Raw genomic sequence first — 115,112 nt, forward strand, 5'->3', positions numbered from 1 at the left:
CTTGCTGGCTATACTTGATTAATTATATATGCAGCATACCCTAACACATTTTATTCAGTATATCTTCAAGATAACAGCGTGGTTATATGTGGTTAGCACATCACATTTGATGCTAAATATGTCGAACAAAACACGTTAACCCATAATCAATGGAAAGGATGACTGCATGTGTTAAGGCTTGTTGATTTTTGACGTCATCTGATGTTGTGCAGTCTGTAATCCAATCAAGGAAGGAGAGAGTTTAATCCAAGTTAATCCCACATCCAGAGATAGAGAGAAGCCTACAGGGAACAGCAGCGGTAATCTCTGACTGCAACACCGTTAAAAAGCTCATCTGGTGAGGAAGGACGTAACTGCCATACATCAGCATGTGAGTGTCGACTGTTATCCTGTCTCATTTGTCGCTCTGTTGTGGTCCGACTGTCGTTTAACAGCTGCCTTCCTGTGTCCTCAAACCCTTTGTTGGCAGGGATACCTCTCCATGGAGATGCACTCCCAGAGGCAGGGGCGGGATTTAGGAGAAAGGAGACCCTTGGCTTGATGGAGCAACAAGGAAAGAAGCTGGGAAGGGCATATCTCGAGGATAAGAGTCATCTGAGGAGGTCATAACATCAACAGAAAGAAGAAGAGTTGGAATATCAGGTGAGCACGGGCTATAAATAGCATGTAGTCAGTGATGGGCCAAATCTTTGTGGGGCCCTGGGCAGAAATTGAAACCACAAGTGGTTATACTTTGGATTTTGATGTTGGCATCACATCACTTTTTTTTTTTCAGGATGGGTTACGAGCTGGAGAGGTTTGTGGGCTACGTGAACGAGGGCCTGCTTTGCTGCGTGTGTCGCGATGTGTTGCGCCGCCCCCTCCAGGCGCCCTGCGAGCACGCCTTTTGCAGCGCTTGCATCAGTAGCTGGCTGCTCCATCACCACACGTGTCCCGAGGACAGGCAACCGCTGGACGTGGGCAGCCTCAAGCCGCTCTACAGGTTATTTGTGTATTTATACGGGATTTTCAACTTCTGGAGTCACTTGGCTGCACTGAGAGAAAAGGGGGTGAATAATTTCACAGTTTGTACCCAAAAAAAGTTTGAAATATGATCTTGTTATGTTTTGTGTGTGTATTGACAGGTACATGCGTAACGATCTGAACCGTCTGCAGATCCGCTGCGTAAATGCCGGTCAGGGGTGTGAGGCGGTGTGCTCGCTGGAGAGCCTTCACACGCATGAAGAGGAGTGTGACTTTGCCTTGGTCTCATGCTCGAACTCAGGTAGCAAGACTTATTTTTTTATTACAGTAAAGCATTCACTATTGATATATTCCTAAAAATCACGTAAATGGATATCCATGTAAAGGTCATCTGACACCTATCAGAATTGATATGCGAGTACAACAGGTGGTTCCCTTGTTGACATGGTGACCATATGAACTACTTTTAAGGGGCTTATTCAGAGGGCAGCTGGGGTCAACTTCCCATCATTCTTTAATGAGTTTTTGAGTACAAACCATGCTCTTGTTTTCTCAACATGACGGCAACACGTTGCTGACAGGAGGCGACTGCGTTTGTTACCGTTGTGGTAGGTATGGCGAGCGTGGGTGCTTGCATGCAGAGTGGAGTTGCTACATGCTGCATTGGGCTACTTTTGGCTGCCTGTGATCGTTGCGCTTTACTTTTTCTAAACAGTTTTACCCTCTCAGCAATTAGTTTTACAATTATTTTCCCCAGCCCTTATTGTGTACAAAAATGATTTACTCCATACTGACTGTGCATTACAGGATGTCCCACACAAGTCGAGAGACGCGGTTTGGAGTCTCACCTGTCAGAATGTAACTTCTGCAGCCGAGAATGTCCCAATGGCTGCGGCCACACTCTTCTCTCCACCGAGCAGTCCCAGCACAACTGTGTGGCAGAGCTGCGCTCCGAAGTGGAAATGCTGCGGTGTGTAGCCGTGAGAGGATTAGCACTACCCCGTGTCACCTGTCATAATTGAAATGTGAATGTGCAACATGAAGGGTTGAGATGGTGTGCAAGGTGGAGGAGGTGAGACGGGAGATGGAGTCTCGGTTGGACTCGCAGAGGAGACATATGGTGCAGAAGGAGTCGCAACTGAAGAATGAAGTTGAGGAGGTGAAGGTAATGTGCACAAATTTGTACAGGGGTGTGTAGGTTTTTATTTTATTTTTATTTTTTATAATCCATGGTCATGACAATTTTTAGCAATTAAATTGAATTACTTAAAATGTGTTATTAACTATTTCGTTTTACAATGTTTTACATATATGCATTCATTTCATTTGAAATAATTTATGATTATTATAGGAAACAGACTTTTTTTTTTTAAATAATTATAGTATTAAAATATAAACTATTTTATAAATATAATTTCATTTGAAATAATTTATGATGGTTATCGTCAACAAAATTTACAAGTAATTATACTATTAAAATATAAACCATTTTATAAATGTATTATATTCATTTCATTTGAAATTATTTACAATAGTTATAGGCAACAAAATTTACAAGTTTGACATTTCTTTCTTTCTTTTTTTAAATATACTATGAAAATATAAACTATTTTATAAATATAGTCATTTCATTTGAAATGAGTTATACAAGTTAGACGTTTAAAAAAAGAATTATACTATTATTAAAAATATAAACTATTTAAAAATATTATTAATTTCCTTTGAAATTATTCATGATAGTTATGGGAAACAACATTTCCGAATTCCAAGTTACATATTTAAGAAATAATAATTATACTATAATTAAAATATAATAAACTATTCTATAAATATTATATTAATTTCATTTGAATTTATTCATGATAGTTACGAGCAACAAAACTTCCAAGTTACACATAAAAAAAACTCATACTATTATTAAAATATAATAAACTATTTTATAAATATTATATCATTATACAGCTTTCCCCCCACCAACTCATCTACATATATCCTGGATCATTTGTCCATTTTGAAAGTCAAATGTGGCCCAATTCCCAATTGTACAACTTTTGCAGCATTGTTATTTAGAGGTTATATAATGAATTTAGAAAGAAAAAGTAAGAACTTGAGGATAATTTAATTTGTTCCTGTCTCTTCTACACAGGGCCAGTTGTCCCGCGCAATCTGTGACGTGCGCGCCCTGCTCGGTGCAGAACGTCTACGCCGACAAGAGCTGGCAGAGGTGGAGTTGGAAAAGAGAGAACTGCTGGAGCTCCTCAGAGACCTGCACCCCGCCAGGACTCAGCAGTCTGTTGACCAGCTGGGCCGAGACCAGCTTCAGGAAGAGCAGCAGACACCCGGATGGGAATCTACATACGAGCCGCTGAGGCAACAGCGGAGGAAGGCTTCTTTCAATCTATCCAGTCTATCGCTTCACTCGTCTCAGGACTTAAACGGACCCGGTTGTCCTTCTTCACCACAGCCGGGTGAAGGTGCGCGTAAGAGCGGAACCCGGAGTCTGACGCTGGACTGTATTAAGAAGAAGAGCCGTGAGGTCACGGTTATCTGAGTAGATTGGACTGAAGACTGGCCAACAGGATAGTTAAAAATAAAATAAAATAAATTAATAGGGCCAATCCAAACTACAGAGCAGAGAAAGGTCTCCTTAATTTTAGAGGCAATGCGAATGAGATGTGTTTAAAAGTTATTGGTATGTAAATTTACGTAAGTGTAATTGTTTGTAGTTTTTACCTTGAATAAACTCATTCAATTTGTCGCCTGGGTTTTCACTTGATTAGTGTCAGACAAGTCATTTGCCATATAAAACTGATGCATTATTGTCATTATTATTATATACATAAAGAGTGTAAAGTTGTAAAAGTAAAATTGCATGTTCAAACACAATTACTATGAACTTTATTCTCTGGTTACAACTCAGAATAACAAAACAACACAAAGCTCTCCACAGACACTTTTCCATGGAGACAACATAAAACAACCTGATTGGTCCGTTTGAAGCCGTGGCAGGCTTTGAGTCAATGCCCAGGTGAATTTACCTGGTGAAGGAGCGGACGTGTCGGCCCCTCCCGCCTCCGGTCCCTCCCCCGCCGCTGAACTTGCTCACTTGGGAGCCCCTCCCTCCTCCACCTCCTCCTCCGCCGCCTCCCACGTTGCCGCCTCCGCCTCCCCCGCCGCTTAGCCACGAAAGCCCCGTGCCGCCTCGGCCGCGTGGAGCGCGATCACGTGGGGCCAGGCGATATGCATCTAGGAAGGAGGAAAAGTTTAGAAACTCTTGCAGCATATAGTTGCTACTGCTGTCGGTGTGTAAATTCTTACTTGCAGGAAGTTGTCTTGAGGGCAGAGGTCCTCGCGTGAAGTTGCTTTGGCCGCCGCGCGGTTCACTGTAGGTTGCTCTGTGAGTGACGGCGGGGATTTGTGCGCTCCATGATGAACCTCGGCCTCCCTCCCTGCGAGGGTAGTTACCTGTGGAACCAAAAGGCTTTTATCACCCTCTGTTGGAAAACTAGGGATACTAATAAGTAGTGCTGTTAAACGATTACATTTTTTAAATTAATCGCACAATTTTCAATGATTAATCGCAATTATTCACAATTTTCTACTTTTGCTTCTATGTTTTTCTTCATAGCCTGTAACACATATTTACTTGAGTAAAATATTGGAATTAACGCAAAATCATCAAATAGAAAGTATATTTAGAATCAAAGACTAATAGCATTCTTGAGCCAAAGGCGTACAACTAATATGCTATTTGAATCTGGGTCTGCAAAGTGCGTAAATTACTTTAGAGTTCTACTACAAGCATCAAGCAAAACGACCTATAGTCCCATCCATGTTTATTAATCTTTCTGCCAGGGACTCCACATTGTTTTTCTAAATTAAATACATTTAAATTACGGTATTCTCTAGATTTAAAACACTTTCATTTTGAAATAAGACATGATGCCTATTTATAGGTTGCAGAAAGCAGTGATTTATCCACATATTGCAAATGATGGACCTGAGGTATGTGCTTACCAGAGAGTAGTACACTTTTAGGCTGCGGTGGAGTGAAAAAGCGAGTCTGATTGTGGAAGGTGGCCCTGCCCCTGTTGCCAGTAAAGAGTCCTCGGGTAGGCAGCTTGGGGGAGCTTTTCAGAGGCCGCTTGGGAGGCAAAAGTCCAATTGGGGTGGTAATGTCTTTAAACTCAGCTGCCACAAAGTCGTCCACGTGCATGCTGGGAGGACGCGAAGTGTTCTGTTTGCGCTGGCGGAAGATGTCGTGGGGTCGGCAGAAGTTCAGGCCCAAGCCCCCTCGACCCCCTCGGCCGCGCGGAGCCGCCATGATGTGTGCTCTCTTGGCAGGTTCCACGTAGTCTGATTTACCACTGCAAACACATGTGCAATCATCCAGTCTGTGAATATTTTTCAGGGCAGGTATGATTATGTGTGCTACCTGGATGTAATGAAGGTCTCGTGTTTGTGCCTCCCCAGTCGGAAGCCTTTTTGAGCTTTGGCGTGACCTGGCGAGGAGGGCTCGGACAGGAAGGAGCGTTCCAGCTCTGCTTTCAGGTCAAGTTCTGGACAACATTCCTGAGCCAAACCCACCAGATCCACCTTCACCTATGACAAGCATACACACAATCTGGTTAAGTCATTTTCAATAATTCATTCATTGAAATCAGGTAAACTTTGTCCCATTGCCATATTAACTTCTACGTTTAGACTAAACTGTCTAGTGTAAATTCTGCCATCTAGTGGAAGAGCATTTCATTTTTGTTGTTCATCACTATACTGTACATAGCTATTCGCTAGCATAGATAGATGAAGAAATAGCAATTACTTGTAGTAAATACATAAATGTAGAGAAATTATTGAGCACTCACCATGTCAAGTTCAGTCTCTATATCATCCGTTTGGAAAGGAGAGAACCAAAGAGCCTTAAGCTGCTCATCAAGTGCTTCAGAAAGAATAAAAACAGTCCTACAGAAAAAGAAAAAAGAAAAAATTAGTTTAGTCAGATTTAGGTTGAGGGGAAGTGTAAGTGGAATAAGCACAAGTGCATTATTCCCATTTCTGTGTATTATCAGCATCTGTACCTGTGATTAAATTGAGTTGCGAGAGTTTCCGGCGCCGGCAGAGTGGGCTCGTTATCAACTGGAGGAGGCTCATCTGCGGCAGTCTCCAGCATTTGCATCAGGACGGTCACGCTCTCTAGCAGGGTCTCCAGTGAGTCGTCCTCCTTACAAAGTTTCTGCAAGGAAAATGACAAACACGCACGCTTGAACACAAATCAACATTTGTTTTGTAGGAACCCTATCATGAGAGCCGCGTTTATTTGTACCTTGATTTGTTTCTCGAAAGTTGTTAGAGGATGCGAGTCTGACTTTTCCCACTGCAGGAGAGCCTTCATCTCAGGTACACTCAGCAGCCGTAGAGGGGGAACAAAGGATGATTCCTCGACGGATGCGTGGCCCTCCTCGTGACACTAGAATACACATACTCAGAATAACTTCCTGAACAAGTCATTTGTGTCTGGAAATAATAAGACAGTAGCTAGTTAAAGATAATATACACTATATGAGTACTGTATAAACCTTACCACTGGTTCTGTGTTGACAATCTGTCGGAGGAAGTCCAACAAAGCTGAGAGCAGGTCAGCAGAGTCCTTGTTGAAGGGAAACACTAATCTCTTCAGAAATGAGAATAAACCTGTACTGTGTTTCTTCAGAGCGCTGAAAAATCCACATTTGACAGAGGCTTAGACAAGTGACAGTGGTGATATCGGGGTGAAAAAGGGGGAAAATGAATCAGCAGTCGTATTTACACTTTGAGATGGTAAAGTCCATATTCGTGCTCTGTGAGGAATGTTAGAGTCCTGATACAGGTAAGAAGAAGAGGTGCACTGCTGTCCCTATTTCCCAAAACCTCCATCAAGGAGTTGCAAATGGATGACAGCATCTCTCGGCCCGGGAGCGCATTGGCCAGCTGCTCCACCTCTGACACACAGCTTTCACCCCCTTGAGATATCACCAGAGAAATGTCCTAGAAAAGATGACATTTTGTCTTACACTTACATTATTTCCCTTGTAAATATAATATAGGGACCAACCCTGGGAAAAAAATGAAAGATTATGATCAAAAGGCCCCTTTAAGTATTATTAAAATGTACAACATTTAAAACATGAAAGTATAGTCAAACAGACTAGAATCTGTTTCTTTTTAAATCCAATATGGTATTTTTTTGTACTTTCCATGTACAGTACAAGCAGCTACCGTCCAATTGTATTTCACTTTGAATTGAACGGTTTTTGTAAATATTTATTTAACTTTTATGCATTTGTGTATATCATCACTGCAAAAAATGTTTTTTTATAATTTAACAAAATTACTATTTTAACTGTACAACTATCAAAATAATGTAAACTATAATGTTGTTTGTCCATTTTTGTCATTCTTTACATTTTTGGGATGTGTGTATTTGGTGGACCCAAAAATACCTGAAACACAAAGTTCTGAGCCTTCCGCAATCACGCCAAGACTGTTACTGAAAATAGTGTTAAACCCAAGTTTTTTTTTAAATTGTCTATAAACCAAATTATTAGTGAAACTGAGTTGTTTGTAAACAGAGGCTCCACTGTATTTTGTGATGTGGTATTTGGTTTAAAAAGTTGGAGAACTACTGCCTTAGAACAGTCTAGGATCACTTCACATACTGTATGTCTTTGACACAATTACTACTTTCCTATTATCTTGTGCTTTGGTGGCACCTTTGTGTGCTACAAGAAAAGCATAAAACTGACACAGGGTGACCTTATTAACAAAATAACAGAGGATATGTTCCACAAAAAAACTAAATTGATATGGGAGTTGTGGTACTCTTTACGCGCCGTTGAATTTGCTTACCTGGTCACACAGTGACTGTAATATTGTTCCCATTAGTTCGCTGCATTGCTGTTGTTGTAACGAGTGGTTGACAGGAGGTACCAGGAGAGGCAGCAGCAAAGGGAAGATATCTGCCAGTTGTTCGTCTCCAGACACCAAGCCAGAGAGCAGGTGTAGTGCGGCACATTTACAAGTTCTCTGTGACGCCAGCGTGTCAGTCAAAGAAAGCAGACGCAAAACTTGGGCCCAGCACGGATCTTTCCCCTCCACCCTGCAGGAGGATTATTTTGCTTAAACTCAATTTACAGTCATTGAGCGTTCGCTCACTTCACTCACGGCTGCAACTCCTCCAACAGCAACTCCAGCAAGGTCTTCATGATGAGTGTCGCGGTGGGAGACGACAGGTCAGCCAGCTGAAGACAAACTCTCCTGAGAATGGCCAAGAGCGGAGGGCAGCTGGTGGCGCACACGCACCGCAAAGCCTCGGAGAACACTTTCCACTGTGCTCGTATGTGCATACTCCACAGCTTCCTCGTGTTTAAGGCCACTGCAACGTCTTGTACCGACAACACCTGAGCAACCAACAACAGGCGTGTAAAAACGAAAAGGAGGAAAAAGCAGAGTTGATTGTGGCTTGTTGTGGTACCTGAGTGCTTTGCATTGGAAGGGGCAGCGGCAGAAGCTCAGACAACAGTGTAAGGCCAGAAAAGAGCCCTTCAGGAGCCTTCAGTAATGATACTAAAACTTCTTTTAGCATCAAAGACCACGTGTTACTGGCCAGAGTCTCCTCTGTATGCGTCACCTGCAAAAAGATAAAATGCATAGCTGATTTACAAATCATCTATTAAAAGAATCAATAATCTCTTAAACCTCACACACCTCTTCATTGACACCTTGCGTGAAAGTGAGGAGCACATCAACAATAAGAGCCTGCACTCTTGCTTCCTCCCCATCAAGTCGCCCCGATGCAGGGATGGAACAAACGATCATGTGGAGCATGACCAAGATGTTGGCCACGCGAGTGTCCCTGAACTGGAAGGAGCCTCCGCGAAGCAGCTCCGTCAGCATGGTGCGCAACAACCGCAGCGTGCTGATGCAGACGTGGAGGATCATGCAGCGCTGCGGCGTGGGGCCCATGTTTCCGTGCAAGCGCCACGGCTGGAGGAGCACGCTGCACAACTTCTGTAGGATGCGCACGCATGTATCCAGACCCTCGCCGGAGAAGAGCTGAACACAGGCAAGACTCCATTTCAGGTCCCTTTGCTGACCTGGGGAAACGTGGTGGACAATGTGAGAAGTGTGGGCTGCTTTTTGTTCCATAAAACTTCTGCATTTCCTCTCTCCCTCTCACAGTGGTCAGGGGCTTTTATTTAGGCAAATGCAGAGACTGCCAGATAGGTAAAAAAATGGGTTGAGTGCCTATTAAAGTCGACTAAAGATTGTCAGCTTGTAGGTCAGGACCCCAAAGCACGCTATAGAGAGAGTGAGTCAAAATTGTTGGGGGTCCTAATAATTGTATCGATTTTGCATTATTAAAAGCGAAGTCAAACCCCAAATTTTCTTTACAATAATATATTCTATGCACCCCTACAGCATTCTGATTAATATGTTTGTAGAATATGAATTAAGCAGCAAAATCCACCTGTTTTTGTCCAGCTCAGGGGGCAGCCATTTTGTTCCTTACTGTGGACTGAAAATGACTTCATGGTTGCTCAGGGCTCAGGGAGCAACAAATCACGGCTCACCTGTTTTCTGAGTTTGGTCATGTGACATTCACAAACTGAGCCGTGATTGGTCATTTCCTGATCCCTGCGAAACAGTGATGTCATTTTTAGTTGACCACAAGTGGCAAAAATGGCCGCCCACTGAGATGAGTAAAAACAGGTCGATTTTGCTTATTCCACAAATGCAATATTAATCACAATGCCATCTTTAGACTAGTGGTGGCACATACAACCTGACATTTTTTTGGGTTGACTTCTCTAAACAGAAACAACACATAAAATATCAAAATGCATTAGTTGTGCCTATCCTTGACCACTTGTGGGGGCATTTCAATAAATTCTAACTAGCGTAGTAAGCTATATTAAACTAGATAACCATGTTGTTTACATTAGCTTGTGTTGTATACCGTAGATTTATAAGCCAATTCTTTAACGCAGCATTTATTCTTAGTGCACTGCGCGAGTCTGCAGTGACATCAGCCTGTGTGGAAATTTGATGACTGACAATATTCAATTAATTGTTTCAGCCTTCTGTTAATTCATGTACATCCTCAGTGTCTTAATAAGGTGCTCCGAAAGGCCACAATTTGAGGAAATATGATACATGAGAGATGAAGTACAAGAATATAGCAAATTTCTTCTTGAACAAGCTATTCTATTATTTACCTCCAACAGGAGGCAGCGGGCAGGCAATGTGGCAGATCACTCTGAGGGCAGTGACCAATCCAGTTCCCTCGGGAGTCAACACATTTTCCACATTCTGAAGGCATGAGACAGTACACATAAAAATGATATACAGCACTATTACTTTTATGCAGCCTCGACTTTAACATGCAACAGTGCTGGCATATGTTTGAGCAGTCCAGACATGTCAGCAGTAACTTGCATACCAGTAGGACATATACAGTGTAACTGATGACTCTCAGGTTTGTCATTAGGTGAGATTATTTAGTTAAATATGTGCCTTGGACAATGCTTGTTGCATGTTAAGTCTAGTAACTTATAAAATGTAACTATTTTTGATCGATTCTGTACCTGTTTGACGTAGTCTAGAAGTGGTGAGATGCTGCTGATCTCAAAGCGCAGTTTTTCCAAAGGCTCCAGCCACTTGCTGAGCTCTGAAGAACACAAATCAGCATAATCACGATAGTGACAATGCGCCACAATAAATATTTCTCTCTATATGAAACAATGTGAATTTCACATTTTGTCATATTCACCCTGTAGCTTGGCATTGGTGTCATCAGCCTTGGACATAGCGAGCAGTGGAACAGCATACTGTTCCATCATGCGCAGTTCATTTGAGCTTTGCACCACCAGTAAGACGAGCATACATGCATAGTTGTATGTCACTGCTTTACGAGTCTTGGCCTCACTAAAAATAAATAAACAAGTCATGGATTTTTATATACAGACATGAGTAAAAAAAAATAAAAAATTGGGTTGGGTGATGCGGACAACAGGAAGAGGATCTCACCTTTGTCCTTCCTTGCTGTAGTGCTGCAACAGTGTGACCAAACAGGACAAGTTGTTGTCCAAACTCAAAATGTGCGCCACAGCACTTCGGCCAGTCGCAGTGAACGTTATCAGATAGAGTGAATGCAGCATAGCCAGGACCTCCGGATTGTCCCCTTCATCCAAACCCACTCCTCCGTCTCCTCCTGAGGTCACATGGTTCATGAGCTCCGAGACCCCCTGGAGAGCATGCAGGGCCTGCATGAGCCACACGCCGAAGCCCTCTTCACCAAACCCGGGCCCGGTGAGAGCTGCCTCTGCTCCCGCGAAGGCCGTCTCCTCGCCTTCGTTCTCGGCCACGGAAGCGAGAAGGCGCAGGAGTAAGTTGGTGGGGGCGGGTTGGGCGAGAAGGAAGAGCAGACCCGACTGCGTGAGCGACAGGAAGCGAAGCAGCTCTCTCACGGCTTGGGTGACGCCCAAGTGTCCGGCCGCCGCTGCTGCAGAAAGCACCACTGATGTGCTCTCCAAGAAATGGCATGAATGCAAGTACCTGGAGAGGAGGATTAAAGTCAACCTTGTGGGCACAATAACATTTAAAAATTCACTTTTGGAACCAAGTACGTAGGTATGCATACCTGTAAAGTGTTGGGTATGGATCATCCCTCTCCTGTGGTCCCGTTATTCTCACCGAAGTTGGAAATGCTTTCCCTGGGGGCTGCACCATGCAGTGAGGGGCGGTCTCCAGCAGCTGATACAACTCTTCCAAAGCACCCACCATCCGATCGAGCTCTGCTTCACTCACAGCGGAGGAACCTAGGGCTGGCTCTTCCTCCATAGGGGTGTCAGCATCCTCCATCTCCTCCTGATAAGTAACCGTTGACACTTATGGTCAATGAGCCCGTTATGTTTAACCCATAAGGATCTATGATGACAGCCTCTAAAGTTCTGTACAAGTTTATGCTTGACTTTGAGCTCATGACGTCCCTAAATTACATCTACTCAATATTTTAATGCAGCCCGTATGAGTGTGTATCCATGACATGTCAACAATAAAAAACGTTGATTGAAATAATAAAATAACATAAGACTTAAAATATTCTGAATGTAGTCCATGGTTCAAATTAAAACATAATTTCAAACCAAAAAATATGCCAAATTAAATGAATAATTATTAAAATAATCTATTATGTGTTTGTGTGAGTTAGCGAGTACCTGCTGCGGCTCGCTCCATGCCGCGGCTGTACGCCGGAGGTCAAGCAGCACCTCAAACATGTGGCTTTTCTGAAGAATGGCATTGCCAGCAGTTATGACCCTCACCGTTTCATCACGCAGGAACAGATGCACTAAACGCTGCGAAGGAGAGGATTTAGACATTGGGAAACATAAAGCACCTATTACTGAAAATTGACATTAAATTTGGCCTTGGCAATCGCTGACATTATACAAACAAAATGGCTGCAAACAGAGAGGACCTAATGCACAAAAGCAGAGCCGTTGCTGTCAATTTAGCGATTTGGATGCTACATTTTCACATTGTTTTGTGCGCTCTGCCAAGAACACTGGCCTCCCTCTACATCAGAGTAGTTACCCGCAAAACCAAGAGGCTTTTATTGCCCTCTGTTGGACAACATGGAATACTAAACTTGAAAGAAACTACATCGATGATATACTGAACCAAAACAAAGACTCACCCATAGATCAAACTTATTCACTCATTTTCTTAAAGGATTATTGAATTTCTATACCAATTACACCTACCATATGTACTCCGAATCGGCATGGGAATTTTTTTAAGCCACTAGATGGCACTACACCATTATGTTGGACACTAAATTTGAAAGAAGAAAAGTAAAAAATAAAAGTATTTCAAGTGTAGGCTTGTTTTTGCTGAAGAAAATCCTCTTTTATCCTGCTTTATACACCTACAGAAAGCGACGGCTTCAGATTCATTTTATAATGTACATCTTTGGACATGATTATTGATGCATATTGTGAAATGGCAAGTTTGTTAGCCAAACGGGATTTGTTTATTTAAAAGGAATGGTACAATGTTTGTATCGTATTTTTTGTTGGCCATTGTTCTTGTTCAATATATGTTTTTAAATATGTGTTATATTAAGAGTCTGTCTAAAGACCTTAAAAAACAGTGCCATAAATTTTATACTAACACATTAAATAGAATCACAGATTTGACTTCAGTCATATCTCCCATCCCATGTTTAAAGATTTCAGTAGAAAGATCAAATGAATACAAACCTGATAACCACTCTTCTCTGACTCTCCAGCGTCAAGAAACGCCTCCACTCCAACAGGCGAACTGATCAGAGCATCAAGTGCCCTGAGAAGACTCAGTTTCAATGTGGAGGAGACATGATCTCTATGGAGGAGATCCAACAGCACATCCAGAGCCTCGTCATGCAGCAGCGCCTTCAGACCCTGCGGACACTCCGCTAGGTACGACGCTAGCTTGGCACCTGCCTTCAGTTGTCTGAGGTTCAGAGCAATTGGTTGTGTGAGGGCAATCTCCATACTTAATGCTTGGAGAGCCCACTGGGCTAAAAGACTGACATGCTCATCCATGACCACACGCTCGCCCTGTTTAACGAGGCACGCCAAGCCCTTGGCGAGAATTCCTGATGCTTCTTCCAAGGCAGTGACCCAGCGGACATCTCGGTCTTCGCCAATGCTTTCGAGGAGTTCTTTCAGCTGCACGACTACATCAGTGTCCTCTCCAATTGCTACTTCCTCCGGACCACTAGAGTCCTTAGGCTCCTCCACGCTGGGCTTTTCAAGCTGGGTGTCAAACAGTGACTTGTACGGAGGCGTGAAGTAGACCAGTGGTCGCAGTTCTCGTTCATAGGGGTCAAACTGGACTGGTGGAACAGATGCAAGGTCCTCAGGTGTGTAGTCCATGTCAAAGGAGGGCAGCTTAAAGGTGCCGTTATCCAGGTCGTCCTCGTCGCTGGAAATCTGCTCATAGCCGTCATCACCTAGACAAAAGAAAAGACAAATTCAACTTCAACTTTCTAAGACACAAAAAGAGCTAGATAGGGATTTTTATATAGTGGACTACATAGTTACATCACCAGCCAAATGAAAAATTATTTGTGAAAACAAACATGCAGGCTCAGTTGTACATGCAGGACACAATGACAGCATTAGCGGGATCCTCCTTTACTTAGAAGCGTATGATTTGTTGATCATGAGCCTGTTTAGATGAGGCAGCATGCCACAGCAAATCCGTCTTTTTCCCTCAATCCCAAATGGACCCAGTTCAGGTCACCCTCACAAGTGCGATGAGCTCGTGAACAAACGGTTGAAGCTGTACTTCAAAGGTCTTTTGCGTCCATTTGAGATTGGAGATGGTACTTCTCCCACCAAACAACTCCCGTACCTTCCTCCATCTCTTCGTCCTCACCCTCATCGTCCTCTTCTTCCTCGTCCTCAGGAACGCTCCCCTCCGTCCGCATGTCTTCCTCCCCCTCTTGCTCCTCCTCTTCGTCCTCACCCTCTTGCTCGGCGTCCGAGTATGCTTCGTCGGCAGCCAGCGACCTTTCAGGCGACACGGCCTCCAGGTAGTCCTCGCGACCCTCACGTGGCTCGTCTTTGATTATGCCCACTGTTGAAATCACAGTCAAGATGACATTTAGCAAAACAAAAGGACATTTAACAAATTTTTGTCCTTCACTCCCAAAAACGCAGGGCTTAAAGTAACAAAAATTCCTGAGCCTGAACTTTTTCCGGGAAGCGGTGGTGCAGTGTCAAACGTGCCTGTTCGTTGTTCGACCGACATCAGTAGAGTATGGGAAGGTTTATTTTGAAGTTGGCCTTATTTTCGCATTGGCAGTGGTTTGCCAGACGTGTCCAATATTCCCCACATGTAAACAGTTTATTTCGCTGGTGGCTCTTACGCCGGAAATCCGGCACCGTGCCGGAGTATTTTAAGCCCTGAAAACGTGTTTTTTTTTAATGCAAGAGCATACAGAATCTTTTTGATGCAGCTTCTGACATAAAGATGTGGCTTAAAGCAATGGTAGTTATAAAAAAATTAAAAAACGGCCAGCAGGTGGCTACAGAGTATAAGAGATCAGCCAGGGCCATGTTGCAACAAGCTGTTTTTGTCAGTGTTTTCACTAGGAATGTGAATATTGACGAAACTTAGCTATATTTTATGCTAATTGCTGTAAAACAGAAACAGATAAATAAATAAAAATCCCCAATGAAAGAAGAGACTCTAATCTTTTTTTTGGTCGGTTTCATGTTTTTATAGCAAGAGAACACAATACTGTGTGGGCGTTGCAAAATCAGTCCAGGAGCGAAGGGGGTTTATGAAAATGGCTGCAAGTGAAGGAGTGTATTTCTAAAAACTGCTGGTAAGCTTTAGAAAAGAAGTGATGTTACTCACTGCTCGCTCCTGGTACTTGGACTTGCTCCTCATCGTCATCATCAGGGGGTGGAGGCCCAGGCGGAGTGCGAGGCCCTCGGGGTGCCGGTCTGGGTGGACTGCCGTTGTATTGGTCATCTTTTTCCCACTCTAAATAGTAAAACATTCAGCACTGTGAGGGATAATCTCCTCAAATGATGCGCCCTGGATTTTCTTTTAAATGATGCCTACCTTGTTTAGCAAGTCTTTTGGGCCCGCACGGCTGTTGAGGCGGCGGGGGAGGTGGCGGTGGGGGCGAGCCTTGCTCGTGTCCGTGCGAACGCTCCGCTGTCCCGTACACAGCCAAGGTCAGGCTGGTGTACCAGCCACGCAGCACCAAGCCATCCGTGTTGATCTTCATGTACAAACGATATGTCAAACAGATTTGATTTCACTTTTTTGAAGACACAATCTACCCTGGCCTGGATATTGTTTACATCAAGGTGCAAGGACCAATGATTATTATATATACATATTATATAGCGATTATCACATCTTACTTTCACAACTAATTTAGTGCAATTTTTGAATTACAGTTTTTTTTGTATTAAATACCCTAATTAATTAAATTAAAACATTTGAACCCGAGCGTGTTCACATTCTATTTCGGCTCACCTTGCCACTGGGTCTGAAGACAATCGACTTGTTCTCGTCATATTCCAAACTGGGGACAGAAAGCAAGACGGGATTAATACAATATTTTGCCCATATACGATTATGTGGTGCTATAGACTATATTGGCTCACATTGAACTATTCATCTTGATTACTCCTATGAATAATATGCATTTTGAAAGTGACATAATATGAATGCTACCATTCAGTAGGCTACACTGTATTGGGACCACACACTAATACAGAACTGTTTATTCTCTGAAAATGTGTTGCTCAAACTACATTTTCTGAGTAGTAAGCAGGGCTGGAAACTGTACCGCAGTATAAGTATTTCATAATTTTCATATCAATCGATAGATATAGATGTTTTTTACTTAGTCAAATTGAGTTTTAAAAAGTTAACTATTAAATGGATAAAGTTGTTTTTCTATTATTATTTTTTGACAGTTGCATTATTACAGTTGGTCTTAGGTATACTTGTTAATTTCGTTTTACGTGTCTGTAACAGCGTGGCACAAATCTAGCGCCATATTAGATGCTGATATCCCACAGAATGCCCTGCAGCTCGGGGTCGGGGCTTTCTTGCAGTTTTTTCCCCATTAAGTATTTTATCAATGTATTTTCTATTGATATTGATTACCTGTCTATCATGGCACATATTAATATTGCTTTATTGCCCAGCCCCAGTAGTAAGGCAGCCTTTTACAATGATAATAATAAAGGTGGGTGTTCAATAAAACCAAGGTGTCTGTTCTTGTCTCCTCCATAAAAACATCAAGAACTAACTAACTAACTTAAAAAAAAAGTGTCAACAGATACAATAACTTGTGTAGAAGACAAACATTACAGGGTGTTCACAATACCTTTCAACACCAATAAGAAACTACACAAAAAAACTGAAGTGGTAAAAATACTCTCCTGACATCCCTGGCAAAGATCAATAACTGAGATCATATCTACATACATATACAGTTTGAATGCTACTGTGACTGGTTCTACAGGTCAGACAGACATTTGCATCTTAAAGCACTTTGGATATCTACCCAGGAAACACAGGCGAGAAAGAATGAGGAGAGCCACATAAGGATAGAGAAACAAAACAAGATGTTATCCTCACCTGCCAAGTCTGTTGAAGGTTGGGCTGTTGGGTTTGGGGACGTTATTGAAGAACAGCTCCAGCTGGAATGCATGAGGGGATGTCTCTCTAGAAAGCCAAACACACAGTTGAGGAAATAGATGAGTATCTTTCTCGTGTCCTAAATATACGTGACTGGTATCCCATCAACACAAGATAAATGGGCATCAAAAAACAGTGGCACAGTGCGTTACGGTAACACAGTTATGTCACTGATATCAGTGCAACACCACAAAAGCATAAAGTGGACATTTGTTGTGATAGTAATAATTCGGCCATGACTGTTTTGTGACAGACGTAAATACAGTGACGTCAATGCGCTAACGTCTTATCTTTCCATAAAAACATTTGTCCCTCCCCGCTCTTCTATTGTCCTTCTTGACAGGATCTCAGGCTGCAGGAGTTAACATGTAAACAGAGGAGCTCACATGTAAAGAGAGCAGCGAGCAAGTTGCAAATAAAGAAAGGAGATTTTATTAATTAATTTCTAAATATGTTTGTGATCGTGGGCTATTCACAGGTCTTACCCGCATGCTCTGCTGTCAGGTAAGTTGCTATGTGCTTTGATTCCAGGAGGAATGACACGGACTTCTGTAATCAGCACCACACAGGGGAAGCGCACCACATCCACATTGGTAAACTGCGTGTGATAAACAAACGTGATGACAAATGTTAAAAAGTGCATCCAATCATGCACAACAAAAACAGGCCATCGCGAATAGCTTGGGTCGGAAGTAAACAAAGCCAACATTCTACAAAGAACATTCTCCACCTATAAGCAAATACCACACAAAGAGAAAGTGCAAATAAAATACATTAAACACGCGAATAATCATGTAAAACAATCTGAATCAATATGTTAATTGTCCTTTTTCCCGTGCATACGATGCTAACATTAGCATGCTAGCCCAGGAACTTGCGCCTGGCTACGCAAAAACTCCAGAATACAAAACCTACACGTATTCAAGGCAGACGGCTCTTCGTTTAGAATAGAATAAGCCATTTCGTTACCTCGGCGCTTTGGTGTTTAAACGTGTCTAGAAAAAGAAGCTCAGTTGAAGAATCCCCCGCCATTGCTTTCGGTGATCACTAGCCGCGGGGTCAACTTCCGCCTTCTGTGACTACTTCCGGGGCACGGCCGTCAACTGCAGTTTGATATAAAAACGCAACATAACATTTTATTTTTATATTAATAATAAATACCAACATTTTATTATATATTTAAATTAATTGAACTTTCTAAATTTACCACACAGTTGAGTAAAATATACTGACGAACAGGTGTAGGCACGCGGGCCACATGACCACTCCATTTATTTGATCCACCCCACTGAGCAGTATCCGATTTACATTATCAAGAGTCCTCAAATATTTGTAGCATTAAATTAGGCGTTTTTTTTGTCCATACGTTTGTCAATGTATTATTATTATTATTATTATTATTATTATTATTATTATTATTATTATTATTATTATTATTATTATTATTATTATTATTATAAATTTACATGTGTAGATAATTGGATAATTGCTTTATTATAAATAATTTAAAAAATATTAACAAACACTTTTAGGTATACATGGAAAACTATTTTGTTAAGTAGCAATAATTGTAGTGTATATGAAGTACAAAAAGAGCGCAAATTATTGATTTAATATGAAAAAAATTGTTATCAAACATTTCACAGAATAATTATAATTACATTAACAATGTTTTAACTTTTAAATAATGGATTTTCATTTTATTAAATAATTGGCAAATTATATTACAGTATAATTACATTCACAATAAAATAATGAAATAAAGCGCAGCATACATTATTATTTTTCATTAAAATTTACGTAAACTGTTTGACATGGCTTGCAAAATGTTGGTAACATAAAAAAACGCTTTTTCAAAAATAACACGCTAAATAATTTTATTTTAATTAATTATAAATCAAGTAATGAAAATACCAAGCCCATTATGTTCCATATATACTACAAAATATAACTAAAATACTGTAACCAATTTAAAGTATTTTATGTTATTAAATAATTGGCTATCTAATTACAATTACGTTAATTATTGATTATTGTATTATTATAAATGCTAACTATATACTATGACTACATTATTTCACCTTTTTTTTAATTGTTTTTTTTTTTTAATTATTATTTAAAAAAAAAATAACCATCTACGAATAACTTGGGCAATCTGTCCCGTTTATGAAAATAAAATAAATGAAACATATTTTGTGTCGTCTTCTGCCACGTCACTGGAGGAGGGTAGGAGGCGGCAGGTAGGTAAGTCACGTGACTCCCACAGGTAGCCGCTTCACTACAAAAACGACGTTCGGCCATTGCTCCGCGATGGTGGCTTCGGGAGGCTTCGCGTAAAAAAAAACAGCGAATTGAACCACGCCGACGAAGTCCGGAGGATCCCCGGAGCTCACCTTTTTGCTCCCTGGTGTCCAATTCGTTTGCTCCTCTTGACTTAAGTGTGGAGTTCGCGCAAGTATTTATTTACTTTCGACGGTCCTCGAATGACGGCGCAGGTAGACTACCTGGTGGTGCTGTGCGCCGCCACATCTGGCGCCAGCGGGGAGCTGCTGGGCTCCGACGAGAAGGAGCTAGCAAGGCTGGTGTGGCAGCAGGTGGATGTAAACAACAAAAAGGTAAACATTGAAGCCCTGCATAATACTTGTATGCTATTTATAAACGAGGAATACGCTTGTAAACGAGGTCACTTTTCAACTGGGTTCTAATGGCTTCATTTTTAATTAAAAAGTCGTCCAACAAAAGGTATAAACATTAAAAATGTCTTTTATTTTCATTGCAAATAATTTTGTATTGCACCCGAAGCCTGTTTGTAAAATGACGGCCAATTGGTTAAAGCTAAAATGATATATATCACACTTAGAAACTGTGTATTCCTTTGTTTCATGACTAACATGGTTTCTGTGAAGTTGGGCAAGGTGAACGAGCTGCTGATTAAACCTGAAGTGTCAGATGTGACGGATGAAAAAAAGGAGGAGGATGTGACGGAGGAGCTGGTGGAAGACGAAAATGAATCCGGGGCAGATTGTGTCTTTACAGCAAAGAGCCTGGAGACCGCTTTAAATACGGTAATATTTACTACAGTGACAGTCAAATGCGCAATGTCAGCCAAGTGACTTCATTTCTTTTTTCAAAACACTGTACAGTTCCATCTCCAGCTGACGAACGAGGTGAACAGCGCAGGTGCAGGCACGTCAGTCTGTTTATGTACCGACGGGCAGCTCCACATCCGTCAAGTGATTCACCCCGAGGCGGCCAGCAAGGTGAGCGATCTGAGAAGGTGAACGCCCCACAGCCGGGGCGGAGGTTCACTCACTCGCTCACACCTTTCTGCAGGAACCTTTTGCAGCGCACACACACACACATGCAGCCGCAAAGCATTGTTGTATCGGCGCGGCGTTCCCGGTTGAAGTTGCTCAGCTGAGATGTACTTAAGATGACTTGATGACTGCAACACACCCATGCGCATACCACATTTTAGCACAAAGTGTCACTGCCAACATTTTCCCACATCTTAAAAGACAACAAGCCCGAAAACTGCAGATTTGCTCAACTTGATATTTATTAAGGTCGTTTTCCACAAGTAGCGCACCTGTTGTGAGTGTGCATCTGTATTTGTTACACAAGGAAAGAGCCTTTTCCTCCACTTACTCAGAATGCCCTGACATTTTTTATGAGTCAACGTCAACACAAGTTACTCACTACCGAAAAGGAGCGAACATTAATTCCTCCGCCATATATAGAGATCTTCAAATAATGAATATCACACTTAATTTATTAGCAAAATCCTTGACAGCCCTTAAGTCTCTACAGGGGTGCGCTAATTCACAATACAAACGGAAATGATTTATTTTTCCCAATGCTAATCGAAAACCAATTCACGTAACATTTTTTTGGTACGAAATACCGCTCGTACGGCCGCACATATCGCACATACCAAAAATCGTCACTGTCACAAAGCAAATTTATGCAGAACATGCACGTGAGAACAGGAGAGAATCGACATAGCCTATTGAGTGATGGTAAAAGAAACAAATCCACTTGGTGTGCTTGGCCAAATGGGGAAATTATCCTTATTGTGGACCAACCACAGCACAGGTTCAGCATGGTGGTAATTTGCGGTATTTGCAAATAATCACGGACCTCTTCATGTGTAGTGGAATAATTTCTCGTTCCATTTTGATAGTACAGGCTGAAAAGTCGTTCAAAATCCTGCTCAAACTTGGCTAAAACTCCTTTTACTGCACAGCAAAATTGGTAGTGTTATTTCAACACCTACAGAGTTAAATTTAACTCTTCAGATGTGTCTATATTGGTCCACACTAAATATAGTTAAAACAATACTTTTGAAAGTGTTAAAAAAAAGTGAGATGGACTTAAAACAACTCTGATGGTAGTTACATTTAACACTGGTCAGTGTTGATTTTACAGTGTTAAAATTGTACACCAACTAGTGTTTTATTTAAAAAAAATCAAAACAAGTTGCTGTCATTACACAGAGATGGACTTAAAACAACTCTGACAGTAGTTGAATTTAACACTGCCCAGTGTTGATTTTACACTACAATAGTGTGTAGTGTTAAAATATTACACTAACTAGTGTTGTATTTTTTTAACACAAAACAAGTTGCTGTTATTAACACTACAAATGTTAATATTAACTAATGTGTTAAATTAACACAGCCAGAGTTGAAAATACCAAACTTTACCACTCCAATTTTTGCCATGTGGTTCAAATATAGAAGACAGTTGAACCCTCAAGCTAGGAGCGACTAGCCGTCATTGATGTTATGCTATGAAGGTCATTGAGGAGTGTTAAAATCTAAAGTAAACAAGTTCTAAATGGTCACTCACGTCTTACCCCTCCAGAACGTCCTGGTCCCAGACTGTTTCTACTCCTTCTTTGACCTCCGTAAAGAGTTCAAGACGCACTTCCCCTCCGACCTCAGTACTTTGGATGTTTACACCATGGTGGAGTGTATCCTTTACACGTGCGGCATGCGCCGAAAACCCTTTCACTTTTGCTGCACTTTGTCAATTGCTTATGGCGAGAGCGCACAGGCTACAAATGAGCCTTGTGGTGTTTGTGTCATGAATTCACGTTTTGAAATGCAAATGACCTCGCACCTTGTTGAGCACCCGTTTAAAGTGTGTGTTTATCTAGCAGGGCAAGCCCTACATACAACACACCCTCTGGAACAGGAAACAATTTCGTACCTTAGCCTCTTGTCAGTTTCTTTCTTTTGTCACAACATTGTCATTGTTTTCTTGACTGCCGGCGTGTTCAGCTTTAAGCATACCAGTAGAAGCACCTGCTACGTGCGGCTCCGTGGCTACACAGGATCCTTCAGCCACATTGCCACCACAAGTAGCGGTGCAGCAGGTCCAGATGATGGCCAAAATCGTACTGAGCTTGCTTTCTGAGCCACTATGTGAGTACGGCACGCCCACTGTACTTGACTACCAATGACACAGTTGGCTCATACTCTTAATTGAACTACGTTACTCATTGGTAAGTGTTGTCCATGCTAAAGCTACATACAGCTAATCTAAAGACATCTCATACCATGTACACATTTTCTGCTTTTATAAATATAATAAGTCTCATTTCTACATTTACGTTGACCACCAAAATGTTAGAAATTGCTCTCACAATCAACATGTCTGTAAATGACTTCCGCAATAATAAACATATTGTTAGATTAATATCGCTTTAACAGCATCATTATCTTCTTTTGTAAAGCTAGACTTTTTTTCTTAGAATTTTGTATTTACACACAATAATTACCGGTAATTACATTTTTGTCACTATGATTTATTGCAGGTCACACATTCTCTAACCCGGAAAGAGTTAATGAGAAGTTTGAGACGGGTACATGGTAAGTAATGTTTACTCCAGTCTACTGCAGTTATCCTTTTCAGGTCAAAGTCAAATCAAAACATTCCTTTAATAATATGCTCCATGCGCCCAATTAATCTAAACAAAACATTCTGTTTAATATTGCATATTGTGGAATATGAATTAAGTAGCATCCATTTCAGGAGGCGGCCATTTTGTCTCTTACTGTCGACTGAAAATGACACCACAGTGCCGAAGGGCTCGGATACCGACCAATCATAGCTCACCTGTTTTCTGAGTTAGGTCATGTGACGTTTGCAACCTGAGCCGTGATTGGTCATTACCTGAGCCCAGCAACCGTGATGTCATTTTCAGTTGACAGCAAGAAGCAAAATGGCCGCCTCCTGAAATGGTGGATTTTGCTGCATATCCCACATTCATTCCACAAACGTAACGGAACCTTTTATTGCAAAGAACATTTTTCATTCACTTCCCTCTTAAAGTCACAAACACTTCACCTTGAATATTTGTTTGCAGCAGTAAAATGGAGAAAGTAAGTGACAGCACCGTAATCAGGGCCAGAGGGTTGCCATGGCAATCCTCAGACCAGGACATTGCCCGATTCTTCAGCGGACTAAATATTGCCAAGTGAGTGTGTTCGCATAAATGCAAGGAAACCCTAAAGCACATGTGAAAACATGTCTGACGGGATATTGGTTGGTGTCGCGCAGAGGAGGGGCGGCACTGTGCCTTAACGCGCAGGGGAGGAGGAACGGCGAGGCCCTTGTTCGTTTTGTCAGCGAAGAACATCGAGACCTGGCGCTGCAAAGGCACAAACATCATATGGGCAACAGATACATCGAGGTAACCTGTCGGCAGACGCTCAACACTTCGCCTACCGCTCATGACATAATTGTATAATGGGCCACGTTTTTTCATTGCAGGTTTACAAGGCGACTGGGGAAGACTTCCTGAAGATAGCAGGAGGTGAGGCTAACAAAATAGCTGAAATGTTCTTTCTTTAGACTGCAAACTAGTTAAGACTCAACAGTGTCTTAATTGTTTGAACAAGTTTCAGCCTAAAGAATTCCGAGTGATCACTTACAAAAGTATTTTTGAAGTGTAGCCAAAACAAAGCTGGCAAAACAAGGGACTTTTTGTATCTGTTGTTCCAAAACAATAATAGCGTCCAATTAAGATTTTATTTTTTATTTTTTTTAAACCTGTGCCAGGTACGTCCAACGAAGTAGCCATATTCCTGTCGCGCGAGGACCAGATCATCGTGAGGATGCGAGGCCTTCCTTTCACGGCCACGCACGAGCAGGTGCTCGCCTTCTTCTCGCCGGAGGACGGACTCAAAGACACGTGTCCGGTCAGCGGAGGGAGGGACGGCATCCTGTTTGTGCGCTACCCGGACGGTCGACCCACCGGCGACGCCTTTGTGCTGTTCGCCTGCGATGAACATGCGCAGTGTGCGCTCAGGAAACACAAGGAGATCCTTGGAAGAAGATATATTGAGTTGTTCAAGAGCACGGCAGCGGAGGTCCAGCAGGTACTTTCAATGTATAATTGGAAATGGTTTGACAGATTGTTTGCACGTGTAAGTGTGACTTTGTTCTGAATTATTTGCTCGAAGCACTAAAGTCGGATTTATGGGTGGGCCGTGTGTTTACCTTTACACAGTAACTGTAGTAAGTTCTCCTTTGTCCTCTGTTCATTCTGCCTTGCGTCGTCAATGCCCCGCCAGATGAAAACATGTGGACTGCTTCTATGCACATCCACGCAGGCTCCTTTCAGTTTTATTGGTCAACTCCAGACATGCAAACATACGGAGGTCCTGTTGGTGACAAGCCAGCTCCTTGCCGAGACGACGACATTCGAAAAATCGGATTCAAACTTGCGTACTTTGTATGTATACTATACACATTAGTGCTGTCAAGCGAATACATTTTCCACATAATTTTCTGCGAGTCATCCCGAAACGAAAACAAATTGTTAATGAGAAATGAAACATGACAAAAGTGAGTTTGCGTGAGCACGTTCAAAAATCCTGAATGTTCAACATGGAGCGTGATTAATCGTGATTAATCGCGGAACGAATCCCGAAATGAAAAAAAATTGTTAATGAGAAATGAAACATGACAAAAGTAAGTTTGCGTCAGCACATTCAAAAATCCTGAATACATTTTCCATACAATTTTCCGCAATTAATTGCATTTAATTCCGATTAATGACTGAACAAATCGCGCAACGAAAAAAAAAAAAAAAAGAGAAATAAAACATGACAAAAGTGAGTTTGCGTGAGCACATTCAAAAATCCTGAATGTTCAACGTGGAGCGTGATTAATCACGATTAATCACATTTTCTACATTTTCTACTTCTACTTTTTCTTCAAAGCTTGTGACAGTTATAGAGTAAAATCTTGAAATGAATGTAAAATCATCAAATAGAAATTCTATTTAGAATCAAACACTGTTCTAATAGAATATATCTGTAAAATACAACTGTTAAACAAAACAATCAAAATGGACTAAGCTTCACAGGCCGTATTTTTTTCCATAGAAACAATTCTCAGAACTTCTCGGTTCCGGGTTTAGTTGTGCCCATAAGCAGCACACTTCAGAAGGGTTGATTTGCGAGGCCCAATGGAGAGAACGCAAAGAGGTACGCAAGACGTACAACTAATATGCTATTTGAAATTGGCTTTGTCAAGTGTACAAATTAGTTGAGATTTCCCCAACAAGCGTCAAGCAAAACTGAAAATAAAACTATCTATAGTCCGTGTTTTTTTTGTTTGTTTTTTACCGCTTGAAAGAATTTAAATGAATTTCCAGAGTTAATGGTTTAATTTTGACAGCCCTAATACATACGCTGCAAAATGTATATTATTTGGACTGCAGGGCGTGTATTAAGGATAACTCTATTGTAGTCAAATTCAAATCCGTATTAAAAAAAAAATAGTTAATTTGAATCACTGTCCCTACCACACCAAAATTCAAATGGTAGTGTCCCATTACTATAGCCCTAACATTGAATCAGAAAGTAGCCTGCTGACTGCAGTTTAAATATAATAAGTAATTTTTTTACTTGTTTTAGAGAATGTCTGGGATGCAAATGATTGTGGCTAATACATGAATGAATGTAGCATTATAGCATTTTTTAGTGGCATTTTTTTCCCTTCACTCTTATTAGAGGGATTTATTTTCTCTTTTGCCATTAGAGTAAATATAGAGGTGACACAATGATGGTATTAAATGTCTTATATCATCTTCCGTTTACAGCAGTTCTTCTCAAATAGGGAACGTGTTTGTTTTTCTTTTTTTGCTGAACTTGAAAAAAAATGTAATTGGACATCCACTACAGTAGGTGGCAGTAGTGCTCTCATAGTCAGGGAGTGCGCAAGGAATATTAGGCGTACTTACAACCATTTTATAGACAAATAATACTATTTATGATAATATTTTTTTCTTCCTGGGGGGCGTAAATGAGAAGATTTAGAATATTAATGTTTATTATCAAGCCGAAAATGTGAATTTAATTGAATTGTCCTATTTACTATTTGATAAATAAAGTCCTAAGAATCTTTCTTGAGGATTATTGTCAAACAAGTCCATTTGGACCTTCTGTACCTTTCATTAATGTACCATTTCGTGTTACAGGTGCTGAACCGCTACTTGTCTGCCCCCCTGATCTCCGTGGCCCCCGCCCCCTTGCTGTCAGTGTTGCCCGCGGTGTCTCTCCTGCCCCCTCCCATCCTCGTGAGAGACTGCCTGAGGCTGCGAGGTTTGCCGTACTCGGCAAGCATAGAGGACATCCTCAACTTCTTGGGTGAATTCACCCACGACATCCGACCGCATGGCGTGCACATGGTCCTCAATCAACAAGTAAAACACCGTACCGAAGAAAAGGGAAATCGGCTTATAGTCGGAATTCTTCGATAATATCCGAGTGTGTTCTTAGGGTCGGCCATCGGGCGACTGCTTTATCCAAATGACGTCGGCCGAGCGAGCGCTTTCGGCCTCGCAGCAGCTCCACAAGCACGTGATGTCCTGCCAGCACGGGCCCAACAGCCGCTACGTGGAGGTGTTCCCCTGCAGCGCCGAAGAGATGGGCCTGGTGCTGATGGGAGGCTCGCTCTCGCACACGCACACACACACACACAGCCGCAACAGGAGTGGGACGGGGCTCAGCCCGCCGCCATGTAAGTCCAGACGTAAGTGCTGCTGGGAGCTGGGGGTGCTTCGGGCCTGCAGGGGTAGGTGGGCTCCTGCCTTGGGGGCGGGGTTGCTGGGGTTTCTCCAATCTAGAATCGTGGACTGGACATACTGGAAAATTCACAACTGTGTGTGTGGGGACTCTTAAAAGGGAAGTCAACCCCCCCCAAAAGAATATTGACGATAATGTGTTCTATGCAGCCCCACTCTAAATACGGTATTCTGGTCAATATTATGTTAGCGGAATATTAAGGGTTCAGCAGCAAAATCCAGCAGTTTTTATCAATATCGAAAGGCGACCATTTTGCCACTTGCTGTCGAGTGAAAATAATTTATGTCATAATTTCTCAGGTAACAACCAATCACAGCTCAGCTGTAGAAAACAGGTGAGCTGTGATTGGACGTTATCTGAGCATTTTGCTGGATTTTGCTGCATAACTTATATTCCACAAATGTAATATTAAAGGGATACTTGACTCATTGAGCCATTTTCAGCAGTAAAAAGTTAATATTTTGTCCAGAATGAATTTGATAACTTCCTTATTTATCTTGTACAATTAATATTTTTAAAAACTGCTTTTTCCACTTGCTGTCAACTGAAGATGACATCATAACGACCAATCATGGCTCACCTGTTTTCTGGGTTTGGTCAGCAAACTGAGCCATGATTGGTCGTTACCTACTTCCTCAGCACAGGCAATGTCATCTTCGGTCAACAGCAAGTGGTGAAATTCATTTTTAAAGATATTAATTGTAAATAACAATAGTGAAGTTATCAAATTCATTCTGGACGAAATATGAACTTTTTACCGCTGAAAATGGCTCAATGAGTCAAGTTTCCTTTCATCTGAATTTCATGTTTAGACTAGTGAGGCCACATATTATTATTATTATTGTCAAAAAAAAATTATGGTTGACTTCCCTTTAATGAATTAGTGTGATTAATCACTAGTCTGCATGCCAAATGTTACTCTTCCAACGTGGACCTGAATCTGAATTCACATTGCAGTTCACACCAGACGCATGTTTGTTACACTCCCTTTCACTTTTTGACGTCATTTTGCATAAAAAATAGGAGGGGTAAAAATGTGGCAAAGGGCTTGTGTCTTAAGTCTCCAGTCTTACCAGTTCGTCTTGGTCGTGGAGTAGAGTGGCACACCTGTTGCGCTCATCTGGTTAATTCCGCAAAAGGTGGGTGGGGCTTAAAAATCAGACATGACTGCTGACAGAAATGAGCTTGTTTTCCCAAAGGCTGATTATTGATGCGTTAATGATCACACCAGTGAACAGGACACAACGCAAACTGGAGACAGAATTGAGGTCATGTTGGGACAAGTTGTAACTTTTATGACTGGCAATAAATGTCAAATCGTGAGTTCCTGCTCTATACAACCACATATAATGCCCGTAGCCAGAAGGGAGAGAGATCAATACAAAACTCCCAAAAATATTAAAGAGGAATTCAACTTTGAACATTTCTTGACAATAATATGTTATATGTGACCTCACTAATTTAACCATGACATTGTGATAAATATTACATTTGTAAAATATGAGTTATGCAGCAAAATCCAGTCGTTTTTTATCCATCTCAGGGGGCGGCCATTTTGCCAATTGCTGTCGACGGAAGATGACATCACAGTTGCTCAGGGCTCAGGCAATGACCAATCACACCTGTTTTCTGAAGCTGAACTGTGATTGGTTGTTACATGAGACCTGTGCAACTGTGATGTCATTTTCACTTGACAACAAGTGGCAAAATGGCGGCCTTCTGATATTGATCAAAGCAGCTGGATTTTGCTGCTTAACTCATATTCCACTAACACAATATTAACCAGAATACCGTATTTGGACTAGTGGGGCTGCATAGAACATATTGTTGTGAAGAATTCTTTTTTGGGGTTGACTTGCCCTTAAGAAATATGATGTAAAATCTATACAACATTGACTCATCACATTTCCAGCATTGAGACTTTGCCTAATTTTGGAAAGTAGAGCCAAATCCAAGGAGGGTGACAATTGCAAACCACGGCCACACACACTTCACTTTCAACTCACTGCCATTGACGGCTATAGACGTCAAAGCTCTACTGTAATTGGACTGGCAAGCCAATTACTCTACATTTTGACAACGTGGCACACAACATTTGTGTGTCCAGTGAAGTGCACGTGGTCATTGTTTGCAAGCGTGCATGAGCGCCTCTCCTAAAGCGCGCCACAATCGTGATCACGTCTTTGCGTTAGCACGCTTCAAGTGGACTGACGTCTTTTGTTTCCGTTATCTCTGTTCCAGGTTTATCTCCGCCATCCTACCCCTTCACCCCCACCCCGCCCGTCCTGCCTACTGAGGCCGCCGCCGCCCTTTACCCTCCGCTGGGCCAGGTGTTGCTAGGTCCTCGGCCCCTCGCCCTGGGGCATGCCTACTACCCGTCCTCGGCGCAGCTATATATGAACTACGCAACCTATTATCCCAGGTAAGCAGCTAGCATTTTGACTAACTTGCTAACATTTAATAATTAATTGATGCGGAGGCATTGATCAGGTTAATTTCTCACAATAATTAGGAAACATGTAAACGACAACATTCCTAGGAAATCACAATGTCCCGCCACCGGTGAGCTATTTTAACAACAGGTCTGCAGGGAGACTGGTGTGGTCCTTGAGAGCCAACATCAGGTCTAACCTGCCTCTGTGCAGATTAAGCCATAAAGCATGCATGAGTTACACTCGCCACGAAAATAGAACCTTACGCGTTGAAATGAGGCGTCCTACGGCAAGCGTTGTTGGTCAATTAAACACGTGGCTTAGCTTTAGAAGAGATGCAGACGGCGAGTTTTAGATGCCAGGGAAAAGTAATGCCTTCATTCTAATGATGGTCCGCCTCCAAGTTTTGGTATGCACCATTACACACTGTCAGGTTTAGTTGCCTTGAGCTTGTTTGCTAGGTTTGTCACCGCACCGCAAATTTTTCAAAAATGTCGGTAGGCATCCATGGCGATCAGGGCCTGACATGTTTACCAATCCCATAACTTTCAGTCGTTTCATGTTTTGTTTTTTGAAATGTCCAGTTTTTGAGTAAATGGATGGAAATTAAAATAGTTTTTTTAACCGGATTATAAAATGATTGATTGATTGAACATATACAGATTACAAAATAAAAGCTGAAGAAAGAAAATAATCATCAGTAGTGTCATAGTGAACATGCTCAAAGGGAGTAAGAAGTGCAAGGTTATCTAATCCTACCCCCTATTACTCATTTCATATTCATATCTTAGTAAGTTATTCACATTTAACTCATTCACAGCCATTGACGGCTATAGACATCAAAAATGAATTTGAACTATTAGTTTCACATTTTTTCCGCTTTTATTAACAAGAGTATGAAAACCTAGAAAAAAATTGATTCTGTAATGTAATCTGTGATTAATCTTGAGTTAAGTAGTGAAGTCATGTGATTAATTACAATGAATAATTCTAATCGCCTAAAGCCCCTAATAAAAAAAAAAAAGAAAAGAGAAAAGATTATAAAAAATTAGGGGCGTCAGACGATTAAATGTTTTAAATTGTAATTAATCGATTCATCACAAATGTTATATCTGTTGTAAATGCACAGTAAAAAAAATTCTAGGTTTTCATACTCTTGTTAACAAAAGTGGAAAAAAATGTGAAACTAATATAGTTCAAATGAATTTTTGACATCTCTAGCCGTCAATGGCAGTGAATGAGCTAATAATGTATCATTTTAAAAAAAGAAAACAATAAAAAATAATAAATGGTGAATAAAATAGAAGAGGCAATTCATTGATTAATTAATTAATTATACAAAGGATTCTTCTCAATTAAGTTAAGTAAAGAATCACCCCTGGCCATTTTTCAGGGATTTCCAGTATTCCCCGAAAAGCAACATTTATTATTTCAGGCCTCACTCTACTTTTTCAAAGCGAGGAATGCCGTCTGACTTTTCTGGTGTGACCTTCCGGGGCAAAGATAGTTAATAACTCAACTTCATGGTATTAGAAACATCTTAACATGGGTGAGCTGTGTGTTGAGCTTTCTGCCATTTTGAAAGAAGGTCAACTGTATTATGTACTTTTGTGACACCTTTTGCTAATAAACGCGCACTTTCACATGCATAAACAACTTGTCTTTTAATTTTTCTCCCCCTTCCCCACAGCCCACCTGGTTCTCCCACTACTGTCGGATTCTTCCCCTCCCCTTCTGCCCTCTCCTCCCCCGGGGGGTTGATGCGCATGCCGGGTCTGACCTACAACAGCAAAGACCTCATTAACGCAGTGCAAGGCTATCAGGTAAATGAAGCCACTTCTGTGCTCGCCAGTGTTAATCACCGCCTCCCTACAATCCAAAGGTTCTAATACAGATCTCCTGGTGTGGAGTGCGTGTGTAGCCAGACGCGCCGCGTTTGCCTGGAGGCTCGCAAACGAGTTTATCCTGTCTCCTCTCCCTGCTCCGTGACTCTCACTCTCCCGCTGCTTGCTTCGACTTGTATTCGCCGAGCCTCATGTCAGCGTAGAATGGAGATAGTCAGAAATGTGATTAAAAACGAAAAGCCGGTGGGTTTATGTTGGGGTCTGCGTGGCCTTTTTGTATGATCTCTTTTCACCCTCTTGCTGTCAATCATTCGTCCCCTCAGCGCACCTCAGGTGATGCTCTAGTTTGCTCTTGACCCCGGCCGGGACGTTGTAGCCTAAAGAATGGGTGTGTTTTTTGGATTAGCGAATGCTCAAGGCAAGGGGGGAATTTACGGGTCATCACGAGGGAGGGAACCAATTGTAATTTCTGTGACAAAATAGATAAAATACAGAAAAAATCATGGAGTGAATGACAAACCCCATTTTTGGGGGAATCTGCACCCAAACTTAACTGAATGCTTCCTTGTCCTGGAATTTTGTCCAGACTGCCATGGAGCCGGTCTCCGTCCTGAGCAGCAGCCTGATTGGCCAACCGGGTGCAGGCGAGCCTCCCGTCGTGTCCCTCCCCGCCCTGATGCCCAAGCCTTCCGGACACTACCTGGACCTGAGCCTGCTCTAAGCCTCGAACACGTATTGTTAGCTTTTTTTCAAAGTAGTCTTATTTATATCTTCAAAAACAGCCACTATTATATTTTATACCATGTATGGCTTTAGCCAAAAAAAAAACAATTTGTCTTTTATTGCACAATGTGTATCTTTAAAAAAAAAAAAAAAAAAGCTTTGTAGATTTTTTTTCCAATACGTTACATTATTTGAATAATCACTATTATGTATTTGCTAGCCAAAGTAGTAAAGAATGACTTTGTAGCAAGAGAGCTCAATGTTTCAAGCTTCTCCGTGAAGAGAGAAAATGTGTGCGAGTGCGTGCATGTGTTGAATGAGAGTACAATATGTGTTGTGTTTTTACAAAGCAGCATTTGGGCCACACTGAGAGAAAAAAAATCGAATAAAGTAATATTATGAGGTGGAAAAAAAAGTTATTTTTACTAAATGTAATTTTGTGAAAAAAAAAATTATTTGTAAGATTTTGCAATTTCATGAGGAATTGAAAAATATTTTAATATTCTAATATTGTAATGTGAGATTAAAGTGGTAATATGAAAAAAAGAGGACAGTTCCGAGAAAAGTTTTCTATTTTACAAAAACTATTTAATATTCGGAGAAAAAAAAAACATGCGAGAAAGTGTAATGAGGGGGTAAAGGCTTTTTTTTCACTTAGTGTAAAGGAAAAATATATATTTTTAATTTGTAATCTTGTAAAATTGAAGTTGTAATCCTAACAAAGCAACAACAACAAAAATCAATAAATAAATAAAAACTATATATATATATATATATATGATGTTTTTAAATGTCACATTATTCTCTTATTCAGACTTTTTTTTATGGGGGGGATAATTTATGAGAAAAAAATGTTTTTAATACCCCCCAAAAGTTATTTTTTTTCTATTTTCAGGGAGTAATGTGCAAATAAAGTTAAAACAAATAATAAAATAATGCCTCCCCCGGCAAACTTGCTACAAGACCAAAGTTGACATTTTTAAAAGAGTGATATTACAATAATTTTTTTAATAATCTTACAAATTATTAGTTTTTTCCCTATGTTATTGTTGCAATTTTATGAGTACAAAGCCATAACATCGTTCTTTTTTTTATTTAAAACAAGTCCTAATCCTACAAGAATAGTCAGATTTTGTTTTCACTAAAATGGTCAAAATGTTACAAAATCAAATTGTAAACAAAAAAAGATGCAATCTAATGAGAATAATGTCGGAATTTGAGCAACAGTTTAAAATTTCACAAACCAACCTTTAATGTGACAATTTGGAATAATATCAGGAAATGTATTTTTAAACTCTCTACACTCTAAATAGTACTTTATTATTATTTTTAGCATATTTTTTTCTTGTCATTGTGGCCCTCCCACTCCTTGTTGTCCATGTTTTAATAGCTAATCTGTTTCTATAATACACGTGATGTGTGTGGTTTTTTTTATCCACCTCCAGTACACACGGATTGTATTGGAAGCTCAAGTGCATGAAGAAGTTAGCAGTTCAACCTTCCGATGTTTACACAGGTGCCATTACCAATGCACTGCTAATCAATGCTTATAACGGCACGGCAGGATGTTTCAATGCTGGCTTATGTTACACTGCGAGTCGCTGTCAAGTTTCACTGAGCTGCCGAGAATGAGAGTGGGCTAACTCCATTTGGCTCTTTTTGCGGGGTGGGGAGGAGTGTTGAGGTTTCCCCATTAAAATTAATGGAATTATCTTGTGTGCCAAAAAATACCAACAACAAAAATTTGAGCATTTTTCAATAATATATATATTTTAAGAATATATGCCTGTGAGTATTCTTGTATGGGTTGACACTTGTTTCAGATATAAGTTGTTTAAAGGTTTATAATTACTACAACATTGATGCTAATTTTTGTTAGCCTGTCTAGCGTTTTGATTGTGTGTTAGCATTAAGCTAGCAGATTTAGACAATCCACAAGTTCTAATTGTCTTTACGTTTAGGTGCCCAAGATGAAAAAAAAGTGCAGAGTGAAATAATGAACTGCCCCCTACGTGTCAAAATTGGAGCTTAACCACGAGTATTAATTTCTGCACTTATCTTAAAAAATAACAAAAAACGAAGTTAGCCCACTCTTGCTCTCAGTGGCTCGTTTGCTTTTGAATGTGCCCTACAATTATTTGTTGCCAATATTGTTGTGCCTTTTGTTGGAGATTCAACCAGCGCTCCGGTTGTTTGTAACCTTAGCGTTCGCTTACTCTCTCCAAGAGGACTTGAAGATCTCATCTTACCTCGTGAAGATGGACAATTAAGATCTGATTAGACATTTCTCCACTAAAGGCCGCTGAATAAACAGAAACTGTAGCTGCGGATTGAATACATTTACATTGTGAACGGATGTTTTGTGTATGTAGCAGGACTGGAAGGTCCTGCTGAGAAATAAACGTATTATGACATTTGCCACCACTGACTTGCAGTATTCACTTTGTGTCTAAGAGGGGGTGACAATTAGTGGCCCGAAGGTTAGAGTGGGAACTCCCTCGCATGGTCCACAATGATTACACACACATATTCTAGTGGTGGTTATTTTCCACAAAGAGGAAGAATGCCAGAACAGGAAAAAAGGGGAAGAAAGAAGGAAAGCAGACAAAAAGCATGTCACAGCCCCTCAGGGAAGATTTGTCATTGGTGTAATTTAATATCAGCGTGCACCCCACCCTGCCTCTTAAACATGCCGACTCTTACACTTATCACTGCATGGATAATCTGAAGCAGGGGTGGCCAAGTTCGATCCTGGAGAGCCCCTACCCAGCCTGTTTTCCTTGTTTCTCTCCACTAACGCACCTGATTCATGATCAGGATTGTTATCAGGCTTCTGCAAAGCTTGCCGATTAGCTGATCATTAGATTCAGCTGCACTGCAGGAGGGAAACATGGAAAACAGGCTGTATAGGGGTTCTCGAGGACTGGACTTGGGCACCACTGATTTGAAGTATCTCCGCATTGTTTTCTCCCCGCACATTTTTATTTAATAAATTGCAGAAAAAGAGTTTTGAGTGTTACTGTATATTGAATGTACTGAAAAACATTCACATCTACTTTATTTTTTTTAGATAGATAGCGAGATAGATACTGTAGCTAGCGAGATAGATGGATACTGTAGCTAGCTAGCTAGCTAGATAGACGGATGGATACTGTTTCCCGGCTAGCCAGGTAACACCTTGAGATACCTTCTGAAGAGCTGGATGAAGTGGTCTGGGCATCCCTGCTAAAAATGCTGCCCTCGGAAGAAAATGGATGGATGATTGATTAGCTGGTAGAATTCACATGTTCCCAGAGTTTGTAATTCGTCATTGTCAGATTCGTCATCGTTATGATAACAGATCTATTGTCATTATGGTTGAGCAGTAAGTCGGGTACTTTTCCTAATTCTTCTCTCTGATTGGCTGAGAGAAATCACATGTTTCTGTTGCCAGCTGCCTCGTCAGGAGCGGCCCGCGGCACCCGTGGTTAATCAAGTAAAAGGTTAAAGAACCAAAAGTATAAAAAAACAACAGTTGATTGTTTTTCAGGCTGTACTACAATATGAACGAAACGCAAAGTACGCCATGAAACGTCTTCCTCCACAACACACCAATTACGGGGTGACTCATTGCTGGGTATACCTGACAGACAGGTGTTAGGGGCAGCTAAATCAGTTATATTCTTCTTTATAATGGCAGCATTCCCAAACAGGGTGGATACGTTACGCGCGCGCGCACGCGCGCACACACACATACAAGCAATCATGCATGCACGCAGGGCGAGGCTGATCCACATTCCCATGTCAGTGCACACACGCATCACAGATGCTCCTATGCTCTTTTTTAAAATGACGATGACGCGGCTTCTGTTTGTTTTGCCTTGGTGGGCTGACGTGCATGATGCGAGGGGCTACACATTCAAACTGTATAATGATTCATTCACTTTTTTTTATGTGGATGTAAATGAAGAAAGCAGAAGGAGAAGACGTTGTTGTGCGATTCTGTGGCAGCTGTCAGCATAATGACTTGACCACAAAAACAATTAGGATGCTTGAACAACAGGTATATGCCACAATAGGTAAATGTTAAAACGCTGGTGCGTGGGAAACTATAAAAGAACGTGCCAAAAATGACGGCAACCTTCATTTTTCTTCATTTTTAATTTGCTCCATGCAATTCTATTAATTTATTTAGAAATCTATTCATGTTGTAATATTTATTTTGGTGTCACTGCATTGTTTTGTTTTCATCCAATCAGATTTCAACCTCAATGTGTTGTTTCCATGTGATTCTAACCTGCCCAGGGCCTTCAGAATCCGTAGTGCTGGCTAAACGATACTAGCAACGAACTGTTTCTTTAACCAATCAGATTTCACATGGGACAATAACGTCAGCATTGTGCTGTCCTCTGACTGGCTGTTATAAAAACCTTGAACGATCTGCACACATTTATATATTTATTAATCAGCAGCTCTGGTGCGATTGGCCAGCACGCAGCACGCACCATGTGGTTAGCAAGAGAATTACAGAGAATTGTACGAATTCAAGGTTACGTCGCCGCTGTAGTACCTAAACTACGTCGTAAAATGAGGACACATCGAGTACACTACTGCATTCTTATCTGCCGGCGGAGCACATTTGTCTCCTCCTAGTGGACACTTTAAGATAGCATATTGATAATAAAAAAAACGATAGAAAGGAAAGAAAATTTAAGTATATAAATTGACAATTTAGCTCATTTATTATCATACTTCCATCCACCAATTATTGAAACACAAGACTGTTGGTTATGTCACCTTTTAATACCTTTGAGTGTGTAAAAGCAAAAATAAAATGCATCCATTATCTGGACGGCTTCTCTTGCATTATATAAATTGGATGCATTGTTATTGACTTTTCATTTTCTAATAAAAATAATACAAATGATAACAAATTGGTATTAGGATTTTTATTTAAAATCCCTCCCAACAGTATTTGGGACAAATTACAATATTTTTTTGTGTGTGTATTAGAACTTCAGTAACATCTTCTTTTTTTTTTTTTTTTTAGGGATTAAGTTTCTCAAATAAGTAAATACAGTTTTTAACTTCATTATGTCATACAAAACCCTTTTTGTTCTTTAAAGCATTTTCTTTTGTCATATTAGTTTTAAATATTTAAATACATTTGAACCCCCACAAAATGATTGTAAAACATTCCAAGTTATTAATATATACTTTAAAAAATTAAGTTATGCCATCATTTTTTAATAAACAAAACAACAAATAAATTATGTAATACTTTTATGGCAGTATAGAATTTCCCATTAAAATGACTTTCTGAGAGGAAAAATAAACACGAAAGGAAGAACTTTAAGGATCAAGTTTACACTTTTGTTATTTAAAAGAGCATGCAACACAATCAGCACAAAAAGGCTTGCACTTGAATTTCTCATAATCAATCAAGGTATCGGACAATACCCCCCCCCCCATCCCGTTCCCAACACAGTTTGTTAATTAAAAAGCTGGAAAAGTTCTGCTCTGTTCTAGAATGACTGTACCGCAGTCAACAAAGTGAGGTCCATAAGAAAAAGGCATGCTTGGATTAAAGTGAAGAATTCATATTGGGATGAACTATAGAACAGAAATAGAGGTGTAATAGCAGGTGTGTCAATACTTCTGTCCATAGAGTATGCAGTAGACAAAGCTTGAGCTGGATACAAACGTTATGTTCAATCGAACCTGCATCTCATGCCTCAGACACAATTGAAGTGTTATTCTCTGAAATATGCCAAGTACATTCAGATTGTTAAAAAATAGACCCTTTTGTCACGCAAGTCGCTTCGGATTCCATCTAAAAGTTGAAATACAGTCTGTAGTGTCACTTGGATGAGTAGAAAGAGAGCCTAAAGGAACACTTCTTCAGCAAATATAACATAACGGCCTCTGTGCAGAGTACAGTGTATATAAAAAGTCGACACACCCCTGTTGAGATGCCAGGTTTTTGTGACGTGAAAAAACAAGAAGATTAATCATTTTTAAAAGACGAGAAGGAAAGAAGTAGCACAAAAGTGAGATAATGTGGTTGCGTAAGTGTACACACCCTATTTCATTCACATTCAAACTCAAGTTAAATGGGAGTCAGGACACACACTGCACCATGTAAGGAGTAATATTTATATAGAGTATGGTTTTTTTTTCTTCTTCAATTGAGTTGAACAGATTTTAGTCACAATAATAGTGAAAAGAGATTTCATATAATTGATCTTGGTCTCATTTTGTTAAAGCTCAGAAACCTGGCATTTGAATGGGGGTGTGAAGACTTTTTATATGCAATGTACAATAAATATTTTTTTCCCATTCTGAATGCATAATAATGCAAAATAAATAAATAAAATACGCCAATGTTGATTGCAGCCAACGCCATTTGGGGCTTCAGCTTGCGCATTAGGGTGTCAAGCGACACGCTCTCAGAGCTCGGTCATCAAGAGGGCTCTTAGGATCTTCTCTCTGTCCAGCCTCAGTTCCTCTCCACTAAACACACACAAATACAAACACGGGTACTTCAAATTAGATTATTTTCCCACTACTGTATGAAAGGTCAGTTTTAGACATAACATTAGGTACATCTACAATGAATTTCTGCAAAAATTGAGTTCCCTTCACCACATCCCACCAAGCATTTGATATCCCAAATATTCTGCTTAAGATCCATGTACCAGTACTAGTACACTCTTGGTTCTCACAAAATTGTGTGTATTTTCCCCACTACAGTCTTCAACTGCTGTATGACATTTGGTGTGTGCAACCTGGCCACCAGAGGGCAGTATGATACAGCCATGCAGACATAAAGAAGAATATCAAATCTACTGCAAGCTGAAGTTATATTATGATTATTATTATTATTATTACTATCATATCGTTATTATTATTTATTGATTTATTTATATTTGCAGATCATTAAGGCTGTGGGTAAGCCATAACTAGCAATACACGGGTTCTACTCATGTGCCAGTCTTGTTCTAAAAGTGCACTGAATTTTCTTAATAGTAAGGACAAATACTGTCATATTCATACATTGACCTTTAACCTTTTATCAAGAATATTGAATAAATATTAAAAGACTTTCCACACATCTTTGGGTCCAACACAAAGTGTCCCGCAAAGGAAATGACAGGACGAAGGTGTTACCTGTCGTGATGGGCTGCAAGGTAAGGGACCAAGTGAGGGAGGGGACTACAGTAGCACGAAGGAGAGAGGTGGGGAGAAGGCAAAGGGGAGACACAGCACGAACTAGCCACTTCCAGTGTTGGCACATTGTCCACCTGGAATGCACATGGACGCATAGACACACACACACACACACACACACACACACACACACACACACACACACACACACACACACACACACACACACACACACACACACACACACACACACACACACACACACACACACACACACACACACACACAAGGACAATCCTCATACATTCTCCCCCGTGAACTTCTTGTGACGAGTGTTGAATTGCGTGCGTGTGTTACCTGTGGGTAAATGGAGGGCTGGATCTGTTTGTCCAATGAATTAATGGAGCCTGACTTGGCTGCACTCTCACATGAGATGGCTGCCAGGGCTTCTGGAAGGTTGTCTTCATCTTCATGGTTACTAAGGTGCAAGAAAAGGAAAAAATGAAGGATGGAAATAAAGTGTATCACTAGCCTACTATTACTATTAACTGCCCAAGTCATTTTTAACTTAAAAAAAATGTTTTTCTTGTTTTCCCCAAAATAAAAAATACATTTAAGTTAAAAGCACTAATTGGTTGCAGTAAACATTACAATAGGCTAATAGCGAACAATTTTCTCAAAAAAAAGAGACCAAGTCAAGCTGTTTTATGTCATCCAAGTTTTAAAATAAAATAAAGAGAATCACACGTTGTGTATTTAACTAAAACACATAATTTCCAAAAGTCCACTAGCATAACGCTAGCACACAATGCAAAACCTAAGAGACATGCTAACAAACCTAGCATAGATGTGGCAGAAGTTATAACATTCAAGCAACAGACAAACGTTAATGAAATGTAGACAGACACGAAAACAACACTTACAGGGATAAATTCTTCATCCTCTGTATAAAATGACTCATATTACAGAAGCTCTAAGTAGTTGTGACCGACTTTTTCATGTATATGTATACTGTATACTGCATGTATGTGTATAATATACTGCCCCCTGGTGGCCAAAGTACAATGCACTAACTTCAATGTTTTTGCCAAGTGCAATACTGTATGTAGAGTGCCATTTTATTATTTATTAATTTTTACATAAAAACATGTTTTTGAAACGGATTGACAGCATTCAATTCATTTCAACAGCAAAAGATGACTTGAGATGATTCTTCTGAATTATGAGTGTGGTAATGGAACAAATTAACTCATTCACGGCCATTGACGGTTATCGACGTCAAACATGAATTTTAACTATTTCTATTAGTTTGACATTTTTTTCCACTTTTGTTAACAAGAGTATGAAAACCTAGAATTTTTTTATTGTACATTTAGAACAGATATAAAATTTGTGATTAATCGTGAGTTAACTCGTAAAGTCATGCAATTAATTAAGATTTTAATCGCCCAACGCTCCTAATTTTTAATTGTAATTAATCGCATGACTTCAATAGTTAACTCACAATTAATCATACATTTGATTTCTGTTCTAAATGCACAATAACAAATAAAATACTAGGTTTTCATACTTTAGTTAACAAAAGTGGAAAAAAGTTAATCTAATAGAAATAGTTCAAATGAATTTTTGACGTCAATAGCCGTCAATGGCAGTGAATGAGTTAAACTCATAAGTTAAGTCACCAATCTACAGTATACATTTTTTTTTTTTTTATTATTCATGGGTCTGCTTTCCACCATTTTATTTTCCATGTAGATCTCTGCTGCCACGTTGTCAAACCTCCATTTTAAATACAGTAAAAGTTTCTCTAAAATAATAAAAATCTTAGTGGATTAAGGGAAAGTGCTTTGACTAAATGCCTTTTGAGAGCTTATATGTATTCTATCGCGGTGCCTAATGTTTTACATTTCTTGTTGGCCTTTTCATATCTTTTTGTTTGAGTTATGTAACAAATTGTCCATTCAAATATTTCAATTTAAAAACAAAGGAAGGAGCTCAGACGCGATTCAAGTGCACTCCACTGACGTGTATGATTTAACTCACAAGCTGAACTGTCGGACGAGACGTTTCCTGCGGATGGTGCACGGGCTGGATTTTGGTCTTGGCGACATTTTGTCTGCTGGCAAACTGGACGCAGATGATTCTTGAGAGGAGTTCTGATACCTGCCGACAGCATTTTTGTATATAGTGACTAAAACCATCCATCTATTTTCTTTCATTTCATTTCATTTTTCAGGCCTGAGCCAAGATTGAAATAAAATAAAATGACAGCACTTACTTTAAAAAAGAAAAAGAAAAAGAAAAGTAAAGCATATGTGAGCACATTATGAAACTTCCCTTTTATAAGTGGGAACAAGCACAGAGAAAAAAAAGCCCAAGAGAAGAAAGGCTCAATAGAACTTGCCTGTCTTTGAGAGGCACATTGGAGTTCTTCCCTCTCGGACTCACTGAACCATCCTTCTATTTGGCGGGGAGGAAAAAAGATGCAAATATGCAAATAAAAGCATTATGAGGAGAACATTCGCCGGAGATCATGCACAGTATGGAACCCACCCTGAAAGCCGCCTCCATCTGGGCCTTCAGAATGTTACACTTGAGGTGGTCTGGAAGAAGGGCCGGGGAGGAGGCGGCAGAGGGGTGGAGAGATTTTTCCGAGAGCTGCTTCTCTTCTCCCTGCAGATGGAGGAGGAGGAAGAGAGTGAGGCCAGACCGGAAACGTCTCATCTTGTCAGCAGTGGAAGGAAGTCAATGTGAAAACGTTTCTGACCTTCTTGTCCATGTTGATGCAGAGTGAGGGCCACGCAGGACATTCGCAGTCTGACTCCAGGGCCTCGCGGAAAGACGGAGACGTGTCCAACTTGTCTCCGAGACAGGGCGATGCTCGACACACTAGCGGAAATCAAGATATAACGCATTAGGGCAGGGGTTTGCAATCTCTGACGCCAAATGTGGCTCTTTAGTCCCTCTTCTGTGGCTCCCTGTGGATCTCTATAAAAAAAATAAAAAAATAAAATCTTAGAAATTAGTATTTTTTTTTACTTATTTATTTCTTAGATAAATATTCTTTAAATGAATTAATGCTTTAGGTTAAAAAAAAGAATAATTAAATATTTAAAAATGCCAAAACACAAAAAGGTAGATGAAAAAGTTTTAAAACACAAAAAGGTAGAGGAAAAAGCAGAAAATTACCATAACATTGCAAAAAAAACCGTCAGAAAATTGAAATAAAAGAGCTGGCAAACGATATTTTTTTTAAAAATCAGATTAATCACATCTTAGAATTTTGATTAATCACTTAATTAAAAAAGGCTTTTTTTATCAACATTTAATGTTATGAGGGCGTCTTCAACATTTTTTGATCCACTGCACACGCTCATCCTCCTCTTTTCTTATCAGTTAATTAGTTACATAATTTAAAACGGAAAAAAATTACCCCAAATAGTTTGGCACAAACAAATATTCTGAATGTCACACATAAATGCTTTACTTGAATGCATGTGGTTATGTTTATTGCTCAAACACAACCTGTGCTACCTTTCACGTAACCATCCGCTGTCAAAATTAATAGCGTTTAATCAGCGTTAATACGATAACTTTTTTGTGATTAATTAGTTAACGCTTTAACTTTAACTTTAATTGAAAAAAGAAGAAAAAAAAGTAACCATAAAATGTCCAAAAAGAAAGGCAGAAGGTGAGCGTAAAATGTATTTGATATTGCAAATCATAATAATATAATAAAAGGCAGAAAACTGATTTAAAAAAGCACAAAACTATAGAATGTCCCAAAACAAAAGAAAACCCTAAAATTACCATGAAATGTAAAAAAAATTGCAATTGTATGAAAAACAAAGTATGAAAAATTACAAACAAAGACGAATAGTAAAAAATAAATCTCTTTGTATTGGATGCTGCAGGTTTTTCTGTTATGGTGCAGCTCTAATTAGCTCTCGGGCCCTCAGTATACGAGACTAACACTAATACATTGTTTTCTTCATCACCATGTTCAAATGTTTTGAGGCTCCAGACAGATTTTTGGCTTGAAATGGCTCTTGACAGTTGCTGACCCCTGCATTAGGGAGTCTCATGTTTTAAGCTAGAAAATTATAGTTTGGCGAGGTGAAAGAGCGCATTCTTGGTGTACTACGTTTTTTTCAACTATCTTACACAAACCTGGTATTTGAACAGGGGTGTGCAGACTTTTTATACCCACGACAAAGGCTTTGTGTATTAAAAGGCAAAGAGGAAATTTGATAACTAACTGCTGTTGTACCTTGTCATGCATGATTTCATTTACAAGGAACAACCCTACCGATATGACTGTATCATGGAAGTGAAATATCCAATCAAGCGGAAGGCTCGTCTATCAAACAGAAAACACGGCCCTTATATTGACAATATCGGTTATGTAGATGCCTAAAATCCCTTCAAGGAAATCCTGAAGACTGACATAAATGGTGCATGCATAAGCAGTTTCCCCAGAGTGTTTGTACTCACTGATTTTGTTATGCGTGTGGCAGAACGTGTCCTGGCTGTGCGTGTGGCGGCGCTGACGGCGATGGACCTTTCCGGAATATGACGTCTCGTTCTCTTCCACGCTGAGCTGATGGTCGGAGGCGGGTCCGCTGAGAGGGAAGCTGAGGACGACGCGACAAAAAGCAATCCAAAGTTAAAAAGTGACGTTGAATTTTTTTCTCACACATCACATGTGATTTATACATATTATTTTTCTACATTTCCATTTCATTCCTGTAAATACGTTCACATGGCACATTTACAGTACATAACATGAAACATCATTCACATTTATTTTTTATAAGCAATATGGCAAAAACCCATTTATTACTTCATTAAGGCACAATGTGATTCCAGAATAGAGCTCCACCCACTATCACAGCAAAACCACATTACAGTACAGCATATGTAAACAACTGGTAATAATCAATAACTGTCATTCATGATGTCACAGTGCACTATTTAGCATAAAGCAGCAATAAACATGCAGCATCCCGAAAGCAGCATACAGTATCGTGCATGTTTGGACCCTTGGAACCTCTGGAAAATTACAATATTCAAGCACTTTTGTCATTTGATTGCTTCCTGCAATCTCAACAAAGACACACAAAATGAAAATGTAAAACAGAGGCGGGGAAGCGTTTTTTTTTTTTTTTTTTTTTTCCTACCAGTGGACATTTCAGTCCTCTGGAAAAAAAATAAGGCCATTTACAGATATTTTTGAAATATCTTTTATGTGCGGCGTCCAAAAAATAAATACAAGATTTTTTTATTTTTTTTTTTAGGTAGCATTTATGTAAAAATTTGGGAACCACTGGCCTAGCACATTTATTTATTTATTATAATTTCATAGCAGGCCGGAGCAAATGCTCTACTGGGCCATATATGGCCCACGAGCCACAGGTTTCCGCACTCCTGCTATAAGGCAGGTTATTTCTCAAGTCCATAGCAACAAAGATATTATGGGATATAATCGAATCACTCACAAGCAAACTTAGCTATTATTATGACTCATGTTACATTCTAGAGGTGTCTACTGGTCACACGATGTGGAGATGTGATGAATAATGGAGGAGGATGATGATGATGATGATGATGATGATGATGATGATGATGATGATGATGATGAGGGTCTTCTTGCTTTTTTTTCTTTTTTGGGAAGGGGCAGTCTGAGTAAGTCCAAGGTCAAATAGAGGTCAAAGTGTCGTCATGACCTTGTCCTTGTGAACGACACTGATGATGGGTGCGTAGTGTAAGCTGCTGGTTCGCTCCGGGACGATGGGGTGACTGGACGCGGGACTGGTAGAGGAGGAAGGGGCCCCGACAGAAGGTCTGAACACACACAAGCACATGCATACATATGAGATGCATGACATGACGTGAGATGGAAACACAGATACTATGGCATCTAAAAATAGAAACCTGCCCTGCAGGCTAGTTCTCCCAAAGCCACAAACACAATGGTAGGCAAAATATGGCACGCGGGCCACATGTGGTAGACACTGTTCTTGAATGGGGCCCACAATGTATTCACAAATCAGCGTTTCTATTTGTTGCATTAATTTAGGCTTTTTTTTCACCAAAAAAATTTGCTTAGTTAAAAAGCATGTACATTATTTATTTTTTATGTGTTTTTATTAATTAATCATTAAAAAATGGTCTGTTGATTTGCTGTAAATTAGATAATAATAAATTACATAATTTTACATACAGTGTACATATTAACACATTAACATGGTTTTATGATCTTGATTTAATATTGGTTGGTTAAAAAATCATAATTAAAAAATGAGAATACATTTTTGATCACTTAACTAATTTACATACACATTTTAAGCATTTTTCCATCCATTTCATTAAATAATTGGTCGAGTAATTTTTTTTTTAAAATTACATTTACATTTTAATAATAATTTATATATATATATATATATATGTGTACACACACACATTTTGCTTAATGTTAAAATGTATTTAATAATTGGTCATTCGATATAATCCAATTTATTATTAATATTAAAAGATTAAAAAAATTATTGTCAAAATAAAAGGTTTTACATATTTGTATCTCATCTATAAATGACCTGGTCCATATGTCTGTTTTAAAAATCAAACGCAAGCATTAAATAATAATTATAATTATTTATAATTACATTATGAATACTGCAATTGAAAGTAAGAATGATTTTGTATTAAACTATTTTAGATACATTTTAATCGTTTTTTTATTTGCCTCATTGAATGCATTTTAAATATACATATTATTGGTTAATTGACTAATGACAAAAAAAACATATTAATTTCATATTTTTTAATTAATTGTTATTAAATCAATCGTCAACATTTTAATTTAAAAATATATATTCTATATATTCTTTCCTCATTTACAAATGACTAAGCGGTTCGGACAGTGGATACATGGATGGATTAAAAAACTCGAATGCAGCCCTTGAGCAAGTTTTCACACCCCTATACTAAAAAGGGGTGCCGCCCTATTGACGTTACCCCCTTGTCTGACAGATGTCCCCGCCTCCATCCTACCTGTGCGGCGCCGTGTGTCCGGAGGGCTGCAGGTAAACGGAGGGCGTGTAGGTGGGGTGGGACGGGCGCCACGCCTCGTGACCCGCCACGGGGATGTTATGTTGGTACTGGAGAGGATTGTAGAGATGGCGAAAATTAAAATGTAGCACAGACGAAGCCAGACCGGCACATGCTGTGAATGTGTGCGTATACGCGTATTTGCGCGTGCATGTGTGTAAGTAGGTCATCTGAGGTCACTCACTGCATGTTGGCTGGGATCAGGGCTGGCATGAAGGCAGAGAAAGAATGACAACAATCAGCGGTCGTAGATTAACTTGAGTTTCATGCACAGTTAAGACCAATGTGATTCAAATTTAAATTGGCTACGTACTATAAAATGTATTCAGAATATTTGGGAGTGACATAATGAATGCATGGTGTTTATTATGAAGCGGACCTCCTTAAGACACTTTTCGCTGAGGATCCCGACTGCACTATAATCTAAGACTACTGTACATTAAAATGATGCTGATAGATTGGGACTTTTGACAAAATGCAAAAATATAAACAAAATACATATCTATAAAAAAATAAAAAAATAAATCCTTAATATCTCTTAACAACTTCTTAAAGTCTTTTCCCACATTGCTGTCATTTCCTGCTACAGTATTCATCAAATAACTCAAGAAGTGGCCAGGCTATGACGCATTTTGGGTTTCCAATATAACGAACAAAACAAACATGGAAGTACATGTGACTTCCTTCAATTAAACAATTTGAGTGTCTGCCTGGTAATGGGACAAGTCATAATGAGAGGAGAGGGAAAGGTTGTTGTTCTACATTTAAATGCTAACCTCTTACCAGAACAATTATAAAGAGCATAATAATAATTAACTTCACAACTTAAAAATAAACTTACAGTGACATCTAGCAGACACATTTTTTTAAGATCATGAGGCTTAATTATGAGTAGCTCATAGAAAATTGTTTCCATTCATGCCCTGTAGGCAGTTTGAATGACAAATCAGGGACTGACAAAACAGGACATCGTATTCCTTTTCTGAAATCACAGCTCTATATAAATCAATATGATAACATATTGCATGGCCGTGAGCATCTGGGGAGGCACTGCCACAATGCCCTTTAATGCAGTCAGCACTTATATTAAGTGCATGGCCGTATAATTGCATGCATGTTTTTTTTTTTCATGTTACCTGATGCGTGGCGGCTTGGCTGGAGAAATGGCACTGACTAAAAAGGGTGACAACACAAGACACACAATGTTAGCAAAGAACAAGTGAATGCACGGCATGTCGGTGTGTTTTCGCACTAACGTGTCAACAATGTGTTGGCTGGAGCAGGGATTAAAGAAGAATGACAGCAAGCGCTTTTTGAGAGCCGTCGAAAGGTGCCGCTCAAAAGTCTTAAGCGATGGGAATGTGCGACACTTTCTTGAAGCTATCAAGGTAAATGATCGGCTAGCGTGAGACGCGATAAAGGGAAGCGGTCTGTTCAAACCAACCTGCTAAGTGATTAGTTCAAGACGCCTGCACGTAAAACTATTGTCTGGTATTATGGTTATACAAGCACCAGGCATTTTATTACATCCAAAGTTTAATGAGATCCGATGCAAAAGCTGCGTTGAAAATTAAAAACAGTGGAGACAGGACTAAAATATTTGTTGCCTGATAATGGCTAGAATATATATCTTAACTCTCTGTATTTACTGAAATTAACTGAAAATACATTTAATGTTTTCAAAACTAAACTAACCATAGTAGAACCCTATTATTGCAGAAATACGCATATAATTGGCGCCCATTGGAATGCATTTAAAAAAAGAAAAAAAAACAATTATAACCAAGAACATTCTTCAAAAAATGTCGATGAACATTCAATATGCGTTTTCCATGAAATGGGGGGGGGGGGGGGAGTAGGGTACTCCCCACAAAAATGTAAAAACAACGGGAAGAAATCTGCTAATATGCAAATCTGCGGGTAACAAAGCACACGTTTGCAGGGTTCCATTGTATAGCAAAAATCTTGTCAATTAAAATCATACATCAGCTTTCAGGGTTTTACTGTAAGTGTATTTATTTTTTATATTACTCTATGGCCACTCTACTACTGAAAGGTCAAACAGTAGTTTGGGAATTGGAGCTTACTTGATTACACAATACTTATTGTCTATTAACCTTTTTTTCTTTGTAATTATCTTTCGCTCAGATAATTAAAAAGAATATATGGTAGGGTTTACTCGTTGAGTATATATATATATATACATACATATAACATAAAATAATATAATATAAAAATTACAGAAAAACAAAGGATTTTTTTAAACTGAATTTGAAAAATACACAACAAAATAAAAACTGACTATAATGACAAAGTATTATAATGTTGGTGTGAGGCAGTGCAGTTTTACGCCACTGCAACCCTTCAACCACATTAACAGTGTCAATCAAAACTAAGCATTATTACTTTTGTCTCGGAATTATCGGTTCTGATTTAATTGTACAAGCGCACACAACGTTGTGGTTGACGAGTGTATAAGAGCTAACTGTCAACTATGACTCACAGAGGCGTGTGAAAAGCCGACGTGTAGCAGGTTCTTATAAGTTGTATGTACACAATTGTGTGTGTTCCCGTGAAGACTCACCTTTGCCCAGTGATTGCGTGCGGGAGGGGTATCGTTTGCTGGGCCGTCGCTCGAACGTGCTGGCTCTCCTCAGCCGGCTCCCGTGAGTCGCCTGGTATTCTGTTTTGCCGCTGACATTGACAGACACCAGGAATTATGTCTTGTTTTTCTTATTTTCGCTGCCACTGTAGCTACAGCTCAAGTACCAGACATTTGGAATTTAATGAAAATTGTTTGTCATTTAAGGTGATAATGAATCCTCATTAACAATAATCATACTGTACAGTAAGTGACTATGTCAATTACTCTGCCGGGCTCGTTGAATCGACGTTATCAATCAGTTTCAGTCAAGATGTTTCTGCCTTGTTAGAACATGTCTGCTGACTAGGGTGCGCCCTGTGGAGCTGCTCTTAAAAACAACCTTCAAGTGAGAGTATTTGCTTTGATAAAAAGTGAGAAGGAAAACAATACGAAGGACATATCTCTCGTCGCCATAGGAACACCTTCATGTAACCATAGATACGAATAACCATAGACAACGCACACACCACTAGTTTTTTTTTTTTTGTTGCTACTGGCTTACTTTTATTATTTTGTTCTTATGAGAAAAAAAAAATCTAATTTAATCTATTAATATCATTATAAAATCATCAATGGGGAAATTAAACATACCCATTGCTGTGTAATTGTGTTTTACACCACATGGAGAACTAGATGCAAGGAGGCATTCAAAGAGGGGCGCACTACTTGAGCTTGGGGGGCGATCACTTGCTCAAGGGCACCTCGATAGTTGCGTAGTAGTGAACAGAATAGCATCTCTCCAACAACTATTAAAGTGGACTAGTCAAAATACGGTATTTTGGTTAGTATTGCGTTAGTGGAATATGAGTTAAGCAGCCAAATCCAGCCGTTTTTATCAATATCAGAAGGCAGCCATTTTGCCACTTGCTGTCGAGGGAAGACGACATCACAGTTGCTCAGGTAACAACCAATCACAGCTCAGCTTTTGAAAACAGGTGAGCTTCCTGAGATGGATAAAAGCGTCTGGATTTTGCTACACAAGTCATATTCCACAAATGTAATATTAATCAGAATGCCATGTTTAAACGAGTGAGGTCACATATAACATATTATTGTCAAGAAATGTTTAAGTTTGCTATTGTAATTAGAAGAAATGCATTTTTAGGATAATGAAAAATTATACAGGTCTTAATCTGCTTTGATGATGTCAAATACCTTTTCTGTGGTAAATGACATCACATCATGTCGTTTCAGTGAATGATGAGAGCTACCTGTATCTAAAGCGAGAGCCGAGCCGCGTGAAGTCGCTGCGGCCCGGCTTGCCCGTGGTTGGCTGGCGTAACCGGAAGAAGGCGTGGCTCTCTACGGCGCACTTCCACACGTGCTTGCAGCTCTTGGCGCTGGCCAGCTGGAACACAAACGTGTGCTCTTGCTCGCGGCCCTTCGAAGCGGAAAAAATATATATATGTGTAGTCCAGCCAACAATGACTTCATTGTGACGTGTGTGTGCGCATGCTGGCATGAAGACACACACCTGATCATCATCTTCCACCACCACGAGAGTGAGTCGGCTCTTTTTGAAGTCCAGACGTGTGATTTTGGGCCTAGATGTCACATAGATTACAAATGTTATATTTTAGCTTGAGCCATATTTATACCATTAGTAAATGCAATTCAAATAAATGCGTTGTTTGAGCAAGGATGTCCCACAAAATACATTCTCCCTCAAATGATCTCAAATTTGGGCATGTGTAAAAACTAAGGGTGTCAAAAGTGTGTTAATTTTGAGTTAATTTAAAGTTCCTCTAACGCCACAATTTTTTTTTTAAATGTGTGATTAATTACTGCCAATTACTTGGAATTCCAGTCGCAACGCAGCAGACACATCCACGTCAAAATTTAGCAGTAATACATTTCATAATAATGCATATATTTGTGGAGACTGGGGTCAAGTTGTATTTTGCAATTTTAAAAATATGCAGAATTTCACAGGTTATTTCATGTTAAAAGATTAGATAGCTCTTAAGATGAAAAGAAAAAAGCACTGAGCTGTCACCAATGTAATACAAATGCAGTTATGCCATCTAGTGGCAGAAAAATGACCTCAACATAAATCAATATCACACTTGTTTTTTACAGTACAATATTTTTTTTTTCCAACTCAATTTAATGAATTATTATAAAATAACTGTATCAATCAAAATATGCAGCCATATTTCTATTAGTTTCCTACTTTTATGTTAACAAGAGTATGAAAATTCAGATTTTTGGGGGATTTTTTTTCCATTTTATTGTACATTTAGAACAGATATACTATTGAAGTCATGCGATTAATTATGATTACAAATTTTAATCACCTGACACCCCTAGTAAAAACTAACTTTATTGTTTTAATCATTTTTTTAATTCTTAGGTTGACACATCAGCAGATGCGAGGAGCTTTGCTTTATTTAGTCTGGCTGTAGTCCACAACATGACTTTCTTTTTGCTCGTGCAGTAAAACAAGTTTGAAACTTGTATTACTTCATTCAACACCTACGTGACAACTAACTATGCTAAAATTCTGCCTAAAACATGACCTTGACAGTATTTACGACACTAAATATCTTGATATTTAAATTGCAGAAAAAGCAGCAGGGGACACCCCGCATAAATGTTTGACATTTTGCTTATGAATCACAACCACTTTTGTGCGCGCGCAAAAAGATTGTGAAAGACGTCTTACCAAAAGAAGAGCCCAATTTTGTTGGAACCCTCAAACACCAGGATGCCAGTGGGCGTGAGACCCAGCGCGTAGTCACAACCGTCTCTCCCCTGATGACACCACATGCACATTCAGCGCTCAAGAATACACGCCAATGTGCGGTAAATAAACGAGTCGCACCTTAACAAAGTGCATATCTACGCCGTAGAGCTCCAGCCACTTGCATTTGTTGAGGAAGGACATCTCGGCTTGAGACGGGCTCATCCCCCTGAAAACGACAACAAGGAGTTTGACAACTTTGCACTGGTGATTTGTGCCCTGCGCTCCGTTTGTCCTTGCGCGGCCCAGTGGGTTCAGTGAAAGCACAGCATATGTAATCTAATCCGAGATGGGAACGATCAGACCGCCGCTGGGTTAAATACTGCCCGGAATCAATCAAGACCCTCCGAGGATTAATCCCCCTTAATCCTTCACGCAGGCTAGCGAGAGGGCGCCCCGGCTATCTGAATGGCAGAGGAGGAGACGGCGCCGCTGACACCGAAAGGGATTAATTCTCACCTTAGATCTCGCCACCTGCCGAAGATGTCCTCCTCCATGGCCTCGCTCTGCTTGGGGGTGAAGCGGAACTCCGATACCAGCTCGGGAGAGTGATCCAAAGGATCGCAGTCTCCCAGCTCGCCTGGACATACGAAAAAGGAAAAGACTAAGAGAACCAGAGATGCATGACGGGAGAGCAAAGAGACAATGGAGCATTTCTATATAAACCAAAAAACACATAACACTCCAATACATGAGCTTAATCACTATAGATCAATGATTCTTTATATTTTTGAATGGTTTCTGGGTAATTTGGGGTTGATGAGTCTGAAAATGACGAGTGTTTCGTTGAATTGGCTCTAGTTTTTGAGGTATCAATATTATTGACAATTAATTGATTGATAATGAATGTGGTTTGACAGTTTACAAAATGTACTTTGGTCATTATTAGAAGTAGTGCTCGTGCTTTGACGTCACCTGTTTTTACATTTGCGTACTGCTAATACTGCTTAAAGCTGCAACATGGAACTTTTTTCCCCAAATAACTTTACAATAAGCTTTTTATTTGACCATTTATGACTGAAATGCCTTCTAATTAGTAGATTAACACCGTAGCTGTTCGCAATGGGTACTCCTGCAAGCCTCTGGCCAATAGTTTTCAGACTGGATTCGGGTTAGAATTTCCCGCGCCCCCTGTCTGCGGATGTGACGTAATGTGTATGTAAAGAACGGTATGTGCAGAATTGAGGTGGCTCGGGCATCTGGTTCGGAAGCCTCCTCGAGCATGTTCCATCGGCAGAAGGCCCCGGGGACGACCCAGGACATGCTGGTGAGACTATGTCTCTCGGCTGGCCCGGGAACGCGTTGGGATCCTGCTGGAGGAGCTTGTTGAAGTGGCTGGGGAGAGGGAAGTCTGGGCTTCCCTGCTAAAGCTGCTGCCGTCGCGAACCGACCTCGGATAAGCGGTAGAAGATGGATGGATGGATGGATGGATGGATGGATGGATGGATGGATGGATGGTTGGATGGATGGATGGATGGATGGATGGATGGATGGTTGGATGGATGGATGGATGGATGGATGGTTGGATGGATGGATATGGCTCTGCTATGATTGCCGCAGCAAAAATGAAAGAATGCTGTATGGACGTACTGGAAAAGACTGATACAGCCTCATCCAAGTGGTACCATAATATCAGTGTCATATCTTGTATACTATTAGCACTTTTTTTAGACCAAAAATATGGAATCTCAAAAACTAGACCCAATTTGGAAAAAAATAATATCTTTTTCTAATTCAGCGGCATCAAAATACCCTAAAACCGTTGAAACGATTCTTGGCACCAAAATGTGTGTTGACCAGTGTACGGTAATAAAAAAACCAAAAAAAACTATAAATGTTTTAATTTTTAGATAAAGAAAACACATATTGATGTATGTATAGTATTTAAGCAATTAAACATTACCTGCTTACCCTCTTTTGCTCCAATTTCTTTAAGAAATGATTAACACACCAGCAAAAAAAATCTATATTTCATTCCGACCCTTTACAAAGACGAAAATACTTCATTTTGTATCAACTACTTAAAAATTATTCATATCAAGAAATGATTCATTAATTTTAAGACATGTTTACTTTTCGAGTAGTACGTTTGTAGTGTTGTAGCTGTTTGAATGTGTGCATGTTTGATAAAGCTCTTGCATTGGATCTCATTAGCATGTGCAAGTATATTCTGTATAATGTTGTGGCCGAAAAGCATGCGCAGAATAATATTGGAAATTATTTTTTATTTGAAGTATGTAATGCAATCATTGTTTTGGGAGTAAAAAAAATAAAAAATCATATTTCAGGGTATTAATTCAACACCACGTTGTTCCCCACAAATCTTTAACTGGTATCAAAAATGATATCTTCCATTCCTGTCCAAATATTGTTTGAAAGAAATAAAATCATCTTGGAGGTTAAGTCTACTCACTTTGCAAACAATAGGCGGCCAGCTCTACTGAGACATCATATGGACATTTCAATCTGAAGAGAAGGGAAAAAAAAAAGAAAGAAAGGGTAAGACCGATGTGATGAGCTGCTTTCCAGTGGGACTGCTGCACACACATCTGCGCGCGAGTGTGTGTGCGTGTGTGTGTAAAGGAGGACCAACCCTTTTCCCAAAATAATCACCTCTTCAGATCCTGATCTTGAGTGTTATAATAGAGCTGCACTCGGGGGATCTGTGGCCCAGATAGAGCCGGGACAAGATGGGCAGGACGCCTGCCTGTGTGTGTGTGTGTGTGTGTGTGTGTGTGTGTGTGTGTGTGTGTGTGTGTGTGTGTGTGTGTGTGTGCGCTTGAGTGTCTCAAAGAAGACTATGACTAAATCACAGGTTGCAAAGCCCCACGAATATGTAGTACTCAGTAGAAATGACAAAACTGCCAATGCCTTGGGTGGCCTGAACTTGAAAATATTACAGTGGGAAAACCACAATGCATTCAACACGCTAGCAAGAACAAGACATACGAACAACAAATAAAGGAGGAAGAAGGTCTCCTGTATTCACTTCTAACACTTGAGCGTTTAGCTGTCTATCCTCAAATGTTACAATGACAAACATGTTCGACCATTGAGGGACCGGCAGTGGTTTATGCTGACTCGGCATGTTTGGTTACCTGACACATGGTAGTATTTTTGATGGTACAAAACAGTGTGTCAAATTCTGTGTAGTACAAAAGGGCCACGTTATTGTTTATGGTCTCCATGAGATGAAACCGATTTGCCATTCATCATTATTAACTCATTTGCTCATTTTAAATGTTTGAAGTGTCCCAAAGACGTATTTATACTGTTTTTTTTATGCTAGAGCATAAACAAGGCTTTGATGCAGCTTCTCAACTGCACAAAACGATTGAAGCAATGGTAGTTATTACAAAAATGACCAGCAGGTGCCAGCAGAGTATGAGAGATCAGCCAGGGCCATGTTGAAAACAAGCTGATTTACCCACAGTTCTAAGCAGATTTGTAAATAATGATGAAACTTAGCTATATTCTAATGCTAATTGCTGCAAAACGGAAACAGATAGAACAGACTCTAATCTTTCTTTTAGTAGGTATCATGTTTTTATAGCAATAGAACAGTGGTTAACCAGCGCAAAGCATTTCTGATTGAAAAAAGAAAGAACAATACTTAAAACCGAGTGCTGTGCCACCATTGTTTGATTTATTTATTTATTTTTACTTTGGAACTCTCTTTGTATTTATGTGGTCTCTTGAACTATTTGGAAATAAAAAAAATTATATATATTTTTTTTAATTATAAATAAATATTTGTGCACATAAAAATTATCAACATTAAGTGTCCTCCTTTGGGATCCTAGTAAAAAAAAAAAAACAACAACTGAATTTTAAATAAAGTTTTCAAGTGATTGACAGGTGATTCTAGATAGCATATGACAAATTGGGTCAAACCATTTTGGTGAAATGGGGAGATACTGCAATTTTAGGACACTGAAATTGAATACCCTTCTGGATATAAAACTAATTTTGTGAACTTATATTTTTCTGAAATACTAACGTATACTTTCGAAATATATTTTATTATCTCACATACCCCCTGGAGTGCCTTCACGTACGTACCCCCATTTGTGAACCACACCGCAAAATCAGTCAGAACCCAGTTTAAAAAAAACAGCCGGGAGCAAAGAGGATTGCTTCAGTGAAAATGGCTGGGCGTGAATGAGTTAACAATTTACTAGTGCACAGGAAAGACTTACTTGCCGGACAAAATGTCCTGTCGAAGCTGCAGCACAAACAGATACCTGCAGCGAGAGTGACATGCATCAAAATGTAATGTAACATACATTTGTCTTAATTGTTCCCTGATGTGTTAGAGTACACACACTTTGCTCTAGAAAGCCAAGCTATTGGGATTATTATTAATTTTTTTATCCCAATGTTCCCTTGGCAAAAAAAGTAATTAGCCTTGCGTCCCTTCTGGACCTCATCATTATCATCATCATCATCAGGCCCAGGCCAAAAGAGTTTTTATTTTACCTTGTGAATTCCTCACGCAGGTTATTTGGCTCTGAGGAGTAAAATTTCACTCGGAAGAAGAGTCGGAATGCCGGACCATCTAAAAGAAGGAAGGACATAAGGCGTGCTCAACAATTTCATGTCATTTTAATTGTATTACTTTTTCAATAGGAAATCTTGCACACAAGCCTGTCCAAACTGACTTTGGGTGAGAAATAAACATTGTTTAAATAGAAAATGCATGGTAGTAGACAACCACTGAGTATCCCACTAGGCATCCTTACTTTACACATATGTATGCATCTGTACAATACTGTAAACAAATAAGGTTTAAAAAAAAAAAAGGCTAGCACAAATAAAATGAAAAGATGTCTATTTGCCCAAATAGACATCCACTATAATACAAAAGTCAGTTGCTAACCAAAACAGCAGCACCAAAGCCTCACACATGAATTAAACTGGAGAGACAATAATTACTTTCCCCCCATCAGAGGTCAGCGACACAGACAGCAGAAAAATATCCGTTTGTTGAGCATTTACTTCTTTTTACAAAAGCAGCAACTCCATTGCGAAATGAATTACATTTTATAATAAGTCCTTTGTAACTATAACTAATTACTTTTTGAGGGTAACGTGCCCCAACACGGATCATAATGTACCGGTCAAATCGTTTAGTAGCATCCCCCCCGACTCCCGGCGCTCTATGCAGGTGAGTAAATAAGCCCCCTCGTCCAATATTTGTGTCAATTCCAGAGGCTCTTGTATTGGATCTCATTAGAATGCGCAGGCTGCAAACAGGTTGCGTATTGTGTGCATCCTCTCTTTCCCTTGCGAATGTATCACATTCCGTGTTCACACAGGAGAGCAAACAAGGGTACGGGGGCTGCTCATGCTAATCACCCTGTCACCATTTGATAACATGCCACCTGCTCCCTACACGTGCAAGTGCACTTCAGGATTCTTCAACAAAAGAAGGAGAGATGAGCTCACCTCGGATCTGCTTCTTGATTTGCTTGGACATATCCAACCAGTGCTGAAAAAAAAAATAAGCAGCAAGCGAGAATGAATGCAGGCAAAAAGTAAGGTCGTTGACGTGCGTGTCAAGGACTCACCGAGACTTGATCTGTGTCCATGTACTGCAGTCCAAAGTAATCCGCCTCCACCAGATCTATGTGATACATGATTTGGTCAAAAAGGTCCTGGCCTTTGCTTTTGCTCTACAACAGAAGAACAAAAAAGTGAATTGTTTCCTAAAGGGGCTTTGTGAATGTTAAGTAACCTGATCTTTTCTCGGTAAAATGACTCTTTCGCTGTTTTTTTTTGGGCAGGTCATGTGACCCAAAACAGCCCATTACAACATTTTCCACAGCACAAAGTCGTCAGAGTTTATCTATTCCCCTACGCTGTTTACTACCCTCGTTAGGGTCATGGGTTAGCTGGAGCCTATCCTAGCTGACTTTACCCATGACATAGGGTACACTCTGGACCGGCTCAGCTTTAGAAAACAGGTGAGCCGTGAATGGTTGTTACCCTGAGCAACTCATTTTCAGTCGACAGGAAGTGGCAAAATGGCCGCCCCTGAAATGGATAAAAACGGGCGGATTTTGCGGCTTAACTCATATTTCACAAACGCAATATTATTACAGTGTTTTCCCACAGATTTAGAATATACTTGAGTGGGTGAACTCGCGACACATTTATAAAAAAAATTGGTACATTTTTATGACATTTTCTTGAAATCTGCTTTACTTGGGTGGCCCGCCCAAGTATTAACATGTGGTCGGATGAACTATTGTAAAGACAATTTGGAGGTTCACTTCCCCTTTAACTAGCAATCCCACAATGAATGCCGGAGATTCACCATTTTGAAGCGCGGCTCGAACTACACCCTGGACTCCACATCTGCAAGCAGAAGCCGCTAGCCCAGGGTTCAGTAACCTTTACTGTCAAAAGAGCCATTTTAGGCCAAATAAATAACAAAAAATCTGTCTGGAGCCACAAAAGCTTTAAACATTATGATGAACGAAACTGTGTGTTATTAGAGCTGCACCATGACAGAAAATATGCAGCATCCAATACTTTTGAGATTCATTTTGTTCTACCTTTCGTCTTTGGATTTTTTTGTGTGTAATTTTTCAAACTTAGTTTTTCATACATTTTTAGGCTTTTCTGTCTTGCTGTCAATTTTCTGATATTTGTGTTGATTTCATGAACATACTGTATTATGGTGGTTTTCTGCCTCTTTTCTTTCTTTTTGTACATTTTATGGCTATTTTTTGACATTTGTTTCTGCCTTTTTGTTATCAATTTGAATTCTGACATTTTGGGCTTTTTTTGTGGACATTTTATGGTTATTTTAGTGATTTTTTCTTTTGTTTTGGGACATTTTATAGTTTTTTTACTTTAAAAAAATTTAATTTCAGACTTTTTGGCAATTTTGTGTACATAAAATTATAATTTTCATGATTTCTTTTTTTGTTTTTGGACATTTTAAACGTCTTCTTTCCTGCCTTTGTAAAAATACATTTTCTGACTTTTTTGGCAATTTTGTGTACATTATATGGTAATCTTCTGCTTTTCCTCTTCCTTTTTTTATGGTCCCTTTTTAACATGTTTAGGGATTTAACTTTTTCATCTACCTTTCATCTCTCTTTTTCTGACAACTTACAAATTTTGACTATTTTTAAAAAATATTTATCTATTCATTAAAAAAAATTAAAATCATTAATTTAAAGAACATTTAATCTAAAAATATATATTTAAAAATAATAATTTCTACTATTTTTTTTTAGAGCTCCACAGGGAGCCAAAGAAATCGGACTAAAGAGCCACATGTGGCTCCAGAGCCGCCGCTTGCAGACCCCTGTCCGAACCTCACCCCGGTCATCATGGTAATGAAAGCTGGACACACCATTGGCCCAGCAGTACAGCATATGTAGCATGGTGAACCATGGCTTATTTGCACGAGAACCTTCAAAACAATCTAATATAATTTGAAAAATATTTCCTGAAGAAACAAATCAATAACTAGCTCCACATAATAGAAGTCTAGTTAATAATTGATTATTATGCCCATGGCCATCCCTGATATAAATAATGAAAATATTCTCATTGCCTGGAGTGGACTGTTTGTGTTGCATTTAGGTCAAAAGCAGGACACCCTCACGGGAAGACCTTTAGAACTTGTACTAGAAAAATAGCATGAACCACATGAGAACTCTTTGTGTCCCATATTTCATGTAGACCTCATTGTCATTTAAGAAAAACGGAAGTGAACCTCCTCCGCCTACACTGAAGGGTGTGTGTGTGTGTGTGTGTGTGTGTGTGTGTGTGTGTGTGTGTGTGTGTGTGTGTGTGTGTGTGTGTGTGTGTGTGTGTGTGTGTGTGTGTGTGTGTGTGTGTGTGTGAGTGTGTAAAAAAATGACAGCCTTGTACTTTGGATCCTGATAACCAATCCAAACTTCCTGGTGAGTGTGTGAGGAAATCAGACGTATTATAGGATTGGGGGAGATGAGGAAAGGACGGGAAGCAATAAAAACAAAACAAACAAAAAAAACACCTTTGCTCATTCTGCATAGGGAAAGTCATGACCCGGATCCTATTGAAGCAGCAACAGTGGTCGGACATGTGGTAGTCTCAAATGGTGAACGTCTAATAAGATTTTTTTGGGGCTGGGCTCACCTGCGTCGCAGCCTCCAGGGAAGCGCGAGGACATGAGCAAACTTGTTGCAACACATCTGTGACTAAGCCGCCGCTCTGATGAGCCATGTGTCACTTTGCATTATTTGTTGGAACCTACATGTTGTTGTTGTTGTTGCGAGTCCCAGCTGGACACACTCACACGCAAACGCGGGCAAAGCGGCGCGAGGTGACGCACACACGCAACCTTCAAAATGAAACCATCTTACCAAAAGGCACTTACGCACGCATACCCACACACTCGCTCACCCACACACACACACACACACACACTTGTACGTGTGCGACACCAAATCAGATCAGGGAGTCTGGGAATAGAGGAAGGACGGAGAAGGATGGACGGAGGAGGACAGAAAGTGGTGATGAGCAAGAGGGCATGTAAAAAAAGAAAAAGGATTAAGATGGTACAATGGAGGATGAGGGGAATTGTGACGTGAGAGGGAGATGGCGTAAAAGATAAAACAAAAGGATGAGGAAGTTGGTCACGTTCTGGTTGTTCGGGTGAATTTCCCTAAAGTCAAAACAGGGAACCGGCTGAGGCCACGCCTCTCAGTTAGAGTCTAGCTGCTAGCACAATCTGTGGATGTAGTATAGCAAAATCTTGGCTCAGGGATGGACAATTAGTTTTTAGAAGGGGCCATGCGAGAAACTTAAACAGCTGTTGAGGGCCACAGCAACATTCTAACTCAACTGTGTTAGATTAAATATCAATTGAATGTCTTTTTACAAAGCAGTCAATTTGATTGCTTTCGCAAGTTGTCACTATGGTGTATGTTGCAGTAGTTAAGAAATAAAAAATTAAAATAAAAACTGAAGAAGGATTTAAATGACACATACAGTATTAACATTTAATCACTTTCAATCAACATAAAAAAATTTAAAAAACAATCACCTGTTTTCTGAAGCTAAGCTGCGAGTGGTCGTTACCTGAGACCTGAGCAACTGTGATGTCACTCGACAGCAAGTGGCAAAATGGCCGCCTTCTGATACGGATAAAAACAGCTAGATTTTGCTGCTTAATTCATATTCCACTAACGCAATATTAACCAAAATACCGTATTTAGACTAGTGGGCATGCATAGAACATATTATTGTCAATATTTTTTTTGGGGGGGGGGGGGTGACTTCCCTTTTAAACACAGTGCAGCTCTGCTTCTGGCAAGCGATGCGCTTTTGGAAAAACGCCAAGCTCATTGACTCATTTAAACAGAATCATCATCATCATCATGAATATCTACGGCAGCGTATTAGGGTCACCAAGCAAAAAAAAGAAAGAAAGAAAAAAGGTCAAGACAAGATTAAATCTAGTCGTGACGACTTTCAAAGTCATCAAGATGAGATTGACGTCGTCAAGAAAATATTTAAATCATCATGACGAGATTTAAAATTGAGCTAAAGCAAGACCAAATGTAAACAAGCCGTTCTTACTCATCTGCATCCTTAAAAACAGAAGACACATATTTAAATGTCCTTACAACCATAGATTTAAAAAAAATGTTTTAGGGGCACAGCCCCTTGAGGGCAACCATAACTACATTTTGACCCGCAATGAAAATAAGTATGGCACTACTAACACAATCTTGGTTATATAGCATTGAAGAATCTGTAGCTACAATCTGTGGTTATAGTCTGGTGCAACCATGCAATCAATCTGCAAGAGTAGGTCAAATATGAAGCCAGTGCTTGTTTAGGCCCGTTTAAACCTGTTAGGCGACTGCCAGCATCATTGATTCATGTCAACACAACAGTGGCATATAGTTATCTTACTTTTGTTTTTTTGCCAGTTTTCAAGCCGTTGAAGTCAGACTGATAAAAACGCTTTTGCAAACAATAATCCAATAATTACTATCACCAAAGTGATGGTACTGTAAGAGGTAAAGCAGGTTTAGGGTAACATATTTGGCCAAAACCAAATTCCTATTAAACAAATGTGATCCAAGTAGATTGACTGTGTATACACAGGTTAATTAGACCTTCAACCAACTACTGTAGTACAAGAGCATTTCATTGGCATGACATGAACAAGGATAAATTACTTGGAGTAAATAAATATCAATTTTCAAACCAATTAAAGGAAACTATCTCTCTATCTATCGAAAAAAAGTAAGCTAATTTAAAAGTTAACACTACGAGTGGAAATACAGAAAACAATTCTTATCAGTGGGACCCCCCCAAGCGCTCCACCGGAACCACTCACGGGCAAATCCACGATGACATCCGAGCCGTCCAGCAGCAGAACCCGGCAGCTGATGGCGGTCCTCGCGGTCCCGGCAGCCGGGATGTGGACAACCGCTCCCCCGGTGACCACGGCGGGCGCGTGGACGACTTGCTGCTGGTGAGCCATGAGCAGTGGGTTCCCTCCTCCGGCCGTACCGTCCCGCTCGTCCCTATCTCTCGCCTGGAAGCGGCTTCTCGAGCGGCGGCTGAACGTCCGGCGCAAAAAGCCCATCATTCTCCCTTCCGTGATAGGACGGAGTCCCACGACGGGAGTGAGGGAGGGAGTCCCGTCTGCTCGGCGTCCTCTCCCCGGGCCGAGGAGTCACTCGGTCGACAGGCGCAGGAGGAGACTCGGCGGCTCAGGCTGGACGCGGGGACTAGACACACATACTAATGGAGAAAGCCAACCAGTTGATTTCCTCTCCGCGGGGGCCGCCCTCCTTCTCCTCCCCTTCCTCCCGCCTTGCCCCGTTCTCTCCCGGGTGCACCTGCCGCCTGCTTCCTTGCCGTTTGCCCACAAACACACCGGGGGCAAAAAAAATCCCGCCGTGACTCTCTGCAGTGGGAACCCCTTAGTCACACGCTCCGGGGAGGGGGGAGGAAAGTCTCGCGCATCTGGACTGGTATGAGAGCACCCACCGCCGGTCGACGAGCTTCAAAAGCACCGCATGCAGAGAACCGCAAACTCGGCTCGCACGCTGGTAAAAGTCAAACCAGCGAAACTGGACAAACAGCCTCGTGTGCGCATGCGTAGAATCACTTAAAACTTCTGCGACCTGTGCGTGTGTATGTGTGTGTATGTGTGAGCGCGCAGGGGGAATAGCGCCATCTGGCGGACACCTGCACGCTTTAGAGAAGGTCGATGCGAGGTGACAAGGTGTCACAAGAATTCCCTAAAAAACATTTTATGCTCCCTACTTAATAACTCATTTCTATTTATTTTATTTTTTTTACTGGTTATTCAAATAGAAAAGGCAAAATGTGATGATGGTATAATAATAATAATACAAAAAAAAATACTTGTGGAATATTGGTGCCAACAACGTATTATGATGACATGCGTTGAGGAGATTCATTTAACTACTTTGGCACCCTAATATTTCTATTAGTACCACAATAATTATGTTGAGGTGAGTTAATGTCAATTTTGATAGCTTAATACACTCATCAGCCAATCAAAATGGAGCATTTTTTATATTGCTTTCGCATCACATACACATACATTTTTGTAAGCTGTAATTATCAAAATTACGTTTAAAAAAATAAAGACCTATCTCACTTTGTGTGTAGTGTAAATGTGAGTTTCACCTTTTGAATTGAAATGCAGTACTGAAATAAAGTCTGACTTGAAAAAAGTTTTCCACAATATTAAATTGTAAATCCTTCTGGTGTTTCATTGCATTGAGTCATACCTCTTTAAAAGGGTCTGTGTATCGAGATGAGTATAGCACAGGCCTCGCTGTGTGCATGTAAGCACAAAAAAACACGCTTATGTGGACAAACAAAACTACACACTAACATGAGGTGTAGTTCATCAGTTGTATAATCTTAGATTTGAGTTTTGCAGTTATTTAGTAAATGATAGCCTCATTGCAGGACTTCATCACTTTAGCAGAGCCCCTGTAAGTCAAACATAATAAATTACATGAGAACAGAACATGGGCGTTTATGCTACAAATGCGCAGTCATAGCAGTCTTAATAGCAGTATTTCATTTGATATCTTCCTGACAGATAAAATCATAACAGTCTGATGGGGCTTGATTTGTTATGCTGATGTTTGCGCTGCTCGGATGCCAACTTCCGAGTCACTCGTCTGAAGGTCAACTAAACAGTCTGAACCTCTTCAGCGTGCAGCGTCATCCTGCCAGGAAGTGGAAGAAACAGGCTCATGTTGCCAATAATGCACGGTCGTAGACAACCACAATGCAGATGCACGGCTCACAATTGCATAGCGATGAGCCGAATAAAGCAGACGAAGGCGATACAAATCACTGTTTATTTCATCGTGAGAATAATTTAAGTGAAACGTGGCAGCAACACCACAGTACCCCACACAGCATCTTCTGTAGTATACAGACTTCTGCTCTTCTACTAAAAGGCACGCACATGAACTACCCATTACAACAATCCCTCTGCCCTCTTCCATCAGTCGTCTTGCAGACGCCAACTTTTTCTTGAGCTTAGTAGCTTTCATTCATTTTTGTGTATCCCATTCAAGCTTGGGTCAGCGCTACGGGCACAACGTAAGGCAGACGAATGTAAGATTCAAAGTGTCCTAGTTGATCTTGGCTACATAGCTGACATCCAGCTGCGCTTGGACGCTACATAATTCCCATCCAGAATGTGTAGCGACCCCGCAGGCACAGCAGAGGTTAATCTCTTGCTGTGCTTGTCAGCCCCTCGGTGGGAGTCGCTCGAGTGGAAGTTATGAGGTTCAATTTCCTCTGGTGCTGTTTCTGATTTGGGCTACGAGGTTGTAGATCCCCCTTGCTTCTCCTTGTAGACTCGCAGAATGGCCTCGCACACAAACTGGAACTGGCACTGAAGCAGAGAAAATAAAAAAATTAGAGAGAGAAAAAAAAACGGCAGATATTTGTACGTTCTGGCAACATTTATCAGGGTGCTCTTATTAACTCATTCACTGCCATTGACGGCTATAGAGGTCAAAAATTATTTTTAACTATTTCTATTAGTTTAAAATATTTTCCCACTTTTGTTAACAAGAGTATGAAAACCTAAAATTGTTATTCTTACTGTACATTTAGAACAGATATAACATTTGTGATTAATCGTGAGTTAACTAGTGAAGTCATGCTATTAATTATGATTTTAAAAAACTATCGCCTGACGCCCTTAATTTTTTTTATATTTTCTTAAAAAAAAGATTATTAAAAATAAAATAAAAAATAATTAAATTTCTTTTTTTCTTAAGAAGAAAATCTTATGAAATTTTTTGAATTTTTCATAATTAATCGCATGACTTCACTAGTTAACTCACGATTAATCACAAATTTTATATATTTTCTAAATGTAAAAAAAAAGAAAATTCTAGGTTTTCATACTCTTGTTGACGTCTATAGCCGTTAATGGCAGTGAATGAGTTAAGCTCTATTGTTGTCAAATACATGTTATGAAAAACAAATTAACTACACTATTCTAACTTAATTAAAAGGATTTGCAGAAAGGAACAATCGTGTTGCTATTTATTATAAAACCCCTATGCTAAAGAAAATAATCAATTTAGTGAGCCACAATCCAGCTTTCACTGATCATCCTTGAGATTATCCATGATTTCCTATGGGACATTTCAACAAATGCTCCCGGAACGGATTATGTTTGCTCCAGTGTACCGTGGTCTGAATCATCATGGCTCGCTGATCTCTCAGTGTTTTGACAATGTCCAGCGGGAACACCGGCAGCCCCCGATCCAACAGCGTCAGAGCCGTCTCCATGGTGATCAGAACACCTGTCCGTCCAATCCCGGCGCTGGAAGAGAAGCGTTTGACTGGAGCGAACAGCGTTGGGTGTGCGTGTGTTCAATTGGGGCATGCGTTACCTGCAGTGCACCACGAGAGGCTCTTCGGCTCGTCTCCTCTCCCTGGCTGAGCTGACGAACATAAGGAATTCGGAAGGGTCGTCGGGTACACCGTGGTCGGGCCATGCGACGTACTGCAGGTGTGTGACGGCGCGCTCTTCACCCCGCTGAGGAGACAGAAAAAGAAAATCATTAGAGGGATTTCGAGCCGCCACATTAAATTATAGTGTGCATACTTCACCGCCACATCTCGTACCAAGTTGGCAACAAACAACATGCACTGAAGTTTTGCTCATTCACTGCCAGCCCAGTTCACATTGATCTTTGACGTCAATGCCACTGGATGAGTTAAAGGGGAAGTCAACCATAAACATTTCTTGACAATAGTATGCTATATATGACCTCATTAGTCTAAGATTCTGATTATTACTACATTTTTGGAATATGAGTTATGAAGCAGAATCCAGCTGTTTTGATCTATCTCAGGGGGCGGCCATTTTGCCAATTGCTGTCAACTGAAGATGACATCACAGTTGTTCAGGGCTTAGGCAATGACCAATTGCAGCTCACCTGTTTTCTGAAGCTGAGCTGTGATTGGTTGTTACCTGAGACCTGAGCAACTGTGATGTCATTTTCACTCGGTGGCAAAATGGCCGCCTTTTGATACTGTATTTAGACCAGTGGGGCTGCATAAAACACATTATTGCCAAGAATTTTTTGGAGGGTTGACTTCCCCTTTAATAACTTTAAAAATCCAGACAAGAGTTTATGTGAGAAGACAAAGAGCACAGGGCGTTGTGGGGAAAAAAGCGCCGGCGCACGTGATCCTGAGGTGAGATTAGTGCGGGGTGACGACACAACGATAAAAGCAGATAAACAGGTGGAGAGGATTGACGAGAGGAGCACAGAAGAGCTGAGTTGAGTGTTTTTTTGTTTTTTTTTGTGGGTATTTGAACGGGCGTGCGGCCTGTGACTTCATGCAGGGATTAACTAGCACCGCCAGGGTAACAGATGGGCCCACACCGGAGTATTTCAGCATGCATGTGAGCACGTTCATACTTCCTGCCTCCTTGAGCATTGCAAGGTTCACCCGGGACGTTAATGTGGAAAATCCGATCTGATTATATGACTATGAAGAGTGCGCGCGCGCGCCATGTAAACCCACCTGCCCCTTGCATACGCCTCTATTTGGATTAGGCACTTTATTACCTGTGTACACACCAGCCCGCCTACACGGAAATTACCAATGCGCTGGCTGCTGGGAACTTCCCGCGGAGATAGGACATATGGCACAGCCGCGGCACATGTCGCAGTAAACTATTGCTGTGTCGGCTGTCATGATTCACTCATGCAACGATGAGATTCGGAGTTAAAGGGCCAATGCATAGGATTTACCGGCGCCTGCCCTTCAAGTGAATAACCCTCCTCCTCATGTTTCCTAGCATTAAAGCAAAATGCACCGTGGCCTTTAGGTGTTCCATTTAACATGAGTCACAGCCTTGCGGATTATATAAATAATACCATTACAATGCTGTGATATTATGACTTCTATTCAACCTGTTTTACATTCACATCACGGAAACCTTGTATAGCAGTGCCTCGTTTTTTTTCTGACTGGCTGGTGGGTAAACATTTCAAGTGTGTCGTACCCAAAATTCAGCCCAAGTTTAATCTGTGTTAAAAACTCATCCATTGCCCAGCCTGTAACCATGGCAACATTTTAAAGAGCTGTTTTGAGATGTAGACAACTGCAGCAAGCGCTACTGGCTTGAAAGTGTAAAAAGAGGTGAAGGAGACGACAAAACGGGATTTAGGGCAAATATGAAAAATGTCATTAGCAACGTACTTTAGGTTAGGACTTAGAGGGGAAGTCAACTTTAAACATTTATTGACAATAATATGTTATATGTGACCTCATTAGTCTAAACATGACATTCTGATTAGCGTTACATTTGTGGAATATGAGTTGTGCAGCAAAATCCAGCCGTTTTTATCCATCATCACAGGGGGCGGCCATTTTGATGACATCACAGTTGCTCAGGGACCAGGGCTCAAGGCAACAACCAATCACAGCTGAAGCTGAGCTGTGATTGGTTGTTACCTGAGACCTGAACAACTGTGATGTCATTTTCACTCCACAGCAAATGGCTGATATTGATAAAAACTGCTGGATTTTGCTACTTAATTCATATCTTATATTCCACTAACCAATATTAACCAGAATACCGTATTTTGACTAGTAGCATAGAACATATTCTTGCCAAGAATTTTTTTGGGGTCGACTTCCCCGTTATTATAATTTCTGTTAATACACACTATAAGGAACTGGTCATGCTGGCTCACCATCTCCAATGTGGTTCATCTTACAGGTGTTGAAGGTGATCTTCAAAGCATGCCTTATGGACCTTTGCTTGGTTCTCCAATGTTTCCACAAAATTTGGAAGCACAGATTGCAAGAATCCGGTGTCTAGCCTATTACTTTATTGATTAATTTATCAAGCCGCATAGCCCAGTACTTTGCATGTGATAATGCTGAGCAGTCAGAAAAGAGAAAGAGCAGGAAAGTGCTGGTAAAAGTGGAAAAACACAACAGTTTAATAAAAGGCAAAAAAAAAAAGTCATTGAGAAGTATGAAAAACAACCTTCTACAATTGTACCTGAGTGTTTGTGAGTGTGAACTGCCGTGTCACGTAGGCCAGGTTACACTCCTCTGAATGACACTTCACCCGCATGTGGCCATAATCCTTCACTTCCGGCGGATGCGGCCAGTACTGGTGGCACTTGGTCTGCAAATGCATCACAGCGAGCAGCAAATGATGTTACTTGGCCGTACGGGCTTGAGTCAGTCAGGATATAATTTCCTCGCTCTTGAAATCAAACGGGTGTACGTTTGCCGACTAGGGAGAAATTGAGGATTCACCAGGAGCAGGATGTGAAGTGATTGTCAATGTGTGTGCGCGCAAAGCCTCTACAAAAGCAAATGTCAAGGCACTTGACGAAGATCAGAAAAACGAACAATTAATGAGAGCTTCAGGTTACCAAGCAACAGGCAAGATGCTAGGAAGCACACTTCGTTTATTCAAGACCTTGATGATGATGCCTTTCCATACACTTTAGAGTATATCAACTCAACTGAAAGCTTTGCATGAATAATGTGGACAGCAGGTAAAATAAGTAATTTGTGCCTTTTACAACTGTCCATCCATCTCCATTTTCTTTCTTAACCGCTTGTCCTCACAAGGGTCGCGGGGGGGCTGGAGCCTATCCCAGCTGGCTTCGGGTAGTAGGCGGGGTACACCCTGAACTGGTTGCCAGCCAATCGCAGATATCCCAGCTTTACGGAATTCAGTAATTATTTCTCCAACTCAAGTGACATTTGCATTACGTGCGTGCGAATGGACAGACAGAAACAAACAGGTTGTGGTCATACCAGTTAATGGAATACATGTTATTTCAGTATGTATCAATTTGCCCATTACTCAATACAATGATAACGTTGACGTTCCACTCAAAAATGCTGATTTTAAATGTTTATTTTAATTAATTTATGTATTTGGGGTGGGGGGGGGTCTTTTTGCCAGTCCATTCGTTATTATTCACCCTTTATTTTTGTAGTCATTAAGCCTGTCTTAGTAAATCAGTCTTGAAATTATAACTACTATTATTATTTTTATATATTACAGTATGTGACACAATTGTCTTATTTGGGCACATTTACATAGCCAAAATCAAAAGTACCGGTAAGCCTTTTAATTATCATCCATGTAGTTATTGCGCCTCTCATAAAACTATACAAAATGTTAGAATGTGCAGTATTTCCGTGGCTGTTTAACTCATAGAAATTCCTGAGCAAATATGTGTGTTTTTTTGCAGTATGAAGATGTATAAGAAGTGGAGTCGTATGCATACCCTTCCCCGCTCTGTCAGAGTCGTGAGCATGATAATGGTGTGTGACTGCTGCTCCCAAACAGTCTGCCAAAAGTGAGAGCAGGTCTGTGGCAGTGGACCCTGAGCTGCAACATAACGTAAACACTCCCCAGAAACCGGAGGTGCCATCTAAGAAACGAACCAAGCACACAGATTTACATTCATCCATTCGAGAGATGTGCTGTAAATCCATCGCTGTATACGTACCGTGATATGGCTGGCATTGATGTAATCATCCTGACCCTGGAGGTTGACTCTGGTCGCGTCATCTGCAAGCAGAGTGGGACATGAGCATGAGAGCATATCCACACATCTCGCCAAATAAAATCTTAGCAGTTATTTAAGGTTGGCTGGGAGAAAGGATCAAGGGAGTGACGGGAAGCACTCACAGGGTAAAATGTCCCTATAGCGATTCTTGTCCATGTTCTTGGGAAGCCGAGCGCAACTTAGCGACAAGCCGGGCTTCCTCCTGTATAAATTCTGGGAATGATAAGAATGGAAACCAGTGAACACACATAAACAAACAGTAACTACAAATAACCAGACTATGTTGGTCCAGTTGAGGATTAGGGCCAGCATCTGTCCTAAAAAAAAAAAAGTACTTAAAAGGATCATTATTATATGCCACATAACAGAAAGAGACGCACTAAATCCTGTTTAGAATGGTAATTAAAACAATTTTAGTGCAGTATACAAAGTAGGAAATGTCCAGTTCCGAATGTGCTTCGTGAAAAATATTTCTTAACACTGCGTATACAAATAAATAAATAATTTATTTATTTTATTATTATTATAATTGTATTTAATATCAATGTATTTATTATAAAAAATAATAAATAGATAAATAAAATATAAATGACATCATCAGCAACTACAATAGTCAACTTTCATCCATCTCTTTAAATCAAATACCTCAAAGTGGAAGCACAGAGTTCCTGACTGAATTCCTTTCTCCACCTGTCGCAGCGATTCGTCCAATGTCGTGACTGGCTCTGACTGGCCGGGAGACTGTAGTCCGTCTGGTTGGGATTGACTGGTGAGGGTAACGGCGGGGGGCAGCAGCAGCAGCGCCGCTGCTCGGCCAGGACCTGGAATACAAGGACAATCGAGCGCGTTAGGCTCCGCCTCCGCCGTTTTCTGCCATTTGCACGTCTACGAGCAGACCTTTGCGTTTGATGAGCAGGGCCAGCTCTCGGGAGTGCGACTCTCTGCTGGCCCGTATGAACATGACCACCTGGTCGTGTGTGTGCTCAGAAATATCTCTACCGTTGATGAGCACCACCTGGTCTCCTTCCAGCAGTTTGGGCTCACATCGACCGGCCTGGAGACAAGTAAGCGTCACTAAACCGCAAATATTTCCACTCCGCCCACATATCAAGCCGCCAACTGGAGACGGTCTTAGACTGTATATGAAGGTGGATGTGGCTTTAGGATTTCAAAGCAGTGAGAACTTTAGCTGTGTAATTTTGGTTATATTTGTAGTTCGACAATTTCCAAAGAAAATTATAAAACACATTTTTGCCCATTCACTCCCTCCCACTATGAATAGTACTTTTGTTGATTCCCCTATTTCCTACTCAAAACTTCCTTAACTAGATGTCATCTATGGGTTCAAACTGTGGCAGAGACAGACCTCCTGTAGGATTGCAGAAATGACTCATGCGTGCACAGAACATTCATGGGGCTTGGTCACAATGACCCTACAATAAATTGCAAGGGTAGAAATTTCTAACCTGCAAATTTCTAATTTATTGTTTATGTATAAAAATACCTCTATTCATCGTCAATAACGTTTGTCTTCACTAGGATGGCAGGTGTGCTGGAACCTATCTATACCAGCTGACTGAGAGAGTGGCAAGGCACACCCCGGACTGTTGCCAGTCAATCACAGAATAACATTTTCTATCGAAGATTTTAAGATAGAATTTAAACCATAAGCTAATATAATAATATGATAATAGGAACATGTGACACAAGTGTTTTTAAATCAAGTCATTCTGTCAGATCCACTCCCTGGTGGCCAGAGAGATAATCTAAGTGTGTGCTTGCATCATTTGGTTCTTACCGGAGAGTCAGGTTTAACGTGGGATATGGCAAGAGGCATCTTCTGATCCACCCCACCCTAAGAGGAAGTTAAATAGCAAGAATTGAGTGACAAACACACAATAAGAACCACAAGAGGGAATGTAACAGTTTTGCACTTACCTTAACATTAAAACCAAACTTTCCCTCGTGATCAGGAGCAATGCGAATCAGCAGCAGGTCGCCATCATTGAGGGCCTGTTGAATAAACACAGAGACCCATAATCAAGACGCACAAAATTCAGTATACCATACATAAAGGCGTGGCCAAATTTGAGTTAATAAAGTACCTTGTTATTGTAGATGGAGCTGCTGATGCCTTCCTCTTCAGTTATACTGTCATCAGCTTGCAACAAGATCTCATCAAACCTTTGGTTAAGGATTGTAATAGGAGTGAGGAAATGAATCATCTTATTATCGTAAGGTACTGTATGTATTAAAAAGCAGATCACATTTTAATTAACCATCAAGTTGGTTCGACAGTGTTCATACACCCTTGTCATGGTTAAACTGCATGTACCTTATTTCATCAAATAGTGTCCATCGTGTTGATTTAGGATGCAGCATGCCTATTTGAACCAAACTGAATTGTGCTGCCAAGCGGAAACGTTGCTATAGTTTAAGTAATTTCAGTCACCACCTGTTTTGTTTTTTTCCCCTGAGGGGGGGATGGAGGCGTGTATTTGTTTAAAAAGAATGACGCACCCAGCGAGACATTGAGACATGATGTCTAGAACAAAGGCCAGTGTTTTATATATATACAGTATATGTGATACACATTTTCAAGCCCTCACAATGAAGCCTTTAAATTCCTTTCAATTTTTACTTTATTGTATTAGGCTCTTGAAAAAAAGTATAAAATCACCCCCCTAAGAGATTCATGCATTTTGACAGTCTAGACACTAGACTGACAGCGTAATTGCGTTAATTGTTGAAATTTCATGGAGGTTATGAACAGCAAAAAGCATGATGTGTTTTTAAAAACTCCCTAAGGTTGGATGTGGTAATGGGGGGTGGGGGTGGACTATACAACCATTAGACCTCGATGGCAGACAGTTGAAGGAAAACAAATTGTCAAAACTGTCTGATAAACCTTTCTTGTCTGACTGAGTTGATGTAAAACAGTCCACCTCTTCAACTTTGAGGTAGGCAGTCAATCAGCTCAAGTGAGGCCCAGGCTGCGCTGTTAATTTTTATTCCCTCTGACTTCCGCCACTTCTCCATTTAAAAAGCATACTCTTGATTCAGATGCATACTTGTTCTCAAGAGGATGAATTCAAGCTCTCTTAAAGCAATGCTTCCAAAATCCACGTTAACAAACTAAATATGCACAGGTTTGTCAGGAGTAAAGTGAAAAACTCTTAAGAATAATAAGAAAAAGAGACAAAATACACACTGATGCAGAGAAGTGTCCCCTTCGCTGTCCTTGCTGCTGCTGACGGACGTCCTGTACGTGTAGAAGACATCTTCTCCCTCAGGCACGTCTTTTAGCTCACTGCTCAGCTCCATGGATGACGGACGGGCTTTGAGGATACCGTGGCGAACGCGAGTACTCCGCCTGCCACAAAGACATGAATCAGGAAGATTATGATGATGATGATTCCAGAATTCTGCCAGGTGAGACTTGCGAGACTTTGGGACTCTAGACTGGATGGTAGTTGTACCAGTTGGGCGTGCTGGGGGGCGATCTAGATGGTAGACTCTTTGTCTCCAAATATTCTGATGAAATGGACCGCCGCAGGACAGGGTTCCACACCATCCCGCCCACCACACGTTGACAAACTGGGCCACTGACAAAGGTGAAAACATTTTTAAAAAATAAAATAAATGAATTAATTAATAATAATAATCATCATCATCATAATTCTGCATTTATGTCATGCATACTATACTGTATACTGTACATGCATGAACTAAAAGCTACCTTTCATTTTTACTGTTTGCCAAGCCCAGGTGGTGAGTTATCAACTTCCTGTAGGAATGAAGTGTGCTGTTGTCGTGTTTGGGGCTCCTAGCGGTGCGGTTGCAGCTGAAGAAGAAGTGATGATCCACACAGGAGCGCCACAGGTTCTTACAAGTCTTTGGACACAGTAGAACTAGCGACACCACACAGTTTTGGGTCTCCCCCTGCAGAATTTCAGGCCACATCATTTCTACTGTCGTATGCAGCATAGAATAAAATATTAGGGATGCATCAATACCAATAATGGCATTTGAGCCAAGACTCTACGTCTGTACTCTTACTTGTTCTATAGATAGTCAACTCCACATGATGCAAGCAAGTTTTGGTGGCAAGCTGTCCTGCATGTTTCTCACGCCCTATCTCCTGCTCTGCTCGGCTCGGCTCTGGCCAAGCTAGCTGCGCTCCCTCACAATGGTGAAGGACGGGAGGGAGGGCGCTGCAGGCCCTGGCGGATGGTTGATCCTGCCAGTTGCATATGCTTGTCTCAAAGATTAAAGCCATGCAAGTCTAAGTACACATGGACGTTTACAGTAAAAGCTAGCTCATTCAATAATTTATGATTTTTACTTAGCTAGGATGTAGCAATTCTAGTGCTAATACATGCAAAAGAGTGACAGCCCCGGGGGCGTGTGCATATATCAGAACATCAACCTAAGCGGGGCCCTCCCTTCTCGGGGTATATGATAATGCAGATGATGCAGAAAAGCTTCTCCATTTTCTTTTTCCTGAACCGCTTATTCCTCACAAGGATCGCGGGGGTGCTGGAGCCTATCCCAGCTGGCTTCGGGCGGTAGATGAACAACTATTCACCCTCACAATCACACCTCGGGACAATTTAGAGTGTTCAATTAACCTGCCACGCATGTCTTTGGAATGCGGAAGGAAATCGGAGTACCCGGAGAAAACCCACAGAGGCACGGGGAGAACATGCAGATACCACCCAGAAGCCTGGACTCGATCTCACGTCCTCTGTACTCTGAGGCGGATGTGCTAACCAGTCAACCACCGTGCTGCCAGAAAAGTTTTTATTTTATAGAAAATAATAATAATAATAATAACAACAACAACATGGCCCTCACTCTTTTTAGACATCTCAGGAGGCTGACATGTTTTTGCAGCCCTGCTGTCGACCGAAAATAATGTTCAAGTCCCCTTGGGCAAATTTTTTTTTTGACTTGAGTACACCCTTAAAATGACACAATGGATCACCCACTATTAACAGCAAAACACTTACATGTTTTTGTTTGAGATGGATAAAGAAGCGCTTCCTCTTAAATGAAATCTTGATAATGTTCCCCCTGCATAGGAACAACATAATTCGGAACAATGTCATTTGTTGTGAACTTGAGTTGCAAAAGAAAAATACAAAACAGTCTGATTTGCGTTGCCATCACTCACCAGGAGAAGAAACTAGAGCAAATCATATTACAGAATATTGCAACACCGCTTGATGCCAAGCCCACCATTAAAGGGGCATTGTTGGTGTCCTGAAAGCGAGAGAGAGAGAGAGAGAGAGAGAGAGAGAGAGAGAGAGAGAGAGAGAGAGAGAGAGAGAGAGAGAGAGAGAGAGAGAGAAGTGAGAGAGAAAGAGAGAGAGAGAGAGAAGTGAAAGTGTGAAAGAAATGTCAGCCATGAAAGGAAAGTAGAGCATGAAATAGCAGTTTTAATGCAAGAGGCCATGATACCAGAGCAGCGTGCAGCTCCACTCCATAAAGCTCCAACGTCCGTGCTGTATTGAGGAAACACAACTCTGCCTCACTTTTCTTCAGACCCCTAGAGAACGTACACACATGCAGTCAAGTCAATGATTCGACTGCAAAGCAGAGCAGGGGTCTGAATGGATGCAATGAATCACATTACTTGTGCTTTGGATGCAGGTCCTCCACTTTGGATATAAAGTTTTCATCCTGCTCAGGGATGAAGTGCCACTTTGACAAGTAACCGCTTTGTTGGGATGGACAGTGATCCCCCAGTTCAGCTACAGGTCAAACAGAAGAGGTCATGAGAAGATAGAACGCTATATTGGCAAATGACTTGGGACACACCTCTTGAGAATCAAATCACAGGGTGAGCTTCACCCTGTGGTTTCAAATTCATCTTAGAGGGAACGTTTTGTGGAAATGTTACTCTTTATTGGGTTATAGCTGAGATGAAAATGTTCCTGTGAGCAGACCGTTCTGCACTTCTGCAACTTTGCTACATCAGTTGGACTAATTCATTTGCATAAGATATCAAATGGCACCTTGACCTATATCACTAGAAAAAAATTACCAGCACCACATTGACTTTCTCCATTCATGACATGATCAGCTAGGCTGGAGGAAGATCCAGAGCCACTTTCAAGCGACAGCCTGTAATTCTATGATGCAGTGTTGCCAACTCCCCAGTAAGGAAAGTAGCTATTAGCTGTCCTAAAAGTTGCTAAATGACATCATTGCCTAATTTACATTTAATAGTAATGGACGTTGTAGGACAGAGGAATGTCATGGGGAAGGCAAAAATTTAGTTTAAAAAGAAAAACACCCTAAGAAATACCAGATACGTCAAAGCCAAACAGTAAGCAGAGCTGCATCAATTTTGGTGGATGCACAGCTTGACATTGGCTAATAGCGTTAGCTTCAAATAAGCGGCACATACTTGATTGCTTGTCGACGTTATGGCTGTTGGTGGGTGTTTGTGATTCATGTAATATGTCTATATACCACATACACACAGTTTAGTAGTGTATAATGTGCTTTATCAAGACCAAAAAAAAAGAAGAATCAATTTGTCTTTATGGGATTTAGCCTTTTTTCATCCACATTCTGGCCTCTGCTCTTACAAAAAGAAGTCACTCTAGTCGCAAAGTTCAGGCTTCGCCCAGTCACCATGGTAACAAAAGCCGGACTCATCGTTGGCCCACCAGTGTCTGGTGTCCACTCAATTGCGCGCATAAGACAAGACCGACCCCTTTATGGACTACTATCAGCGAGACAAAAGATAGGATGTGTGAAGTGTTATAGCACATAAGAACTGTTTTGAACATAAAAAATATATATTTTTATGATTACTCTTTTACTTCCTGGTGTCCCAATACTTTTAATCACAGAGGACTCGAGAGCACATTCAACAGCGGCATTATAAAGTCATTCATCACAGGTTGCTCTGGGAGACTTACACTGCACGGCGTAAGAGGCCAACACTACGGCCGAACTCAGCGGGCACTGCAACCTGTAATCACCGTGACACAATAGAACAGCTGTAAAAGTGTACACAAATGGGCTGGATTGTGTTGGGGCTCTTTGTGCACACTAACCTGCCTTCGTTAATGTCACTCCTGATCTGGAGGAAGTAAAGGTTCCTGCAGGGCACACATTACAGAGGCGTAAAATACTTTTTGGGAGGGGGAGTGAAACATTAGTAAAGGTGCATACAAAATTGATCATCATTTTTTCTTCTACCAGATATAAAAACATTGTGCGAATGTGCGTGTTTACAAAAATGTCGTGCCTACCAAATACAAAAAAATCAAACTAAGGCAAACATTTTAAAGCACCTGGTCTGTTCATGTTGCAGAGAGTTGGGATCAGAAATGAAGAAGCGCACTCGGAAGTTGAGATAAAAGGGACATGCAAGACCTGCGGAAGAAATGTCACTGTGTCAGCGTCGTCTTAAATCAACAGTTACTTCAATCATCACACAGACTCTCTGTAAATGTCAAAATGTACTTCGGAATGGGAGAAAATTGGCAATAAATTGTCCGGTAAACACCTTTCATCTGCTTCTTCAATGGTTTCTCAGGCTCCAACCATCTCTAAGAGAAAGAAATTCATTAAACATAATGGCTTTCTGAGGATATAAAAAAAAAAGAAAAAAAGAATGCAAGCACACCCTGTGGTTCAACGGCACTGAGCAAGTGCAATGTGTTACAGTGGCTGGCTTATGAAAGAGAGAGAGAGAAAAAAAAGGTGCATGAGATTGAGAAGAGTGAGTGCTCACAGGCGAGTGTGTGTTGGCTGTGATTGAGGTGACGGCTGTGCTGGACTCTCTGATCTGCAGACTGAAGAGCTGCCTCTCCTGCAGGCCCAGGTGGTCGCACACTTGGTCCAACAGAACCACACCATCATCCTGCTTCTGAAACACGGACCACAACATATGACACTTGGAAGGACATTTACTGAACTATTGCAGTAAATAAATATACAGTAGGATATTCAATGTATCCATGTTTTTGATTTGTGACAACACTAGACAGTCAATCATATGGAAAGATTTTTTTTTTAAATGCAGCAGTTCAATCTGTCTAATGTAAATTTTAAAAGAATACCATTATTTTTTGATATATTTATTAAAAAAAATACGTTGTATTACAGCCTATCACTGTTTAGAAGTTCTGAGAACTCGAATCTCGGCTCCTCCTTTATGTGTTTGTGTGGGTTTTCTCCAGGTACTGTGGTTTCCTCCCACATTACAATAATCACGTGACTATGTATCTTTTTATATTATATGTATACATCTGCCTCATGGATCTGAAACGCTACGTTCAAGTCTGGGCTTAGGCCTTCTGATGTTGAGTTAGCATGTTCTCACTGTGCTTCCAGTTCTGTTCTCACTGTGCTTCCAGTTCTGTGCCCCCCACCCCCAAAGATTCTAAATTGTATCCAGGTGAACCCTAAAAAAAAAAAAAGGTAAAAAATAACCTAATTATGAATCAAAAATGAACCAATCCACTTTATGGATCAATTTGACCCAATTTTCTGTGTGGTTTTGTACTAAATGACCCAATTTTTGACCCAAAGTTGGGTCCAATTAACCCAAAATAGAGGATCTGACCCAATTTTCTGGGTTGTTTTTATAGAAAATTAACCAAATTTTGACCCAAAAGTGGGTCAAACTAACAGAGGTAGAGGATCTGACCCAATTGTCTGGGTTCTTTTATACAAAATGACCCACTTTTTGACTCAAAATTGGGTCAAAATGACCCAAGTAGAGGATCTGTCCATTTTTTACCCTTAATTGGGTTATTTTGGACCCAAATGTTTTTTAGAGTGTGTGACGTCTAGCAATCCGATCTGAAGTAAGTTGGGATAGAGTTCAGCTCACCAAGGACACTAATGAGTAAGCGGTATAGAAAACGGATGGATGGATGGATGGATGGAGCCTTTTGTGCCAAAGCTATAATTTTGGGTAGTTTTTGCAGTGGGATATCTTCAAGCTACATACAGCAGCACTTTCGAAACTCCGCTGTAAACTTCAGTCATACAGATGCCACATCGGCTCCACACTTGGTGTATGTTGTGGTAATTACATACTACGACATACTGTATGGTGATATCAGTCATAGAAGACAGGTAAATATGACATGTAAGTTGTACCAAATGTTTTTTTCCTTTAGAATGTAAGCAACTATTTGAGGTGTGGAATTTATTTATTCAAGTGGATAATGGCGGCACACTGCAATTAATTGAGCTATGTTGTCAGTTAGAAATGTAATACTCAGCTCGAGATATTTTGAACACAAAGCTTTCCATACACATTCATCACATCCATTACTGCCATCAGATCTGAATAGTGGAATATGAGTTTGGTATAAAAGCCGCCTCCAGATGAAGCTATTAGTTATTCCTATTGCCAAAAGAAAGCCTTAAAATATTCTGTTGACAGATATTATTCCCTCAATGGTACTTTTGTACACTCTAATCAGTGTGCAGCTTATGCAAAGGGGTGTAGGAAGAAAATGGTTACACTGTCCCCAGCTAGAAGTAATTAGTAGCAGATTATGAAGCTGCTGCATTCGAGTGTTATATGCAGGAAGCGGGGAAAGTTTTCATTCCAATGCATTGTGATGGAAGTGTGTGTGTGTGGGTATATATTGCATTTTTAATATACAGACAAAGACGGTACACAGCTGCTGCCTGAGAGCGCAACGCTGCGGTTGCCCATTAGCATCTAGATCGCCTGCGTGCTTCGTTTGACACGACGTGCTGATAAGGCGAAAGCCTCTCAAGTGTGACAACTGCAGGAGGTGAACGTGTCCTTGAAACCAAGGTCACCGCTGAACAGGAGATCCGGATCAATGGGAGGAAAAAAGAAGGCAATGCGCTCCGACACGACGATCATTAGCGGAGCGCGGTGACAGATAGCAGCAACATATGATCTCCTCATATTCACAGCAGGAAGCTGTGTCTCGATTCGTGTCGTACATTTACTCGGAAGGTCTCGATGGTGCCGTCCAGCAGCTGAACTAAGCTGAGCAGGTCCGGTTTTGGCATGTCTGTCACCGCCGTAACCGCGCTGGCCCTTGGCTGGTCTCAGAGAGGGGGGACCTGAGAACATACATGACAACAAACATGAGCCACATGTTTCCACACTGTTGTCTGACAGCACCGCCCTCACAATGGCACTGCACGTTGAGTAATTAATGGAGCAGTGACTAATGCAGCATAAATGCGAAGGAGTGCTGCGAGTAGCGCAGGGCGGTGGTGAACCTGCGGCTCGTGGGCCATATAGGGCTGCCGAAATGATTTAATACGGCCCCAACATGCATTTCTAAAAACAAATCAGCTGTTACAGGAAACTTTTAATCCATTTGGTTCTGTAGTACCATTTTTTTTTCTTTTCAATGTCCCTAAGGGACGACTGTAAAATTTCCCCCCTGCAGGTAATGTGTCGTTCTGCTCGGCCCGGGCCTGCCCTCGCCTCTCGCAAAGGCAGCTGAATGATAAGAATGTTAAACATTTTTTTCAGCGCTGCAACACGCCCATTTTGCAGTTTGGAGGCTGAACACAAAAACATACACAAGTACAGTACTGAAGCACTCACACTCCTAAAGAGGCTGGAGGAATGTCCCTGCGTGTATGCGTGTGTCCTGTCCTGTCTTGGCTTCCAGGTAAACGATTTATGGATTGCACACAAAAAAAACAAAAAAAAAACAAGGGCCCACAGTGTTCCGAGTTAATGTTTGAACATGGTGACACACTTGGAATGTATTAAAACCAAGCTGAGCACTACTTGATGGCTTGTTTTTCCACAGTAAGCCTCTCACAGGCTTACTTACAAGTAAACACTTTATAACAGGGATAATCAGCGTGTACATGCTGGCTTCTCTTAGTGGTTCGCGTCTATATGTAATGTGTTGACTTGGACAGATTTGCTAGATATAAATTAGCAAGCAGTGTGCCCTGGCACGATAATGTGGCAGAGATCGTTTTATTTATTACTAGAGCAGTACAATTTAGAAAAATAGTCACAAAAAAATTCCCCCACAATATTGTGAATGCTATCTAATATGCGATTATCTTTTTCAAGATCCTCTTCTCATGTATTTTTCAATAAACACGAGCAAAAAATCAAAAAACAATCTGTATTACAATAAACTATATCATATCATATACGTACATAAATGATTTGGTCTTATAGGTTCAGCTCACGCTAAAACGAAAGGCCAATGAATCAAGAATTACTATGCAAGACAGTTTATCTATACTCAGAGTTGTTAACTTGTCTTAAACGATTTGACTTAAGTGTTTACTACTTCACAAAATTCTACCAAACGCGGTGTAAACACGTCACGAGAGAGATTCCAACAATAATGAAAAAAATCAACAACAAAAAAAATCTGTGGCCTTCAACTTTCCGTGTTGTGTGAAAAAATGCAGAGTGAACATGTGGACTGCATTTATTTAGCACTGAACTTATATAAACACCAAATTAATAAATGTGAAACCTAAAATAAAGCCTATCAGTCTATGAAAAATGAAAGCTGCCCCCCCCAAATTTTTTTTTTGCAACATTTGGTATTTGAAAATTGCATTCTACTCCTGTACATTGCGATGTCAAATTGAAGTCTATTCAGCATTATTATTTACTACAAATAATGCATCTTTGTTCAGCTATCTATGACAGTGACATTACGTCAGGCAGAACATTTTAAAGCGCGTCCAAGAGATTGCACAGGGGGCATAATTACATTCACTTTTGGTGACATATTTGCTTGCTAATGTGCCATGAGAGCTTTTCTAATGTAACATATGCGCTTTGCCTCAATAAACTGAACACTGGGGTACTTGGTATTCAGTGCAACACCAGAAACCAAAGTGGACTAGTGTACAAAAGTACACAGAGCGAGTTAAAACGGATACATAAACCAAACGAAGCATTATCTGAAAAGTAATAAACGATGATACGGTGTTGTCAACATAAACGGCAGTGACCTCTGCGTACTTTGAGCCGAACACGGAACCTGTTGACAGCTTCGCGTGTGTGTAGTAGCTACACGCCCTAAACACGAAGAAACGCGTTGCTAGTAAACTTTCCCTCAAGCCCGGATCAACTCAGCCGACGTAAAACTTTTCTTGGGAAGAAGGGAGGGGGCACAAAGAAGAGAAAAAGTCACGACTACCTCCGTCGTCCCGCTTCAGAGACGAATCGCGTACATGAGAGTGACCGCCGGGGCCACCTCGGGACGGGCCGCGGCGTCCGAGTATCCAGGTAGAGGAAGGTAAATATCCGGGACACTTCTCATCACCAGCTGCCCTGATTGCACGCAGCCCCGCCCCGCCCCTTCGCTCTGCGCGCTCCCTCCCGAGCTGGAAGTCACGCTGCCGGGAACGCGCACGTAAACAACGGGAAATCAATACGGACAGCGCCAGTCGGAAGTTTGGGCACTTTTTTTCTGGTTCTTTTGTACAACAACAACAACAACAACAACAACAACAACAACAATCATAATAAGAATCATAATAAGAATCATAATAAGAATCATAATAAGAATCATAATAAGAATCATAATAAGAATCATAATAAGAATCATAATAAGAATCATAATAAGAATCATAATAATGTGCAGTAAAGTTAAATTGCTTACCTTTTGTTTTATTTATGTATTATATATTTTTTTAGATTGTATTTTACACAGTCCCTTTAAGGCAGTGGTGTCCAAACTGCAGCCCATTTGGGTCCATCCTCCGTTTTTCAGCGGTGTGCCGAATATGCTCAAATATTAGAGAGGTAGAGCTTTTCTAGATATGCAAAGATGCATTTAAACTATTTACAACACTAGACAATTTTTCTTCATAACACTGTGATGACTAAATATGATTCACTTTTAGAAGGACATTTCATTCGTTCCCCCACTTTCTGCTCTGTGTCAAGGTCCAATTTGTGAACATATCACAATAATGGTCAAGTAACTGCTTTAAAAATTGTAAACTTACAAAAAAAAAACTGCTCTTGCTTTGGTTCTGGATGTGGAGATGAGGTTCAGTTGTTGTTTAGTGCAAGAGCAGGTTTATCCCAAACTATTGGCCTTATTAACAGAAAGCTATGATGTATAGCAGACAGCAATATTCAAAATAAGTGATGTATACATAAATAGTATATAATTGCTTGATTTTAGTTTCTTTAATAAGAAATAAGTCTGAAAATAAGAATTTTAAAGTGGCCCTTGCATCCTTTAATTTTTCTGTATGCGGCTCTCTAAGGAAAAAGTCTGGACAAGATCAGGGGATGTCATTAATTTTTGTCAACTGTGGCTGTGTGAAGCCCTTTGAGACTCTTTTGTGATTAAGGGCTATATAAATAAATTTACAGGTCAGTTGTTGCTTTTGCCATCTTGTGGAAAAGCATTTAATTGTTCTAGTTAATTTAATTATGGTACACTATGCGCCTCTCGTAAAATGAACAGTGACGGTGTTGCTGCAGAGTCTAGCATCTTTATCTGGTTTGTTGTCGTCACCTAAAGGACAAACGTGGTACTACGATTGTCACTCATATATGCATGTTCCTGGTGTTTCCCGAGTAGCTACTCAATATATATATATATATATATATTTATTTATTGTTATTTTTACCAAATTACAAAAACGTGCATGTTAAGGTTCATTAAAGACTTGAAATTGTCCATAGATTAATTTTGTCTCACGGCACATTTAACGAGCCAGCAACTTGTGTTCTTCCGGGCATGATGTACTTACTGTATGACATCTGACATCTGCACGAACATGGCTTTCAACTCTTACAAGGAATGTTTCTTCTTGCTGAAGACTTTTACGGTATGAAGGCTGACGTTCAATATCATCGAATGCATGCTTAAAACTCGATGGAAAACTTTGGGCTGTCATCACGGTGACCAGCGCAGATCTGTTTGCTCTTGGGGCGATGCAGTGAAGACATGAAGTGTCTAGAGATCACCTTTCTGTACCAGTAATCTACATGACCCATATCAACTCAAGCGTTCACCTCCAATTTTAGACACTGGACACATAGACAAATTTGACATTACTTCAGTATCAGTCACGTCTCGCGATCCAAAGCATGTCACATCATCTGGATATTAGTAAAAAAAAAAACATTCACATTACAAATAACATGATATAAAAGTTAGAGAATGCTGTCCAGTTTAATGAGTGATTAAGTAGGCCTGTTTGATCCCGGTCAAATGCAACCAGAATTCGGGCTCCCAAGGATTAGCTGGTGGTTCCCATGTGGCACACAGCTATGTCAACCAATTATCAATAGCATCCCTGTTAGGTGTACAAAGCACACTTGTTGTAGCAATCAATCTCTTATTTTATAATCTTAATAACGCCATTGGCTGGATTTAAAAAATTGTGAAACGATACAATGGGCAAGATTGTAGACAGGGAATGTGTTTAAAAAAAAACTTGGTGAAAGGCTTCATGATCTTGCCTCGTTTCACGCAAAAAAAAGTGCTATGTTGTTTTTTAATGAATTTTCACAAATAATATATTTTACCATCAATACACAACCTAAAAAATTGAGACTGTTAATTTCTTTAAAAGTGAGCAATTCAGCAGTAAGTAAATATCTCCAAGCAAAAAGTAAATTGTTATGATTCATCGCATACCACATCCTCATCAGGGAAAACACTTTTGACTGATAAAATCAGACTTTATTCCTCTAAAGATGTCATCACACACTGTGCGGGAACTCAAAATAGCACCTCTTCCTATTTTCATTCATCATATGATCACACACAGTCATAAAAGTGTGGTTATGCAATTCACCCCATAAAACTGAAATATTTAGGATGATTATGGGGGAAATTTGAGGCGTGCTTGAACCCGTCCGTGCATATGTAGTAAACAAGTATAAATGCTGAAGTGGTTTTACTTTGACATAAATCTCAACATGGCCCAGTCGTGATGCAGACAGGTCCAGTGGATTCTTAGGCATGCAACGGCTACATGAGACAAGAGGACTGATACAGAGTTGTCAAATGCCGTCACACTAGGTCATGACCTATTAACTATATTTAGTCTGCAAAGGAGCTTCTATTCTATTCTCTTGAATTTCAGTGAAACAACTCAGGGTTGCTGGCAGACCCAATGCACAAATATTTGTTTGTACTGTGGATGATTGTTTCTGTTTTTCTGGGAATTCATAAAGATGACACATCAGGAAATTGAGTAGCCTAAAGGGACACACTTAATAAAGGAGCTATTATTCTAAAACGGAAACAAGCTAAACCAGTGAGTGCCGTGTTACGGTTTGAATACAAAATGGACACCACTACAGTCTCTTTGTGATTTTTAGCTTTTTCCAGGTGTTACAGCCACATTGTATTTTTCTTTTTTAAATAATGTCCCTTTGTGGAAAGGAAGCAACATTTTTCCTCCCTCACTCTTTTTTTTAAATTCACTACATGGCAACCATGAAATCAGTCCAAAACATTCTCTTAACATTTCAGTATGTTACCTTTCACAGACACAGGATGCTGTATTTAAGTGCCCATGCAATGGATGCATTTATGATAATACTGTTAATGATAATAATATAAAGAATATCAAACAAAAAAAGTTGTAAACATGTTATATTATACAGCGCATGTGAATCAAAATATGTGCACTCACCTTCCTCACTCAAAATGTGGCCCCCTATCACGAAGGCTACAAACTCCGAGGGTCAGTGAATGCACCACTGCTGTTCATTTGGGTCCAGGTCTGTCGAAGAAACTCAGAGCGCAGTTTGACGCGAGCCGTGTTTATTTGGCGTTTAAACGTCGCTCCTCTACTAACTTAGTTCTTATAGCTGAGCCTGTTTCGTCCGCATGACTTTGACTCACGACCGGGCGATGACCTACGCCAAAATGAGGAGGCTTGTGTCATTTTTCTCAGGTAAGGCGGTGTTACTGTACTTTTAATTATCAAGACTGACGTCATTTCGCGCTAGTGCGCGACAAGCACGTCATATAAAGATGCGAACAATATGCATGGCAACGTTAATGACTTGGTCTTCCTTAAATGCTAAACTCTGTTAGAAACGCGAATTATTGACACTTGACTTGACATGAAGATGGGAGTTTTACATTTCTCAATGGCCACAACGTTAAGTACACTTGCACCTTGCAACATTTTGGTAGCAAGACAAATAACCCATATTAGAAACTATGTCGAAGCAAAAAAAATAAAAAATAAAAAATATTCACAGAGCCTCGTGTTTTTTTAAAAGCCTCTCATTACAAGTTTTGTGTGCTGAATTAAGTATGGCAGAGGGCACTGGGCAGCAAAGTGACAAATTGTTATACAACTAACCTTTCTCAAATTCTCTCTACTATGTTTCAGCTCTGCTCAAGGGGAGAAAACCTCTCTTCAGGGACTTATTACACAAACTTGCCCCCTATCAACCGCTTTTCCAGCAGTAAGTTGCTATTAAAATACATGTTGGAAAACATGACCCGTGTCAATCTACTGTCGTCTCGTTTGAAGTCAGGACACCCGTAAGAACCGTCATCTGTGGAGCAAAACCAGGTCGAAGACGGAGGACAGCGGCAATGCGGTAAGGAAAGGATGGCACTTTTTTTTTTTTTTTTTTTTTTTAAATAACTGAAGACATCAAAAAACTGACCTCTTGACCTTTTGTGAATTTCTCATTAGGACTCACTAAGGTCTCAACCCTCTGTGTGAGTATACATCTTCAACTGAATGCCTAGAATAGATCTAATGTAATATTTGGTCTATGAGCACATACTGTAAGCCCACACACAAAATAAAAAAAAAAATAACTTTCACAGATAAGTCACTGGTTTACACACTACACATGCAAATACACGAAAAATAAAATACCAATCGACTGTACTGCAGGAAATAAACCCAAGCGGACATAATGAAGGATGTGCTCTGTCTTACATAGATCCGAATACTTCAATGTGTATGAATTTGATTTTAAAACATGAGCAGTCCATCTCAACATGGAGTCCATGGGAAAATTCATGAGCAGTAAACAGGATGAGAGCTGCTGGGATCGGCAAACCCCGTAAATAAACCACATCCTTGTTTAAGCTAGGGGAAATAGTCCCAGCGTTATGGTATTAATTTTCTGGCAAAAACAAAATACTGTAAAACCACATGATGTATGGCAGCGGCCATGGTCATAATTCCACAACTATTGTAGATCTTTTGATTCAACCATTCTATCACTTTTGTATCATTAGAATAAATGTGAGCAGAGAATATACTGTAGTCATAAACCGGGGGTTCTTGATTTATGATGGTGTTCCGTTCCTAGCCAATCGCTAACCAATATTAACACAGTAATAAAGTCCTAATTAAACTAAATATTTGTCTGAAAAGGCTTGTAGACAATAAATATTAAACAATCAAATGAAACAGTGAGTAATATAGGCTAGCACAACCTCCGACTTGTTTGAAACATGATGTGGTATGCTTTGGATCATGATCCTTCTAGATACATTTTATTGGTTTACCTTATTTTCACAAGGAAAAAAATGTTATTACTTTTTTTTTTTCACTTTGGTAGTATATAAAGGCAATACCATAAAAAACATTATCTTCCTTTGTGGCTCCCAGGATGAAACCAACTGACTTTGATTACCTCAAAGTTATCGGCAAAGGGAGTTTTGGAAAGGTAGGCCTTTTTTTTTTTGTTCTTCATTGTTGTATGTGTTGTTTTTGTTTAGCGTCATCTCTCGATCCTTTGAACCAGGTGCTGCTGGCCAGACACAGAAAACATGGAAGCTACTTCGCTGTCAAAGTGTTACACAAACAGACTGTTGTTATGAGGAAAGAGGTAAACTACCTATACCTATAGTAGTAGCATAAAAGTCCGCACACCCCTTTATTAGGGTTTAATCAGAGGTGACAGGTGTGTGCTGACTTTCATTTAATATGAGTTTGAATGTGACTGATTGATTCTCTACACATAGTTACGAAGGTTTGTGCACACTAGACACTTTTGCAACCGGTCACATTAAAAGTGTACAAAGTTTTAAATTATTCATCTTGGCTCAGTTTACTATATCACAAAATATATTATAAAAATAAAATTATATATATATATATATATATATATATATATATATATTATCTATTATGTACTATCCATTATATATATTTTTTTTATATTGTCGCTGTACTGTGACAAACACTTATGTCCATTTTTGTTTCATTTATATTTTTGGGGGGATGAAAGTGAACGCAGACATCCCAAAAATGTAAAAAAAAATACAAAGTGTTTTTCACAGGACAGTGACAATATATGTATTATATTACTTATATTTTATTTACATTAAAAAATTATCTAAAAAATATTATTGTATCCTCTACCTACTCACCTATAGTATTGTATCTCATACTATCATGACTGTATTTGTAGCAGCAGCATGTGATGGTTGAGAGGAGCGTTCTACTTAAAGGACTGCAACATCCATTCTTGGTGGGACTCCACTACTCTTTCCAGACGCCAAACATGCTTTACTTTGTGGTGGACTATGTTAACGGCGGCGAGGTAAACGTACGCAACATTCTCAGTTGTTTTTCCAAGGCGCTAACAACCATTCATTGATTTTGTCACTTTTAGCTTTTCTACCACCTCCAGAGAGAGGGTTCGTTTCCTGAAAGCAGGGCTGCTTTTTACGCTGCAGAGATGGCCATGGCGCTGGGCTACCTTCACTCGTTAGACGTTGTCTACAGGTAACCTTAGTAACATCCTGCTTTGCTTTCTCGCTGCATCTCTGGTTCTAAAATTGCACTGTAATCCTTCATAAGTGCTGCAGGTTAGCATGTAACATAATGCCATCTGGTGGTGTATGTATGTGTATATATATTTATATATGGGGGAAAAAAAGATCAAGTGCCACAAAAATGGTCACTATCTCCAGGTTTGAAAAGTAAATTGCCACTGATGGCGGTAACTACTTTTTGGTGAGAATTACCATAAGGAACAGCCATACTAACCACTAGTCCTTCTGCAATAATAATTTAGCTCCCTCACACTGTCGGTCAAAATTAAGCATTATTAACTCTTTAATGGCTCAATTTCAATATTGGATGATTTGAGTGTTGTTGTTTTTTTAACTACCAGATATATGAGCTCAGAAGCACTTACTTTTGCATGTGTTTGTGTGTCAGAGACCTGAAACCGGAAAACATTTTGTTGGACAGCGAGGGGCACGTAAAGCTGACTGACTTTGGACTCAGTAAAGAAGGCGTGGCCGTAGGCGGGCTCATGCATACGTTCTGCGGGACTCCGGAGTACCTCGCCCCAGAAGTGCTGCAGGGTCACATGTACAGTCCCGCAGTGGACTGGTGGGGACTCGGCAGCGTGCTTTTCGAGATGCTATATGGACTGGTGAGTGCAGGGTTTTTTAGCGGTGAGAATGCCCCTTTTTTTTTTTTCTTACTAGTACTATATTCCTAATCTTTCGTTACTTTTTGAGGGCTTTCTTATCCTCACCAAAATTTGCAAGCACAAGTATCCATGATGAATTGTAAAAAATGTTAAGGGTCCCGAACCAGAACCCAGATAATTTAATCTCTTGTAAACCATCAGTAGTGGGGGAAAAGAATGCAGCTTTTTTCATGTCATTTATTTTTATTTTTTTTTATACCTTGTTTGGTGTTTCAGCCTCCATTCTACAGCCATAGCAAAACAGAGATGTTTGAGAAGATACTCCACGCACCTCTTTGCCTGCATAGTGGAACATCTGAGGCGGCCTGCTCGCTGTTAGAGGGTTTACTGGAGAGGAAGGTTTCCAGACGCTTGGGGGAAAGCCGCGACATAGTAAGAGCATGTGCAGAAGACAGCTGAAAATGATAAATATACATACCCACAATGAGATGAACCTCTGTTTACCCAGTTGGAGCTGCAGGAACATCCATTCTTTGCGTCCGTCGACTGGGACGACCTACTGGCGAGGAAAGTCACACCTCCGTTCATCCCCAATGTGGTAATTCTTCAACTAGATGTTTTCAACTTATTCAGTGCCATTGACGGCTTTAGACGTCAAAAATCCATTTGAAATGTGAATGAGTTAATATACCGCATCATGATCTTGAGTGTCTTCTCTCTTGGCAGACGAGTCCTTGTGACATCAGCTACATCGACCCCGAGTTCACGCTACAGCCCGTGCCTGCCTTAATGAATGACAGGTGCCAAGAGGACGGGACGAGTGAGGCCTTCGTAGGGTTCTCCTACATGAACACCACATGAGCTGCTTTCATCAAGTGGATGCGCAGCAATTGTACAAAGTATTTATTTTTTTCTATGTCATAAATCTGACTTTATTGGTACCTGTTGTCACTGATGGCGTAGTGGTTCACTCGCCTGAATGTGTGTTTAAGGTTGTCTCTCTCTGTATGTGCCTTGTGATTGATTAGTGACCAGTCCAGGGTGCAATCGGCTGGGACAGGCTCCAGCTCACCTGGGACCCTGAACAGGAGAAGCGCTATAGAAAATGAATGGATGGGTGTGAATGATATTTAATATTATTTATTTATATCATGATGTGTGCTGATTTACCTAATAATTAGGTCAAGGAGCGTATGCACAGTTTATCCATGGGCACCACACTTGGAGGATTTCCATCCAAGTATAAAATGTGATGGTTGTATTTATAATTGTGTCAAAAGTCCAAATATTTACAAAACTGGACTTACTGTAAAGTGGCTGTAATTCCTAAAAGGTAAATGTCATGTTATTGTGAAACCTAAAAACCTCATTTCAAATAAATAAATAAGAATGTCACTTGTGATTCCAAATACTTCTACATTGAACTGTCAGAAGATTTAGTTAGGACACATTTAATTCTTTCAAAATACACAACAAGAACGTATTGCATCATTCCCATTCTGTTGTTACATTCACAGCTTTTCAAGTTATAGAAACAAATACTATATAATGTGCAACACAATTAAAATAATACAGAAACATCACCTTGAGGTATGGACATACCGTACATGCCCTGTGCAAATAAATGCCTAAGATTTGTTGTTGTTAACCCAGGCATTATGTCATAATAAGGCAGATACAATAGGAAAGCCCCCCCCCAAAAAAAAAAAAAACAAGGACATTTTGGTGAGTATCTGGGCCAAAACATGGCAACAATGGAACCATCCACTGCTCACAACCATATTAGCACCATCCATATGTTTGCCATGTACACAAAATTAGTCTGTGCATTAACAAACGAATCCAATAGAAACCATTGTAGGATCATAGGATCCCATTGGCTGAACAAAATATACCTTTCTGATATTTAATAGACGGTGAATGTAGCGTAGCTTTGGTCATCTTGACAGGCGAAGTAAGCGATCAGCTGACCATTGCAGATCATCAGAAACAAGCCACTGCCTGCAGAAGAACAAACAAAAGAAAAATCTCATCTGTTGACATTGTACGTTCGGTTTTGTACAGGCTCTCTCGTTGCTCTCACCTAAGGCCAACCACCACTGCCATGCCAGGGGAAACTCCAGCATCACTGAAACATTGAAATAGCAGTCACAGCAGCACAATCCAAAGAGTCCCCCCCCCCCCTTAGTTGATACCTTAAAACTGCTCGACTCACCAAGGCTGGTGATGAAGATATGCAGGCAGGTGACAGTGACAGCATAGTCCCACACTCTCCTCTTCACCACAGCAGCAAACAGCAAACCACTGCAGAAGTAAGTGAGCTCCAAGGACAGCAGGTTGACTGGTCCGGACGGGAAGAAAGACAGTCAAGGCAGACAATCTGGTTTTGTTGGGTATCATGCTGGCTCGCTGCCTTCAGTGCACTCACCTAAGTATTTAGAGACAGAATCCTCCGGCTTGGTCTTGAAGTCAAAAGGAATCCGTCCGTCGAAGTCATCCAACCTGTGTTTAGTTGGAAACGGGTTAGATGTCCAAAATAAAACAAACAAACAAACAAACAAACAAACAAACAGTTGGAGTCAGTTCAGTCGAAATAATTATCTTCAGTTCATGGTCCCAACGTACGACATTTTAAGGTTTATGAATATCACATGGCAGAAGAAAAGGCACACTCGGTTACTGCTGTACTTACTATTTTACATTTAACATAACTGTATGACCAAGAATGGATTCGTATTCAAATATTTCCTGCAATTATGACATTTAAAGCATAAGAATACATCACCAACTGCACAAGAAGGCACGCTCAGTTACTGCGGTTCTTCTTTGCATTTGATTGGTCTATAGTTATTATGCGGAAGTTGTTTGTCATGCAAATATTTACTGTGTCTTAAGACAATTTTGGAAATTGAAGCACTCCAACTCGACCGCGGCCTGATTACTAAACTTTGCGTACAGACTGTTGAGTGTCAGTTTTGCTTGTACTATTATAGAAGTTAACGTTTCGTTAATGTGCACACGCGTGTGCGTGAGGGCTTCTCACTCACCTGAAGGCGCCGAAACAAACACTGCCAATCATGTAAAACAGAGAGTAGAAGACGAGCAAGCAGAGCAGCAGGTTGAGGAATACGGTCTGGTAGGCAGAGACAGAGACGTTAGGATTAGATAAAATTTACATCATTCCCATGGTAGGCAACACTAGGGGAACATTTGCTTAAGCACCCCGATTTGGCTGTGAGAGTTTTAACCATCAGCACAGAAGCTACAAACTTATTGAGGACTCTTCAGAGGCCATGACATTTTGCCATTACTTAAAATCACATGAAAGCAAAAGTATAAGCACAATTTAGCTTCAAATGATCAATATCAAACCTTATAGGTTACCCCTAAATTATTATGCCAATGTATTGTTTTGTTGATTTACAGATTTGGAATTGTAAACCAACCAAAAATCATTTTAAAGCCCTCCTGGCTTCTTGGTGGCTTTGTATAAAATAAAATCATATTTAGAAAAAATCTTATTAAAATGCTTGACTGCTTGTGCTACCCTAAAATACATCATACATTTGTAACGCTTTATCTTGTGTATGTGATTCCCACAACTATGCAGTGAAGATTATCCAATTTAAATTGAGAGATCCTTATATGCTTTTTTGTTAATCAGTAATGTATATTTGCTCAATTGTTCATCTATCAATACCGGTGACGTATAATGACAGGCATAACAATTACATGCTCTTCCACTAGATGGCGGAAGGCACGAATTAACCTCTGTATCCAACCTGTTGCCGTTCAAACAAGAGAGTAGTAGCGTTGTCTTCCTTCAACTAAGCAGGCCCAGATTTCCCACAAAGTACATTTGTGAGTAAATTGAGACAAGAACAATATTATTATTTCATTGTATATAGGCCTGCGTTGTGTGACATTTTTGTTTGGTAACGTTTGTTTTGTTTTGTTTTCTCATATAAAATATGCGCCTTGGCTGAGTAAAGATTGAGAAACTCGGGCACCGTGGTACCCTAAAATACATTATACGTTTTGTAATAATTTCTCTCATGTAGCTAAACATAAACAGGGTAACCACAATATTAGACACGGCTCTCATTATGATGCCCTGACAATCAATCACAACAAAGCATTACTATGCGTTTGATTCTATCTATTGATTGATCCTATAGATGGCACTGCAGGTGTGAGTGCCGCTTTACTGCTTCTTTTTGTCCAGACCTAACCTGCCACATGCTTTTTACATCACAAAATAGCGTCACTGCCATTTAAACGCATTGAACAACCTGAAATGCCAACATTATGGGTTGTGTTTTCCTTGTTTACCTTCGAGTCGAGCGCTTTGCTTTTGAATGCCATCTCATGTTGTCTTCACGTCAGCACAATAATGCGTGAGGTGAGGTTTGCTGCGGATTGCAGCGCAAACCCGCCCCTCCTCCTCCTCATCATCATCCTGAGCCACCTCGTCATCCTCCAGCCTGCTCCGCGGTCCTCTACCGCCATCTAGAGGCCAAAGAGTGGCACGACCGAGCGTGAGCCGCCCGCTTCTCTTCGCTGCACTGAAATGAACTCACCTCACCCCAGGAAAAAAGCAGCACGGGCCTTTGTTCGCTAAAATCACTTGTTTCAACAGCACAATGCACTGATTAAACACATCAACGCGTGCTTTTAAGCATGTAAACAAATCGCCGCAATGCTGCGACCTAAAACGCGTCGTGGCGATTTGCAGCCATTATGGACGATCGTGCAGGTTAAACGGGGATACTTTTGGGTGTTTGAAACGTGTCCAACTAAGCAAGCTAAATGAAACCATCCGCACCGGTTAATTCACTCGTTTTGAGACATACTTGTAGCATCGGTGAGAGCTAGTAGCAATACTCGTGTTACGTTGCAAGCCCGACGCGTTGCGTAAGAATTAGACTATGTGCCGTTGTTGTTTTGTTCGACTTTTTCCATTTTGGGAAAATAACGCGTTTCCATCCGCTTTTTACACATGCATCCACACAATTGCACATGTGCTATCCACGCGTACGTAGCTAAATAACTCATCAAACCCGAGAAATATAGCTTGCGAGCATTACAAGGTCGAATTCCACTGCATTGACGTGCATTAATAAGTATAACATGAAGGCGATGTGAGTGAAAGTAAAACATGAGGGAATTGTCGTTTTTTATTTATTGTTAACGGCAGACAATGCGAACATGTAACCGCGATGAGCTCGCTCCGGTCGACCGGTTGCTCGTGTGTAACGACGCCAGTCAAAGTGACTCCTAAGTGGGCTGTGTCACAAGCGCACACCGGTCAACGCGTGTGTGTATGTGCGCGTGTTGCATTGACCACCGATCGTAAAGTGAACTTTTTTTTTTCCTCGAGCACAAACTTGTCAGGCAGCGCATCTTCCGCGCATGCGCAGCCTCCTCAGCTCGAAATAAGAGTTAAAAGAGAAACGAGGTGAGTTCCACATTTTTGTTTAAAACACAATAGGTTAACTATTGGTAATTTATTCTAAGTTACGGGCGCTTTGTTGAAATAAAATCCCGTGTCGTTTCAGCACGCTGGCGTCAGTTTGCGTTATCTTTCCCACTCTGGTTTGTGAAACGGTGAGAATAAATCGTTTTTCAAGTTTCTATTGAAGAATTTAATCACGCAACAATGTCGAAGGTGGTGACAGTTACGCAGCGTTATTATTACTCTAAATGCTGATGTGAGGAATAGTGGTAACGTCTTTTTGCTATTGTTATTAACCGGGAAACTTATTTATTACGGCTTGCCCTTAGCTGGCTGCATCCAACCCTGATGCTAATGCTAGTCAGAGCGGAGCTAGCTGACAGTTAGCTTTGTGTCGGCGCTAAGCTAGGCGAACTGGGACTGACATTCCGTGACAACAAAGTGCAGAAAATAAGCGGGGCGGCAGAAAACAAGTCGCCCGGAAATTACTCGGCGACCGTCGGCCCTTGTTCGACGCCCCTGCATGGCTCGTGTGTGTTGTTTCGTGGCGTAACTTGAGTAATTTACATAGTTTAAAACGTGTTGGTTGGCCTCTCCCCCCCACCATTGCACCGCCATTTTGTACCAAGACGAATGCTAATCACGGGGCGCTCTTGCCTCCACTTTTATTTATGGCAGGAATAAAAAAAAAAAATGCAAGTAACCGTGTACTACGTCAAACTTAATACACGCATTGGCCCGGCCTCGTTAGTTACTTTTCCCCAGGTTGAGGCCCTAAAACAGCACAAAAACATCATCTTATTCCCAGCGTTGACCCTGCGTCAGGACTAAAACGTTATATCGCAATATAAATCAGACTAAAATGATGCCAAGTTGAGCCAGTCAGCGTGGAAAGCGGCGTTCTTGTGGAAAGTGGGAAACAAACCGAGCCGTCGCTTGTTTAGGTGAAGGCAAAGAGACGTCTTTAAGAGATACTGTTAAAACGAGGGAAATATGAACTTATGTGCTTAACTCTAAGTCGGGACCTGTTTTCTTGTGTTGACCATCAAACGGGGTGTTGGTTCGCCCTAATGGGCCGCTTTGTCAACACAATACCCCGCTAGTTGGTCTGCAAAAAGAGTCTTATTAGTGAGTGTTTTGTGTGGAATCCAAGTGCATGGTGGATCATGCGAGCCAACGCACAGTCGCCACCAAGCGGTGATGTTGCAAATCGCTGTTTACAAGTGCAGGTAGCGTTTGCAAAGGAAGCCAGTCCGGCCACAGATGATCAACTCAATGGTTTAAAAAGAGGCGATAGTAAAAATCTGATGATTATAATATCTTCAGACTCTTATTTTATTTTATTGCCTTATTTCTGATTGCCTTTTATTTCTTTATTTATTTTTTAACATAATTTTTTTATTTTTTTAAATTAAGGATCCAGAATGGCTGACACTCCACCTAGTGACGGCCCCTCTCAAGGTGCCGAGTTTGACATGATGGGCGCTCTGGACTGGAAGGATGGCATTGCCACGTTGCCAGGAAGTGACATCAGGGTACAGCAAATTACTCAAAACTTCTACAAATCTTGGCTTTGGTCCCTTTGTGTGAAGTTTGCATGTTCTCCAAGACTAAATTGTTCATTTGTCAGAGTGTGAGTGGTTGTTTATTTATATTTGCTCTGATTGGCTCGTCCAAAGTCAGCTGGGATAGACTCCAACTCATCTGTGACCTGAGTGTTAAACTTTATCTCTTACATACAGTACATACATGCACAGTATTGTAAAAAAAATCAAAAAAAAATCAGAGTAAGCCAGCAACTGTCCCACAAACCACCCTCAGTCTCTTATGACAATTAATGCTAGCATTTTTGTTTTTTTAATATCATGTTTTTTATTTCTGTGCACCGCGTGCAGAATGTTTTAATTCAAATCTTGCGTCCAGTGTTTTTTGTTTTTGTTTCACTCTTATTGCTTTGAATAAAAAGACTGTTGTTGTTTTGCTTTTGGGAATAATGCACTGAGTGCTTATTGAATTTGTTGATTTGGTCACTGTTCATTTGCTCAGAAGTCAGTGGGTGTTGGTGCCATCTTTTTTTTTTTTTTTGATTTGATTAGCGTTTGCATGCTGCGTGTCATTTGTGTCATGAATAAAATGTCTTCAAATCTTCAGGTCAACATTTTCTGCGATGAATCTAATTTGTGTTCCTTGTGTTCTTTAGTTTCGCATGACAGAGTTTGGCACACTTGAAATTATGACAGACATAGAGGTTAAAGGGCAGCCGCCTGTTCCTAAAAAGGACGTATTGGATCCAGTGCCGTCTCATAGTCCCACCCCTCCACCGGAGGGTCAATTGCAGACAAAAACAGCACCCACTCCGGCTAATAACATTCAACCGGCGCCGCCTCAAAGAAAAGGTACCATGGTTTACCATTTAGGTGGTGGGAATGTGAGTGTGTTTGGTCCTTAAGTCTATATGTGCCCTGTGATTGGCTGGGGACAAGTCCAGGATGTTATTCACCTCTAGTCACATTGGAGCATTATCTGACCCATTCTTTCCTGCAGCCCCTGGTCCCGTTGTCTTGTCTTTGGAGGAGACTCCCACTTTAGAAAGTCCCAAAGTGGAAGTTGGTCCAAGTGTGGAAGTCGGGCCAAACGGGGAGCTTACTCAATGCCGAACCTGTGGTGGTCACGTTGCTCGTGATGCCCTCCTACAGGGAAAGTTTTGCAGCCCAAACTGTGCACAGCCCACCAGTGGAAGGTAAAAATTACATGCTCACATAAGCCCCCCCCCCCCCCCACTGTGAACTGATTTTTTTTTCTGACCAGGTCATCTCCCGGGGAAGCCCGGGAGTGCCAGCCTGCCGAAAGCGAGACCTTAGGTAAACGTGTGCGTAAAAAGAGAAAAATCTATATGGATTCTGGTGATGAGGAGGAAGACAACCAAGAGGAACCAGAGGTAGGAAGTGTCCACATTGCTTAGTTAAACCAACCTGACTGACTGCAACATGGTCATCAATTTTCTATTTTCTATTTTGTCAGGAGAAAGCCAAAACAACCAAAGGCAGGAGAGGAGCCAAAATGGCCAAACTTGGTACGTTTTGTGTGCTGACACTATAATTGGGGGTGATGAGCCAGAAAATGTCTTGAATGTCAGCATTTAACAAAATACACATTAGAAAACAAGGTGTATTTGGCTTTAAAATATTGAAAGCAGATATTTATTATATGAATTATAATTAAAAAATATATTTTTATAGCATTTTACTCTTGACATTGGAGGATATAACCTCTTTAAAAAAAACTTAGTAATTATTTTTTTTATGCATATTTGTCTTTTATTTTTAAATAAAAATATTCTTTGAACAAATTAATGATTGAGATTTAAAAAAAAAAATTATATATATATATATATATATATATTACAAAAATATTCGAGTCCAAATTTTTACGTTGTCAGAAAAAGAGACGAAATGTAGATGAACATTTTTTTTTTAAATTACCTAAAAATGTCCAAGGAATTGCCCAACAGTCAGAAAGTTTATTTTTTAAAAGGCAGAAAAGAAAATGTTTTTTAAAAATAACCATAAAATGTCTACAACATTGCCAAAAAAGTCAGAACATTTGATTTAAGAAAAGGCAGGAAAGAAAATGCTCAAAAACAAGAAGGAATCCCGAAAATTTCCATAAAAAATTGCCCCCCAAAAGTCTGGGGGAAAAAAGTCAAAATATAGTCCAAAAGAGGCAGAAAATGACCATGTGTCCATAAAATTGTCAAAAATGTAAGAAATTTGACAGAAATAGCTTTTGACGGTAAAAGTTGCTGACCCCTGCACTGGTGTATATAAATACATGAGAAATACTAGAACATATCCCATGGGATAAGATCATCTCCTATCACCACCATTTATTTCTATTTATTTTGTTGCTCCGCCCCCAGCTACAGCCCAACCCAACAAGAAGCGGGCATGGAGCTGGCCAGCCTACCTGGAGGAGGAGCGGGCAATTGCTGCTCCTGTCAAACTGTTCAAAGAGGTACTTCGCCTTCATCTTGTCAAGAAGCAAAATATCTTCACTTCCTTCAACCAATCGCCTGCCTCGTTTCCCGCAGCATCAGTCGATTCCTCAAAGCCGGAACAGCTTTAAGGTGGGGATGAAGCTGGAGGGGTTGGACCCGTGTCACCCGTCCCTATTCTGTGTGCTCACCGTGGCAGAGGTACGTTTAACAAGTGTTTCCCGACACAAGCCATCATTTTGTTGTATGAAGGACAGCATTTTGATTTTAGATCATTCTTAGACCTATTAAGGGAAATTGGATGTTTAAACTAATGTGACATGGCAGTGGTTAGTAATTACTAAGGCCCAACTGACGGGGATTTTTTTTAGGCCGATGCCTTTACAACATTTGGGGAAGAAAAAAATCTGATAACTGAACAATTGGCTGTTAATTTTAAAAAATATAAAATAGATAAAATAACTTAAACACTATACATTTAACTCATTCACTCCCAGCCATTTTCACTGAAGCAACCCCCTTCGCTCCCGGCTGGTTTACTGGATTTTGACTGATTTTGCAAGGCCCACAGAATATTGTGTAAAAAACATAGAACCTAGCAAAAGAAAGTTTAGAATATCTTCTTTCATCAGGATAAAAAGTACATTTTTATCCGTTTCTGCCTTGCAGCTATATTAGCATTAGAATATAGCTAAGTTTCATCATTATTCACATTCCTGTTGAAAACACTGGCAAAAAGAGCTTGTTGCAACATGGCCCTGGCTGATCTCTTATACTCTGCTGCCACCTGCTGGCTGTTTTTTTGTAATAACTACCATTGCTTTAAGCCACCTCTCCATGTCAGAAGCTGTATTAAAGCCTTTTGCATGCTCTACCATAAAAAAAAACGTATTTAAGTTTTTGGGTTTGAATGAGTTGAAATTACAGGAAGAATATTTGGCTCATTTTATTTATTTTTTAACAATACTATGTCCTTTAGTATTTGTTTAACGTAAGAAAAGAAAAAAGAAAAAAAAACAACATACAAAAAGCATGAACTGATGCAAGTATGTTTATAGTAGAGTTTATTTGCCAGAGCTCCGTACGATTATGAATATTTTAAAAAGGCCTAATATCAGCCGCTTAATCATCGGGCTACAGTAATTACTGGCTTAATGAACTCAACTGTATTAACAGATCCAAGGCTATCGAGTGAGGCTTCACTTTGACGGCTATCAAGAGTGCTACGACTTCTGGGCCAACGCCGACTCGTGGGATTTGAAACCGGCAGGCTGGTGTGAGAAAAATGGACACAAATTATTGTTGCCCAAAGGTAGTCACACACACGCGGTCTTACACTTGCAAGTCATTGCCTATTTTTAACTTAACATCCATTTGTTTACATTTGTCTTGTAGGTTGTAAGGACGGAGAGTTCAACTGGAGCATGTATGTGAAAAACTGCCGAGGCCAGCTGGCCCCCAAGCACCTCTTCAAGAGCCTCAACACGGTGAGCATCGCGCGCCGTCAGCCGTCCACCGGCTCCTTTCATTTCCCACCCGGCGTTCAATGTGTCCCCCTTTCAGTCCGTGACTCCCTCCGGATTCCGAGCGGGCATGAAGCTGGAGGCGGTGGACAGGAAGAACCCGTCGCTGATCTGCGTGGCAACCATCGCAGCTGTGGTGGACAACAGACTTCTCATTCACTTTGACAACTGGGACGACACGTATGATTACTGGTGAGCCCACAGAGCATGAATCAACGAGTTTGTCCAATACTAGAATATTTGTTTGGGAATGTTTAGACTCGTTTTTTGTGTGTGCTCTGTCCTGTGTGAAGGTGTGACGCTAGCAGTCCATACATCCACCCGGTAGGCTACTGCGAGGAGTCCGAACTAACTCTGACCACTCCAGCTGGTAAGACACAGATCAAGACACACGCGGGTCAGTATCAACTACTTTGCTGTTTTGTAAGGCCAAACTAATATGTAGATATTAATCAATGCCTGCTGCCTTGCTTTTAACATGTTGATTTGATGGTTAAGGCCAAAATGATTCCTAATCTGGCCACATTTTTTTTTTCATTTATATTTCTTAAATGGGTATCATTTGGCTGGAATAGACACAAAAGAATGGCCAAAAAAGTTAGTGAATATAATTTATTAGCATTAGTAAAATCTTTTTTTATTTTTTATTTAATTTTGATCATATTCATATTCCTGAACTTTTTGGACAGTCTTGAAGAAACACCATATTTCGCACCATTCTAAAGGACCCTGGTGTAAAAACATTAAACTAGTAAATATTCTAAATAGAAAAAAAACATGTCTTTGTCTTTTGCCTCTAAAATATACCCATTTACTAAATAAAAACTCACCTACTCACTCACTTTGGGCTTGTGTTACACTCTCATTTGGAACACGATTCAACACAAGAATGTATCAAAAATTCTGTCTTTACAACATAAACAAATTATTATATGGTTGTACGTTGCAGTGGTTTAGAACTGCATTGCATCATAATGAGAAGTGTTTTCTAATATTTCTCTGCAAAATATTAGAAAGCTCTCAGCTTGATGCAACTAAAAGGCAAAACAGAACTTTTGATACCACTCTTTGGAAAGTTGGATTGGTCAGGTGTACCTAATTTTGTGGTGACTGCGATTAGCTTCTTCTAACCTATAGCAAGTTAGAAATGTTGGGAACGCATGCTACAGTCGCTGTCTCTACACTTTCAACTCATCATTGAGCTACAATGTTGTTGTTGTTTTTTTATTTTTTTATTTGCTCTCATCAGAATATAAGCAACCTAAGAGTTTCTCATGGGAGAAATATCTGGAAGAGACGGGCACACAGGCTGCTCCTGCTCGGGCTTTCAAACCGGTATGTTTCACACACAACCATAAATGTTGTAAGCAGTAGAGCTAGGAGTATAAGGAAGCTATTCTGAAGTCTGTTATCAGGAGAATTACAGTAGTAAAATCGCACTGGGGGGGATGTCATTGTATTTTCTATTTCTTTTAAGCGAGGGGAGAACAATTATTTAAAATTGGAAATACACATTTTTGGGGGACATTTTTTGGGTGTGTAACAGTAGCTTCTCTCGCAGAGACCTCCACATGGCTTCCAGGTGGGGATGAAGGTGGAAGGCGTGGACAGGAGGAACCCCATGCTCATCCGTGTCGCCACCGTCGCAGATACAGAAGACCACCGGCTTAAGGTACAAAATGGCCGCCAACTCCAGCCTCTTTTTGGCTCCTCACTATAACTGCCATTAACCATCTTTTAGATCCATTTCGACGGCTGGAATCCAGAGTACGACTTCTGGGTGGAGACCGACTGCCCCGACCTGCACCCTGTAGGCTGGTGTCACAAAACGGGACACTCATTGCAGCACCCGAACAGTGAGCTTCTTTGCTTACTTTCCCCGACAAGTTGACTGCAAAGATGGAATCATCCGTACAAGGAGAATGGGCTATATTATAATATATTGTAACTTAATTGTTTATAACTACAATTGTGTTTGTCTTTATTTGTCCTCCCAGGTGTTAATGATGCGAGTCCTCCAGGACAGGGATGTCCCACCCCAGGATGCAACGGAATCGGCCATATAAGAGGACCTCGTTATGGGACCCATTACACGTCAGTCCTGTTTCATTATCATCGTTTAAGATATATATTTGGCCTCACTAAAGTGTGCTGCTATGTGCAGTCAGGTGAGCTGTCCCTACTCGGAGATGAATCTGAACAAAGAGAGCTTGCTCCCAGACCGTCTCAGCGGCGAGCGACCAATCACGCTCGGTGGCACCCTCCCCCGCGGGCGACGCCCCGAACCCAACACGACTACCACCGCGCAGACCGCCTCCACGCCGGACCGGCTCGAGGCAGCCGAGGACTCCCGCGCCAGGTTGGCCCCGAGAGAGCTCCTCCCTGTGCTTGACATGCAGCACAATGCTGCAGCTTGTAGCTGAGAGTCAGTTGTCCCTGTTGCTAGGAAACCACTAGAGGTGGAGGCTGAGCTGTCAGGTCGCAGTAGCCAGCCAGAGCCACTAGGAGGTGCCAGTGAGCAGAACCAGAATGGGACCAGGCACAAACGGTAAAAAAAAAAAAATGTCACCTCGCGAAAATCCCACAAGGAGTTAAATTATTTCTAACTGCTAACATTGTTTCTTTCAGGACTTCTACTGCTCCCAAATATCTCAAAATGCACTACGTGAAAGAAGAGTCTGGTGATGGTAAAGGTGTGTGCACTTTTCACTGTGTAGAACTTCTAAAGTACAACACAATTTGGCCCCCCCAAAAAAAATCTTTACAGAAAATGGAAATAAAAGTAATCCATTCCAGGACCAAACTGTTGCCCAAAAAAAAAGAGTGTGTGTTAGTATTAAGACGTAAAAACAAGACACTCGTGGTTTATTTTTGTCACAGGTCTAAAATATAAGATGTATGTTTTATATGTAAGATGTAAAAACAATACGATACTCGAGTCCAAACTTAAATGGTGGAAGCATAATGCAAAGGTAATGCACGTCCTCTTTGGCACAACAATCTATTTGCTAAACTTTGGAAGTGTCACAAAAAAGCCAAAGAAAAAGCAAAAAGTTCATCCTTTTGTTTCTTGCTTAACTATATGTTGACATTTTGAATTATGGCCTGTTCCAGTGTTTTGTTGAGTACTTTTGCTCAAATTTTAGGACTGCATATGCATTCGACTGTAGCGGTTCCATTTAGTTTGAATACCACAGTGTAAGGTACTGCCTCCTGTCCTCTCCCGGCAGACTCCCCAGACACCATTTCCCTCCAGCAAGCCCTTCACGAATCCGTGTTCTCACCCGGCGTCTCTGCCACTCCCCCCCACCGGGTGGCGCTGTGCTGGGACAAACACTGTCAGCTACTGCCCGAGGTTCTGGGCCTGACTGCCAAGAGGGTGGCGGAATGGAGCACGGAGGAGGTTAGGCATTCAACACTCAAGTCATTATACTACGATTCATCATTCACCTGCTATATCGCCAATCAATCATCAATCAAATTTATGTGTTACATCGCTATTTATGCCCACTTCAAACTCTCAAATGAGTTTCTTCGCCCTAATATTTTGGATTTCATGGACGTGAGGCCTTTTCCTTTCCAGGTGGCCAGTTTTGTGAAAGGACTCCCAGGGTGCAAAGAACATGCGGCTACATTTAAAACAGAGGTAATGTGTCGAGTGATTTTGTTTTGAGTGTTTAGTGGTGAAATCGGTTGACTTTGTCGTCTCTAGCAAATAGACGGCGAGGCCTTTCTGCTGCTCACCCAATCAGATATTGTCAAGATCCTGTCCATCAAATTGGGCCCCGCCCTCAAGATCTACAACTCCATCCTCATGTTTAAGAGTGCCGATGAAGAGTAACTGAGGACTCCTGACAGGAACGTTTACAAAAAAAGCCATCCGCTTCAATAAGTTGCTCCCTTCTCAATGGACTTGTTAACAAAGGGGGAGTCTCTTAACCTGTATTATATTGCCGAGTTGCGTTTACTGAAATGTTAAATAACTACAGACACCTTCGGAAATGTTTCTTACATTGTTTGCGGCGTGGTTGCCTCCAAAAAAAAACAAGAAAAAAGAAAAGTCAGAGCTTTCAAAAAGCTGGTTGATCAAGCATATTTGTTGCTTGTTGTTTTATTTTTTTTATATGAATGGCACTATGATTTTTTTATTCTCCACTAGACAGCAAGTGAGAGCTGAAAACAGTATTAGTGATGTGACAAAATTCCAACTTTTGTTTCCGTTATTACTTTTAATTTGATGAAGTCCTCATAGGGGTGTTCAAAATTTAAAAAAACATACAAACGTTTTATTACTTGTAAATATTTTGAGCATTTGAGGTTGTATTAAAAGTGCACGGCGGGCTGTATGTTTCCCTGCCACTGGTCTAACTGGTAATTCAACAAAAAACCTGGTTCATCCTTTTCATTGTTTTAATGACACACGAATGTTTAATCATAAAAAACAACAACCTTTTTCCTTCTGCCATTGTAAAAAGAATGCAGCTTACATGAGGATTTACTCCTGCTTGGTTATGCAAATATTGCAGGCAGTGAAAAATATAAGACAGAAGAGTCCTCCCAAAGTTTTGGAATGTGTACATCGGCAAGTGTTTATATGCAAACAAACAGCTTTTATTTATGTATTCTAATTTAAGGGTTAACGGTACGCTGTCTTGGCTCCGAGGAACGTGTGCGTTTGTGTATGAAATAAAAGTGATACACACTACTCGACTTCAGTCATTTCATCACATGCCGACACGAAACATACACCCTGTAATTTGCATTTACACAATCTAATGGACTCCAATAGTTGTAGCTAAACTTTGACAAAAATGACAAGGCATGCTTTTGATTGACACATAATTCATTTCTTTACAACACTCATGTAAAAAATACATTTGTCACGCTGGATACTAACTCTAAAGAGAATTACACATTATTTAAGCAAATGCAAAGCTTTGTCTTACTATTTTAACAGATTGTGTGAAGTGACGCAAGTCAATGAACGTGTAGAAACAGTAAGACACAGTCCAAATGTAAACTCATTTGTCACCCACCATGCCCAAACCGGGCTTCCCACCCTTAAAACCAAAGTTGGGAGTGACTGCCCCATCTCACACATGCGATCTTTGGGGACATTAACCTTAGATATTTCCTTAACAATTGTTTTTTTTTTTTACAAAAATAAAATGTACGCGACTTGTTTGAAATACATGTACTGCAGTAGAACAGCTTCAAAGTTGAGGCTGGGGATTTAACCCCCGTTAGCCACACACTCCAAAACCAACACTAAACCTCGTTGACAAATCGGATGCAAACGTGTTTGTTACAATTGTCAAAACTGCTGCTCATCTATTAGTCTGGACTGTCTGCGAGTACCCTAGAAAAGCTGATTAACGCAGGCTGCTCCGTCAGGTTCTCGAGGCTGTATGCGTGGCCTGTTTGAGCAAAGCAAGAGACGAGACGATGAAGCATAAACGTTGACATGGGCTTCGCGTCGAATCTTTTCTGACGGCGTCACGTATAAAAAAATTAATAAAATCAAAGCGTAATTTAAGTGACTGTTCTTACCACACGGCACCGTGAAGAAACTGCCCGCGTCGACATCAGATTCAGTGCAGTCGATTTTTACCTTGACAGAGCTCGTTATCAGGAAACAACCCTTTAGGGCAAAACAAACCAAAAATATGTAAATCACTTTTTTTCCTCGCCATTTTGGAGGGAAATAAAGAACAATCCTGACCATGTTAGCGCTGTGGTCCACCCACAGAGGTTTTTTCATGAATGAGCCCAGCAGCATCTTCCCTTGAGAGAGGTTCCACCAATGCACGTCCTCTGTGATGCCCATGGCTCCACTTTTGTAGTAGTACCAGTCAAATTGGTCAAGGGAGACGGCCAAATCTGCCCGGAAACACTTTGAATAAAACCTCTAAGCCAGACACACACATAGAAAATATCAGGGTAGATTATTTAGTCTTACTATTGTCATTTTTTCCTTTCCGGTTGGTGGAGAACACAAGTTGGAGCCACTCAATCAGGTCGGCCTTGTCGCTGAACTCCACGGTGCAAGGTTTGAGGGGATCAGCACACAGGTCGCTAATGGACAGCCGGGCAAGGGAGTGTCTGTTTGACGGTAGGTCTGGAACCCGTATGGATTGGACACGTGTTGCTGTGCGTTTGTTTCGGATGTTTTAAAAGTTGTTCAAATTTACCTTCATTATCGTGCGGTTCCAGATCGATCATGCACACCGGCCCACTTTGTAATCTGCCCCCCCCCCAGCGTCCCCAAAGAAGACAAAAATATTGATAAAGAAGATTATATACCATAAGTGATGATATGTTGCATTTTGCTTACGCGTGGCGAGATGGACAGATGTTGTCCCGCAGGTTGTCCAAACTGCTTTGACTTCTTTCCACCGTGATAGCTCCCTGACAGTCGGGAGAGCCAACTTGCACGACTTCACGACGCTGACTGGCGCCTCCGTCGACAGGTAAGGTCCCGTTGGAGACGACGCCCCTCGTCTGCTTTTCATCTTCCGTCTTTCGGCTGTGCGGCGATCTGATGGCACGCTCGGCTGATTTTGGAGATCTGCTTCGTTTGGATTTTGCTTTCTTGCCATGTTTGGACGTCTTGTGATTTGCATTTAAAAGCTGGTGGGTCTCCGCCGCCGCCGCCGCGTCTTCGAGCGTGGCCGGGATCTTCCACCACTCACCGGGCAGCTTGCTTTGCCGTTTGTCCAGCAGCTGCTCTGGAGATTCAGTGAGGGTGGACGGGAGGGGTTCGCTGCGCTTTTTTGTCTTGGCAGTGTACACTTGCGGGAACGCTAGATGTTCTGTGAAACACAAACATTTTGACATTTGAGTGTGTAATAATAACAAGAAAACTACACTCAATATTAGGGATGCACAAAAATATAGGTGGCCGATCGACCAATTTGACGTCATACAGATAAACCAGATGATAAATAAATCCGCCGATAATTGGCCGGTCCACCTGTTGTGTTTGTGGTTCAAGTTGTGCCCAACTCCTCAACCCCTCCCCTCTCCTATGGTTGTGTCACATATTTGTGACGTCATAATGCGCGCGGCCTCGTGTTCACAGAAGATGCATCATGGCGACATGGCAGTCGCCAGTGTGGCCCCAAAATGAATATTTTTGTTGCTTTTTTTTTTTTTAAACATGACTTTTTTGTTTTGGCAAACTCAAAATGAGTTACTGGATGTCTTTGAAGCAGAGATATCAATAAAATTCAGCTTCATGGTCAATGTTTCAATGTATTTGTACTTATAGTAGGACTCAAAAGTATATTTGTATTCAGGTTAACAACAAACAATTATCGGCTTACTTATCGGTTATCAACATCAGTACTTTCTAAATTATTGGTTTATCGGTATCGCTTGAAAATAGCATTATCGTGCAGACCTACTCAATACTCAATACTCAACTGATTTTGTAGTTCTGCTCCAGAGGAGAGTCCTGATCCGGGAATTCCAGTTGGTCTTGATCTCGCATTTTTTCTGCTCCATCTCTGTCAAGTTCACTGGCAGATACTTTCTGCAGGGCTCTTTTCTTCTTCAACGTGGCTTTTCTTAAATCCTTCTTGGTTGTGCTTTTAAGCGTTTTGTCGGCCTTGACCGGTGACGCCGACGCTGCCTTGGTCGCTTCTCGACGGTTGGCTTTGGGCTTGTTGACGCGGGGTGCCTCGTCCTCCCCCTCAGGCTGCTCTGCGTTTTGAGGGAAGCTCAGCCACCACTCCCCGGGCGGGTTTCTTTTCCTTTTGCCCAGCACCTGACACTCCTCAGGGGAACTCCAGCTCGAGATAGTCTGGTGGATTTGTTCAAATGTTCTGCCTGCCGAACCCTGAGCAGGGTCGATTTTCACCGGGTGGAAATCTGTGGGAGGAAAGCTACATTTGTCAAGTTTTCAAATATCCCGCCGTAGTGTTATAGCAATTTTAGCGGGACACCAGCGTGAGATGATCTTACCCAAAGGAGAAGCCAGGCCAGCATCTTCACACTCCTTGCTGCTGCTAGACTCCAAATGCCACGCCTTCATCTGTTTCGTCTTTGCAGCCGGTCTGCTGCTCTTGGGATTTTCTCGTTTGGCTTTTGAAGACTTCTTCACCCCGGATGACGGCTTGACTGTCAGGTCATCTGTCTGACTGCCGGCCACCACTTTCAGTTGGTTGTCTGCTTTTTTGCGCTTACTCTGTGGATTCTTATTGTTGGGGGTATTGCGATGCTTCAGCTCGGTCTTTTTCTCTCTCTTGTCGCTTGTCGTTTTTTTAGGGTCTGTCTGCACTTCGGGTGTGTTCTTGCTTGGCAGATTAGTCTCTCGCAAGCCATCTTTGGAACCCCTGTCAATCGAGCTGCCTTTGTCACTACTGGACTCTTTGTTCTTATTCTGCTTACTGGTTGGTTTAGTAGGAATGGAAAAGGTAAAAGATAGGTCGTCATCCAGAATCAGGAACTCTTCCTCTAACTCAGGAGGGGGCGTGGGTGCTTTAACTGGTGTCAGGGTCTTCCTGAATTAAAAAAAAAACACATGTCTTGAAAAAAATGCCTTTTTTTGTCAAAATATCAAAGAAAAAGAATTACACCCACACTACAATTTTACCCTCGTTTTCAAGCTTCACTTGAATCAACCTGTTACAAAGAGGCTTTCCTGTTCCCATGCTCAACAATTACTAGTGTTTAGTAACAGTACAGTACAGATTCTGTTTAACTCACGGTTTGGTTTTGGCCTGGCTGGAGTCTTGGACCTTCTTCAGGAATGCCCAGATGTCTTTTTTCACAGAGCTCTCCTTTGTGGACTTTCTTTGAACTCCCTCATGGTCCTTGTCAGCAGTGGACACACTAGGCTGCTGCTGCACAGATTTGCTGATAACAACAAAATATGGACAACTCAAACAAAGTACATTGTGAGCACTAAAGGCCAAAACTCACATTCTGACACTCACACAAACTAACTACAGTAATTTCTGGACAACAAGCATCAGGCAGAGCAAAACAAACCAAGTGAGCCTAAATACAGTAGGAGAGACAGAACGAGAGTGAGAAAACATGCACCCTCATTATGGAAAAGAAAGTAGCGGGAACCCGGTGCGGTAACATTAAAAGACCTGCTGCGGCTTACAGTCGGGTGCAGCTTATATGTGTAACAAACTTGAGTATTACCCAAATTTGGCTATCGCGGCTTATAGTCAGGTGCGCCTTGTGGTCCAGAAATGACTGTAGCCATTTTCCTGCCGTCACTCACTAGGTAACGCCCCTTAAAGGCACACATCCAACACTACAGTTGTGTACAGTAGTTTATTTGATGTTTTTATAAAGCACTTTTTTTTTCTCATCGTAATAGTCATCATTTTTTTCCTGACGACATCTACAGTATTTGCATATTTAAAATCTATACAATTAAATAAGAAATCAACAAAAAATAAGGACAGAAGAAAAAGTTGTATCTTTTTACAGCACAATTTTTCTAGATTTTAAATTAAAACAAATAGACCCAAAAAGGCAAATTACCAACCTTGATGCTGTCATTTGGGGATTCTTGTTACTTGCGGTGGGGCTTTCTTTGTGGCTGAAAATGGAATGGATAGTAAAAGTAAATTCACATATTTGACGGTGTGTACCCTCCTTTATAATTAACTACATTTTAGAATGTACAGCAGCATCTGCAAGATGTTATGACTGGTATAGGGCCTAGTAATAACAAACTTCCTTTGGGGGGGGGGGGGGGGGGGGTTCCAAGTAATCATGTCTACAAGACGTACCGGTAATACTGTAAGCAGAAGCCCAATCAATTCTTACTTGTCAGAAGCCGGCTGAATCGTTACCGCGCCTTTTCCGTCTTCACAGTCAAACAGGATCGGTGACGGCATTTTGTCTTGGTTACTGGTCCCTGTCTGAGCTAAACTCACAGCCGTGCTGTCCTCTAGTGGGCTGGATGTCGTCACAGGCCCTTTGAAAGGAACGTTTGAATGGTCTGAGACAAAATTCCATGTGAAACAAAATGAAAAGTGTGATTCAGAAGTTTGCACGTCTCTTACCGATGTTTAGAATAGGACTTGGCGCAAGTGTCACGGGAGGCAATTCGTCTTCTTTGGAAGACTAAAGATGCAAAGTAAAACATGTTTGGTTTAGTGTAGGCCTGGGTGACATTGTCTTAAAATAAAATGTTTCCACAAAAATCTGTTTCATTTCTCCTGATACCAACAGGCTTAGAAAAAGTTTTCATAATATTTTCATGCACCAGCTTCCCAAAATATCATAGAAATTATTATTTTAGAGATATCTTTACAGATGAAAAAAAAAAAAGTCCCTTTTGTCAAAACATGTATCAGTATCCATCCATCCATTTGCTACCGCTTATCCGGGGTCGGGTCGCGGGAGCAGCACTTTTAGGAGGGAAGCCCAGACTTCCCTCTCCCCAGCCACTTCAACCAGCTCCTCCAGCGGGATCCCAAGGCGTTCCCAGGCCAGCCGAGAGACATAGTCTCTTCAGCGTGTCCTGGGTCGTCTCCGGGGCCTCCCGCCGGTGGGACGTGCTCGAAACACCTCTCCAGGGAGGCGTCCGGGAGGTATCCGAACCAGATACCCGAGCCACCTCAACTGGTTCCTCTCAACGCGGAGAGTCCCTCCCGGATGACCGAGCTTCTCAACCTATCTCTAAGGGAGCGCCGGAACACACTGCGTAGGAAACTCATTTCGGCCGCCTGCATCCGGGATCTTGTTCTTTCGGTTTCGACACACAGCTCGTGACCATAGGTGAGGGTAGGAACGTAGATCGACCGGTAAATCGAGAGCTTCGCCTTTTGGCTTAGCTCCTTAATAATAATAAATTAATGAAATGTATTTGTTGATAAATTAACATTTGAAATGCCGTCCCAATGTGTGTTGTGCATGTCATGTTTTACATGTACCATTGAAGGTTTTGTCTCACCAGGATGTTCTCACTATCCGAGTCCAAGCGGCAGACAGATGAGCGGACTACACCAATGGGAGAGTCTGTACAAACAAACATATGAACAAATATTAAATAGTAAGTGGTAGGTAGTACGATCCAAATGTCGATAATATTCATACCAATGAAGACATGACAAAGCTGGGTGACTTTTTTCTTCTTTTTTTTGGGGTCGTTTGAGCAAACATGGTGATTTATACAGTACATGTAGAATTATCAGTCTATTTTGTTGACGTCAAGCTGGCTTTAACGGGGCACATCCGATCTGGGCGTTTAGATGCCTTGCTTGTACGTATACAATAATAAATTTCAAACGCATTTGGTTTCGATCTGATTGATTTTATTTGGTCAAAATTACTGTGATATTTGAAATGCCAACACTTAAAACTTGACGTAACTAGCTCAAATTGAAGATTAGTAGGTGAGCAGAACAGTGTTGGCAGTAGAATAGGTCAAATACTTCAGCAGTAAAAAAATTTTTTTATCTGGATTTAAAAAAAATATATATCTGGATTTTTAAAAAAAATAATTATTGTTGGGGCGTTTGAAGTGCTCATCCAACGTGTGTGTGTGTGTGTGTTTTAAAGAAAATTTCACAAAGACATCAGCCACTTATCACATTGCTACTTCAGTCTTGCTCCTCTCTCTAATCCACTAACAACCGCACACCACGTCAAACCGGACTAATAATAAAAAAAGAAAATAATTGTGAATCACCCCCGCACAATGAGTTATTTGATCTCTGGACGTGTTGCAACATTAAACTGCGACCTTGTACATGCTTTTCAGACTTAACATTCAGAAGACTAAATCATTTTTATTAAACCATAAAAAGATGGTGTGACTTTCAGGAAAGAAGCAGATTGCTATAGACAGAGGACGTGGGAAAGAAAAAAAGAAGTGTGGATATTTTGAGATACTACTTTCTATTCATTTATCTTAATTTATTCAACCTTTATTTAACCAAGTAAGGCAATTTGCAATGCTGACCTGACTGCAGATAGCAGGGCAAAAAGAGGCAAAAATAAAAGCACGCAGTAAAGTACAATTAGAACAAACTGCATGTGATGTAGACCAGTGGTCCTCAACCCTGGTCCTTGGGGACCACTATCAAGCCTGATTACATGTCTCCTACAGCCAACACAGGTGAGGATCATTATCAGGCTTCTCCAGAGCTGGTTGATTAGCTGATTACATGAATCACCTGTGTTGGCTGTGGGAGACATGGACAACTGGCTGGATAGTGGTCCCCGAGGACTGGGGTTGAGGACCACTGATGTAAACAACATTTATACACTAAACAAAAAACACAACACAAAAAGCAACAAACGCAAATGGTAAAAATTTATGGTTTAAATAACTCATTAATTCATTATAATTAATTAGAAATACTACATTTTAAAATAATTATTCAAAGTGTGTGTTGTGTGTGTGTGTTTTTAACTACAATTTCTTGCAGCCAGTCAGGATTTGAACTTTCTTGTGAAATGAAAGACAATTTAGACTGTTTGGAGAACCATTAATACTGTTTAGAGAACGTGCAAGTGCGACTTTGAACGAAGACTGACGCGAAGTCACCATTCGTGAGCTTTGCAAATATTCGCCCCCCTTTGTGGGATGTAATTATTTTATTGGTTGTCGTGGCAGTTTTATTGACAGAATGACACGTTTAAAGAAATATAAGGAAGTATGGTCCTAAAGTTGTAAATACGACTATGACACATGACAAACAATATGAAGTAAAAAAAGAAAAGAAAGAAAATGTACCCAAGTTATCAAACAGCTTCTCGACGTTTTCCATTGATCGCCCAACTCTCCATTCTTCTTTAGCTTCGCTGGAAATATTGGTATGTTTATTTTATTTGAAAGCATTATTTTAAAAAAACGTAAATATAAAACAATAACAAGAGTGTACATTAAATTATAACAACTATCTAACTTACCTCTGCGTGCTGGTTTGATAGAAGAGCTTCCTCTTTGGTCTCCTCTGCGGACAGACAGGGAGGCATTGCGTTAGTATTGTATAATTGTCCCTTTAGCTGTACGAGTTGCCTGTCACAGCAAAATATCCACTTTGAAACTTTAAAAGGCACACACGAAAGCCAGAACATTTGAAGTTAACTTACAATATATCGACGGCCTTTCTCCATTTCTTGTAGCCTCTTTTTAACCAACAGTGAACTAGCTATCTACCAGTCGCGTTCTAATGGCTGTCCAGGAATCATTGTATACGTTTTGTCGTCACTGTACTAATAACATAAATGGACAGGCTTTATAGACTTCGTTAGACGTTACTACAACAACAAAAATGGCGCCGTTCTGTTTGAAACAATACGCGCAGGCGCGCGAGGAAAAAAACAAAACAAAACCAAAACGCGCATGCGCGCGTCCGGCACGGTTTGATTTGGCGCCATTTCCGGCAGACAAGGTACGTTTCGCTTATCACTGCCCCCATTGGTGAAAAGGTGAACAGCACATAGAAGTGACCACAAGCCAATGATTTTTTTCTTCCAGAATGATCACACAATTATAACAATATCCAATGGTTTAAATCTTTGATGTTGTAGGTAACACACTTGATAATTCTTATGAGTTGTCATCGATCGAAAATGACTGTTGTTGAAGTGAGTGATGATGATGACATCACTGATCCAGCTGAGTCCTCTGACCCTGAAAATGTAGACAAACTAATCATCACCACTTATTCCTCTTCCATAACATAATTGGAAGACATTGTTCCTACTATCTCAATAATCATTTATTATCATATTTTTTTTTAGGAGAAACGATTAATAAATGTTATATAATAATATTCAACATTTCAACTGGTTCAGGTTTTTGTGTTTTCTAAAAAAAAATTGAAAAAACATTACTTAGGCCATTTTTAGGAGGGTTTCACTACACAAATTCAAGTCTTAATAAAATTATATGACGCTGCATCTGTCGATGGTTTTGAGAGCAGTGTACTGTTATAGCAGAGTGGATCCTTTGCCAACCTTTTCCAGAGTACCATTACCGCAGTGCTGGCAGTGGATCGTCAGCACTTGTCTGCTAGATTGTAAACTTGTGATGTGTGCTTCAACGTGCCAGGTCGTAGCTTGAACCTTCTTTCGTGGAGCAGACGGTGTCAGTTGAGTTTCATACTCCCTATCACAGCCTCAGAATGAACTGCTGCTTCATCTGACGAGAAAAGAATTATATCGAACTTGTGAACATGAAGAAATGAAACATAACTGTCTTGGTACGAACGCTCCAGCTCAATTAAAAATTCTGTGGACTCAAAACTTTTAGTAAAATATATTAAACTGACGAAAAACTATGATGGCCTTGAAGTGCAAAACACAACAAACAACCGAACATAACAGCAAATGAAAAAACACAAAACCAAAGAAAATTAGTGTGTATAATTTAGTGCCATCTAGTGGTGAACTAATAGAATGCAATCATTTTAAAGCGCGCGCACAGTGCAGTACCTCAGACATAAGACACTTTGCACCATCCATCTATCCATTTTCTTAACCGCTTGTCCTCACAAGGGTCACGGGGGTGCTGGAGCCTATCTCAGCTGGCAGGGTACACCCTGAACTGGTTGCCAGCCAATCGCAGGGCACACAGAGACGAACAACCATCCACACTCACAATCACACCTATGGACAATTTGAAGTGTTCAATTAACCTGCCATGCATGTCTTTGGAATGTGGGAGGAACCCGGAGTACCCGGAAGAAACCCACGCAAGCACGGAGAGAACACGCAAA

General features: G+C 40.6%; 9 protein-coding genes across 25 annotated transcripts; 4 read left to right on the top strand and 5 right to left on the bottom strand.

Moving 5' to 3' along the window:
• Positions 1 to 256: 256 nt before the first annotated feature.
• rnf41l (ring finger protein 41, like) lies at positions 257 to 3,720 on the top strand. The gene is made up of 7 exons (XM_086078913.1): positions 257 to 370; positions 470 to 642; positions 776 to 982; positions 1,125 to 1,264; positions 1,771 to 1,933; positions 2,008 to 2,128; positions 3,110 to 3,720. Exons 3-7 carry the CDS (start codon positions 777 to 779, stop codon positions 3,512 to 3,514), a joined length of 1,035 nt encoding a protein of 344 aa, XP_085935039.1. The 5' UTR covers positions 257 to 370; positions 470 to 642; position 776; the 3' UTR covers positions 3,515 to 3,720.
• A 124-nt stretch (positions 3,721 to 3,844) lies between these two features.
• Positions 3,845 to 18,290, bottom strand: virma (vir like m6A methyltransferase associated). Of its 4 annotated transcripts, none has more exons than XM_086078912.1 (27): positions 18,190 to 18,290; positions 17,706 to 17,818; positions 17,161 to 17,247; positions 16,045 to 16,093; positions 15,622 to 15,784; positions 15,412 to 15,540; positions 14,425 to 14,625; positions 13,263 to 13,996; positions 12,219 to 12,356; positions 11,642 to 11,868; positions 11,029 to 11,556; positions 10,772 to 10,926; positions 10,587 to 10,669; positions 10,218 to 10,311; positions 8,707 to 9,095; positions 8,474 to 8,629; positions 8,164 to 8,399; positions 7,849 to 8,098; positions 6,770 to 6,987; positions 6,545 to 6,677; positions 6,287 to 6,430; positions 6,042 to 6,196; positions 5,829 to 5,925; positions 5,399 to 5,565; positions 4,981 to 5,330; positions 4,282 to 4,428; positions 3,845 to 4,209 (listed from the first exon to the last, which is right to left on the bottom strand). In XM_086078912.1, the coding sequence occupies exons 1-27, from the start codon at positions 18,250 to 18,252 to the stop codon at positions 3,998 to 4,000; spliced, it is 5,418 nt and encodes a 1,805-aa protein (XP_085935038.1). In that variant the 5' UTR covers positions 18,253 to 18,290; the 3' UTR covers positions 3,845 to 3,997. The 4 variants fall into 4 exon arrangements, with proteins under 4 accessions (XP_085935038.1, XP_085935037.1, XP_085935036.1 ...); XM_086078911.1 differs by having other exon boundaries at positions 5,396 to 5,565; XM_086078910.1 differs by having other exon boundaries at positions 14,401 to 14,625.
• A 1,232-nt stretch (positions 18,291 to 19,522) lies between these two features.
• esrp1 (epithelial splicing regulatory protein 1) lies at positions 19,523 to 34,746 on the top strand. Of its 2 annotated transcripts, none has more exons than XM_086079304.1 (15): positions 19,523 to 19,835; positions 20,127 to 20,285; positions 20,364 to 20,480; positions 22,087 to 22,195; positions 22,506 to 22,649; positions 23,042 to 23,096; positions 23,594 to 23,704; positions 23,788 to 23,920; positions 24,001 to 24,043; positions 24,289 to 24,608; positions 26,717 to 26,941; positions 27,018 to 27,270; positions 29,565 to 29,745; positions 31,446 to 31,578; positions 32,186 to 34,746. In XM_086079304.1, exons 1-15 carry the CDS (start codon positions 19,704 to 19,706, stop codon positions 32,318 to 32,320), a joined length of 2,250 nt encoding a protein of 749 aa, XP_085935430.1. In that variant the 5' UTR covers positions 19,523 to 19,703; the 3' UTR covers positions 32,321 to 34,746. The 2 variants fall into 2 exon arrangements, with proteins under 2 accessions (XP_085935430.1, XP_085935431.1); XM_086079305.1 differs by having other exon boundaries at positions 27,018 to 27,258.
• Positions 34,747 to 37,571: 2,825 nt separating this feature from the next.
• epb41l4b (erythrocyte membrane protein band 4.1 like 4B) lies at positions 37,572 to 63,076 on the bottom strand. 2 transcript variants are annotated; one of them, XM_086078800.1, is made up of 23 exons: positions 62,323 to 63,076; positions 57,539 to 57,643; positions 57,417 to 57,459; positions 56,448 to 56,526; positions 56,168 to 56,212; positions 54,382 to 54,434; positions 52,428 to 52,548; positions 52,050 to 52,137; positions 51,891 to 51,979; positions 50,700 to 50,769; positions 50,437 to 50,606; positions 49,166 to 49,275; positions 47,718 to 47,754; positions 46,766 to 46,787; positions 46,525 to 46,631; positions 43,966 to 44,105; positions 42,239 to 42,360; positions 42,025 to 42,144; positions 41,876 to 41,931; positions 41,515 to 41,634; positions 39,829 to 39,949; positions 39,472 to 39,605; positions 37,572 to 38,814 (listed from the first exon to the last, which is right to left on the bottom strand). In XM_086078800.1, exons 1-23 carry the CDS (start codon positions 62,575 to 62,577, stop codon positions 38,751 to 38,753), a joined length of 2,271 nt encoding a protein of 756 aa, XP_085934926.1. In that variant the 5' UTR covers positions 62,578 to 63,076; the 3' UTR covers positions 37,572 to 38,750. The 2 variants fall into 2 exon arrangements, with proteins under 2 accessions (XP_085934926.1, XP_085934927.1); XM_086078801.1 differs by lacking the exon at positions 39,472 to 39,605.
• A 1,249-nt stretch (positions 63,077 to 64,325) lies between these two features.
• On the bottom strand, positions 64,326 to 82,380 carry ptpn3 (protein tyrosine phosphatase non-receptor type 3). Of its 5 annotated transcripts, none has more exons than XM_086078865.1 (26): positions 82,231 to 82,380; positions 80,033 to 80,155; positions 77,829 to 77,963; positions 77,601 to 77,643; positions 77,386 to 77,467; positions 77,146 to 77,190; positions 77,008 to 77,060; positions 75,711 to 75,828; positions 75,536 to 75,623; positions 75,249 to 75,337; positions 75,085 to 75,148; positions 73,812 to 74,014; positions 73,552 to 73,677; positions 73,284 to 73,445; positions 72,178 to 72,256; positions 72,011 to 72,085; positions 71,871 to 71,927; positions 70,970 to 71,126; positions 70,718 to 70,893; positions 70,195 to 70,285; positions 70,013 to 70,074; positions 69,788 to 69,934; positions 68,536 to 68,664; positions 65,900 to 66,045; positions 65,694 to 65,829; positions 64,326 to 64,884 (listed from the first exon to the last, which is right to left on the bottom strand). In XM_086078865.1, exons 2-26 carry the CDS (start codon positions 80,099 to 80,101, stop codon positions 64,810 to 64,812), a joined length of 2,607 nt encoding a protein of 868 aa, XP_085934991.1. In that variant the 5' UTR covers positions 80,102 to 80,155; positions 82,231 to 82,380; the 3' UTR covers positions 64,326 to 64,809. The 5 variants fall into 5 exon arrangements, with proteins under 5 accessions (XP_085934991.1, XP_085934987.1, XP_085934988.1 ...); XM_086078861.1 differs by having other exon boundaries at positions 77,721 to 77,963; XM_086078862.1 differs by having other exon boundaries at positions 77,721 to 77,963; positions 80,033 to 80,152; positions 82,229 to 82,380.
• A 3,410-nt stretch (positions 82,381 to 85,790) lies between these two features.
• Positions 85,791 to 90,797, top strand: sgk2b (serum/glucocorticoid regulated kinase 2b). 2 transcript variants are annotated; one of them, XM_086077645.1, is made up of 12 exons: positions 85,791 to 85,966; positions 86,414 to 86,489; positions 86,558 to 86,627; positions 86,726 to 86,751; positions 87,659 to 87,716; positions 87,795 to 87,878; positions 88,464 to 88,595; positions 88,668 to 88,780; positions 89,219 to 89,438; positions 89,715 to 89,870; positions 89,947 to 90,036; positions 90,165 to 90,797. In XM_086077645.1, exons 1-12 carry the CDS (start codon positions 85,900 to 85,902, stop codon positions 90,297 to 90,299), a joined length of 1,227 nt encoding a protein of 408 aa, XP_085933771.1. In that variant the 5' UTR covers positions 85,791 to 85,899; the 3' UTR covers positions 90,300 to 90,797. The 2 variants fall into 2 exon arrangements, with proteins under 2 accessions (XP_085933771.1, XP_085933772.1); XM_086077646.1 differs by lacking the exon at positions 85,791 to 85,966 and adding an exon at positions 86,106 to 86,176.
• On the bottom strand, positions 89,705 to 94,550 carry LOC147172335 (putative transmembrane protein 244). 5 transcript variants are annotated; one of them, XM_086077652.1, is made up of 10 exons: positions 93,771 to 94,550; positions 92,486 to 92,571; positions 91,867 to 91,940; positions 91,654 to 91,779; positions 91,522 to 91,566; positions 91,334 to 91,439; positions 90,381 to 90,518; positions 90,130 to 90,280; positions 89,917 to 90,048; positions 89,705 to 89,848 (listed from the first exon to the last, which is right to left on the bottom strand). In XM_086077652.1, exons 1-6 carry the CDS (start codon positions 93,801 to 93,803, stop codon positions 91,345 to 91,347), a joined length of 459 nt encoding a protein of 152 aa, XP_085933778.1. In that variant the 5' UTR covers positions 93,804 to 94,550; the 3' UTR covers positions 89,705 to 89,848; positions 89,917 to 90,048; positions 90,130 to 90,280; positions 90,381 to 90,518; positions 91,334 to 91,344. The 5 variants fall into 5 exon arrangements, with proteins under 5 accessions (XP_085933778.1, XP_085933777.1, XP_085933773.1 ...); XM_086077651.1 differs by having other exon boundaries at positions 90,381 to 90,534; XM_086077647.1 differs by having other exon boundaries at positions 90,381 to 90,534; positions 90,609 to 91,439; positions 93,771 to 94,548.
• Positions 94,088 to 105,115, top strand: l3mbtl1b (L3MBTL histone methyl-lysine binding protein 1b). 2 transcript variants are annotated; one of them, XM_086077644.1, is made up of 22 exons: positions 94,088 to 94,896; positions 96,310 to 96,428; positions 97,094 to 97,289; positions 97,438 to 97,633; positions 97,702 to 97,831; positions 97,915 to 97,966; positions 98,813 to 98,907; positions 98,984 to 99,088; positions 100,064 to 100,199; positions 100,283 to 100,374; positions 100,451 to 100,602; positions 100,704 to 100,780; positions 101,660 to 101,745; positions 101,972 to 102,082; positions 102,152 to 102,266; positions 102,408 to 102,504; positions 102,575 to 102,769; positions 102,857 to 102,958; positions 103,039 to 103,103; positions 103,641 to 103,813; positions 103,994 to 104,056; positions 104,123 to 105,115. In XM_086077644.1, the coding sequence occupies exons 2-22, from the start codon at positions 96,318 to 96,320 to the stop codon at positions 104,249 to 104,251; spliced, it is 2,478 nt and encodes an 825-aa protein (XP_085933770.1). In that variant the 5' UTR covers positions 94,088 to 94,896; positions 96,310 to 96,317; the 3' UTR covers positions 104,252 to 105,115. The 2 variants fall into 2 exon arrangements, with proteins under 2 accessions (XP_085933770.1, XP_085933769.1); XM_086077643.1 differs by having other exon boundaries at positions 94,089 to 94,896; positions 100,704 to 100,807.
• Positions 105,116 to 105,235: 120 nt separating this feature from the next.
• On the bottom strand, positions 105,236 to 113,727 carry LOC147172337 (uncharacterized). Of its 2 annotated transcripts, XR_015095313.1 has the most exons (17): positions 113,482 to 113,727; positions 113,299 to 113,342; positions 113,123 to 113,190; positions 111,335 to 111,399; positions 110,442 to 110,502; positions 110,203 to 110,353; positions 109,919 to 109,972; positions 109,120 to 109,269; positions 108,376 to 108,914; positions 107,836 to 108,282; positions 106,745 to 107,222; positions 106,602 to 106,654; positions 106,370 to 106,528; positions 106,133 to 106,290; positions 105,961 to 106,051; positions 105,667 to 105,827; positions 105,236 to 105,381 (listed from the first exon to the last, which is right to left on the bottom strand). XR_015095313.1 is itself a non-coding variant. In XM_086077642.1 (16 exons), exons 1-16 carry the CDS (start codon positions 113,503 to 113,505, stop codon positions 105,745 to 105,747), a joined length of 2,625 nt encoding a protein of 874 aa, XP_085933768.1. In that variant the 5' UTR covers positions 113,506 to 113,727; the 3' UTR covers positions 105,236 to 105,744. The 2 variants fall into 2 exon arrangements, 1 of the variants encoding a protein (XP_085933768.1); XM_086077642.1 differs by having other exon boundaries at positions 105,236 to 105,827.
• Between the last annotated feature and the right edge of the window lie 1,385 nt (positions 113,728 to 115,112).

Source organism: Leptonotus elevatus, chromosome 6, assembly GCF_054856555.1.
Source record: "Leptonotus elevatus isolate MCC_2025b chromosome 6, RoL_Lele_1.0, whole genome shotgun sequence".
NCBI classification, from domain to species: domain Eukaryota; kingdom Metazoa; phylum Chordata; class Actinopteri; order Syngnathiformes; family Syngnathidae; genus Leptonotus; species Leptonotus elevatus.

Coding starts and splice junctions, on each gene's coding strand:
- rnf41l (XM_086078913.1), top strand. CDS start 777: ATGGGTTACGAGCTGGAGAGGTTTGTGGGCTACGTGAACGAGGGCCTG. Junction 1,265..1,770: donor GGTCTCATGCTCGAACTCAG/GTAGCAAGACTT, acceptor TGTGCATTACAG/GATGTCCCACACAAGTCGAG. Junction 2,129..3,109: donor ATGAAGTTGAGGAGGTGAAG/GTAATGTGCACA, acceptor TCTTCTACACAG/GGCCAGTTGTCCCGCGCAAT.
- virma (XM_086078909.1), bottom strand. CDS start 18,252: ATGGCGGGGGATTCTTCAACTGAGCTTCTTTTTCTAGACACGTTTAAA. Junction 13,997..14,400: donor GGACGAAGAGATGGAGGAAG/GTACGGGAGTTG, acceptor TCTTTTGTCTAG/GTGATGACGGCTATGAGCAG. Junction 4,210..4,281: donor CTCAAGACAACTTCCTGCAA/GTAAGAATTTAC, acceptor CCTCCTTCCTAG/ATGCATATCGCCTGGCCCCA.
- esrp1 (XM_086079304.1), top strand. CDS start 19,704: ATGACGGCGCAGGTAGACTACCTGGTGGTGCTGTGCGCCGCCACATCT. Junction 27,271..29,564: donor GCCGCCATGTAAGTCCAGAC/GTAAGTGCTGCT, acceptor TCTCTGTTCCAG/GTTTATCTCCGCCATCCTAC. Junction 29,746..31,445: donor TACGCAACCTATTATCCCAG/GTAAGCAGCTAG, acceptor CCTTCCCCACAG/CCCACCTGGTTCTCCCACTA.
- epb41l4b (XM_086078800.1), bottom strand. CDS start 62,577: ATGATGGGCTTTTTGCGCCGGACGTTCAGCCGCCGCTCGAGAAGCCGC. Junction 47,755..49,165: donor CACGCAATCACTGGGCAAAG/GTGAGTCTTCAC, acceptor CACCCTTTTTAG/TCAGTGCCATTTCTCCAGCC. Junction 44,106..46,524: donor GGACACACGGCGCCGCACAG/GTAGGATGGAGG, acceptor CGTCGTCCTCAG/CTTCCCTCTCAGCGGACCCG.
- ptpn3 (XM_086078861.1), bottom strand. CDS start 80,101: ATGCCAAAACCGGACCTGCTCAGCTTAGTTCAGCTGCTGGACGGCACC. Junction 77,644..77,720: donor CAGTGCCGTTGAACCACAGG/GTGTGCTTGCAT, acceptor TCTTTCTCTTAG/AGATGGTTGGAGCCTGAGAA. Junction 75,338..75,535: donor TGGAGCTGCACGCTGCTCTG/GTATCATGGCCT, acceptor TCTCGCTTTCAG/GACACCAACAATGCCCCTTT.
- sgk2b (XM_086077645.1), top strand. CDS start 85,900: ATGACTTTGACTCACGACCGGGCGATGACCTACGCCAAAATGAGGAGG. Junction 86,752..87,658: donor CTAAGGTCTCAACCCTCTGT/GTGAGTATACAT, acceptor TGTGGCTCCCAG/GATGAAACCAACTGACTTTG. Junction 88,596..88,667: donor ACTATGTTAACGGCGGCGAG/GTAAACGTACGC, acceptor TGTCACTTTTAG/CTTTTCTACCACCTCCAGAG.
- LOC147172335 (XM_086077652.1), bottom strand. CDS start 93,803: ATGGCATTCAAAAGCAAAGCGCTCGACTCGAAG. Junction 92,572..93,770: donor GCAAAGCGCTCGACTCGAAG/GTAAACAAGGAA, acceptor TCTGCCTACCAG/ACCGTATTCCTCAACCTGCT. Junction 91,780..91,866: donor TTCTGTCTCTAAATACTTAG/GTGAGTGCACTG, acceptor CGTCCGGACCAG/TCAACCTGCTGTCCTTGGAG.
- l3mbtl1b (XM_086077643.1), top strand. CDS start 96,318: ATGGCTGACACTCCACCTAGTGACGGCCCCTCTCAAGGTGCCGAGTTT. Junction 98,908..98,983: donor CTGTCAAACTGTTCAAAGAG/GTACTTCGCCTT, acceptor CGTTTCCCGCAG/CATCAGTCGATTCCTCAAAG. Junction 102,505..102,574: donor CGTTATGGGACCCATTACAC/GTCAGTCCTGTT, acceptor TGCTATGTGCAG/TCAGGTGAGCTGTCCCTACT.
- LOC147172337 (XM_086077642.1), bottom strand. CDS start 113,505: ATGGAGAAAGGCCGTCGATATATT. Junction 113,343..113,481: donor AGAAAGGCCGTCGATATATT/GTAAGTTAACTT, acceptor GTCTGTCCGCAG/AGGAGACCAAAGAGGAAGCT. Junction 106,052..106,132: donor TGGACCACAGCGCTAACATG/GTCAGGATTGTT, acceptor TTTGCCCTAAAG/GGTTGTTTCCTGATAACGAG.